The 126864-nt window shown below is 56.0% G+C and overlaps 7 protein-coding genes across 12 annotated transcripts; 4 read left to right on the top strand and 3 right to left on the bottom strand.

Annotated features, from left to right (window-relative positions):
- Positions 1–34233: 34233 nt before the first annotated feature.
- On the bottom strand, positions 34234–36681 carry LOC135326602 (lysM and putative peptidoglycan-binding domain-containing protein 1-like). The gene is made up of 3 exons (XM_064504419.1): positions 36086–36681; positions 34891–35141; positions 34234–34741 (listed from the first exon to the last, which is right to left on the bottom strand). Exons 1-3 carry the CDS (start codon positions 36215–36217, stop codon positions 34585–34587), a joined length of 540 nt encoding a protein of 179 aa, XP_064360489.1. The 5' UTR covers positions 36218–36681; the 3' UTR covers positions 34234–34584.
- Positions 36682–37381: 700 nt separating this feature from the next.
- On the top strand, positions 37382–40136 carry LOC135326594 (sodium channel modifier 1-like). The gene is made up of 8 exons (XM_064504401.1): positions 37382–37578; positions 38577–38647; positions 38787–38875; positions 38950–39047; positions 39122–39216; positions 39431–39603; positions 39745–39877; positions 39949–40136. The coding sequence occupies exons 1-8, from the start codon at positions 37528–37530 to the stop codon at positions 40046–40048; spliced, it is 810 nt and encodes a 269-aa protein (XP_064360471.1). The 5' UTR covers positions 37382–37527; the 3' UTR covers positions 40049–40136.
- Positions 40137–41243: 1107 nt separating this feature from the next.
- Positions 41244–46379, bottom strand: LOC135326593 (tropomodulin-4-like). Its single transcript, XM_064504400.1, has 10 exons — positions 46265–46379; positions 45483–45627; positions 45121–45277; positions 44192–44314; positions 43556–43645; positions 43061–43191; positions 42188–42295; positions 41829–41972; positions 41566–41710; positions 41244–41442 (listed from the first exon to the last, which is right to left on the bottom strand). Exons 2-10 carry the CDS (start codon positions 45603–45605, stop codon positions 41420–41422), a joined length of 1044 nt encoding a protein of 347 aa, XP_064360470.1. The 5' UTR covers positions 45606–45627; positions 46265–46379; the 3' UTR covers positions 41244–41419.
- Positions 46380–46989: 610 nt separating this feature from the next.
- On the bottom strand, positions 46990–50242 carry LOC135326598 (vacuolar protein sorting-associated protein 72 homolog). The gene is made up of 6 exons (XM_064504406.1): positions 50059–50242; positions 48881–49033; positions 48384–48501; positions 48047–48226; positions 47818–47959; positions 46990–47567 (listed from the first exon to the last, which is right to left on the bottom strand). The coding sequence occupies exons 1-6, from the start codon at positions 50173–50175 to the stop codon at positions 47177–47179; spliced, it is 1101 nt and encodes a 366-aa protein (XP_064360476.1). The 5' UTR covers positions 50176–50242; the 3' UTR covers positions 46990–47176.
- Positions 50243–50975: 733 nt separating this feature from the next.
- LOC135326611 (phosphatidylinositol 4-phosphate 5-kinase type-1 alpha-like) lies at positions 50976–81571 on the top strand. Of its 3 annotated transcripts, none has more exons than XM_064504429.1 (15): positions 50976–51141; positions 64268–64302; positions 65087–65176; positions 67791–67921; positions 68333–68450; positions 68684–68836; positions 70069–70368; positions 70985–71190; positions 71847–71930; positions 72916–72964; positions 73223–73307; positions 73633–73770; positions 74654–74783; positions 78181–78288; positions 78855–81571. In XM_064504429.1, exons 1-14 carry the CDS (start codon positions 51084–51086, stop codon positions 78245–78247), a joined length of 1644 nt encoding a protein of 547 aa, XP_064360499.1. In that variant the 5' UTR covers positions 50976–51083; the 3' UTR covers positions 78248–78288; positions 78855–81571. The 3 variants fall into 3 exon arrangements, with proteins under 3 accessions (XP_064360499.1, XP_064360498.1, XP_064360500.1); XM_064504428.1 differs by having other exon boundaries at positions 50977–51141; positions 78204–78288; XM_064504430.1 differs by lacking the exon at positions 50976–51141 and adding an exon at positions 62452–64070 and having other exon boundaries at positions 78204–78288.
- A 671-nt stretch (positions 81572–82242) lies between these two features.
- Positions 82243–91530, top strand: LOC135326592 (26S proteasome non-ATPase regulatory subunit 4). Its single transcript, XM_064504399.1, has 10 exons — positions 82243–82356; positions 85013–85153; positions 85872–85986; positions 87430–87516; positions 88757–88825; positions 89458–89673; positions 89769–89877; positions 90419–90550; positions 90832–90899; positions 91178–91530. The coding sequence occupies exons 1-10, from the start codon at positions 82331–82333 to the stop codon at positions 91343–91345; spliced, it is 1131 nt and encodes a 376-aa protein (XP_064360469.1). The 5' UTR covers positions 82243–82330; the 3' UTR covers positions 91346–91530.
- A 1107-nt stretch (positions 91531–92637) lies between these two features.
- LOC135326599 (zinc finger protein 687-like) lies at positions 92638–125041 on the top strand. 4 transcript variants are annotated; one of them, XM_064504410.1, is made up of 10 exons: positions 92638–92764; positions 100328–100657; positions 113926–116189; positions 119484–119662; positions 120529–120705; positions 121966–122128; positions 122648–122950; positions 123328–123440; positions 123843–123984; positions 124272–125041. In XM_064504410.1, exons 3-10 carry the CDS (start codon positions 113946–113948, stop codon positions 124743–124745), a joined length of 3795 nt encoding a protein of 1264 aa, XP_064360480.1. In that variant the 5' UTR covers positions 92638–92764; positions 100328–100657; positions 113926–113945; the 3' UTR covers positions 124746–125041. The 4 variants fall into 4 exon arrangements, with proteins under 4 accessions (XP_064360480.1, XP_064360478.1, XP_064360479.1 ...); XM_064504408.1 differs by lacking the exon at positions 100328–100657; XM_064504409.1 differs by lacking the exon at positions 100328–100657 and having other exon boundaries at positions 92638–92768.
- Positions 125042–126864: the final 1823 nt, after the last annotated feature.

Below are 126864 nucleotides of genomic sequence, written 5' to 3'. Positions count from 1 at the left end.
CCAAGATCTCTTTGCTTTCACTTCGAAGGGACAGCAATTAACTTGGATGAGGCTGCCACAGGGATTTACTGGGTCTCCGTCTCTTTTTTCGCGTATACTCAAAAATGACCTCTCAGATATCGAACTTCCAGGACATTCTGTATTAATACAATATGTGGATGATTTGTTATTAGCAGGTAAAGATTATGAGACATGTTTAAAACACACTGTTTCTCTATGTAATGCTGTTGCAGAAAAAGGGCATCGAGCATCTCTGGCTAAACTTCAGCTGTGTCAACGAGAGGTAAAATATTTAGGTTTTATTTTAAAGGAAGGACACAGGTTAATTGATGCAGAACGAGTAAAGACAACTCTGAATATGCCTCGTCCTGTAACAAAAACACAACTTAGGGGATTTTTAGGAGCTGTAGGATTTTGCCGACCGTGGATTCCTGGGTTAGGAGAACTTACTAAGCCTTTAGTGCAGGCAACAAAAAAAGAGGAGATAGAGCCTTTGGCCTGGGGTCCAGAAAGGGAAAAAGCTCTTACATCTGTAAAAAAAGCATTGGTTTCAGCCCCAACTCTAGGGTTACCAGATTATAGCAAGCCATTTGAATTATTTGTCCATGAATGACAGGGAGTAGCAAGTGGAGTACTCACCGAAAAACTAGGTCCACACCATAGACCAGTGGCCTATTACTCCACCCAGCTAGATGCAGTAGCTAAAGGCACTCCAGGATGCATCAGAGCAATAGCAGCTACTGCAGCTCTTGTTGAAAAAAACCCACGACCTGTAGTTTTGGGTCACTCATTGACTGTGTAGATGTGCCACGTGAAGTAGAACTGTTAATGAAACAATACGCGACTCAAGCACTATCCCCACAGAGAGCTCACCGCTATGAACTGATGATATTACATGCAGATAATGTGACCTTAAAGAGATGCAATATCTTAAATCCAGCAACGCAATTGCCTCTACCGGAGGATGGAGATCTGCATCATTCCTGAGAACAAGTGGTCGCCAGCTCAAGCAAGCCCCAGGAGGATCTTAAAGATGAACCTTTGGGAAACCCAGACTTAGTTCTGTTTACGGATGGATCATCCTATTCGGATGGAAGGCACCACTCAGGTTATGCTGTCACTAATGTCTTTGAGGTACTTGAGACCAATCCTTTGTCTCCGTCTGCAAGTGCCCAAGGAGCAGAATTAATAGCATTGACCCAAGCAGCAAAAATAGGTAAGAACCTGCAGGTAAATATCTATACCGACTCTAAATATGCATTTGGAGTATGTCATGTAACAGGGATGTTATGGAAAGAACGAGGATTTTTTTACGTCATCAGGAAAAAAAATAGCTAAGGGAGAAGAAATACGTAATTTGCTGCAAGCAGTCCAACTGCCCAAAAGAAATTGCTGTAATACACTGCCCAGCCCATACTAAACACACTACAGAAATTAGTAAAGGAAATGCTTTAGCCGACACCGCTGCAAAGGCTGCAGCTCAACAACCTCTGAGAGAATGTATGGGGGCAGTTCCAAGGAAGAACCAAAGTGAGTGGCCAAATTTAATAGACCCCAAAACCATGTATGAAAAGGACTGCTCAGTGGAAGAGAAAAAACAATGGGAGGAGTGGGAAGCAAAACAAAATGACGATGGAATATGGACAAATTGGAAGAAAACCAATTCTACCAAAGAAAAAATATTTAATTATTATAGCTAGGTGGTTTCACAATAAAGCTCATGGGGGAGCCGAGGCAATAGCTAACCAGGTACAGAAAGTATGGGCCGCTCCAGGAATTTATGCGGCTGAAAAAAGAATAACAAATAGCTGCCTGACCTGCCAGAACTTTTCAAGTAGCAAACCAAGCTCAGAGTTAGGGGGACGACCATGGGCCCACTTCCCTTTCCAAAGGCTACAAATAGATTATGTGGATATGCCATCTGCCAATGGGTACAAACACTTGTTAGTGAGAGTAGATCAGTTATCAGGCTGGCTAGAAGCTTTCCCAACAAGAAAGGCCGACACGGGGCGGGTAGTAAAAGCCTTACTGAAAGAAATCATACCCAGGTATGGGGTCCCAGAAGCCATTGATTCAGACAGGGGTGCCCATTTTGCGGCAAGCATAATCACTCAATTATATAAATCATTAGAAATACAAAGAAACCTATGTACCACTTATCACCCACAATCTTCAGGACAAGTAGGAAGAATGAATAGAACATTAAAAGAAAAAATAGCAAGAATATGCACACATGCTAGCCTAAAATGGCCAGAGGCATTAAACAGCTCTATGGGATGTCTGAAATGCCCCACAGCAACCCGTAGGACTAACACCAGCAGAAATTCTCTTCGGGAGACATTTAGCTGTACTAAGCACTTGTTAATCCAGCTAAGACCAGCCTGTTAGACGGAGATGAACAACTAGCCCAGTATGTTCTAAGTATGCCAAAAAAGGTTTGAAAATCTTTGAAAAAATATATATATATATATGCTCAATGATATCAATCCACACCACCTGAAATACAGGTGCCTGATATACAGCCTGGGGATGAAGTTTAGTTAAAATATTTTTACAAAAATCCAGGTTAAAACCTAAATGGAGCAGGCCATATACTGTCATACTATGTTCTTATTTTGCTGTTAAAGTTGAACCGTACTTGTATATGTTAAAAAAGGATGTGTATGTGTAAGAACACTTTGTAATCTTACATTCATAGATGGCATTGTTGTAGATACAAGTAATCACTCAAATATTTGTATTTGTAACTTTACCAGAATCATGGGATGTGATTTTAATTATTCAGCTCCTATTACGTCTTATCAATTGTTACAATCTAATTACACAATTCAAAATTTACTACCTGCCCCCATTGGAATGAATCTCACACTGGTGAAGAAACTGCTACAACATGATGACCTGCGTCGACTGCTAGAACGCATCCAAAGCAGTGGACAGAAAACGCTAATCACTGTTCATCATGATGCGGAAGAGATACACCACGTCTTGGAAAGGATAAAAAGGGACGGAGAACATCACGGCTGGGAAACTCTCCTCGGATGGTCACCTGGTCACCAACTGCAACAGGGATTTATAATCACGTGTTGCACGGAGTAGTAACTGTGTTAAGTTTAACTGTGTTATGCCTATTACTTACGATCAGATTATACATAAGATTATGGAAAGTGATAGTACGCCTCGAAAGGCTTCGAGAACTCCGTTTAAAGTATTAGCAGGGATGCTTAATAAAAAAAAGGGGGGACTGTTAAAGAATATTGAGCTGAAACTGTCCAGAGGTAGCTGCTTAGCACAACTTATATAAAACTTGCTTAGCATGAGTAGCTAAATTTGCTGAAGCCTTAGGCCGCACTTTTACCTAGTTCAGTAAGAAAAGGGCCTGAGAGCAGATTCAGACTGGGGTGATAAGGGAGTTACCAGCAGTTTGCATTCCTGTGCTTCGCACTCCGAAAGGCAGGATGTCGAGGCTTTGAAATAGGCCTACTTGGGCGCCAGGACCCCGGGAAACAAAGCCTCCTCTCCTTGCTGAAACAGTGTTAATTAGGGGGTCTGGACTATCTCGGGGTCTGGATTATATCCCCTTCGTCAGGACCTTGGGAGATAACACCTACTGTCACTGCTGGGGCAGTGCTAATTGCTGGAACAACACCTCTTTGTCAGGGCCTTGAGAGACAAGGGCAGGACCCGAGGAATGAAGACACATCCACCAGCAGAAACCGCAACAGTCAAGATAAACAGCCTGCCTAGGGACAGCGATGAGACCCAATAAGGAGCAGGAGACCCCACACCTAAATATTACTATTGGTCCAAACTACCGCGTGAGGGGTGGAGAGCTTAGATTGGAAAGTGTAATTGCCCCGGGATTTCTTTGTTTAGGGTCCCTCTTCGGAGGCACCCATCTCGAGCTGTAATTACTGCACGCATGTCATTAAAATGTAATTATTTAATTTGCTTTGATTTGGCTCTGAACTTTTCTGCGGGAACCTAGGGTCGGGCCCTGTTATGGTGGCCGACGAGCCTAATTTCCATAACAGGATTGTTGGGTGTGTACCCACTTCCCTGAACATTCCAACAAGGGCTTCCCGCTGCCTGGAGTGCCTCTTAATTTTTCCTTTATGGAATTTATAAAACAGATAAGAAATGATAGTGCTCAAACGAAATATGATGAAACAACCGAACAGGAATGGGAAGTCCAGAGTGTGACAGGAGATTATTATCAATGTATCCAAAGATGTCATAAGAGTAATAAATGGTGGGAGAAAACTCTACTTTATGGAAAACAGCCGATCAACTGTACTGGAGCCATTAAGGTAGGAAGTTAGGAAGATTGCTCTCAGGTACCTGAAATAGGTTATAAGTGGCCAAGTAAGGAGCTCAATGGGTTGCGTGTTCCAAAAGGTAGTGTGTAGGGAACGGCGATCGGAAGATCTCGCGATGGCACGGAAAGAGGAAGGAAGAGGAAGGATATGACGTAGAGATAGCAGTATGCTTGTAGGTATATAAGCAAATACATGCGTACAATAAACGCCATTTGCAGCATCCTCATATTGGTGTCAGTGCTCATTGGCCCGGAGGCTGGGGGAGCCTCCGTGCCGTCTCAGGCGAACGGGAGATTGTCGCATCAGAAGGCGACAAGTGGTGACCCCGACGTGATAGCTGAGACGGCGGACCGCAGGCGGTCGAGAGGATCCGGATCATGGACGCGGTACTTAAGGTTGTACGCGTGGGTGCCCGGGAATGGGTGCTCTCTATGAGAGCGGATGCAGTTGCGAAGTGCGTCGGGCGGCTCCTGAAAGATGGAGCGATAGTTAGAACAGGGGACATTTTTTCCCCTTCTAACTGGGAGAAGTGCACTCGAGCACTTGCTCAGAGAGCTATGGCCACTAAGAAGGCCGCAGAGCTTAAGACGTGGGGAGATATAACGATCATTTTAGAAAGGACTAGGGAGGAGCTTGAGACCTGGCAGGCTGCCCGCGCGGCGCTACACATGTCCGCGGAAATGGCAACACAGACAGCAGCAAACGCAGAGGAGCGAACGGAGGCGATAGAGGGAGAGGCGATAGTAGGGGATGAAGTGAAAACGGAGAGTGTGGAAACAGACATAAAGGAGGAGGCGGTTAATCAAGATCCAGAGCGGGGAGAGGGGGAGGCAAAAACTCCAGAGGCTTACCCAATAACGCCCTCTTCTCCGCCTCCGCCGCGGTATCCGTGGAAAGAGATGAGGACGATGGAAGGGGGAGAACTAGGAGAACCAGGAGACCTTTGTGGAGACCGAGATATGAAAAAGCCAGAGGCGGGTAGAGGAAAAGAAAGCAAGGTGAAAGTGGAGGAGGCAGAAGAAAAGGAAAGACTGCTTATAGTGGATGATCCCCGAGACTGGCTACCGGGGGCCATGATTCGGGTGCAGTGGGAGGACGAAAGAAGAGAAGAAGCAGGGGAAAGACCAGAAGCAGGGGAAAGACCGAGGGTCCCGCACCCGGGAAAAGATGGCGCTGGCCGAGAGAGGAGTGGGCGTCGACCAGCATTGCGGAAGGAGGAGACTGAAGACTCAGGTGCAGCAACTAGGGCGGAGTTCCCCCGCCGCAGTCAGAGGCGAAGGAGAAAGAAAAAAAAAAAAAAAAAAAAAAAAAAAAAAAAAAGGAGGAGGAAAGTCACAAGAGATATGGAGCAGATGTTTATGCTGCTTACAGCTCTGGAAGAAGAAACAGCTAAACAAAGAGGGCTATCAGAGGCAATAGCTAAACAAAGAGGGCTATTAGAGGCAGCAGCTAAACAAAGAGGGCCATCAGAGACAGCAGGTTTCACCCAAGCGGGAGGGGGAAAAGAAATTCCCCTAACAGACTGGAAACTGATAGCGACGGAATGTGCCCTGAGTGGCCTCAAGTTTCGTGCGCCAATAGGGGCCTTCCCAGTACGAGTTGCCCCGGGGGGGGGGGCAGTGGAATGGATGCCCCTCGACCCAAAGACTGTACAACAGCTATTGAAAGCAGTGCAAGAACAGGGCCTGCGACACCCGGTGACACAGACATTGCTGGATGCGGCGCACGCGGGAGGCCTAATACCGTGGGATTGTCGCGCCCTCGCGCGACTGGTTTTATCGCCCACGATGGTCCTTATGTGGAAAGAAGCGTGGACCTCGCGCCTGCAACAGGCGTTGATGGCCGCACAGGCAGACCCGCAGAACCCACTGGGCCAATCCACCCTAGCGCGGTTAAGAGGAAATGATGCGGCCTTGGCTACACCCCAGCAGCAGGCAGCGGGCCTGAGACCTCGGGAGATACTGGTGGCAACAGAAGCATCTCGAAAGGCCTTTGATGATATTGGGCCACTGGTGCAGCAGGCAGACCCATGGACGACTGTGAAGCAGAGAGTGGGAGAGCCGTTTGACAAGTTTTGTGACAGGCTACAGGCAGCAGTAGAACTTGCATCTTTACCAGACGCTGCAAAAGGAGCGGTGATGTTGGAATGTATCAAACAGCAGGGCAACGAGTTGACAAAAGAAATCTTAAGAACAGCGCCTAAGGGAGCAAGTCTAGGGCAGACGATCAAGTACGTATTAGAACACCGGGACAAGACCACAGCCCTACAGATTGCTGCAGCAGTTATGGCAATGCCGGAGGTTAGAGCTAGAGGAGGTCCAAAGGGAGGCCCATGCTTTGGCTGCGGGCGAATGGGCCATTTGAGAGCACAGTGCACGAATAAGGGAAGTTACGCGCGCCCAACAAGGGGTATGGGGAGCCTTACATGCTGGGCCTGTGGAAAACCAGGACACAGAGCACGAGATTGTCGGCGGTCGGGAAACGAGAAGCGGGGAGGGCAACTAGGGGGCCACCCCTCCCCGGTGAGCCGGCTTCAAGTAGCCCCTGTCAACAACAACACACCGCTGATGGACAGCTCCAGCGACCAAACTCCGAAGGGAAACCCCGCGTGGCCCTGGTCTTAGGGTGTGAGAAGAGACCCCGAGTGAAAGCGCATCTGATAGGCCCACCAGGGGCGGGTCCTCCTAGCATCCCCTTAATAATGATGCTAGATACGGGGGCAGATGTTACATGTGTGCCCTCGTGGTTGTGGCCATCGAGCTGGCCAGCAAAAGTGGCAAGCTCGTTAGATGGAGTGGGAGGCAGGGCGGAGGCTATGATTTCTGAAACCGATATCACAATTGTATTGGAGGACCCGGATAGGCCTGCTCAGATCATCCGTGTGTGGCCGTACATAACTGCCATAGGGGAACCATTGTTAGGGCGAGATGCCTTATTGCAAAGTGGCTTTCACCTGACAAATTTAGGGTAAGGGCCACTGCCTACCTCCTCGGGGCTCATTTCGCTGTCCCGCTGACATGGTGCTCCAATGAGCCTGTGTGGGTAGAGCAGTGGCCATTGACAGCGGACAAATTGGCGGCTGCCCGACAAATAGTAAGTAGAGAATTAGAGCAGGGACACCTGGAGGAAAGCCACAGTCCCTGGAACACTCCTATATTTGTGATACACAAAAAGGATAAGTCTAAATTTCGATTACTGCATGACCTACGAGCGGTAAATCAGCAGATGGAAGCGATGGGTGCCCTCCAGCCAGGGTTGCCACTACCATCAGCAATACCAAAGAATTGGCCAGTGGTGGTGATGGATATCCAAGATTGCTTTTTCTCTATACCATTAGCCCCTCAGGACAAAGCTCGATTTGCCTTCACACTGCCCTCAGAGAATCTGCAGGAGCCAGCAGCGCGATATCAATGGACAGTCCTCCCGCAGGGCATGAAAAATTCACCTACGATTTGTCAGGCGGCAGTAGCTAAGGTATTGCAGCCGGTAAGAGCGCAGTTCCCGCGCGCGCTTATCATCCATTACATGGACGACCTCCTAATAGCTGCAGAGACCCAGCAAGAAACCGATCAGGCAGAACAGGCAGTAATTAACTGCCTAAATGAAGCGGGATTGTACGTCCAGAAAGCGAAGACACAAAGGGGAGAATCTGTCGACTATCTGGGAACCACCATCCTCCCCAGAGCTGTGGTCCCACAGCCGATAAAGCTCAATAAAGAGATACGGACGTTGCATGATGTACAGCAATTGGTTGGAGCTCTCCAATGGCTGCGAGGGCTGATAGGTATTCCCAAGGAGTGGATGGAGCCACTGTTCGAGTTGCTCAAGGGCCACAAACCATGGGAACCGAGGCAGATGACACCGAACGCGTTAGAAGCCCTCCGAAAAATAGAAGATCTCATGGCAAAGGGCGGAGTAACGAGATACGACCCGGCCAGACCTATCAATCTGTACGTGGCAGTTACAAGAACAGGAGCCATAGGCGTTCTAGGACAAGGGACACCGGAGCGTCCGGAAGTCGTATGGTGGATAGTGTCAAACCAAATAAGTACGGCATACGTCACAATCGTAACAGCGTTGGCACAGATGATACAGAAGGGACGAACCGCCACCGTTCGGCACTTCGCGAAGGAGCCTGAGTCCATTTACCTGCCGGTAAAAAGGAGTCAATGGGACAGCGTGGTCCAGAAACAAGATAGTATAGCAATAGCTTTAGAAGGATTCCCAGGAACAATCAGATTATCACCTGTGCTGGAGATGTATACACACCTCACCGTCCTTCGGCCCCATCTGAAAGCCCGAGTGCTACAGCGACCTGCACCAGGGCGCACAGTGTTCACCGACGCGTCATCGGTGACCAGGGCAGCGGTTGTTGTGTGGCAAGATCAAAAGGCCCAATGGCACCGAGTGAAGATCAGCGAGCCGGACAGTAGCGTACAGCATCTAGAGGCCCGAGCTGTGGCGCAGGCATTACAAATGTGGCCAGAAGAGCATTTGAATGTAGTGACAGACTCCATGTTTGTCTTTAAATTGTTACACAACATGTCGTATCCCGGATGGGCCGGATCGCCCATTGCGCTAATGCTAGAAGAAGCCCTACAACAACGGCGGGCCACTGCCTCTGTTATTCATGTTCGGAGTCATGAGGCAATCCAAGGAGTGTACCAAGAAGGCAACAATAAAGCCGATCAAGCGGCCAAAGGTGTGTGGACAGTCGCAGAAGCAAGGCAGGTGCACGACCTTCTCCATGTTGGTGCAAAAGCACTGGCAAAAAGCTGCAACATCCCCCTCACCACGGCTCGTGAAGTGGTTGCGGCTTGCCCGTATTGCCAAAAAACCCCCTTGTGGGGCGCCGGCATCAACCCCAGGGGGCTGAAAGGAAACCAAATATGGCAAACGGACTTCACAATGTGCCAGCGACTTCGACCACGGCCCTGGCTGGCTGTCACAGTGGACACACACAGCGGTATCATCGTGGCGACCCAACATAAACGAGTCACAGCGCGGGCGGCACAGTTACATTGGCACACGGCAATGGCCTGGCTGGGTGCCCCAGAAACTATTAAAACAGACAACGGCACGTGTTTCACAGCGCAAAGCACGAGAGAATGGGCCGTACGGTGGGGAATTAAGCTAGTGCACGGTATTGCCTATAATAGCACAGGTCAAGCCATTGTCGAGCGAGCAAACCACACTTTAAAGCAAAGGATCGAGATTCTTGGGGAGGGGGAAGGATATACACAAAGAATCCCCGCGCACAAACAATCAGAAATAATTATGCGCGCCTTATTCGGTCTGAATCAGTTCATCAGGGGGGAGGAGAACAAGACGCCAGCGGAAAAGCATTGGGTGGTCCGAGCGATGCACGAGGGACCAGACATAAAGGTTCGAATCCCGGAAAAAGGGGAATGGGAAGAGGGGTGGCAGCTGGTAACCCAAGGACGAGGGTATGCAGCGGTCAGGCAGGGAGAAATGGTAAGATGGGTCCCTATGAAGTGGGTACGCCCAGACCTCAGGGCAAGGACAAGACAGGAAGCAGAGAGTCAGGTGAATTAATGAATGTCTGAGTTTTATTGCAGGGGAGGACCACCCTGAAAAGCTGATGATCCCTTCTAGCAGCAAAGACAGCAGACAGGAGAAGAAGAACAGATGAGAAAAGGCGCGTGAAACCACAAGAAGAACGCGTAACCAGAAAACCTGAGAAGATGGCAGGGGGAGCAACCCAAGTAGCTCTCCTCGTAGCGATGCTGGGACTGGGACTCCAAGGGGTGAAAGGCGAACCAATGTTAGCGAAATGGGGTAGTAACAATCTATGACTCACCTGGCAAACCGGACAGGAAATAAGCAATTTTGCCTGACGTTGGTGGGTGCGGGGCAGCCCTTTTAAGACATGCTTAATAGGGGTCCCATTGAATTTGACCGTAGACCTACCAAAGCTGAGAGAGCATTGACACGCTGAATGCGTCATTGCCCTGGGACCCGCAAGAGCTTGACCTTCTGGGTTCAGTAGTGGTAATTGGCTTGGGCTAGGACCATGGGCCAGGCAATTACTAATAGAAGAGTTGCACCTGCTGCTGATGCTTGTGCTAGGCATATTAGCATGTAGACTAGTGTTTAGATGCTTGGTAAGACAACTGCTAGAAAAGGGGTGGTCCCACCCACACCCACACTATGAACGCTTAACCCGCGACACGGCAATTTAAAGCAAATAGCATAGTCAAAGCATGGGGAGGGGGAGATGTAGGGAACGGCGATCGGAAGATCTCGCGATGGCACGGAAAGAGGAAGGAAGAGGAAGGATATGACGTAGAGATAGCAGTATGCTTGTAGGTATATAAGCAAATACATGCGTACAATAAACGCCATTTGCAGCATCCTCATATTGGTGTCAGTGCTCATTGGCCCGGAGGCTGGGGGAGCCTCCGTGCCGTCTCAGGCGAACGGGAGATTGTCGCATCAGAAGGCGACAGTAGTGGATGGTATTGGTTGTGTGGGAACAAGGCACGAGAAGTGCTACCTCCTAATTGGTCAGGGACATGTACATTAGGGGCAAGCATCCCTAATATTACTATAACAAAAGAATTGAGCAATAAAGATCAAAAATCCTGGTTAAGAACATTCATGAGGAGACAAAAGAGGGTCAATGATCCTTCAATAGATCGACCTACTTGGTTTCATTCATTCGCAAGGTGGCTGTTTCCACAAGTGGGAGTGAGTGAACTTGAAAAAGCAAAGGTAAATCTTTCAGCAGTTATTGAGCAAACAGGGAATAAAACCTCTGATGCCATTGCAGCTTTATGAGAGGAGGTTTCAGAAACTGCCAAAATAACCACCCAAGACAGAATGGCCCTTGATATGTTATTGGCATCTCAGGGAGGAGTATGTACAGTAATAAATACTAGCTGCTGTGGTATATGTGGATCAAAGCGGGAGAATTTCTACCGATCTCAATGAAATCTGGAAGCAGACTGAAATCTTACAGGGGTTTCAGAAATATGATACCTCTTTCGGATTTGAAAAAATATGGAAATGGTTGACTTCCTGGTTCCCTGACGTAAGCTCATGGGTTAAAAAGTGTTTAACAATTTGGGGAATGGTGTTATTAATTTTTGTATGTGTTTATGTAGTGATTCAATGCATTTCTAGATGTTGTACAAAGTCAATAAGGGAAAAAATTTAAAAGAGGGAGACTAATAGGAAAATGATCACATAAGTCTCAAAGGGGGGAATTGTTACAAGACAACGCTGAGAAGCTCAGAAAGAATGTTCATCCTGTTTAAAGTAGGCAGATTAGGATCACTTCTCTCTCTAGTTTCTGAAAAGAAGCACTCTTGAATCAAGGGCATCCTAGAATTGCTGAAGCCCTAAAAGAAACATTACATCAAAATGGTTTCTTTCGAGGGATGTATTGCCAATTTGGCAACAGAACTGGAGGTCCAGGTATCCCTAACTGAACTGTCCTCGTTATAATACAAGCAATCACGCCCATAGGTCAAAAAGACCCGTGCCCAGGCAAAGACCCCTCCCCTGAGCATGCGTCGTAGTAAAATGGTGTGTCCGCTTTTCGGACAACAACCCCACACATCCAGCAGCTCCCAGGGTGGGTGCTGCTGGCCCTGGGGTCACCCCTGCCTCCCTCCATGGAGTGGGGGCCTGCCCCGGCCCCCAACGGTCAGTGTGCCCGTCCACAGGCTCAGCCCCCTCTGCAAGGATTAGGCCTTGCCTGCAGCGGCCCTTCTCCCCACCCCCCGTCACAGCCTGCTGCCCTGCTCCTGCCTCCGGCCCGCCGCTCTGCCGCAGCTTCCTCCTGTGCTCCAGGGCCTCGCCGTGCTGCCCCGCGGGGACACACATCCCCGGCCCGGCCCTGGCCCTGGCCCCAGGGACGGCAGCCACCCAGCGCCGCACGCGCAGGCGAGGGCAGCCCCGAAGGCCCGCGCCAGCCCCCGTCCCCTTGCTGTGCCGCTGGGCCCTGCGGCCGTGACAGGGACCCACGCGTACGGCCTCGGGTCCGGGCGGCAGGAAATGGGGAACGGAGGGGCCCTGAGGCACGCAGAAAAGCAAACCGAGGCCTTGCTTGGCCGTGAACCAGAAGGCGATCGGAGGCCTCCTGAGGCAAGCAGAGGGCCAACGGAGAGCTCTGGGGTGTCCCGGCAAGCGGGCCGAGGGAACCAGCTGGCAACGTTGGGCAGAGAGGAGGGAGGAAGAGAAGGTGCGCAGGATGCAGGTGTTGCCTTGAGGACGATGCTCGCCAGGCGTCAAACCCTCATCTGAAAGGGGTAAAATCTCTGCACAAATAATGCATCCTCACGATGAAGGGGCACCCTCAAGCATCTTCCTGCTCTTCCTTTTGGCTTTTGAAGTCACGGCGTGTGAAGAGCTCCATCTGCAGAGGGCCAGTCGCCTCTAGGGCCTGTGCAGAGCTCTGGGCTCTGAGGCACTGGTGCCAGGATGGGCAAAGCCTGCGGTGCCTGGGCACGGGGACTCACAGCCCTCGGCGTGCAGAGGGGAGCTCGCAGCACAGCAGCTGACTTTGCTGCTGAGGCCAGAGTGGGTGAGCCTGATGCCTTCCGAGCCGGAGTTTCCCACCGCTTTGTTTGCACAAAGGAAAGACACTGACACGTGCTGAAGAGACAGGGCTGCTTGTTGGGGAAAAGCTCAGCAGAGGGTGGACTGGCAGCACAAGGCTGGGCCGGGCTGGGCCTGAGGGCTGGAGCCGTCCTGGGGCCAGGCAGGCAGGCCAGGAACAGCCCAGGTGGCCGCTGTGTGCAGAGCAGCCCGGCATCAGGACGCGGGCGAGCTCCAGCAGCAAACACAGCCAGCTCCCCGAGGACGGTGCCACCTCTCCCACGCTCTCCTCAGGCGGTAGCACAGGCCTCGGTGGGTGCCTTCAGATGAAGGCTTCCTCCCTGGAGCTCGCAGCAGCAGGATGGTCTGAGTGGCCAGGGAAGAGATCGACAGGCTGACGTCCTCCTCCAAACCTTGCAGGGCTGAGAGAGAAAGGACCAGAGCAGAGATCAAACCTGGGGACCTGCACAGACCCCAGGCATCCCCTCCTGACAGGGACAGTCCCACCCAGCTCGTCCCATGGCCAAGAGGGAGTGGAAACAGGATGGCGGGAAGTGGGGGGGGGGGGCAAATGCACCATCTGGCAGTTGCTGGCCAGCAACGTCCCCAAAGCCCCTGACATCTTCTCGCCACTCTACCCACACCACGCCTGCTCTGCACGGGCAGCAGAGCCCTCCTCGCCTGGGGCAGGGATCGGAGCTCGCTGCCCAGGGTCGCTCTTCCTCCCCGCCAGCGCCAGCTGGCACCCCGCTGCCCTCACTCACCCTTGCAGATGTCCTCCACTGTCTCCTTGCTCTGGTCCCTCAGGTGCTGCCCAACGAGCCCTAGGCACACACACAGCCCCTCACAAATCTGGCTCCCCAGCCCACCCCCAGCAGGAAAACCCTGCCCCGTGCCTTCCAGCCTGGCTGGGTGCCCTCCTCCCCTCGGGCAGGGCTCATCCCCCGGGGGCTCTCACCCGTGCGACACCCCAGGGACCGGGGAAGCTGGGCGGCACTGAACAAGGCTCCCACCAGCCCCACAGGCCTGGGCAGAGATGGGAGAGGGGGACGCGGAGCCCCCAAGCCCTGCGTCAGGCACTGGGGGCTCCAGCAGCCACAGCAGCGCCGCTTCTTGCTGCCAGCGCGGCAGCCAGGCCTGGGCTCAAGCTGCCCCAGGACGCAGAGGGACCCCAGGGGTTGCCACTCACCAGTGAACCTCACAGCCGCCTCCCGCAAGGGCTCCTGTGGGCTCTGCAAGCACCCCAGGCTCTGGCACAGGTATTCTTCCACCCTTCTGCTGTCCCTCGCCAGCTGGGCAGAGCACAAGGGCACGGGCTCAGCACGCACCCTCCTCACCCAGCCAGCCGCTCCCTCCGCCCGGCACTGGCCCCCCCAGCCTTCCCCCGCCAGGACGCTCACCGCTCCCACACACAAGCTAGGCACTGCCCAGGCTCGGAGGCAGCAGGGGCCCGGCTGCTCCCCAGGGATGCTGCAGTGCTCTCCTGCTGCCAAGGCCTGGCTGGGCCAGCGGCTGCTTTAGCATCCCAGGGGCCAGGGAGGGGAGAGGAGCCTGCGGAAGAGCCCGCCGGGGCAGGGTGCTTGGAGAAGGGCAGCAGCAGTGCAGCTCCAGGCTGGCAGCCCCGCGCTGCAGCTGTGGCGAGGGGCACAGCCGCCTGCCTCACACACTGGGCAGGGAGGGGGACAGCCCTTGTCCGGGCTGCGTCTGGGGGCTTTGGGCATGGCCTTACCAGGCACTCGCCGATCCTCCACGTCTGCGCTGTCTCGGTCAGCTCTCCCAGCCGCTCCCACTTGAGGAACTGGGCAGCACCAAGGAGGGCTTCCTGCGAGGCCTGCACAGCAGCAGAGACTGAGAGATGCCACCGCAGCCCAGGGGACAAGACCCTGCACCCTCCTCCTCCTGGCAAGCCTCGCGGCCTTTCCCTGCCCAGCTGGGCACCCTCCCGGTGTGCACCAGGGGCACTGCGGGCACAGGGGGAACTTAGTGAGCAGGGGGGGCTCTTCCCGCGGTGGGCGTGCCTGAGGGAGCCGGCGCACGCCCCGGCCCAGACACCTCCAGGGCCCCTGGGCACAGCACGGCAGCAACAGGCAGCGGGGGGCAAAGCCCGGCCTCGCACACCTGCAGCCACAGCTGCGAAGCCCCCAGGGGCTACAGTGCTTAGGCCCTTGCAGCCACGGGCTGCTGTGGCACCAGGGAGAGCAAGTCTGGGAAATGCCATGCCCTGCTCCTTGGGCCCTGCTTAGAAACTTCTAAGCCCCTGCTTAGAAATCCATACCTGGGCCACGCTCGGGATCTCGTCATGCAGATGGAAGACCAGGGGCAGCAGGCTCCTGTGCACTTGCTTCTCCATCTGCTTCTCTCCCCTGCCCGCTACAGCCTCCATCACGTCTTTGAAGAGGTGGATGGAGAGCTCTCGCACGCGCCTAGGCTCCTGGTGGGAAGGAAGAAGCAAGGGGCACCTCAACACCGGCTGCTCCAAGACCACCATCAGCACAGGGATCGGCATGGCAGATGTGGGCGCAAATACTTCGGGCCCTCACTCCGCACCGAGGAGCTGTGGGCCAGGTCTGCAGCCACGCGGCATGGCCTCTCCCTCCCACCCAGGCCCGCTCCTTGGCACGGCAGGGGCCAACCACAACACGGAGCAGCCACGGGCGGAGAGGGCGCTGCCTCAACCTAGTCCCGCACACCAGGACACCATGGGCAGCACAGGGCAATGACCCCACATCCACAGGGCAAACAGTTTCCTGACAGCGCCCAGGGCCTGTGGTGGAAATCGCAAATTCACACGCCGGGGCCACGCGCACGGGGGAAAACACCACAGCCGTGACCCCGCACACGGGCTCACAGACGTGCCAACGGGGCCCCCAGCTCTCCCCCCAGCCTTACATCATCAAAGAGCGGCAGGAGCTTCTCCAACAGCTGCACAGCGATGTGAGCCACCCTCTCTCCGGCCATGACATGCACCGCATGGCTGAGCACCACCAAGGCCTTGGTGACAATGTCCCTGTCCACATCCTGCAGCTGCTCCAGGAGCAGTGGCAGCAGGAAATGCATTCTTCGTACCTGCGTGAAACACAACTGCGATTTCTGAAGAAAGACACACGGCCCTGGCAACCACGCTTGCCTTACTGGGCGCCATCTTCCCCTCCGGCTTTCCAGAAGCAGGCACAGCAATTACTGCAGCAACCTGCTGCCACGCAGGGCTCACCGGCACAGCCGCGGGGCTGTGGCGACTGGGGGCATAGGCAGGGAGGAGACACCAGCACGGGCTCCTCCCCACCTGGCCAGTAGCCCTCTTCTGCGCCACACTGGAATGGGCAGGGGTGATAGTGACCAACACTGCCTGCAAAGCTGCCCGGGCCACGAGCAGTCTCAACCCTAGCAGGTTTCTTTCCCCTCGGGGCTCAGTGCCCCATTGCCAAGGGCCTGCAGGCACCCACCACTTGTGCACAGGGGCTGCGGCACTGGCCCAAAAGACTCCGGGGAGATGCACAGGGCAGTGGCAGAGCTGCAAAGTCCAGCAAAGTCCAAGCTCCTGTGTTACCCAGACCCCCCACCCAGCCCCACGCTGCCGGCACGGGTTCACCCCGCTGACCCCCGCTCACCGTCTCCTCCCTCTCGCACAGCAGGACGAGGCCTCTGAGCACCAGCCCGCGCATCAGCCCGCAGGGACTCTGCAGATACCTCCCAAGGAGAGCCAGCACATCCTCATCCTCTCCACAGAGGTCACCGCAGGCCGGCAGCTGAAACACACAGCACAAGGAGACAGGCACTGTCAGCAGCACTCCCTGCCACGTGCACTGCTGCATCCCACCAACAGCTCTGGGCAAGGCCACCGGGCCCACACGAAGCCCACCACAAAGGCACCCCTGAGTGCGCACAGCCCCTGGGGCCCCACTCTCTGCCCGGGGCCTCACGGCACGCCGCACAGATTGCTCGCCTGCTCCTCTGCTCCTCCACCCCATCTGCAGCCTCTTCTCCTCATGCCTTTGAGCAGACGGGCAAGAGAGAGCTGCCACAAGGCAGGCAGGAAATGCAGGTGGGCACAAGAGTTACCCCACCACAGAGGGGCCAAGCCCCGCGTAGTAAGCACGGTGCACCCGCTCCCCAGCTCCACTCACTGCCGTCCACCCCGCAGCGGGGGCACAGCACACCGGAGGGCTCAGAGGCACCCCAGGCGCACCGCCTGCCAGCACGCTCACCTCCACCAGGAAAGCCATGGCAGGGATCTCGTGCACGGGCTCCTCCCTGCCGAGCAGCTCTGCCAGCTGCTGCAGCAGGAAAGCACACAGGTCACTTGAGGTCTTCCCCAGCTCTCTGGCAGAGGGAAAAAGGCACCATTGCTCTTGAGCAGCCAGGAAAACCTCTTCTGGCATCACCCTGCCCCATCCCTCTCCTCCGTCCCCCATGGCCTAGCACAGGCAGGGCACAACCAACTTTCTGCTCAGCTCTGGCAGCCGACCGCATTTGCTTGTGGACACGTGCGCTTTCCCCACCACACCTCACCATGAGGAAGCCACTGCCCAGCAGCATTCGGCTCCTTTTGGTGCCAGAGACTGGAAAAACACCCTTCCAGGCCTGAAGTCAGCCCTGACAACGCCACCCATTTCCTGCCCACTTTGCATTCATGCCCCCCGGGGGCTCTTCCACTCATCCTCTGGGCATCCCCACCCTTCCCTGCTCAGCTGCCCTTGCGGGGGCTGCCTGCACACAGTGCCTGCGGCTCGCTCCCAAGGGCACGAGCCCAGACCCCGCGCCAGGGCACTCCAGGCCTTTGGGAGGTGAGTGCTCCTGGCCCCCACACTCTCTTGCAACTGCTAACACCCGCTCTCCCTCAGCAGCTTGCAAAGCCCGGCAGCGACGGAGCGGCAGCTCCCGTGGCCGCTCTACTCGGCCGTGACTCACTCACAAGTGCTGAAGCTGCAGCCCCCTTCCTCGAGGGCTGGGCACCCCCACGGGCTTGGTGGCCTGCCCCGTCTGCAGGGCACAAAGCCTGGGGCACAGCGGGGACGAGGGGGCTCTCACCCGGCCAGCAAACCCACTCCCCTGTGGTGGGTCTCCGTGCTGAGCAGCAGCTCCCAGCCACGCTTCCTCTCCACGAGCAGCACCTGCGCCTCATAGCCAGCACAGCACAGCAGCGCTTTCATCGTCTGCACCGCGAACCTGTGTGCAGAGCAAAGCCCAGCTCACACCCGCACCCCCGGCCCTGCCCCCAGGGCCACAGTAGACATGGCGGGGCTGCCAGGCAGCACCTCCCGGCGCTGCTGGGAGCAGGCTCTTCTCCTTGGCATTCCCTCCAGATCTCGGCCTCCTCTGGCGACAGCTTTGTGGTGAAGGAAATCTGGAAGAGCAGCGCCAGGAAGGTCTGCTGGAAAAAGGCATCCACCTGCTGCAGGTAGCTGGGCTGCTGGAGGATCTCGTGAAGCGCTCGCGTTGCCTGCCAAAAACACCCAGAGACAGCTCTCGTGGCGGAGACGTCCCTGTCGCACGACCCCGGCACCACCGGGCAGGAGGCTCAGACCCCGCCCGGGGCCACGGGACGTGCAGGAGGAGTGCGCGGTCTGGCTGTCCGGCCGGACAAAAGCCGTGGCAGCTCTGTGGGCTCAGCTCCTGTTCCTGACGTGGACACAACGACCCTTCCTGGGGCGGCGGGAGTGTTGCCCTGGGGGCCCTCGACGCACAGCCCTGCCCGGCATGTGCCTTGCTCCTGCCAGGCCCCTAACCATGCCCCGCACACTAAGCTGGACCCTAACCCAGGTTTCCAGCCCACTAAGCAAGGTGCAGGGGCAGAGGAGGGGGGAAGGCCACCCACACAGGGCTCCGGGGTTGGGCGCAGAGGGCCTCACGCAGCACGCCGCGGCCCGGGGCGCTGCCGCAGCGCAGGCCTCCCCCGTGGAGCTGGGCAGGGCCCTGCCAGCCGGAGCCCTGACGGGCTGTGCCTGTGCGCCCCGGGGAAGGGCACGGCCTGGGGGTGCATGGGCAAGGGGAAGGCTCCCCGCCTCTCGCCCGCAGAGCTGAGCCCAGCCCTGGGGGCGAGCCAGGCCTCGGCCTCGGCCGGAAACTCACGGCCAGGGAAAAGACGTCCGTGTCGTCCCCGTCCGAGGTGAAGATCTCGTGCAGCGGCCAGTCCTCCAGCACGCTGAGCAGCTCCTGCAGCACCCTCTCCGCAGTGCCGCGCTTCAACACCAGCACCCTCCACACGGCCGCGGCAGCCCTGCAGGCCCAAAGCACCCTGGCAGCAGCTGCCGCAGCCCCAGCACCGTGGCCTCGGCAGCCCCAGAGGGCCTGCGCTGGCCACCAGCCCCGCCTCGGACCGCTGCCCTCTGCCCGCTTGCCGGCCGCGCCCAGCCGGCCCTGCCCCACCACCCAGCACACAGCCAAGCTCCAGCACACAGCTCATGGGGCAAGCAGGGAGCTCTCTTGAAAAGCTCCAGCCATCTGGCAGACCACACGGGATGAGCCCAAAAGGCTGCAAGGCCCCGAGCACTAGAGGAACCAGGGCCCCTACCTGTCGCATGATGGGCAACACCGCAACAGGGTCATCACCACGTCTTCGGGGTACGTGCAGGTCAGCTTCAGAAGGGCCCTGTTCAGGCTGAGCCGGGCAGACACCTCTGTGATGGAGAGCACGCTTCTCCAGACGCACCTCACTATCTCGGGCACCTGGAGGGCACACGGCGCCGAGTGGGGCTGCTGCCGGAGCGCAGCCATTTGCCCAGCTCCCACCGAGGACGGCGTCCCTTGCCACCGCTCTGTGCTGGCCTCAGGGGGTGCCGCCTGCCTGGCAGACCTGGAGTCGGGGGGAAAACATCCCCCCAGGGCTCCAGCCCCGGCCACACCACCCAACGCCTACTCACACGCTCCATAAGGCAGGCATCCTCTGTCACAAGGACATCCAGCATGTGAGCAGCTGCCTGCGTGTCATAGGCGCTGCAGGCTCTCATGGCCCTGATGGCCATGACGATGACGTCTGTGCTCTCAGAGGGCTGCAGGTATTTCCCAACTACCTACAGGAGGAAGGGCAGCAAGCAAGGCGCACACGTCACACCCCGTGTCCCGACTGCGCTGCCTGCCTCAGCAGCGAGTGGCCCTGGAGACAGACACGGGGCAGGGCTGGCACAGCCACCCCCGGCGAGCCAGGAGCTGGGGCCCTGCTGGGCTGGGGGACGGCACTGGGCAGCAGGCGGATGGTTGGGCTCCGGGGCCCCGCGCACTGCTCCTGTGCGCGACCAGAGCTCGCCGGCGGCAAGAGGGAAGCGTTTGCCTAGTCCCGGCCCACGGACTGTGCGAGCCCTCTCCCCAGGCACCGCAAGGCCCCGGCAGCCCCGCCGCTGAGCAATCCCTCTGCTCGTCCAAGCCGCGTGCTGACCCCCGGGCTGGCAGTCCCAGCCGGGGAGGTGCTCCTTACCGTCAGGAGTTGCCTGGCATCGCTGGACTGTGAAAGACAGAAGGCGTTGATTGCTTCCCAGTCCTTCTGGAGCTGCAGGTACTCTGGGCTAGCCGGCCACTGCTCCCTGCCTGGACAGGAGGGGAAACGCAGGGCCCTCAGCGGGAAGGCTGCGCGGGTGCCCGCGGCCCACTGCGGGCGTCAGGGAGGACTCTCCCCTGGCAGCCCAAGAGGGCACGCCAGAAATGTCTGGGCAGCAGGGTCCCCTGGGAGGGTCTGGGCCTACGGCAAGGCGGGGGAAGGAGCAATTGCTTTCAGGAATACAGCGAGGCAGAACGACTTGGACCAGACTTTCTGCTCTGAAGCAAGACAGGAGGCCTCAGCGCAGCAGGTGCTGCCAAAGGGTTTCCAGGTCACTGCTAAGCAGCACAGGCACGAGGCTCTGGCGGCTGGGTGGCCGCGTCTGGAAGGACCCAGCCCAGCGCAGCTACTCACTCTCTTCCCGCAGGATGAATCTGCAGAGGTGCCGAAGAGCAACCGCAGCCCTGTTACTAGTCCCCTGCTCCTCGTAGGCACAGCAGAGCGTGAGACACCCCACCAGCTGCCCCAGGATTGGGAAATGCTTCTGTCTCCCATGGCCACAGCTGCCGCTGGTTTCTTCAAAGTGGTGCTGGGCCTGGGGGCACAGGAAGCGCTGGCAGCAGGGCTGAGGGGCACCGGTCAGGACCAAAGGCCCAAACCCACGGTCCATCGAGGGCTGGAGCCCACGTGAGCCAGAGCTTTGGGGGGCCCTGCTGGCCCTGGCTCCCAAAGCAGCCGTGCGGCAGCCGCGAGCGGGGAGGGCTGCCACACCTGCTGGGCCCACGACCTGTGCCCAGGGCAGGCCGGCCCTGCGCGGGGCTGGCGGCACAGGCGGCTCCTGAGGGAGCAGGGACCACAGCGGGAAACCCACAGAGGCAGGGCCAAGATCTTAGCCTCCAGGCAGGGTCTTGCTGAGGGCCCTAACCTCTGCCCAGGCCTCCCTCGGAGGCAGCCCGGACCTGCAGGGCACGCCGGGGCCCTGGCAAGGGGTGGTGGCATGGCTGGAGCATGCCTGCACCACAGGCTCCTCACCTGCAGCAAGGAAGAGCTCACCAGCAGATCACTCAGCCTGGCAATCCGCCCCATGGCCCTCGCACGCACAGCCGCTTGCTTGCACTCCGTGAAGGGCAGCAGGACCTGCGAGGAGAAAAGCTGCTGGTCTGCTCTGCCCTGCGCCCTGACTGCTGCTCCGAGGCAGGCAGCTCTGCTTAACGCCTGGCCAGCTTTACGCTTGGGCTCCTCGGAGCGGGAGCAAAGCCTGCAAGAGGGTTTGGGGCCAGCACCGCCCTGCTGCTGGGCACTCGGGGCGCTGGCCCAGGACGAAGCCCCAGGGCCAAAGCTTCCAGCCTGACATGGGCAGCTCCCAGGGGGCCGCTGCCCTGCTCGGCCCTGGGGAGGACAGCACAAGGCATGGGGGGCCGAGGGGCAGCAGTGGCAGCTGCCCACTGTGTGGGGCCGAGGGAGGAGGCTGCAACTCCTCGCCCTGCTTTGGGGCCGGGGAAGCTTTGGGACAGTATCGGCCTGGAGGCGCAGTGGGCAGCGCTTTCCCCGGACACTGCAGGAACGAGGGGAGGGGAAGGGGTGCTGCCTGCCGCCAGCAGACACCGGGCTCACGGAAGAGCGCCGTGGAGAGCCCCGCTCCCGCGACACCCCGCAGCGTGCTCCCTGCAGCTGGTGCTGGGCGGGGAGGGGGCGGGGGTCCACCTGAGGGCCTAAATTCCCTTTGCGGTGAGGGGACCGGCCCTGTGAACCCCGCTCTTGGCAAGTAGCAGACCTTCAGGATGTTCTGCGTCTCCAGCAGCTGGGAGGCAGGGCAGCTGAGCACCAACACCAGCAGCATGCTGTCCATGATGTCCAGGTTCTGCAAGGAGGACAGAGGGTTGAGGCGCTTCTTCCCCAGTGCCCCTCACCTGCCGCAGAGGGGCTCGAACCCCTCCCGCTTGAGGGGGACACCCATGGCCCTGCGGAGCCTGGGGAGAGGCCCCGGCGCAGGGGTGCTGCTGCACAGGGCCCAGCCTGGCAGCACTGCCTGGGGCAAGGGGAAGAAGGGAGGTGGCTGGGAAAGCCAGGCTGGGATCCTGCCCCGGCTTGGAGCTTACACTTGTCTCTCAGCACAGGCGAGCCAGGGACCACCCCGGAGAGCCTGGCGGGCTCTGTAGCCCAGCCAGCGCATACCTTGGAGTAGAGGGAAGCATTCAGGCTCTGTGTGTCCTCCCTTGGAGGCAGGGAGAAGACGCTGCAGAAGCAGGCATGCAGCAGGCTCGCTCTTTTGCTCTCCGGAACCAGATGCGCTTTGCTGCAAGCAGAGAGAGGTGCCTTTCAGTGCCTGTGGCTGGCAGCAGTCCCTTTATGCCCTGAGAAGGTTTTTGCGGACCTTGGGGCGGGAGCCCGGGGAGGATACACGCAGCTGGTGGGGGAGCCACCTCCTGCCCCCAGCATGCTGGCCAGGCACAGGCGACAGTCCTGGCAGGTGGGGCCCGATGCCCTCTCCATCTCCTGCCTCACCCTTTGGGGAAAGCCCAGGAGCCCCAGGGGAGCCCCAGGGCCCTCTCTGCCCTCCCGTCTCCACCACTCTCGGGCCCAGCCCAGCAGAGAGCAGAGGCCCAGCACACGGCACTGGCACATCGCCCCAGCACGGGGGGTGCCTCCCTGCTAGGACTGGGGCCATCGGGGCCATATGGTGGGGAGGCCCAGGCCAAGCCAGCAGCTGGGGCAGCTACCTCATGGCGCTGATGGCGAGCATGACTTGCTGCTGCACCGCACTGTCCACGCGGTCGCTGGGCTCCTCTTGCAGCAGCACCTGGAGAGCACAGCCGCGATGGGCCACGGGAGCTGCCAGTGCCCAGCGAGCAGCCGGCAGGCCCGGCAGAGCCCGGCTGCCCCCATCCCAGCACTGACCCCCGGGGCGGCCCCCTCGTTGCCCAGCGCCCAGCTCGCAGGGCTCCTCGGGGGCTCCTGCAGCCCCGCAGTGGGAAGAAGGGCTGTGCCCACGAGCCATGACCACACACCTCCCTGTGCTCGCACACCCCCGTCCTGCCCTCGTCGCTGTGCCAGTGCCCCCTCCACCAGCCCGACCGGGCGGCCCCTCACCTCCAGCGTCTCGGCCACTTCCAATCTGCACAGCCAAAGCTGCTCCCATAACCAGGCGTCGGAGCTGGCCACTATGCACAGGGTGCTGACGGAGGCCAGAAACCGCAGCTTCTCGGCCTCTTCCTGGTACCGGGAGCAGAGGGACAAACAGAGAGCGTGAGAGGCGCAGAGCCACGGCCAGCAGCACCACAGCATTGCAGCGCCTGCAGCCGAGCGTGGGGCGCCTGGAAGGGAGCAGCCCTCCCCAGCCAGCAGCCCCCAGAAGGGAGGGGGCTGGGGTGGGGGTGGGGGGCTTCTGAGCATGGCACCCCCGGAGGGAGGCACCCACCAGGAGACGCAGGCACAGCCCAGAGGGAAAGGGCGACAGGTACCTTTCCTCGGTGGCTCAGAAAGGCATGCAGATGCTCCAGGGCTTCCACCTCCTCTCTGGGCAGAGCCAGGCTGGGAGCTGATGGAGAAAGAGAGCAGGCAGAGCTGGAAGGGCTGGCAGAGAGAGGAGAGGGGAACGCCGAGCCCTCCGCGCAACCGCACACAGCGAGCCCTGGGCCAGGCACGTGCAACGGGGCACGGAGACCCCATCTCCCCCGGGCTCGTCAGGGCTGGGAGGTGCCCAGGGGACGGGATGGGACGGGACGGGATGGGACAGCACGGGGCGCAGCGCTGGAGCACAGGTCAGCGCCTCCAGGTCGGGAACTCGCTCGCAGGCGGGCAGGAAAGGTCCCGGCCCCGGCGCATGGCTGCCTGGCGCCGCCCCAGCTGCCCCTCCCTGCCCGGCCCAGGGAGCGGGAGCCGGGTCCCCTCTGCTGCCCTGCCCCCGGGGATGCTGTGCCGCGGTGGGCTGCCAAGCCCCAGCAGGCCCCGGCGTTCGGGGCCCCCGCGGCAGCCTGACGGGAGGCCGTGGCCGAGCGGGGTCCTGCGGCGGTGCCCCCTCACTCACCCCTCGGCAGCGCCTGGGGCGCACAGCCCTCGTGGGGCTGCGGCTGGCTGCTGCTCTCCGCGAGGGCCCCGGCCTCCTCCTCCTGCTCCTGCCAGGCCACCCTGGGGCGGCTGGGGGGTCTCTCCGCCATCCTGGAGGACACGGGAGAGGCTCCGCGGGGCTGCCCGGGGGCGGCAGGGAAAGACGTGGGTGCGCTCGGGGGCTCCTCCGCCAGCCCTGCGCGCTCCCGCCCTGTCCCGGCGCCGTCCTCACGGACACTGCGGAGCCGAGGCCGCTCCCGCACCCACGGGGTGTCACGGGAGCGCTGTCACAAAGGGCCCCACTGTCACCCTCGTGCGTGCGGCCTGTCACCGGCCCGGGGAGGGGCAGGGCGTGTCCCCTCAGGGGCGCAGGGCCGTCTCGCCCCCCACCCTCGGCACCTCTCCTTGCCCTCGGCGTGCCCTGGTCCCCGCAGAGCCGCTCTGATGCTCCTGCGGTGCCGCTTGAGCGGTGCACCCAGCCCCTGCCCGCAGCCCCCCGACGCGCGCCCCACGGGGACAGAGCTGGGACGAGGTGCGAAGGCGATGAGCCCCGAAGGAAACCTCTCCTCCGGCGGGGCACCCTGTGGGGGTCATCGCCACCACCAGCCACCCGCTGGGGAGCACGGCCAAAGCCAGAGGTCCGCACCGTGGGCCTGGCGTCCCCGGCACCCCACAGGGCTCCCGGAGGGATCCGGAGGGCTTGCTGGGAGATCAGCAGCCCTGGGTGTCTCTCTGAAGTGCCCGTACACTCACGCCTGCAGCAAGGGCAAGAAACGGGAGGGATTCGAGATCTGTGTGCGGCTGCAGGGCTGTGGTCTCGCTGGGATCCCGGGGACGTGGCGGGAGAGCCCGCACGCATGGAGTGGGGCAGTGGATGGATGGATGGCTACAGGCTTTTTAGGGAGGCCCGGCGGGGCAGGCGAGGAGGGGCAGCTGCCCTGCGTGAGAGGCAGCAGCAGGAACGCCTGGAGCTCTGCCTGGGGGTGGGCGGTGATCGACTGGGAGCTGATGGGTAAGGACGCAGGGGCACAGCAGCGTGGGGGACATTGTTGTGGGAGTTTGCTGTAGGCCCCGGCCAAGCAGGTGAGGTAGAAGAGGTCATCTACAGACAGCTACAAGTAGCCTCACGTTCGCAGTGCCCCTGGTCCTCTTGGGGCCCACTCCTCTTGAAGCAGCCTGGTATCTGCTGGAGGGACAACGCAGCAGGGCCCAAGCAATCCAGGAGGTTCCTGGAGAGCGTTGAGGACAAGTTCCTGCGAGTGGTGATGGAGGAGAGGGGCTCTGCTGGGCCTTCTGCTTGCAAAGAAGCAAGGGCTGGTCGGGGATGGGCAGGTCACGGGCAGCCTTGGCTGCAGTGAGCAGGAGGAGATGGTGGCGTGCAGGATCCTGAGAGGAAGGAGCAGGGCAAAAAGCAGCATCACAAGCCTGGCCTGCAGGAGAGCAGACTTTGGCCTCTTCAGGGATCTGCTTGGAAGACTCCTAAGGGGGCAGGGACTGGGGGGCAGGGGTGTCCAAGAAAGCTTGTGGACATTCGAGAGTCACCTCCTCCAAGCTCAGCAATGGTGTCTCCCGAGGAGCGAGAAGTCATGCAAATGTGGCAGGACACGTGCGTGGCTGAACAAGGAGCTCTTGGCAAAACTCACACTTTAGAAGGAAGTGTACAGAGGGTGGCAGTTAACCTGTGAGGAATATAGGGACATTGCCTGAGGGTCCCTGCACTCCTCCTGCCAGCCATCACTGCCTGCCCTGAGGCTGCAGAGGGTGGCCTCGCTCCACCACCCTCCTTGGGGCTTTGAAAGACAGGGTTTCTTCTCTGCTCTGGACATACTCCGCTTCCCAAAATGAAGGAGTAGAAAATACCCAAAGGCTGGAAGTGTCTGGAGGGGGACAGCAGCAGCATTGCCAAGGGCAGGGGAAAGCGTCCACTGAGGTAGGGAAGCAATAACTGCTCTGTTTGGCTTCATCCCTCCCAAAACTGACACCAGACCTACTCACACCTTACTACTAGGAGTGCCAGCCTGCTAAAACGCCTCTCCGACAAACCACGTCTAACAGCAAGAGCTCTGGGCAAGCCAAGCTTGCCTCCACATGATGGGCTCCGACCCCAGGGGTCCGCAGGGACCCCGCTCCCCGAGGCAGGCAGCGTGGCCGGCGCACTGCTCCCTGCTAGACTGGGCCGAACCGGGCACCTGGGCCAGACTCGAAGTGAGAAAGCGGTTGTGCCACGTTGGGAGCAACGGCTCCCCGCCCTTCTCATTCGGGTCTGCCCTTCTTTCCCCTCCCTTCTCTGTGCTTGCATGGTCAGCGAGGCGAGCCCGTCTCTCTCTCTCTCTCTGCCATCCCTTGCTCAGCGGCCGGCGTCAGCATGCGGAGGGAGGCGGAGCAGAGGGGGCCCTCAGGGGCTGCAAATGCTGCCCGGTCCCCCCCACACGTGGCGGGGACCGAAACCGAGACAGCTCTTAGCAGTGGATCATTCGGCTCGTGCATCGATGAAGAACTCAGCTAGCTGCGAGAATTCATGTGAATTGCAGGACACATTGATCAGCGATGCTTCAAATGCACTTGCGGCCCCCAGGCCGGAAGCCATGGGCCTGCCACTGGCTATGAGGCATGGAGGCAGAAGAGACCTCATAAGCACAGCCCTTTAGGCTGGCCCTTTAGGCACGGAGGCAGAAGTGACCTCACAAGACACAGCCAGCTTCTCATGGGACTTCTCCCTCAGTGCCTTATATGCCAGTGGCAGTCCCATGCCTTCTGTCTCTGCTTCCAAGGTCACTTCTACCTCAGGGCCTCACAGGCCATTGGCGGGCATATTACACTGGCTATTCCTGCGAGGTCACTTCTGCCTCAGAGTCTGATAGGCCAGTTGCAGGGCCACGGCTGCTGGCTGTGCTTGTGAGGACACTTGTGTGTCCATGCAAAAAAGGGCAGTTCCAGGCTCATGGTCAAGTATAGTGATGTCGCTTCTGCCTCCATGATCAATTGGCCAGTGCCACACCCATGGCTGCTGGTCTTCTTGTGAGGTCACTCATACTTCAGTGCCTCACAGGCAGTGTCAGGCCATGGCTGCTGCCTGGACAGGTGGGGTCACTTCTGCCTCAGTGCCTGATAGGCCAGTTGCAGGGCCATGGCTGCTGCCTGTGCTTGTGAGGACACTTCTGCTTCCATACCTCATAGGCCATTGACAGGGCCGTGGCTTCTGCCTGTGCTTGTGAGGTCACTTCTGCCTCAGTGTTCACAGGCCATCACAGGCCAGTGTTCGGCCAGTGGCTACTGGCTGTGCTAGTGAGGTCACTTCTGCTGCTGGGCCTAAAGGCCCACTGCCAGGCCATGGCTACTGCCTGGGCTCGTGGGATCAATTCTGCCTTATAGGCTGGTTTCAGACCCATGGCTGCTGCCTGTGCTTGTGAGGTCACTTCGACCTCCATGCCTAAAGGGCCAGTGCCACACCCATGGCTGCTGGCTATGCTTGTGACATCATTTCGGCCTCAGTGCCTCACAGACCTGTGGCAGGCCCATGGCTGCTGGCTGTGCTTGTGAGGTCACTTCTGCCTCAGTTCCTCACAGGCAGTGTCAGGCCATGGATGATGCCTGGGCTGGTGGGGTCACTTCTGCCTCAGTGTCTGATAGGCCAGTGGCAGGGCCATGGCTGCTGTCTATGCTTGTGAGGACGCTTGTGTCTCCATGCCAAATAGGTCAGTAGCAGGCCCATGGCTCCTGATTGTGTCTTGTGGTGACACTTCTGCCTCCATGCCTAAAGGGCCACTCACTACCAGGCCATGGATGCTGCCTGGGCTGGAGGAGCCACTTCTGCCTAACAGCCTGGTAGGGCAGTGGCAGGCCCATGGCTGCTGGCTGAGGTAGTGAGGTCACTTTTGCCTCAGTGTCTGATAGACCACTTGAAGGGCCATGGCTGCTGGTTGGGGTAGTGAGGTCACTTCTGCCTCCATGCCTAAAAGGCCTGTGCCAGGCCCATGGCTACCACTGTGCTTCTGATATTCCTCTGACCTCCATGCCTAATTGGCCAGTGCCACAGCCATGGCTGTTGGCTGAGCTTGTGAGGTCACTTCTACCTCGGTGCCTCACAGGCCAGTGTCAGGCCATGGATGCTGCCTGGGCTGGTGGGGTCACTTCTGCCTCAGTGCCTGAGAGGCCACTGCCAGGCCGCAGCTCCTGCTGTGCTTGTGAGATCACTTCTCCCTCTGGGTATTGACAGACCCACAGCTGCTGGCTGAGGTAGTGAGGTCGCGTCTCCCTCAGTGCCTCATAGGCCAGTAGCAGTCCCATGGCTGCGGAATGGGCTTGTGAGGCCACTTCTGCCACTTTGCCTAATAGGCGACTGCCAGGGCAAAGGCTACTGCCTGTGTTTGTGATCTTCCTTCAACCTCCATGCCTAATTGGCCAGCGCCACACCCGTGGCTGCTGGTCTCCTTATGAGATCGCTTCTCCCTCAGTGTCTGATAGGCCATTGACAGGGCCATGGTTGCTGACTGAGGTAGTGAGGTCACTTCTGCCTCTAACCATAACACCCTAACACTAACCCCTAATCCTAACCCCAACCCCTAGCTCTAACGCTAACCCTCTAACCCTGACCCTAATTCTAACTCTCACTGTCACCCTCATCCTAACCCTGACCCCTAACCCTAACCCTAACCCCTATGTCTAACCCTGTTCTGGCTCTACAGGCTTGTTTGGGCCTTTGTCAGGCTCAACAGGCTCTTATGGATTTGTTTGGGGCTCTTTGGGCTCCTACAGGCCTTTGCCTGGCTCTTTGGCTCATATGGGCCTCTGCCACACTCTACGAGCTGGTAAGGGCCTTTTTCAGGGCCTACAGGTTCCTAGAGGCTCATGCCAAGCTCTACGGGCTTGTACAGGCTCATGTCTGACTCTACGAGCTCTTATGGGCCTGTGCTGGTGTCATATGGGCCTGTGCTGGTCTCTGCAGGCTCGTAGAGGCTCCTCTGGGCTCTATGGGCTCATATGGGCCTCTGCCAGGCTCTGCAGCCTAGTACAGGCTCATGACAGGCACTATGGGTTCAGACGGGCTTGTGCTGGGCTCTGCCAGCTCGCACTGGGCTCTATGGGCTCATATGGGCTCTACAGCCTCCTACAGGTCTGTGGTGAGTGCTACCAGCTAATACAGGCTCCTGCAGAGCTCCACAGGTTCATACAGGCCTATGCAGGCTTGTATGGGCTTTTGCTGGGCTCTACAGGCTTGTACAGGCCTGTACCAGCCTCTAAGTGCTCCTAGAGACTCGTGCCAGGCTCTACATAGTCATACAGGCCTGTGCCAGGCTCTACAGGCTCTTGCCAGTCTCCACAGGCTTGTACGGGCTTGTGCTGGGCTGCACTGGCTTGTACAGGCATGTGCTGGGATCCTAAGGGCTTGTGCTGAGCCTGTGCCAGGCTCTACAGGCTTGTATGGGCCTATGCCAGGCTCTAGAGGCTTGTTTTGTACTCTACAGCCTTGTACAAATCTGTGCTGGGGTCTACAGGCTTGTACGGTCTCATGCCGGGCTCTAGGGGCTTGTATGGGCCTGTGCCAGGCTCTTCAGGCTCATGCTGGTCTTGTGCAGGGCTCTACGGACTTGTGCAGGCCCATGCCAAGGTCTATGAGTTCACACGTGCTCATGCCAGCTTGTACCATACCAGGCTCAAAAGTCTTGTACCAGTCTGTGCTGGGCTCTATAGGCTCATTCAGGCCTTTGCCAAGCTCAGTGGGCTCATACGGACCATACAGGACTCTACGGGCTCATACAGGTCTGTGCTGGGCTCCATGCACTCCTACGAGCTCGTGCTGGGGTCTGTGGGCTCCTACAGACTCATGCCAATCTCTACGGGCTTGTATGGGCTCGTGCTGGGCTGTACGGGCTCATGAAGTCCTGTGCCAGTATCACACAGGCTTGTGCTGGGCTCTACAGGCTTCTATGGGCTTGTACCAGGCTCTATGGGCTTCTACAGGCTTGTGCAGGGATCTGCAGGCTCATATGGGCCTGTGCTGGACTCTATAGCTTCCTACAGGCCTGTGCCAGGCTCTACAGGCTCATATGGGCTCGTACAGGCCTGTGCGCACTCATATGGGATCATGCCAGCCTCTACGGGTTCATAGGCCTGTGCTGGCATCTACAGGCTCGTACAGGCCTGTGCTGACCTCTACAGGCTTGTACAGGCTTGTGCCAGGCTCTACAGGCTCATACAGGCCTGTGCTGGCCTCTACAGGCTTGTATGGGCTCGTGCCAGGCTCTACAGGTTCATATGGCCTTCTGCAGGGCTCTACAAGCTCATATGGACCTGTGTGGGCTCTATGGGCTCATTCAGGTCTGTGCCCGTATCATACAGGCCTTTGCTGGGCTCTGCAGGCTCATAGAGGCTCGAGCTGGGCTCTGCGGGCTTATACAGGCCTGTGCTGGAGTCTGCAGGCTCATACGGGCTCGTGCCAGGCTCTATAGGCTCATATGGGCCCATGCTGGGCTCTGCAGGCTCAGGCAGAGCTCTATGGGTTCGTGCCAGTCTTGTGCTGGGTTCTGTGGGCTTGTACAGGCCTATGCGACCCTGTAAGGGCTCCTAGAGGCTCATGCCAGGCTCTATGGGCTCATACAGGCCTGTGCCAGGCTCTACGGACTCTTGCCAGGCTCTACAGGCCTGTACGGCCCCATGCCAGGCTCATGCTGGGCTTATGTCAGGCTGTACAGTCCTGTACATGCATGCGCAGGGCTCCTATGGGCTTGTGCCAGCTCATGCTCAGCTCTCCAGGTTTGTATTGGCCTGTGCCAGGCTCTACAGGCTTGTATGGGCTCCTGCCAGGCTCTACGGGCTCATACGGTCTCCCGTGGGGCCCTACAAGCTTGTATGGGCCTGTGCTGGGCTCTAGGGGCTTATATGGGCTCATGTCGGGCTCTGTAGGCTCGTACAGGCCTGTGTTGGTCTCTCCAGGATCATACAGACTATTGCTGGGCTGTATGGGCTTGTACGGGCCTGTGACAGCCTCTATGGTCTCTTTCGGGAGTGTGCATGGCTCTGCGGGCTCATACGTGCTCCTGCCAGGCTATACGGGCTCGTACAGGTTTGTGCCAGCCTCTACAGCTTTGTACAGGCCTGTGTAGGGCTTGTACAGGCTTGTCCCAGGCTCTGTAGGCTCTTACGGGCTTGTACCAGGCTCTGCAGTCTCATACGGTCTCATGCCAAGCTAATATGGGCCCGTGCTGGGCTCTGTGGGCTCGTATGGGCCCATGCTGGGCTCTACAGGCCCGTACCGGGCTCTAAAGGCTTGTACCAGCTTGTGCTGGGCTCTATAGGCTCATCTGAGCCTTTGCCGGGCTCAGTGGGCTCATATACAGGCTCATGTACAGGACTCTATGGGCTCGTACAGGCCTGTGCTGGGCTCCGTGCGCTCCTACAAGCTCATGCTGGAGTCTATGGGCTCATATGGCAGGCTCTACAGGCTCATATGGGCGCTGTGCCGGTCCCTACAGGCTTGTGCCAGGCTCTAAGGGCTTGTATGGTCTCATGCCTGGATCTACGGGTTTGTATGGTCTTGTGCCGGGCTCTACGGGCTCATACAGGCTTGTGCCGGGTTGTACAGGCTCATATAGGCCTGTGCTGGGCTCTATGGGCTCGTATGGGTCCATGCCAGGCTCATACAATCTCCTGCCAGGATCTACGGGCTCATACAGGACTGTGCCACGCTCTTCAGGCTTGCAGAGGCTGGTGTCGGACTCTACGGGATGTTATGGGCCTGTGCCAGGCTCTTCAGGCTCGTATGGGCTCACGTTGGGCTCATATGGGCTCATATGGGCTCTACGTTCTTGTACAGGCCTGTGCTGGGCTCTACGGGCTTGTATGGGCCCTGTGCTGGGCTCTATGAGCTCGTGCCGGTCTCTGCAGGTCCATGCCAGGCTCTACAGGCTCCTACTGGCTGGTACAGGCTCTACAGGCTCATACGGGCCTGTGCCAGGCTCTACGTGCTCGTGTGGGAACACACGCATGCAAACACAGACATGGGAATATATGTGTGCAAATACACACGTGCAAACACAACAGCACGTGCACACAAGCAAATTCGTATCCAAACGCAGAGATACGTGCGTGTGCAGGTGTGCACACACATGCATGCACACACATGCGAACACGCGTATGGCGTGCACATACGCCTGCACAAACACCTGCAAAAATGCACGGGTGGAAAAACACACGGGCAGATACACATGGACATGTGAACATGTGTGCAAATGCAAACACGCGTGCAAATGGAGACACACAGATCTGCAAGGACCCCACACACACACACGTATGTGCAGCACGGTGAGGCCAGGACTCACCCCAGCACTCTGCTGTTTTGGGTGCTGGGTGGGGACCCGTGGCCTTTCCTGCACTGGTGGCTGTGTGCACGTGCGTGTGCGTATATGTGTGTGTGCACGCGTGCACGTGTCTGTGCACGTGTGTGTAACCAGCTGTGTGCATGCATGTCTGTGTGTGCACGTGCATACGTGTGCATGGGTGTGCACGCATGCTTGTGCCTGCCTAGGTGTGCACATATGTGTGTGCGCGTGTGTGTGCATGTTTGCACGTGTAGCTGTGCCTGTGCACGCACGTTTGTGCCTGCACATGCGTACAGGCAACCACGGTTGTCTGCACAGGCGCGTGTGCATAGATATGGGAGTGTGTGTGCATGGTTGTGTGTGCGCATAGCTACACCCACGTGTGAGTGTGAGTGCACGTGTGTCTGTGTGTTTGTGTCCAGAGGCCATGTCTCACTGGGCACTGGGAGCTACTGGGACAACAGGGACCACTGGGGCTGGGAGACCAGTGGGAAAGGGTGGCCCTGGGGACATCCCAGGGGTCCTTGGGGAGGGACATGGTGACCCAGGGGACAACCTGAGGCCCTAGGGGACGGGGGTGACCCTGGGGGATAAGGAGGTCTAGGAGGGGGCCCTCAGGGGACCCTGGGGACATCCCGGCGGGGCTGGGGGACAGGGTGACACTGGGAGGTCCTGGGGGATAAGGGGGCTCTGGAAGGGCCCTGGGGGGGGGACCCTGGGGACATCCTGGTGGTCCTGGGGATGTTAACTCTGGGGGATCCTGGGGGACACGATGGCCCTAGGGACATGCCAGGGGCCCCGGGAGATCCTGGAGGTCCTTGGAGACAGGGGAACCCTGGGGACATCCTGGGGGCCCTGGGGGACATGGTGACCCTAGTGACATCCTCAAGGTCCTGGGGGTTGGGGTGACCCTGGGGGCTCCTTGGGGACAGGAGCTCCATGGGGGGGGTCCTTGGCAACATCCTGGGAGGCTGGGGGGGTCCAGGGGTCCCTGGGGTGCAGGCACAGGGTGACGCCTGGTGGCACAGCATGGAGTGGTGGGGGCAGGACGCCTGGGTCCCCTGGGGTGTCATTTGGGGACAACTGTGTCCCGGGGGGGGGGGCATGACAACGTCATTGGGGGTAACCAAGTCCCCAGGGGAATACCACGTCCCTGGCAGGGTGACTGTGTCCCTGGGGGGGTGACCATGTCCCCAAGCCTGCAACCATGTCAGTGGGGGTGACCATGTCCCCAGAGGGGTGATCATGTCCCCGGGGGGGTGACAGCAACCCCAAAGGAATAACCATGTCCCCAAGGGAATGACCATGTCTCTAAAGGGTGACCACATCCCCAGGGCTGTGACATCCCCAGGCCTGACATCTCCCTGGGAGAGGGCGACCTTATCCCCAGGGGTGACCACATCTCCAGTGGGGTGCTGGTGTCCCCAGGGCTGCAACCATGGCCCCAGGGGGATAACTGTGTCCCCAAGGGGATGACTGTGTCCCCAGGGGGGCCGGCAGAGCAGGCAGAGCCAGGTGACAGTGCTCCATTTTATTTACAGGCTCCTGGGCAGGGGGGGCAGGCAAAGGGGGTGACCGATCCCGTCCCCATCCCCAGAAGGCCCCAAACTCACTGGGGTCCAGGTGCTGGCACGGAGGAGGGGGGGCTCCCCCCCAAAAAACCCCCAAGAACAAAAATATACCAATAAATAGGATCAGAGGGAAAATGTCGGCTGGTAAATCTGGCCCTGCATGGCCTTGCCCCAGCACCTCCCAGTGCCCTCCAGTACCTCCCAGTGCCCCCAGCCACCCGGCTGCTAACCCAGGCATCTGGAGCTGGGTGCCAGGGGAGTGTCCCTGACCGTCAGGGCGTCCCCAGGGTGCCGTGTCACAGCGTGAAGATCTCGTCCTCGGCATCGTGCAGGGCGGCCGCCCGTGGCGTCCTGGTGAGGGGCCGGGGGCCGAGCAGGGCGCGCCGGGCACCCTGGGGTGCTGGATGGGCCCCGGTGTCAGGTGCCCGAGTGCCTTCAGCCTCGGCGACGCTGCTGCGGGGGGAGACAGCGGGGTGACAACATGGGGTGGCCATGCCCACAGGCACCCACTGCAATCACCCATCCCCGAGTTGAACGTGCCCTCCAAAACCTCCGGGTTTTGCCCCAAAATCCTGGGCAAGGGATGTGGGGACGGCGCTCACCCCGTGCTGCCCTCGCGAAGCCGGCGGGTTGCCGCAGCCTTGGAGAGGCGGATCTCGGCATCGATCTGCCGGAGGAAATCGGTGGCCGAGAGGTCATGACGGGATGTGGCGGGGCAGGCCAGGCCTGCGGCTCCCTCCTCCTCCTCCTCTTCCTCCTCCTCGGGGCCAAGTTGCCCAGGGATAAGGAGCGTCGGTTTGAGGAAGATGGTGTCAGAGGTGTAGAGGCGGTTGGCACGCTTGATCTGCTCCATCTGCGGGGACCAGGGGATGGGATGGCATGGGGATGGGATGGGGACAGGGACGGGGACAGGGATAGGACAGGGACAGAGATAGGGATGGGATGGGGACAGCGACAGGGATGGGGATGGAACAGGGATGGGGATGGGATGGGACAGGGATGGGATGGGATCAGGACAGAGACAGAGATGAGGACAGTATAGGATGGGGACGGGAATAGGATGCGATGGGATGAGGATGGGACAGCGACAGGGAGAGCAATGGGGATGAGGACAGTATTGGATGGGAATAAGGAAGGGATGGAGATGGGACAGGATGGGGACAGATACGGTGATGGGATGGGATATGGACGGGATAGAATGGGACAGGGATGAAGGATGGGACAAGATCGGATGGGACAGGATGGGGAAGGGGACAGAGATGAGATGGGATGGGACAGGTATAGGGACAGGGATAGTGATGGGGGCAGGATGGGGATGGGACAGGGATGGGGACAGGGATGGGACAGAAAGAGAGATGAGGACAGCATGGAGACAGGGTGGATAGGGATGGGGACAGGGATAGGGTGGGGAAGGGGATGGGTCCCCCACACCCCCTGGCCAGCCCCATCCTCCAACCCTAGTATCCCATCCCTGTGCCCCCACCCCCCACCCCCAGGACATCCTGCCCCCCCTGCCCCATGGCATCTCCCCTGTCCCAGGCCTCCCTGCCCCACAGCAGCCCCCAGACCTCATAGTCTGGATGTCCTGCCCCCTGACAGCCCTCTGCCCCATGGCAGCCCCCCAGCAAACCCCCAGCAGCCCCCTTGCCCCATGGCAGCCCCCAGTCCCTCAGCAGCCCCCCTGCCCCATGGCAGCCCCCAGCCCCCCAGCAAACCCCCAGCAGCCCCCTTGCCCCATGGCAGCCCCCAGTCCCTCAGCAGCCCCCCTGCCCCATGGCAGCCCCCAGCCCTGCTCACCGTGACGCCGTAGCGCAGCGCCAGGCCCGCCAGCGTGTCCCCCGGCTCCAGGCGATGCTCGTGGCCCGGCAGCCCCCCCTGCCCCGGCCCCCCGCCGCCCCCCGCCCGCCCCCGCCTGAGGGGCGCCGCCATGGCAGGGTGGCCCCGCTCAGCCCCGGCCCCCGCCGTCGCCCCGGCCCGCGCTGGGGGGTCTCATGCTAAGACCCCCCACACCCACCCCACCCCTGGGGCCATGCCGCACCCTGACACTCCCCTGCTGGGGATCGGGGGGAGGGGGGACGGGACCCCCGCTTCCCGAGGGGCCCAGGCGTCCTGGCCCGCCGCCCGCGGGGGTGACGCTAAGGGCAGGCGGGCCTTTGGCCACGTCTCCCGGCCCCCCCGGCCACCGGCCCCCCCCTCAGCACCGCCGCCCGCCCGCCAAGCTCCCCCCAACAGCACCCTCCCCGCCCCCAGTAATCCCAGTCTGGCTGCGGACTGGGCAGGGAGACGCCAGGCCCGGCCGGCTCTCGCAAAGGCCTCTGGGAGATGTAGTCCCCGGCAGCGGGGGGCACCCGGGGTGTTGGCTCCCGTCGCCTCCCGCCACGGCCCGCAGCCTGGCAGCCCCGGCCTCAGCGTGTGCCCCTGCACGGGACCCCCCCGCCATGGAGCTGCCCCCACCCAGGGGCTTCCTGGCCCCTCCCCATCCCTCCCTGCCTCTTCAAGGTCCTTGCCCCCCCCCCAGGGCTCCTTGACCCCCTCTCATGGGTCATCCCTGACCCCCGCCAAGGTCTTTACCCCCCCACCCCGGGTCCCTTCCTGTCCCCCCCCCCGGGTCCCTGTTGCCCTGCTGAGTCCTGCCCCTCCCCAGGGTGCTCCCTGCCCCCCCCCCCCAGGACTCTCCCCCAAGGGTCCTCCCTGCCCCCCAGGGTACCTGCCCCCCTCTAGGACCCTCATTCCCCCCCATCCCTCTGTGACCCCCCCAAGGTCCCTGAGCCCCCCAAGAGTCCCTGCCCCCCAACCAGGGTCCTCCCTGCCCCGCAGGGTCCTGTCCCCCCCCCCGACGGGTCCCTGCCTCCCCCCCAGGGGCACTTTCTGGGCCCTTCTTGCCCTCCTCCCGGCCCCTGATCCCCCAAAATGCCCCTGCCCCTGAGGATCCTTCCTTGTCCCCCTTTGGAGCTGCCTCTCCATGGACCCCCTGTCCCCCGTGGGGGGGTTCCCTGCCCCGTCCCGGGTCTCCCCCCTCCAACTCCCCCACCCCGGCAGCCCAGCTTGAGGGTAGCGAACTACAGCTCCCAGCATGCCGCGCGCCCCGGCTGCCGCAAGGCACGGTGGGCCTGCTGGCCCCGCCCCCTCCGCTCTCTATTGGTCGTCGCGCCGGCACGCGGCCCGCCGGGAAAGGGGGCCCGGAAGCGGGCAGGGGGCGGCGGTTCCCATGGTAACCGCGGACGGCGCCGGCGGCCGCCATGTCCTTCAAGCGGGAGGGAGACGACCCCGGCCAGCTCGGCGTGCTGCAGGTGGGACCTCCGGCACCCCGGGACCCCCAGCCGCCCGGGTCCCGCACCGCCGCAATCCCGGGCCCAGCATCCCTGAGACCACCGAGAGCCCAGGGCCCCAAATATCCCCAGCCCCACGCCTTCCCCCAAATTCCCCCCCCCCCAGACCTGCCCCCGTCCTCCCTGCCCTCAAATGTCCCCCCAGACCTGCCCGCCATCCTAAATACCTAATACCTGTTCCTAAATGTCCCTCTGTTCCCCCTAAATAACCCCAGACCTCTGTTGCCATCTCCCTACTCCCAAATTCTCCCCACCTGAACTCTCCCCGCCTTCTTCCTGCCCCCCCTTAACGCCCCCTGACCATAGACCTGCCCCCCGTCATCCTCTGTCCTGACTTAACCCCTTCGACATGCCCCTGCTTCCAGACTCCCCCCCCGATGCCCCCCTGACCTGCCCCCAACTGCCTCCCAGCCCTCAAATCCCCCTGCCCACAAATACCCCCCTGCCCCCAGACCAGCCCTCCAAATACCCCCTGCCCCGACCTCCCCTTACTCAGCCTTGCCGAATATGCGCCTGTCTGTACCCTCTGCCCCCAGGCCTGTCTCTGGAAATCCCCTCCTGTCCCCCAAATATTCCTCTCCCCTACTCTGATTCCCAAATACCCCCTTGCCCCAGACCTGACCCCCAAAATACCCCCTTCCCTCACCTCAGCCTGTGCTGTTCTCCGGTCTCCTCCTCAAGTCCCCCCCTAGCAGCCTGCTTTGTCCCCCACCTTGACCCCCCGGTTTCCCCCAGCTGCCCCCCCTTCCCAGCTGCCTCTGTCGTCGCTGCTGCCTTTGGAGGCCCCCGGGGTGCCCAGGTCTCCTGGGCGAGGGGTGGATGGGTCCATGGTGTGGCCGGGCTGAGGACGAGGGTTGGTCCCCTGGTCTGTCCCACCTGGGCTGGTGAGACCGCAGGGTGAGCTGGGGGCAGAAACCCCCTCCGGCAGCAGCTAACGTGGCCTCGTTCGTCCCCCTCAGAAACGACGCGTTGCAGATCTGCTCGCCAACTACATCCCTGAGGACGAGGCGCTGCTGCTGAGGAGCGGGAGGTGAGTGGGACCCCCGCAGGTGGGCAAACCCCAAGCTCCCATGGGTCTGGGCAGCAGGAGCAACTCAGTCAGGGGGCTGCTCTGCCGATCTCCGAGCGCGGCACTGGACAAGCCTGACGGTGCCTCCTCCCTGGCACAGGTACACCTGCACCGTGTGCGCCCACCGCCCCATCTTCGACACGCTGGACGTGCTGGCGGTCCACAGGACCGGCAAGAAACACATCGCCAGTAAGCGCACGGGCTCGGCGGGGGGAGGTTGCCGTCCCGCTGGGCCAGCCGACGACCCTCTCGCTCTCTTCCAGGCCTGCAGAGCTTCTACGGCAGGAAGCGCTCGCTTGAGAATGAGGTGCAGAAGCGACAGCACGAGGAATTCGTGCGGGCGGAGGAGGCGGGCACGCAGGTGGGTGTGGACACCCCTTCCGCTCCCCGCTGGACCCTTGGCCGGCCGGCTTGAGCTCTGCCCCTTCCCCCCAGGGCTCCCCGGCCCCTTTGCTGGTGCGAACGAAGAAGATAGCCCAGAGCGCTCTGCTGAAAGCTGCTCCCTACAGCAGCCGCCACCGGAGGATGGGGTAAGACCTTGGGGGTTCCTGCCCTCTCGGGGGTGAACGAAGGGGGTGGCAGCACCTTTCCACCTTGTGCAGCTTTGTCATGGTCCCTGTCATCAACTCGCGCTCTGTGAGACGCCCCTTCCTCGGTTGCCATCCCCCGGCTGATAACGGGCGCTCGTGGGGTGGCATTTAGGGGTGACGGCTGGAGCTGGGCCTGACGCCTGTCCCACTCTAGGGCGGACAGAAACAGCTCGAGAGTGGGTACGACCCGGATAGAGCCAAGCGCTGCCCCTGCGTGCGTCGCTGCGATGGTGCCTCTGGAGCCCGGGGTCTCCTCGCAGAGGGACAGGGAGGCTGTGGACACCACCTCGGCGGCCCTGCTGCCAGGCCACTGCAGCAGGCAAGCAGGTGACAGTGGGACAGCAGCTCTGGGGCCGCGCTGGTGCCAGTGAGACAGGCCTCCGGGTTCTCAGCGTGTAACATCCCTGGCCCTGCCTTGGTTTCTCTTTTCTGCGTCTTGCCAGCTCACACTCCTCTCCGTTCTCCCAGACACACCAAAGGCAGCTGCTGCCCAGACCCAGCGAGGTGGCAAAGGAAAAGCCTCGCCGTCGCCTGCCAGCCAGCCTGAAGCCCTCAGCCCCAAGAGGTGCCAGGCCCTGCAGCGGTACCTGCAGCTCCGGAGGTGAGTTGGGCCCCGCTGGTGCAGGGAGCCCTGTGACGAGCCACGTCTCACCACCTCTCCATCCGTCGCAGCGCCGGCTGGATCCAGGACCGCTCCGGCAAGTGGGTGAAGGACGAGAACGCCGAGTTCGACTCCGACGAGGATGAGCCGCCGGTGCTGCTGCCGGCCTGAGGCTCCTGTGTGTCCTGCCTGTCCCCACGGGGATGGCACCGCGGGGACACCCCCAAGCTCCACATTAATAGAGGCAGCTGGAGGTGAAGGACGTGTCCGAGCTGTTGGGGTCTCTTGGTGGGGAAGTCCCAGGGTGCACTGGCGTGAGCAGTGTGGGGAGGATCGGGTGGTGTTGGGGACACTCAGTGCTGTATGTTTTTTGGGGTGTCCTCAGCATGGCCAGAGCGCGGAGAGCAGCTGGGGGTGCCGTCGACCTCGGCTCTAGCTTTGGCTCATCTCCGCCTTGTTCCCTCCTGTCCCTGACCCAAGTCACACTTGCTTTTTTGCCTGCTGGCAGGTGCCCCCAGGTCGTGCCCTTTTGGGGTGACAGCACCGAGCTCCCTCCTCCTCCTCCCCGGCAGCTGTCCTAGTCCTTCAGAAAGTACCTGACCCTGTCACCCTCCACTCCCCCCCCTTCACTTCCCCCCCCACCTTCTTTGCCTGCCAGCGCTCAGGTCCTGCGGGTGCCCCCACATCGGGGTGGCACCCGTGGGGCTGTTGTTTAAGAGCCCATCCCCTCCCAGCACCCCGAGCTGGCACCCGCACCCCCGGAGAAGCACCTGCCGAAGGGTCCCGCGTGGGGCCAGACCCTGACCCCGCGGAGGGCTGCAGGCTCCCTGGCAGCACCGCCTGGGGTGACGTTACACCTGGGCGCTGGGAACTACCCTCCTCTATAAGCCGATGATGGGCCGGGTGCCAGGGTGCTGTGGGGAGCCAGGCCCAGCCCAGTGCAGGCCTGGGGGCTGTTCCCGGATCCCTGTGTCCCCCCACCCACCTCGTCGGCCCCTGCGAAGCCGGGTGAGTGGCTCCATGCCAGGGGGCACCTGGCTTCTTGCAGTGGGGGTGCCCTGCTCAGCCCAGCCTGTAACTCAATCCCCTGGGTATAAATACACCGGCCACGGGGCCTGCCAGCTCCCGAACCGCGGCACCCTGCGTCACAGGGACCCATGTGTCCAGCTCGGCCCCTTTCCCCACCCTAATTAGCACTGGATTAACAGCTTGAGGCTAGTGGGGACCCCAAAAACCAGGGTGCCCCAGACCCCGCATCTCTCTAGCACTCTCACCCTCACTCAGCTAATCTGTGGGGTTCCCTGCACCCCCAAATCACACCCCAGTGTCCGACCCCATCCCCGTGGCCGCAAGCAGAGCCCCGAGCCCCTATTTCTCCGTGCTGTTTATTTACAGAGGATCCAACCCCCGAGGGGCAGAAACCTGAGCTTGTTTCCGCGTTGGGGTCGGCAGCTGAGCGCGCGCCCGTGGCTCCGGGCGGCTGCCTCGAGGCATGGTGCCCGGGGCACCGCGGCAGCCACGGGGACGTGGAGCCGCGGCGGATTATATTTTCTTCTGCTTGCGACCTGCGGGGCAGAGGGAGAAACGGGTCAACGATGGGACCCCCCTTCCCTAATTTCTACCCCCGAGCTGTGGGCGATCGACTTTAGGCCGCTCCACGCCGGAGTGGGCGCAGCTGGGGCACTCACGGAGCTCGTTGTTCTTGGTGATGGCGCTGGCGGCGCGGGCCCGCGGGCCCTGCTGTGTGAAGTGGTAGCCAAAGCGCATGACGGAGGGACGCTGCTCCAGCATCGTGGCCATCTCCATCTCCACCGTGTCGCCCAGCCGCTGGCACTGCGGAGCATGGGCCCAACTGGGTAAACTGAGACAAGTACACACCCCTCCGCCCCGCACCAGTGGGGTATCAGATCCTCGTGATCACCCTGGGCCACCCACGGGTGCCCGTCCCTACCTGGTTGTCCACCTTGAGCTCGCTCAGGGTGCTGTTCTGATACATGGCCTTGATGATGCTCATCATGCCGGCGCTGGTGATGAAGTTGGACTCAATGTTGAGGCTCTGCAGTGTCTTGTTCTCCGTCAGCATCTCAGCCACAGCCTGTAAGAGCTGCGTGTCACCTCAGGGTGTCACCAGGAGCCAGCATTTCTCCCACTGGCATGTCCTGGGCAGCCAACACCCCCGTGGTGCTGGGGAGCTGTGGAAAAGCCACTGCTGGGTGGTCTTTGCAGCTCCATGCCTCCAGTATGGAGCTAGGGGAAGGGGACCACATCCCCTCTGTGTCTGGGGACACAGTGGAGGGACCCAGGACTCACGGTGGCCACGGGATCGTTGCTGCGGGTTGCTACCAGGCTGAGCTTCTTGACGTGGGTGTTGGTTTTCATGGCCTCGCAGATGGCCTTCAGCGTGGAGATGGGAATGTCCTGTGACAAGGGGACAGGGGTGTCACCAAGGGGGTGGGGGCATTCCCAAGGGGATGCAGGATGTCCCAAGGGGATGTAAGTGTCACTGAGGGCATGTGGGATGTCACCAAGGGGACAGAGGCATCACTGAGGGAATATGAGTGTCACCAAGGGCTGGGGGGTATCACCAAGGACTGGGGACGTGGGGGGGGGGAGGTGACATGGATGTGTGGATGGAGGGACAGACAAGCAGGTGGCAGAAACCAGTTGCCCCCAGGAAAGCACTGCCCTGCCCCTGGCTGGCTGCTCCTCCCGGACACCTTGTGGCCCCTGGGACAGGGACCAGCACCTTGAGGACCCTCTAGGGACACCCTAAGATGGGAACCAGCATCCTGGGCACATGCCATAGACACCCCTGGATGGGGACCAGCACCCCAGGGACACCCAGAAGGGGGAAATGTGCCTCAGGGATGCTCCAGGACAGGGACCAGCATCTTTTGATGCCATTCAGACAGTGGGACAGGGACCTGCTCCATGGGGATGCACCAGGATGGAGACCAGCTCTGGGAATGCGCTGGGGATGCGCCAAGATGGGGACCAGCACACCAGGGACACTCCAGGGCAGTACTGGCACCCTGGGGACACCCCAGGCACACTGCAAGACAGGGATCAGCCCCCTGGAGATGCCCCCAGACAGGATCAGCACCCCGGGGATGCCCCAGGGACACCCCTGGATCGCAACCAGCACCCTGGGGACACCCCGGGGACACACACCAGGCCCCTCACCTTGATGTTGTTGAGGTTGACGTCCTCCAGGGTCCCATCGTTGGCCTGGATCTGCCGCAGTGTCTCCTCCACGTTGGTGGGATTTGGGGGCTCGTCTGGCACCGGCTTGTATTTGTCTGGCTTCACCACGCCTGGGCGGGATGTGTGTGTGCACGGGCCCGGGCGCACCAGGGTCCCCCGTGTCCAGACACGGACATGTGCCCGTGAGGCCACAGAGCCAAGCACAGACGTGTGTGTGGGACCATGCATGGTCAGAGGTGGACCCAGAGGCATGGCCACATGTGCATTCCCGTGTGGACACATGTACACAAGCGTGTGCGTGCACACGCACGCAGGACACACAGACACGTGTGCGCACACATGCACACGGCTACCCCACCGCATCTCAGGAGGCATCCCTGGTCCTGACCCCCAGTTCCCAGATCTGATTCCCTTCCCCGGCCCGGCCCCGTGTCCGTGCCCATGTGTCCCATGTTCCTGCGTGCGGACACTCACTGTTGATGCCCTCCGTGTTGGAGATGGTCCCGCTGCAGAGCGCGTCGTAGTACTGCTTGTTGCTCATCAGCGTGTACATGCCCAGGATGGCTGCGGGGCCACGGTCAGCCGGGACCCCAGGTTGTCCCAGATTAGCCCCAATTGCCCCCAGGACCACCCAGCGCCACCCCAATTGCCCCTAGGACCACCCAGAGTGGCCTCAATTGCCCCCAGGACCCCCCAGAACTGCCCCAATTGCCCCCAGGGCCCCCCCCCCAGCCACCCAAATTGCTCCCAGGACTCCCCAGAGCTGCTGCAATTGCTCCCAGGGTGGCCCCAATTGCCCCCAGGACCTCCTGCCCATGGGGACGCCGGGGCCTGGAGCAGCACAGGGTGGCAGGGGGCCAGCGCTGAAAGCCAAGCGAGGGGTCAGGTGCTGCTTTTAGCCAGGCCCTGGCTTGGGCCCAGCGTGGAGGCGGGGGGGGGCTGCAGCGCACATCTGGAGGCTTGCACACACGTGTGCAACGCCAGGGATTGCCCCCACAGAGCCGGGGACATATGCGTCACCCTTGTGTGACATGGCAGTGCATGCACACACACCCCCCCCCCGTGTCCCATGTCACCCCACATGCCACCCCAGGGCAGCGCCAAGCCCACCTGCGATGTCGCACATCTCCGCATCGGTGGCGTTGGCCAGTGCCTCCTCCAGCTCCGGCTCCAGCGTGATCTGCTCCTCGCGCGGGATCTCCCTCGTGGGGTTCTTGGGCACGAAGGGCTTCCCTGGGCATGGGGGACACAGGGTCACTGCCTCGCGCGGTGTTGCACCACTTCGTATTGCGCTGCACTGCTCTGGACCAGCTCCTACCGCCTCCTCCTGCATTGCACCCCTTCATACCACGTCGCACTGCCGGGTACCACGTTGCACCACTTCATGCTGGCTCATACAGCGTTGCACCGCCTCGTCCTGCCTCGTGCCACATCGCACAGCCTTGCACCACCGCACATGGCATTGCACCGCCTCGTCCCGCATTGCACCTCCTCGCACCGCTTTGCACCGCCTCGTCCCGCATTGCACCTCCTCGCACCACCTCGTCCCGCATTGCACCTCCTCGCACCGCCTCGTCCTGCATTGCACCATCGCGTGCCACCTTGTGCCACCTCACCCTGCCCTGTGCTCCGTCGCAGCGCCTTGTGTCCCCTCGCGCCACGTTGCCCTGCCTCGTGCCACGTTGCGCCGTCTCACGTGGCCTCGCACCACCTCGTGCTGCCTCGCAAGGGCCCAGCGACGCCGGTGACACCAGCTCTGGGCCCAGGAACCTCGTGCCCCTGTGCTGGGGGGGCCAGGGCAGTGCCTGGATGGGTGACATCGCTATGGGGTGGCAGTGCTGGGGGTGAGATTGCCGGGAAGAGGGAGGGTGTGACACTGCGGGGGGGGGCATGCATGTGTGTGACATTGTCGGGGGAGGTAGCCATGCCCGGGGCTGGCGGGGACCCAGCTCACCCAGGACATCTGAGCCGAGCTAAATAAGCTAAATATACTCGGCGCCGTGGGGCCCCGGCCCCCCGTGTCCCCCGTGTCACCGCACCTCGCTTTTCGCCGGTGAAGGGCACCAGGTCGTCGCGCTCGCCGGCCTCCAGCGCCTGCTTCTCCAGGTGCTGCAGCAGGGCCGCCCGGTCCAGCGGCCCCGTGGGGCTCTTCTGCGTCTGGTCCCGCTGCCGCAGCCCCGCCGGCAGCAGCATGTTCTGCGGAGGGTCCCGTGACACCCATGGGTGCTGACGTCCGGCTGCCCCAGGCTGTCACCCTCTCTAAGGGACACCCCCCTCCCCGCACCTGGGCTGAACCTGGGCCTCCCGGGATGCTCCTGCTCTACGACTCGGGTCTCCCTCCCCACCCAGCCCCGGGGACAGGACTCGGGCATCCGGGTGCCCCCCACCTTGGGGTGCCCACCTCGGGGTCCATCTCCAGCAGCTCCAGGTCGAGCTGCGCCAGCTCCTCGGCCGAGAGCTCCCGCAGGATCTTGTCCTCATCGATATCCCGGTACTTCTCCAGCTCCTGTCGGTAGGACGTCATGGTGGGGGGCCGGGGGGGCGGCCTGCGGGGGGGACAGGGCAGGGCTGAGTGGCCAGTGGGACGGTCCCCATGGCAGGGGGACACCCCCATGCCAGGGTGAAGCCTCCCCAGGCTGAGGGCACCATGGGGCACCCCAAGGTGGGGGCTCCAGGTGGTTGTGTGGGTGCAGGGAGAATCCCCCCCCCCCAAGCAGCCACCTGTGGTCGCTCCTGGGGAAACCCGGGCTCCAGGGTGCCCTGCAGGGCTGGGACTTAGGCATCCTGCCCCCCACCCCAGCAGCGTTCCCCACTGGTCCCAGTTTGGCAGCCCCAGTAGCAGGGGGAAGCACCCAGAGCCGCTTGTGCCCCCTCCCATCTGTGCCCAACACCCCTCTGTCCCCGCACACCTGCCCCCCCCTTCCTTGGGGGGAAACATTGACACTCGGGACGTGACGCCCCGGACACTCAGGCCTGGTCCTCCTCGAGAAAAGGAGCATGAGTAAGGATTTGCCCCCGGACGCCTGGGTCCCAAGAGCTGGGGCACCCCGGGAGGGACAGACACTCACGGGGGAGGGCTGGGGGATCACCCAGGCCCCCTCCCCTGGCAGCGGACACTGAGCCGGTGTCCCCAGGGGAGGCCCTGCCCCCCCGCCCCAGGTCCCCCCCGGCCCAGGGCCCTACCTCGCCGCTGGCTTGGGGCCGCTGAGCCTGCCTGGGTGCAAGCCCCGGTGCTAAGCCAAGGGCTCCAGCCGCGCAGGGCATGAGATCAGCATTTTATTCTGCGAGCCGGCGGCGGGGAGGGGCGAGATCACATATCCCCGAGCGTTATCGAGCCCTGCCAGCGCCCCGCGTCAGCTCCACCCCAGCGCCCGGGGCCTTTGGGGGCCCCTCGCGCCCGCACCGGTGGCTCCGAGCACTCCCCGGGGCGCTGGGGGATCAGCAAGGGGCTCACTGCTATTTGTGTCCGCCCCGGCCAGGGGAGAAAAGGGAAGTTTGGGGCTGGTGGAGGCTTTCCCGGGGCTGGGGTCTCTGGGGATGAGGCTCAGGCCTGTTCCTGGCACTGCAGGGACATGGCGAGGCTGAGCTGCATCTCCTGGGGCCCCACAGATCCCCCCAACATCCCCCTTCTCCCCCGCAGGGACGTCATCCCCCTCTTTGCTCCAAGATTGCCCGAGGTGACTCCGCTTCCCCCTCCCCCAATCCGCCAGGATCAAAGCCAGGAGACGGAGACCAGAACGGTCAGGGAACAGGCACTCCTGGGGCAATGCCACGCTGGGGAGACTGGGAACAGCTACTGCTTGTTTATTGTAGGGTCTCCTGGAAAACAAGAGGCTGTACGCACCGTTTGTTTACTGTAGGCCCTCGTGGAATTGCAGGCGCTACTTGTTTACTGGTGGAAACGACAGTCGGCAGATATCAGCTTTATTACACAGCTGCTACTAGGATTTATTTCTTTTATATAAAAACAGTATAAAGTAGATAAATAGAACAACAAACCATCGTCCAGAGGGGCTGGAACACAGAGAGGACGAGAAACCTCAACTCGAAGCCACCCAAACACGGCCACGAGCCCCCCCAGACCCCCAGCGGCGCTCAGGTTGCTGGGACGCTCTGCTTGATGATGATCTTCTGGCGGGTGGCGCGGATGTTGGGGTCAGGGCCGGGGGGGCCGGCCCCCAGGGTGGCAGAGGCGGCCGCACTGGGCAGCCCGTGCGCGGTGATGTATTTCTTGTAGGCCTCGCGAATGATTTTGAAGGCGCGGATGTTGGAGTAGGGGATGTCGGTGATGGGGTCGCGGTAGACGGCCGGCTTGTGGGTGACAGGGCAGATCTCCCGCACGGGCAGCCGGGGCTGCTTCACCTTGGGGAAGAAGCGCTCAAACGTCTCGTCATCGCTGAAGGTGATGAAGGTACGGGAACACTTCCCGATGGAGGTCGGAGCCACGGCCGGCGCTGCTTCTGCCTGTTGCGGGTCTTGATCCAACCTGGAAAGGCTGCAATTAGCTCTGATGGGACACACAGGGCTTGGGAAAACCCCGAGGCAACTCCCAAATGAGCCAAAGCCACCAAATCCTCTGCTTCATCCCCCCCGCGGGTCTAGAGCGCAGGGTTAGGGGGCTGAACGCACCGCTTGCAACCCGCTTCCCCCTCAGCACGACGGGATGGAGAGCAGGGAGGGATTTTGGGGTAGGCAGGCACCGGAGGGGCCTGGCTGCATGCTGCAAGACCACCTACCCCTCCACGTCCACGTTCTCCTCCTTGCTCAGCTCCGTGATGAGGGGCATGGTGACGGAGCAGTAGCGGATGATAGGCCCCACGCACTTCCGTTTCTTCTGAACCTGCTTCTTCTTGTCGGCCTCCAGGCGCTCGTAATTCTCTGCAGAGGTGGGGACAAACGGGGTCTCAGCACCCCACCGACGCCCTCATTCGCCTGCCCATGCCGCCTCGGGGCGGCCCCGCTTACCCAGGGAGCGGAGGTTGATCTCCTCCGTGATCTTGGCCTCTTCCAGCAGCTCCTCCTGCGTCAGCGGGCGGTCGTAGTTGGGGCCGCCCTTCTTGCGCTTGGACTGCACCTGCCGCTCCTGGATGCGGAGGAAGGTCTGGCGCGTGTGCTCCGTCGTCGACTGCCGCATGTGCTTCCGGCCTGCCGCCAGCGGGCGGGAGTCAACCGGGGGCACCCGCAGGGCCTGGGCCACCCCGCGCAGCCTGAGCCGGACCCCAGCGCCCGGCCCAGCTTTGAAAGCGGCCTCAGAGGGACCCGCTCCCAGCCCGCCCAGGTGGATGCATCCCAGCCCACGTACATTCGCTGTCTCCCACTTCATCCTGGAGCTCCAAGGGGGTGGATTTCACCTCTCGGGCCTTCTGGGAGCTGCTGCTGGGAGTGTCCAGCTTCTTGGGTCGCAGGCTCTTGATGGGCTCCTACAGGAATCGGATGCGAGGCAACATGAGAAAGGAGAAAAATTCCCTCACCACTTTCAGCCTCGTTTAAACGAGAACCTGTTCGGGGACCAGACAGAGGTCCTCGCTGAAGCACCAACAGCCCCAGAGAGGAACATCTCCCCCTCAGTGACAAACGACATTGTTAATCACAGCAGCACTGTTAGCTTGTCTTAATTATACCACTTTTCCGGGGATGCCTGTATCTTTTCCCAGGATTTTGGAGGTAGCAGAGGTCCTCACAACACTTCTGTCCTTCTCCAAGGACAGAGCAGGGAAGTCCTGGGATGTGTTTGTGCCTCCCAGGACTGGGATGGGGGCCCAGGAGTCCTGAGCCCGATCCTGTCCCGCCGCTCCTCACCCTGTAGGCCTTGGTGACCACACGGCGCCGCTGCTTGGGCTCGCTCTCATCCTGGTCGCTGGTTGGCTCCTCGCCCTCATCGATGTCAAAGTCCGAGTCCACCTCGTCATCGCTGTCTGACTGGTCGCCCTTGTACTCATCGTCACCCGACTCCTGTGGGGACAGAAGGGCTGCGTCACCCCCACAGAGTTTTGCTCCCCGGCCCACGTGGCCAGGGGTCTCAAGCCCCAGTGGCCTCCTGCCCCATGGGGCAGGGAACCTCGTCTCTGTGGGGGCAGCTTCTCTCAGTGTCCCCCAGGCAAGAGACCCTACTGCTTCCCCCGCCTCCCTGCTGACCCCCATCCCCTTCCCCAGACACCCCCAGGCTTCCTACTATCCCCAGGGTCCCCCTGCAACCCCCAGCAGCCCCCCATGGTCCCAGTACCCCTCGTAGCACTGCGACCCCCAAACCTCCCCATGTGCCCCCAACCGCCATGTGCCCTCCCCCAAGGACGCTCAATACCCAGTCAGAGCCCCCCCAATGTCCAGCACCCCCCCAGCCCCCTCCCCACAACTCGAGGGCTCCCCAACCCTCCCAGGGTCCCCTAAAAGTCTCTAATACCCACCCAGGACCCCTTCAGACTCTCCCAAATATGCTCCCAGAATCTCCCACACCACCCAGTGCCCCCATAAAGGCCCCCCAACAATTTCAGGGACCTACCAGGCCCCCCCCAAATACCCTCTCTTGGCCCTCCGGCCTTACCAGGTCCCCACAAAGACTCCCAGTACTCTCCTAGGGCCCCCCAGTGCCCTCGGGACCTCCTCAGACGCCCTCCAAACACCCTCCCAAGGTCCTCTGTTCCCTCAGTGCCCCTCTAAAGGTCCCCAACACCCTCTCAAGGCCCCCCCAAACCCTCCAACACCCTCAGGGCCCCCTTAGACACCCCCAAATACCCTCCTAGAGTCCCTACAGCCCCCCAGAACGCTCGGGACCCCCTCGAGCCCCCCATATATCCTGCCAGGACCCCCAAGAACGCCCCAAACACCCTCACAAGGACCCCTCAGAGCCCCCCAAATACCCTCAGAGCCCTCTCGGACCCCCCCAGTCCCCTCCCCGCGGCCCCGCGCCTCCCAAGGCCCCCTCCCCCAGGCCTCAGGGCCCCCTCGCCCCTCCTCAGGCCTCCCCGCCGGCCCCGCACCTCTGTGAAGCCGCCGTACGTGGTCTGGTAGAACTCATCCTCCTCCTCGGCCTCCAGCAGCCCCGAGAGGCGGTTGCCGGCCGTGCGCCGCGGGGCCCTGCCCTCCGCCAGGCTCATCCCGCCGCCGCCGCCGCCGCGCTCGGCGCGCCGCTGCCCGCCCTGCCCCGCCCGCGCGCCGCAGGCAGGCCGGGCCGAGCGAGCGCCGAGCGGTCGATGGCGGCGGCGCGCCCTCTAGGGGCTGGTGGAGGGCACTGCAGGGTGCGGGGCCGGGGGGGCTCCGCTGTGGGCTGTAAGGCCTGCGGTGACTCCTCCGTAGTGCATGGCCCCCGGGGGGATCCCCTATAGGCTATAGGGCCCAGGGAGGCTCCTCTATAGAGTATGGGGCCTGGGGTAGGCTCCCCTATGGGGCCTAGGGTAGCACCGCTATAGGGTACAGCCCTAGGGAGGCTGCCCTGTGGGCTATAGGCTGCTGTATAGGTAGGTATAGGCCCTGGGGGGGGCTCCCCTATGGCGTCTGAGGTGTGACGTCACCGCCGCGCCCTGGCGTGACGTCACCCGCGGCATGTGCCCCTCTCCTCCCCCCTCCCCGCGGCATTGTTTTGGCTCGCCCCGTCACGTGACCCATGGCTGCCTCCACGCTTGCTTCACCCGCTCCCTTTGCGCGCATGCGCCCCACGCAGTCCCCGCCAGCTCCACCGGGCATTAAAACAGGCGGGGCCGCCGCCGCCGCCGCCGCTGTGGGGTTGTTTTTCGCTTCCCGCTCTGTGCTGAGTGGTTGCGTCCGGGGGCGGGGGCGCGTCCAAGCTGGGGGGGAGAGGGAGGGGCGCAGCCGCGCGGGTTCTGCGTGCGGGCGCCGCGCTCCCCCCCCGCCCGCGGCTGGGTGGTGCGGTCCTGAGCGGCAGGGCGGGGCGGCGCGGGCGGTACCAAGTCGGGAGGGGCGGCGCGGGCCGGACCCAGCCTGGGGGGCGGGAGCGGGGGGGAGCGCACGAGCCGGCGGCCGCCACAGGAGGAGGGAGCGCACCAAGATGGCGTCTGCCGGGCCCGAGTCGGGGGGCAGCAGCGGGAGCAGCGGCGGCCTGGCGGGTACGGGGCTTGGGCCGGCGCGGGCGAGAGGGCCGTGGGGGATGTGGGGCCGAGCTGGGCTCCGAGGGGGCTGTGGGTGTGTGGGGCTGGGCTCAGTTCGGCTCGGCCTTCGGGGCGTGTGTGCGGCGTGGGGTGTGTGGGGCTGGAGTGGGCTCGGGGGGGGAGAGGCCAGTGGGGTGTGTGGGGCTGGAGTGGGCTCTGGGGGGGGAGAGGCCAGTGGGGTGTGTGGGGCTGGAGTGGGCTCTGGGGGGGGAGAGGCCAGTGGGGTGTGTGGGGCTGGAGTGGGCTCTGGGGGGGGAGAGGCCAGTGGGGTGTGTGGGGCTGGAGTGGGCTCTGGGGGGGAGAGGCCAGTGGGGTGTGGGGGGCTGGAGTGGGCTCTGGGGGGGGAGAGGCCAGTGGGGTGTGTGGGGCTGGAGTGGGCTCTGGGGGGGAGAGGCCAGTGGGGTGTGGGGGGCTGGAGTGGGCTCTGGGGGGGGAGAGGCCAGTGGGGTGTGGGGGGCTGGAGTGGGCTCGGGGGGCGGGGAGAGGCCAGTGGGGTGTGTGGGGCTGGAGTGGGCTCGGGGGGGGAGAGGCCAGTGGGGTGTGTGGGGCTGGAGTGGGCTCTGGGGGGGGGGGGGGTGATACCTGTGGGGTTTGCGTGGCTGAGGTGAGCTTTGGGGGAGAGGGTTGTGGGGTGTGTGGGGCCGAGGTAGGCTGGGGGGGGGGGTGAGGGCCGTGGGAGGTGTGGGGAGAGGTCCATAGAGTGTGTGGGGCTGGAGTGGGCTCTGAGAGGGAAGGAGGGTCATGGAAGGTGTGGGGCTGAGGTGAGCTTGGGGGGGGAGAGTGAGGGATGTGTGGGGCTGAGAGAACATGAGGGGGATAGGCCTGCGTGGGCCTGTGGGGACTCCTAGGGGAGTGAGGGCCGTGGGGTGTGTGGGCTTGGGAGGAGCTCGGGGAGGGGGGACACCGTGGGGGCTGTGGGGCTGGGTGTGCGCAGGAAGGTGCTTGGGCCCTGGGCTCAGCCTGGTGTGAGGTGGGAGAGCGAAGCCCTTGGGCCGGGGCACGGCTCTGGGGGTGCTGCCTGGGGCTGAGGGTGGGAGGCAGCACTCCGGGGCAGCGGGGTCCCCAGTGCTGTGGGGCGAAGCGGGAGGGCGCTGAGGAGAAGCTCTGCAGGGCGTGGGGCAGTGAGAGCGGGAGGGTTATGGGGCAATTCTGAGTGGGCTGAGCTCTGCAGAGCCCAGCCAGCTCTGTGGGGTGAGCTGGGGTGGGAGGTACCATGGGTGCCAGCAGCAAGATCTCTCTATAAGACTGACCCTTTACCGGCAAGGCGCTCCTGGGTGCGTGGTGAGGGCCCTCTGGGCACGAACGGTGGCGGGTCGGGGGGCTCGAAGTCCTCCCACAAATAGACAGTGGGGTGTTCACAGAGGATCTTGGGGAGGTGGGATTGAGTTACCTTTAAGGGGTGCCCTGATGGCTTGGGGGGGTGGCTGAGCCTGCTACAGCAGGGACCCAAGAGGTCATTGCGAGGGGAAACTTGACCCTTTTCCCTTGTATTGCTAGAGCCCGACCCCCGAGTCAGGTTGCTTTCCCTTGGGGGAGCAGTGGGTGCTGGCTTCACTTATTCCGCTGCTGGAGGGCGGTGGGGGTAGCTGAAATAACTTCCTTCAGGCAGGGCTGTGTTTTGCGGTGCTGGGGAAGGGGGAGGATGGCATCTCCCTGGTGGAGGCACCCTCTTCCCTGCTGCGTCTGATGTTGGGTAATGTGAAGGTAGCTCATCAAAGCTGTTCGGTGCCTGTGGGAGGCAAGAAGATCTGGGAATGTAAACATCTTCTGGTTAGACTGATTTTAATGACTAAAACCAGATCTGATAGAAGTCAAGGGAAAGGTCCTGAAGACTTCCAAAGCCTGAAGGTTTCTCTTGCTCCGCTGATTTAAATTGCATTGAATCGGCAGTCGGAGGGTACCTGCTAATCCTAGCTGAACGAGAAATATGCTGAATTCAAACTGGGCGCAGTTCTCATCCTTGAAGAATCCCGTAATGATAAAGTGGGGGTGTGTGGCCCTGGGATAAAATAAGGTACTTCTTGGTTCTTAAACCAACTCCGCCTCCTCCAGTGTTTTGCAGGTAGTGTTCTTGCAGCTTTCTTGGGGAAGCTGAGAGCCTTATTCCCCCTTTAATACGGTCCCCAAACCAGCTTTCTCATGCTAGTTTGTGGCTCGAAACAGAAATGGCTTTCTAAAAGCCTTTTAATTTGCATTTGGTAAGATGCATCCATCCTTCCTGAGTTGCTCTGGTGGAGAGTGAGGAGGATGTTTGTTTATTATAATGCAATATGCTGGAACTTCCCGGTCAGCAAGAAATCTCTTGTCACTTGAATTGCAGCAAGAAAACAAAACGTAAGGGAAGACTTCCAGCTGAACCTGAGCCTCGTGTGGTGCCCTCAGTGTGTCGGTGCTTTGTACCTTAAGCCGCACTGTCTGCTACCCTGAGTCTCTCGTAGAAGCATTTAGGGACAGATCCCAATGAGGACCATGCCTAGGCCTCCCCTTTGTAGTTAGCGGGCTAGGTGTGTAAATCCCTGGATCCTGAACACCACTGTGAAAGGAATTATTTTCATAACTGCAGCGAAGTCAATGGGGCGGCGTTGTCTGGGTGTCACCTGGGAGGGCTGCGTGTTGGTGTTAGGCTTCCTGGGTTCTTGGATGTGACCACTGGGTGGTTTTGCAAGTGGATCTCTAACGTGTTCGCTTCGTATTTGTTCACCTTGTGACTCGGCATGGGCGAAGTAGTACCTGTTGGTCCGATAGAGCCAGTTTTGTGAGGAAGAGATTGCTTCGGTCTTTTTTGGCTACGGCAGGCATACTGTCTCAGCACAAAGGGCTGAGCGTTTGGGGGCTGGACCCTTGGGATCTTTTCCTTGCCCTGCTTTGGGGCTTCCTTTGAGATCTTGATCTTTTCCCATGCTTCCCTGTTTCCTAATATGGAAAGGAGGAGCCTGCTTCAGAAGGCTCTTAGGGCTTGAAGGGTTTCAAAAGCTTTGCTTAAGAGGAAAACATGCAAGCACACAAGTAAATCTCTTCTGTCTTCCTGTTGAAATAATTGCCATTGTTTGCTTCTCAGGGTAGCTAGGTGTTGGCCAACACACATTTCCCACAGAATTTGAATCCCAATTATTGCAGAACCTCAACCATGTGACATATGTGATATGTGATGTATGATCACCTTGACTGATCGCTGCCGGCACAGGCTTTATATCTCTGCCTTCTGTTGTCGGTCCAATCTCCGGGAGACTCAGGCCCTCTCTCCACATGGCAGCACAGAGGAATATCTTGTGCACGCTGATCATCGCCTCCCTGTCCAGGGCTGGGACTGCTCTAGGCAGGATTTGGGCTTTGGGTAGGATGTGGTCTGCAGCTTCCCGAGAGAACAGGTAGAACTGGAGACGGTGAGAGCTGTGAGCCGCTGTCCTTGCGTGGCTAAGAGAGGGATCCTGAAATGGGCATCTGGCTGCCAGTGTTGGTAACGTGGCTGTAAAAGAGCTGTCTCTACAGGGATCCCGCTGTGCCTGTCCCCCTCCTAAAATGTCTCGTGCAGAGAGACCTGGCCTGCAGTGCCTGTGTTTATCACTACCTTGCAGTCCTGCCAAGCAGAGACATTTGACTGTCTTGCCAAGCGCATTTTCCCGTTCTTGCATTGGAATACCAAGGCCATGAGCAAACAGCAGGTTAGAACAGTAACTAGTGCTTTTGTTTTCACCCTGGGCAGAAGCTGGTAGGGCACCAAAATCGGTCTTGGGCCAGAACATGGCCTTAAAATGCCAGCGGAGCAGCTCCACAGAAGACGCAGGACAGCCAGCAGGTAGGAGGAGGCCAGTAGTTGGTGGTGGAAGCCTGTTATTTTGGACACGAGGTTTTACATTTTCTCCGTGGTAAACCTTAAACCATCTCCAGCCCTGCCATGGCCTGTTGGGGCAGTGCCCACCCTCAGTGCACGCGTTGCGGTTCACCCTGGGGCTGATTACTCAGTTAACTGATGTCTTTCAGCTCAAATAAAGGGGATGTGAATGATGCTGAAACTCCCACCCTTTCCTCCTCCCAAGCCAAGTAGGCAGCCTTTCCCTCTCTCCTCGACTGCGCTAGAGCCCTGCCTCGGCGTGTGTTTAACTTGCCGGGGAAGCACCCGGGAGGTTTTCTCATTTTGTTGCTTTCGCTTTGAAGCAGCATGTGCCAAAAATGCTAATGTGGGATTTCAGTTGTTTGGTTCTTTGTGCCTCTGGCGCAGTGACCGCTTTATAATTAGGGATCTGAGCGAGCTGAGAGTTCATTGTCACCCTGGCTTCGGGCCCCTCCCCGAAGTCCACAGACAAAAGAATTGCTCTCAAAATGGCTCAGTCACTTCTGGGAGCAGGAGAATTACTCTGAGGCATCTGAAGTGAGCTGAGAGCAGGCCCCTGAACTGCTCAGTCCTAAATAGAGGTATAAAACCTCTAGAAAGTCTCATCTACCCCACCATCAAATTCTGCAGGAGGGGCACTGCTTTCTTGATCCAGCCTAGTGCAGGAGGAAAGATCAGGTTATTATGCAAACATCTGAATGGCTCATCATCTTTAAGCTTAAAATCAGACATCAAATGACTTCCCAAGACCTGTCGCTGAGTTATAAAAGTCTCTCTTGCAGGCTTCCCAAATATCAATTGTGAAATCTAAAACTGTCTCTTTGGGTGTTGTGGACTGGTTTCGCAAGCCAGGTCCTGGTGTCTAAACTGTCACCATCTCTTTTGGCAGTATGATGATGCTGTGGGAATTCTGCTTATTTGTGATAATCATCCTGGCACTGGGCAGAGCTCCCTTTTCTTTAAGATGGTGATGAAGACTGTAGTTGAAAGAACAAAGATATGAGCTAGCTTGTCTAAATAAATGACAAATACATCTGTCAGAGGGAAGCTTGTCTAGAAAAGTAGTAGCTAGAAAGCAAGTGAAAATCATGTGGTTTTGGGGGAGCACTGATGACCCATAGTAGTTTCCTGAATTATAACTGAATTTCCCTTTGGAAAGTAAAAGCTGCTCCTCCCTCTCTCCGGCTTCGCCATGTACTGCTACAAGGCTCGCTCACTGCTTTTCCCCTCCCTGCCACCCCAGTTAGTCCCATGGGAAATGCAGGCTTGAAAAGCCTTTTTCGGCAACTGCCTCGACTCCATCCTACAGGGTAGGAGCTGTTGTCTCTGCGTGGTCTGTGTGCTGCTCTCCTCCCAGACCCTTTTTTGGGATGGTTATCTTAGGAAACTGCTGCCTCTGAGGACTGTTTGAGCTGGGGGCTCAGGGCTGAATTCTTTCCCTGCTCTGGGCCGTGGGTCTCCAACTGGAGGCAGAGGCATGTTAACGCTGCTGCGTGTGCTGCTTCTCTTAGCTCGTACAAAGCTTCATTCTCCAGGACTGGCGCTTCGTTTTTCCCCCAACTAGAAAGTATGATGACAGGCGTAAGTTGTTCTTGTTCTTTCTTGATTACTATGTAATAGTGGTGATTAAATATATGATCTTGCCACATCCCTATGGACTCTGCCTTGTTTAAAAAGCAGAGCGCTCCCAGGGCAGAAAGATACCTTACATCTGACCTAAATATTATTCTTCTGGAAAATGATTGTTTATCTTCCCCAAAATTAAGAACGCGGTGCAGCAGACTGAATCCTGATTCTGCAGACTGAATGCTAAATTCTGGTTTCTCTGTCACCAGCTCCCTCTGGGGTTGATTTTAGCAAGTCCCTTAACCTCTCAGCTTCGGCTCTTCTGTGGAATACAGGCTGTTTACATATTCTCTTCCTAGGGCTGCCACGAGGGCTCCTTAATATTTGTAGAGCAAGCTGAAAAAGGAATCCTTTAAGTGTTTATTGTAACGATTTGTATCCCTTAAGTAGCTCTGGTAGCCATAAACCTGCCTTTCAAATTCGTCAGCACCATGGAAAAAGTAGCAATTTTGTATTTCTTGAATAGCTATTGCTGTTGGGGGGCAGGGATCAGTTTAAATTTTGAATAGGTGAGATGTTTTTGTGGAAAGCTATAGTAATGCAGAGCTATAAAATCTATGGTCTTAGGCCAACTGCAGGATTAATTTTCAAATGGCAAAATCTTGTGTAAAGCAATTGTGCCAGAAGAGCCTGCTGTAAGCGAATAAGGGTCTCTCCAGCTTTTCTGCAGGTTACAGAGGAAGAATTTTCTATAAAATGTTCTAGAGAGTGTTCTCATCTGAGGACTCATTGATTCAGAGGTGCTAAATGCTTTCAACAAATATTGCAGTCTGCCACTGTCTTCTACTGGGAAACTTGAGATAACCTCCCCCCCCGGAGATGTTTTTGCTCTGAAGCATAAGGAAAAGCAATAAAATGAATACAGTGCAGGTCGGCATTTCGCTCGATTTTGTTAGCAGTGCTTAGCCATCGTTCTTCCACCCTTTTTTTCCCAGACTTTGCACTGAAGTATAAAGTAATTTTGCTTTATTTGTTCGTTGATGTTTTTATTATTATTATTTTGAATTGTGATTTTTGCAGTTCCAGGGTGTTCTTTGACTCCCAAGCAGTTCGATCATGAGGATCAAAGAGTTTGCACGCCCAGTCTGTCTCGAAGCCGGTATTTTGAACTGGGGGAGGAGAAAGGCATGGCTCAGGCCAAAGCGTTGGTATTATGAGAGGGATGGTGGGGGAAGAAATATGGAAGAGAGTCAGGAACAGATGCTAGATATTTCTAGCTCACTGTCCTTTTCTCAGGCCTCGTGCCCACTTCTGTCGTCTTCAGTTTCCACTGTTCAGCCCTACAGTCTGCCTACTCCACGTCTGTGGGCTGTTTCCATCCTTCTCTGCTGCTGAAACCATCACAGATACAAGTCTCATTTATTTGGCTAGCTGTGCGATAGGGGGATCTTGGAATTATATTGCTCTCCTTTCTTTCAAAGCTGTCTCGAGAACAGATGGAGATGTCGAGTTTGAGTTGCCACCTTCCTTGGGGTACCTACAAGAGGTTAATTGTCAAATCTAATTATTCACAAAGCTTTGATTACTGAGGTCATCTTTCAACTGAGTAACTGGTTTTGGTCAAGGACTTTGCTGTGCTGATCAGAAATGAAGTAAAATGGGTTTCTTCCCAGCCCTAGTCACTTATGTTGGTTTGTTTTGGATAAGAGCTCCCAAATAACTAGTTGCCATGAAGCATGGCTCTTCCTGGAATTGCTGAGATAACTGTTCCAGCCCCAAAACAAGGAGTCCAGGACTCCAGTGAGTTTACAGTGCTCATCTGCTAACATTAGCATTTAATCACGTTCCCAGACCTCTAGGTGATGAAGATGAAAACTCAAACCCATCTTTTTTGTACACTTTCTTCTCTTCTGCTCACCTTTGGTTGTATAGAGGCAGAGGGGCTGCCCATGCTTTCATCAGTCTCTAGATGTTGTCACACCTGGCCTCAGCTCTGTTTTGGGTACTCACAAAGTGCTGGTAACCTGGTGTAGTAGGGCAGTGTGATGAAGGGGGAGTGTGCTAGACTGAATGTTTTGGAAACGAGCTGGCCTGTTGGATAAAAAAGTTGCTTTATTTCTCTGTGGCTAGGTATGCTGACATCCTCAAAAAGCCTTTGGCAATTTGCTGGTGAAGAGAGCTTGAGGGAGGATTTACTATTTCTGCAAAGCAGCAAGAGGTGTCTAAATAAAATTACAAAGATTGTGCCTTACACATCTTTCTCTGGGCCTCTTCCCAATAAGTCACCGGCTTGCTGTTGTGGACACATTAGCAATACCCAGTAACTTTCGGAAATGTCTTGCCACATGCCTTCATCAACAAGCTCATAAAACAAGCGTATGAGAGAGGGAGAAGGATGCGCTAATCCAAAGCAGTAAAATCAGTCGTGCATACATCAACTGTGGCTGCTGACAGTTATCAAATGGTGGCAGGAAAAATAACTCTGGAAAGGAATCCGCAAAACGTAAGAATTCTTTATCTAGAAACTGAATCCACAACTCTCTCAGAGCAACTTTGATGCATTTGGTTTAACGTTCTTAACATAATTTATTGGGACAAATCCATTGATGCAGAGAGCTTCAGAATATTACTCACTACTTGGCCTTCTGGCCAAGATTAAGTGTCTGTAAGTGTTTTATCTTCCTCTGGAGGTCTGTGTTCTGCGTTGGCAGGGGCGGACTGAATGATCTAATGGGTTTTCTTCCATCTCCAGCTGCTATGATTAAGAGTGTTGGCTTAGACTTTTAGTTTAGGCTAGACTTGCACAGTTTTCCATAAGAGCTTCCTTGGAGAAGCAAATGAAACCCTTAGGCTCTTATCTCCTAGAGCTGTGGAAGAGGTTTTCATTGTGCGTGACCTCTGTTGCGCAAAGGTGGTGTGTTCAGAAGCGAAGCATTGTGGAAATAGGATTTCTTTTTATGTTTGTGTAACTTTCTGGACAAAAATATCTCCTGTTTCTTAGAGTAGCTGAAGTACCGATTCACTTGCAACAACTGCATAACCTTTTTGTTTTTTCCTTGTATAGATTTCAGCTTTTTGTGCTGCTCAGTGGTATCATTTCGAAGAGGTAGATGTATTGCATATATATGCTTGAAAAGCATGGTTTCTTCCTCTCCAGTAACCAGCAGTAAAATGCCACATAATATAACTGTCTTGGCTTTTGAGGACTGACAAAACTTGGTGTCCTTTTCTAAATAAGCTTAGTGTAAGGCTGCTGCTGCTCTCAACGAAAGCTGCTGTTTTATTGAAGTGTGTTGTGTAAGCGCTCTCCTGACATCTAAACAGCTTTGTGTATCTCTGTGTGCACCAGCAGGATTGTTCCAGCGGGGCTTTTTGCTTTCATTTCTGCCTGATTTGCACTTTGACAAAAAGAAGCATCTCTGCTATTTCCATTTGCAGCGACGGCCTTGGATTTGGGGGACTGATCCCAACAGGCTGTTTGGGGGATTCGCAGGCAGAAAAACGTGTGGGAGTATTTGTGTGCGGACAGCAAGTTGGACGTTTCTGGGAAGCCTCCAGCTTACTACGGTCTGCCAGTTAGTGTTCAGCAGACCTAATGTTTTGGACTCGCAGCAGACTTCTGTACATGTGCAGAAGCGTTCTTCAATGGCGCTGTGAAATGCAGGGAGAGTCCAAGAGAGAGAATCTTCCAAGTTTTGAGCATTAAGAGAGGACCTGTATGGGGAAAACCCAGCTGCCTCGTATCCGCAGAGGGTGCAGCCTCTCTTGTGCTGGCCATTTGTTTGGGCAAGATGAAATCCCAAAGTCAGGAGGAAGATTGAGGGAGAAGGGGAGGTGCATGGCAGTGTGATACGTTCTGGCGCTCGGCTTGTCGTGCTCGGCCCCTGGAGAGTTGAGCTGATGATGTGTTTGGGTGTGCTAACGTTTTCACTTTTTATTTTTGTCTAAAACATGAGGCGCAGCTAAAATCTGTCAGAGCAGCTCTGTTTAAAAATAGAGTGAAGCGGGTATTTGTCCTGGCTAAATCAAATTAGTGTGTGTGTTTGATAGAAAAAACGAGTTAAGTGAGGATCTGACCTGAATGTCTCGTTACATGCTCTTTTCAACAAAATGTTTGCCCAAACCATTTGACTAGGTGCCATCACCACAGCTTCTGTTTAGCTTTTATTGTAGTATTTATTTCATGGATGGTAAGAATATACTATCTGTGCTGGCTGAAAATAATCCAGGACAGCTAAGGCCAAAGGAAGGCAGACGGCTATTTACTTAGCTGTTTACTGGAAGCTGAATCAAGCTCGGAGGAATGCTCTGAAATTGTCCTTAGGGATTGGTCCCAGAATCATGAAAGAAAGAAAAAGGAAACTTTTGGGGACATAATGAATTCATTTTTGGACGTAATGAGTTTCTAACCCCGGTCTGTTCCCTTTGTCCTAAAGAGACCTGCCAGAATTAACTGTTTGGATCTCTTAACAGTGGCCAGTCTGGGTCAGAATGTTTTAATTTTATCTTAAAGATACATATAAACAGATCTAGAAGTATCAGGTTAAGCTTTTTTGAAATGATTTTGTTTTGTTGCTTTTATGCCATGGAATTTAACACCTTCACTTCTCCAAGCAGTGTGGAAAAAAATGTGTATTATTGGCCTTCAGTATTATTTCAGACTTATTATTTGCCTTCAATAATACAAAGAGGAAAAAGGGTGGAGATGCTAACTGACAGCTTTTCATATGGAAACCTCTGAGTTTTGTTCTGACCTCAGCTAGTGACACTTTCAATAACCAAGAAAGCTTGTGTTTGCAGGCAGTTCCAGCGCTTGCAGAGAGACGGGTAATACACCGGTCTGTAGCCGCAGTCGGGTCTTGGAGCTGCCCATCAGCTGCATATTCGTTCCTGCACTTGGAGTGTGAATAAGCGCTTTTGTCGTGGGCAAACAGGAATTGCCTCTTTCCCAATCAGCAGCAAACTCATCTGGAAAGCGGTGGGAGGGAGGGGTGCTTCCTGCCTCGGAAACGGGGTGTGTTGGGACCGGGACCGAGGCTTGTGACCGCATGCAGCGACTTTCCTTTGTTGACTAACTTTTTCTCATCGTCGGCCTCTGATTTAGAGGCGCTTTGGAGTTGCTTCCCAAATAATTATGTGAAAGAAGAGCTTTCTGCAGAATGAAAGTGATCTTTCTAGCAGGGAGGGAAGGAAAAAGAGGGGTAGGTGAAGTGGAGGCTCTCAGCGCTGCACTGATATGCTGTATGCTTTTGTTCAAATACTGCTCGAATCCTCTGTGCCCCTGGGATGCTAATTCTTTCAGCTGAGGCTTGTTTTATATTCTTTTAATATTTGTTGCGTGTGATTAAGGCAGTATGGCAGACTTGCTGCTGGGTCCGCTGATGAGAGCGCTGTAGTCAAATCCTCATGGAATACAAGTTTGTATGGAAGATGAAATATTAACACAGCTAATCTCCAAGGTGACGAGGCTGGTGGTGCTGCTTCAGGATTGCTTGAATCTTGGGGCTTTTGGAGGTCCTGATTTATGCAATCGCTTACTTGAAAAGGAAATGGGGTTTAATTGCTATTGAGCAGGTGTTGTGCTGTAATGCCTGGGACGTGTCCTCCCTCCCTGTGTCCCGATGGATCATGGCAAGTTCAAAAGCCTTGTGGCAAAGCAGTGTCCTGTGCTGGAAGGCGATGGAATCAGGCTTTATTGGTGTCTTATTAACACACTAAAACAGGGTGCTGACTTCTCCGAGCGGTAATAAACTGTGCAGAAGCTTCCTTCTGCTGGGAGATGCTCGCTGCTCCCAAATCTGTTCTGGTCTGTAACGAGGGGAAGGAAAGTAAGTGATTTATTGGGGCTCTTGTCTGGTGGGTAGCCTTGTTTGGGGCTTCCTGGCATGAGGATGGTAGGTCCGATGCTAGTGATACTCATGGCTTTGAGCTACTGTCTGCAGCGGACTTCGAGCAGGCCTGAGGTCTTGTCAAGATCCCCATCCAGACCAGAGTTCACCACTGAAGTAACAATGAAATCCCCCCAAATTTGAGCCCATAGAAATTCTGGGAGCATCAGATGTCCAACTGAGCAGTGGCAAAAGGTTGCAAGAGCTTGTGAGAGCCTGGCAAGGCCTTGGCAGCGCAGGCAGCTCCAACCAAGCGTGGAATTGCCCATCTGTTGCCCCGCCGGCCTGCGTAGCCACGAGCCGTTGCAAGCACGTGGAGCTGTGGCATCGGCGCCCGCTCTTTCTGCGGAGCACAGACTGTGTTTGCAAGGATGGGGACGGAGAGCCCGACGTGAGAAACTTCAAACCTAGAAATCAGAGCTTGTCAGGACAAACTTGCTTGTCTTTAAAGGGAGATCGGGAGGTGGTGAAAGATGGTTAAAGCCACACTTGCTTTGTTTAGCAAAAAAGCGTTTGTCACAGATTTTTCTTTCTTGTTTGCTTGTTTAATATGTATTGAAATGAGAACTTTGATCATTTGATAAGGGGATCAGAGGACTGCTGGATTTTGCTGTTAAGTACCTCTGTTCCTTTTGCTGAAATGCGATTTTTGTAGAGCTGTGGTGCTTGATGAAATCACAGTGTGAGTCTTTACACTGCCCGTAATACTCAAATCAAAGGGGCTTACTTCTCTGCTAAAGGAGTAGTGGATGGGTTCAGAGCTGCTGTAATGAAGTAATGGAGCAACGCTAAAAATCTGGTAAAACAATTACTGCATCTGTGGGAAAGAAACTCTCTGCTTACCCCTTGGTACGATGCGGGTGTCACCATTGGAGGGGAGGGAGCGGTTTTATAAGACTGTGGTCGTGGCTGCCGCATAAAGAATCTGCTGTTGTGTCTGAGACGGAAAAAATAAAGAGCCTGTCTGCCTTTTTTTGGACTGAGGGCAAAAAGCAAATGACTGTTTTATGCATCCTCCTGGTGAGGGCAGTGTCTCTGTCCTGCAAGTTCTTGGCCTTGCCAGTGCTGGTCTCCATCTGTCTGGTGGTTTTGCGGTATAGACAAACTTCGCAAAGGGTCAGCATCATGTAATTGCTTTTTTTTCCCTCCCATATCCAAAAGAAACCAAGACTGGAATCCAAGCTTAAAAGATACAAGCTAGTACATCATCTCAGTGTCATTTAACACCACTGTTGTCTGAAAGTTTCTGGGCTTGGTTTCAAGTGGAAGGCTTGATCTGGGCCTTTTACTAAAAGGTCCTGGAGATGAGTTCAGTATAAAGTGTGGTCACCTCTCCTGTAACACTGCAGAGCTTGACTGAAGAGTATTTGGCCCTCGCTGGATGCAGCAGTTCTAATTAATAGATGGCAGTAATTCTGCAAAGCTGTGTAACTCCATGGAAGTTGGGAAAGTTACTTCAGCTGATACCACCTCTGAATTTGGTCCTGCGTGTTCGTGCACAGCCCAAGAATTCCTGGAATCCAGCTGACCTGGGGAAAGCAGACGATAGCCAAAGGTTGTACTGTGGTATCGACACAAAACTGAGTTTGGATGGGCGAGTGGTAAGCGGAATAGCATTTCCTTGTGGCTTGACAAAAATTCTTGCTGCTGTAAGAGGAGAAGCTAGGGAGAAATCAAACGTGAGTCAGTGCTTTTTAGATGGTTTAAAACATTCAAACCAAAGCAGAATGTCAAGCTTTTTGGTGATGCGTAATAATGCATAATTTTTTTTCTAAGTGTGGCTTTATTGTTTTGACAGGATCATCTACTTTCAAGAAGTCACTCACCTCAGAGGTAAGTTCCTGATTGACAAGCTGGTGTATGTTCCCTAGCTAAGAGAATGCCCTCTAAGGTATGGCTCAAAATGCCTCCTTTCAGGCTTAAATATGAACGGAGCACAAGTAGCAGACCAGGCATTGGTAAGGTTGCAGTAAGGTGGAGAAGTTCGTTTGGGAAATGAGAGGATCTCTCCTTACAAGGAGAACCACCACTTAAAAATCCAGCTTATCCTGAAACTGAACACTACTTGTACCACCAAAACACTGAATAGGTACTCTGCCAAAAGCAAGAATTTCAGTTCATTTGGACCAAGAAACACCAGTGTGTTAAGCAGAAGGCAATGAGTCAGGCATGAATTGTCACGGGGCGCAAACTGAGGTGAAGGAAAGTATGGCAAGCAGTTGTGGTTGGTCTGAACTCAGAGACAGTCCATTTATGATGCTGGTGATGAGGAAAAAATAAAACAAAACCCCAGACTCCTTCCTTGTATAAGAGCAAACCCAGATGGTCTTACATGAAGATATTTCTCCACTTAGTTTCCAGGCCTGAATCATATAGGAGAAGCCAGTCAGTTCTTTGAAAGCCTTTTAATGCCATTGTATTTCTGAAGATGAGCCTATATGGTATCCTCCTCCTTTCACATGCATGTAGGGACCTGGGGCTTCAGTAGCATGCACTTCACAGTTTCCATCTTTGAGAATAGCAAAGTTATGCCATGTGGTTCTGGGCAGACATAGGCCTCTAAGACACTGTTTTTCTTTAAATTCTTAGTTCTTACTATCTTTCTCTGCCATCCTAGATGCCAGGTTCTTCTGGACAGCCGGGCTCACAGACAATAAAGAAGGGGCATAGAGGAGTGGATTCCACAGGGGAGACTACCTATAAAAAGGTGGGTTGCCTCTTGCACAACTCATCTAAACGTCCTTCTCCTGTTTGCAACACAAATGCTGCCCAGAACACCAGCGTGTCTGGCGAGGTTCAGCATTAGGTGGTGGGTAACGCCTGTGAGTTGCTGAAGATGATCTCAAAGGGAGCACAGCCTTCCAAGCGTGAAAAATCAAAGGACTGAGTGTGTACTTCGCAGACAGCTTCTCTGCTGTAGCCTTCTAAAGAGGGAATTATTTTTAAACTTTGCCCATTAGCAACACTTCTTAGGCCTCTTCTGATTTACTGGGTGCTTTCTGGGCACAATAGCTTCTACAGATCTTGTGGCATTACTGGAATTTGCTTGACAAAGGGGAGTTTGTCTGTGTGGGTTTTTTTTTTTTTTTAACAAGCCTGTAAATGTGGGTATTTTGTGGATGCTCCTTCCAGGTTGTTGGACTTCATCGGGATGTGCCAACTTTCTCTGAAATGAGATTAGTTTTAGGGTACGTTTTAAATGGATAGTGATTTGGCACAGGCATTTCATTGCTTTACGTAAGTGCAGCTTCTGGTCTGAAATCTCTAATCCAGATGTACTTACGTACCTATCTGTTAAGGGATTGGAGTGAATGGGAGGAATTCAACTGGTGTTTCTACAGAAGCTGGCTTTTGTTATAGCGCCTTTTGAAATTGCTCGTGTCTTTAAGTTTGGAATCTGGCTTCCAGTTTCCCAGCAAGTTCAGAGGTAGAAAGTTGACAGCAGCATTAGTAGAGAGAAGATAAAAGCCAATATAAATGCCTGAAATGCTTGCTTGCAAGGATCTCAGAAACCTGGTGGGACACTACATGGGGTTTATCTGGCAACGAAACTAATGGACAGTCTGTCCTTTTTCACCCTCTGCTTTTCCAGAGGTCGTAAGTTGTTTTTATAATTCTTTGCTGTGTAAAAGCAATTGTAAACAGGCAGCCAGCTGCTCTGCTGATCTTGCTGGCTAATAGAAGAGAAAAATACTTGTTCCTTGGCAACCTGACCCTGTGGGCCTGTGTTCACAAAAAAGGGAGCAATGCTGTGCTGTGTTCATAACTTAGGTTTCTCAACAGTAGGACTGTCCTTGGGGCTTAAGTACGACTAGGTGGGCTGAGCATGCTGAACTCAGATCTCAGTTTGCAAGTGACTTCAGCCTGAAGAGAGTTAAGGAAGGAAAGCGTAATCAAACTCTGCTTCCTTCCCCAGCAAATACTGAAGTAAAACAGATAGCTGAAGTAAAAAAGGATGTTGTCTGATGACAAGGTGGGGTTGCAGCAAGTTTTCATTGCTCTCTTCAGGTAACCATAAGCAGATCTTATAGCTATGATAGGAAAGAAACAGTTAAGTGTCCATTTCACAAGGTTTCATGGAGAATGCGTGTCTGGGAAAAAGCGTGAAATATTTATCCCTCAAATCTGGTCTCAGATGCTGAGATATCCCTCTGTTGCCAAATGCTTTGATCTACAGTGATTTCTTGCATGTGGTAGGGGGCTGAGCTTTGTTTAGCTTGAGGAAAGACACAAGCTATTTGGATCATGAGCCCTGGATCTTGTTCTGGACTCAGTTGCTTTATGTATAAGCCAAGTGAAATATCCACAAGCTGCAGCGCACAAATCCAACTTGCACCTGCTCTGCAGCCTCAACATTTCCAGCAGGCTTTGCAGCAGAGTTCATGTCTCCATGCTCAGGGAATTAATATTAGAGGTGTTGAGCAGGTCTTAGCTGGCTGTGCAGGGAAGGACAGCCCATAGCATGAGCTGGATCAAGGCATGTCTCTGGTCTGAGAAGAGATCCTGTGCTTTATAGACAGAAGAGGACTTCTTGATGTAAGTAGCTGTTACAAGAACCCAGCCCTATGTTGTTCTTGGACAGTCCATGCAGAGGATGCAGGAGCGGGATTCGTGTCTTTGCTTCTCCTTATTTTAAAATGACAGTGAGCCGTTTAGTGTTAAAGAACCACAGTCTAGCAAAAGAGTCAAACAGAGGGATGACATAATGCTGGAGCAGAAGTGTGTTGTGTGCTGGCCATGTGGCCCTGTTGAAGACCTGAGTCTGTGCCCAAGCTGAAGAATGTCAAACTTTGAACCATGTCATCCCAAGACCTGGCAGACCAAGGTGACAGGAAGCCTGTTTTATTTTCAGAGGAGGCACAAGATAACCTGTCCCTGGATATCTTCTCCCTCTGACTGTAGGATGTTGAGATGAGCACGGTGGGAGGAGGAAATCCAGTCTTTGGAGGACCAGCTGCATGGTGATTCCAGTCAACTCTGCCACCCAGAGCAGAAGAATCAAGTAGGATGTGGTCAGGGATGTAGACAGGTTCCTGGGTGAATAGGATATTCCCTAGTTTGGCAGCACCTTCAACATCTTGTCGTCACAGCTTACTTATGTCTAGTCATTTGTGCACGCTTTTCAAACTGCTATGGGACAAGGCAGCCAAAGTGATGTTAGTCAATGAGAAAAAATAAAAGAAGCCGGTGCCAGTAGGTGTAAAATACCCTAGCTGACTTAAACTTGTGGCTCTTTTTCCTTCTCTCGAAACTCTGCTCATACCTGTTGGCAATATGCTGCTCCACGTCATGTCTAACTCATTTGTTTCCTGCCCCACCAGACAACCTCATCTGCCTTGAAAGGTGCCATTCAGCTGGGCATTACACACACAGTTGGAAGCTTGAGCACCAAACCTGAAAGAGATGTTCTCATGCAAGATTTCTACGTAGTAGAAAGTATTTTCTTCCCAAGGTCAGTGCTTGTGTTCTCCTCTCTGCTGTACTTGGTGGTGAGCAGCAGCACTAGTTCCTAACCCTACTTGCGTGTTAGGAAGCAGCACCAAACTCGAACAGTTGACCCAGGTGTGAGCACAGCTTTCCTGAGCAGAGCTGCTGAACGTACTGCTTACAGATCAGCTCTGGTTCCTGTCTGCTGTCTTCTGTTTCTGAAGAACCCCAGCTCTTCCCTGTACATGACAGACCATTGGTTGTGTGAACAAATGCCAGTTTGCTTTTGTGTGTGCCTAGATGTGTCCCTTTTGGGTGGGTGCTTTCTAGCCTTTGGGTATGTTAAAGCCAGCCAGTGGGTGATCACTTCTGGGGCAGTCTCTTAAGAAGCCTTTCAGATACCAATACTTGTGTGTGTGCTTCTCCCTTTGATCAGTGAAGGGAGTAACCTGACCCCAGCTCATCACTACAATGACTTCCGGTTCAAAACCTATGCTCCAGTGGCATTTCGCTATTTCCGGGAGCTGTTTGGGATCCGACCGGATGACTATCTGGTATGTTGTTGGTTGGGCTAGGTTCCATTTCGTTGCATGTTCTGTGACTGGTGGCTTGTCCTCTTCTGCCCTGTCAGTGCCATGGAGTGCTGTGTGGCCCCATGGCAAGCATGGCGGTGGATGCTGCCTATGTCCCTAGGGTTTGCCTCTGTTAATGTTTAAAAGGAAGAGCCTGTGCACTCAGGTTTCCTGTTGATCTTTCACCTCTGCTTTTCTCATCCTGTCTTCCTCAGTACTCGCTGTGCAATGATCCACTCATTGAACTTTCAAACTCTGGGGCCAGTGGATCCCTCTTCTACGTATCCAGCGATGATGAGTTTATCATCAAAACCGTTCAGCACAAAGAGGCAGAGTTCTTGCAGAAGCTGCTACCTGGCTACTACATGGTAAGTCACTTGGGTGAGGCTTCCTCCGCAAGCTAGGAGAGGGGTCCCCGAAGGCACGAACAGGACAGATGTTGCTGCGTATTGCCTGGTAGATGCGTGTGGAGGTTTGATCTGTGCCTCAGCTGATCGAGAGTAGCTGTGCAAAGCTGGGTGCCAGTCCTTCTTCCGTCTCAACTGCCCAGTGACAACGGTGACAAAGACGGTTGCTGAGTAACACAGGCTACCTGGGTATCACAAGTCTTGCGCGCTGCGCAGAAGTCTTGCACTACACCTTGCAACTTGGACTCTTTTGGAGGCTTGCGGGCTGCTTTGTGACCAACCGTGAACTGCTTATTGCTGCCTCGAGGTAGTTGCCGCACAGAGTCACGCCCGTGGTACTTTGTCTTGCAAAGCTGCACTTCTGTTTCCCTTCCCCTTCTCGGGCCTATACTTGGGTCTGTCTGCAAAGATGAAGTATCCTGTTGATGAACTCTGATTTTAAGTTTCTATATATAGAGGCAGCAGCTTTGGGAATAAAGGCATGTTAATTTTATAAATGTGGTTACAGCAAAAAAAGGCCTTCTCAGTCCTGGAGCAAAATCAGATCCCACCCTGAAATGTAATATGTGTGTGATTTGACTGTTCTGTTTTCGTGTCCAGCCAGGCCCTTATAAGCCACCTCTGTGAATGGGAATCTAGCCAGGAGATATCCTTAATTTACAGAAGTGCCTTGGAATTTTTAATGCTGTCGGGGTTGCTAGCTGAATTCCCTAAACTGCTTCTGGACCCACAAGTATTTTTGCTTTGATTGTATCCCAGAACCACATTGTTTTTCTTCAAAATTCTGTCTAGTGTCTTCTGCACCCATCAGTTTTAGATCAATCCCTATCCTAATATACTTAGCTTGACCTAAGTGCCAAATTTAAAAAAGCTAAGCACAAAACCATCCTCTACCCTGAAGATTCCCTGGCTTAGCCTCTGGCAGGTGATTGTGTGAGTGAGCAACAAATTCCTTTTGCATTTATGAGCTTTATCTGAACCATTCAGCTTTGCAAAGAAGTTGTTAATAACTGTAGGCATCACCCATCTGTTCCCTGTGTTCACCTTGCCTCTTGGCTTCTTTGGCAATTGCTTGAACTCCTTGCCAGCTGTGTTTCAATGTAGAGGCACAAGAAGGAGCAAATAACTCCTCAAACTGGCACGTGAATCACCAGAATGGCTTTGAAAACGTTTCTGTCTCTTTGGCATTTCAGAACTTGAACCAGAACCCAAGGACGCTGCTGCCAAAGTTCTACGGCTTGTACTGTGTCCAGGCTGGGGGCAAGAACATCCGCATTGTCGTGATGAACAACCTGCTGCCACGCTCTGTGAAAATGCACCTCAAGTATGACCTGAAGGGCTCCACTTACAAACGCCGAGCATCCCAGAAGGAGCGGGAGAAGGTCTTCCCAACCTACAAGGACCTGGATTTTATGCAGGATATCCCTGATGGCCTGTTTTTAGACTCTGACATGTATAATGCTTTGTGCAAAACATTACAGAGAGACTGTTTGGTAAGTGAGGGGCAGTGTGGAGAGTTCTTTCCCTTTCCTGAGCCTTTCCCAAGAAAAGTGGGCAGCAGCCACCATCCTTGCAGCCTCTGCCTGGGGTGTTAACTAGAGAACTCTCTCTTTTATTTTTATTTATTTATTTATTTTGTGTGGGTGGTGGTGGCAGTGGCATGGACAAAAAACAGGACCTGGAGCACAGTTTGCTTCCATGTTTCCAATCTGAATTAAGCTCAGCGCAGCCTCTAGAGGGAGAGGAAGCAGTCTCTTCCCTCCCTCTGCCAAGATTGTGCTCTGGAGTAGGGCAAGATTCTGGGAGAGGGGCAGGATTGCTGGACTGAGTCCAGTTTCAAGTTCTGAACTGCCTTTGGGTAGCTGTGCAGAAGTCAGTGTCTTCTAGCTTGGATCCCCGTCTGCACAAGAAGAGTAACAGTGGCTTTCCTGTAACCCTTTTTGGCACCTATAGATGAGCTGGGTGTGCACAAGCTGCGGATTAAAAGCCATCCCCTCAGTATACTCTGGGCTCTCAGCAAAAATGCTGACTACGCTTGTGAAACCATCTGCTCCGACAGTTTCCCTGGGTTTGCAATACTGAATAAGCCTTTGTTGACTTCCTGCCCAGGTCCTGCAGAGTTTTAAAATCATGGATTACAGTTTGCTTGTGGCAATACATAACATTGATCAGGCACAGAGAGAGCACGCGATGGCAGATGGGACATCCCAGACTGATACACGACGACCAGCTGCCCAGAAGGCCCTCTATTCCACAGCCATGGAGTCTATCCAAGGAGAGGCCCGGCGAGGTGGCACCATAGAAACTGATGACCAGTAAGTCTGTGTTGGTGTTGCTGCTCCATTATTGTGAGGAGTGAGGGGTAAAATCTAAGCTTGGCTAATGAAGACCAAATTTAGATGCAGAGTGGGCTGTATATGATTGCTGTCGCACTGGGCAGAGGTCTTGATGTCATTACTTTTCATACGAAGCATTTGGCTTCAATTCCTCTTCCGTAATATACAGAATGCTTTCTGGATTTCCAGGTGGCTTTTGAGTTGTCTCTGCCCAATGGTTATTTGCAGCTTTGAACAATTATTTCCATCCCTCTCTGAGGCATAGTAATTGCCTTGCTGGACTAACGGCCCATAAAGTCCAGCTGCCATCTTCAGTGTGGACAGTAGTAGATGCACTTACTGCTTCTTCATCTCTTCTCATGGGCGAGTTGGGATTAATCAATCCTCATCTACAATAAAATCGGCATACAGAGGGAAAAGGGGATCAGTTCTTAAGAGGTTTAGCTAACTTACCAAAATAGCATTTTGCTTTGACTTGTCTTCCCCAATTTGTTAGCTCAACAGTAGGTGCCTCCTGCACGTTGACACCTGTTAAATAGCTAAATAACACAGTACTCGGCCCATGCCAGGCCGCATGAGAGAGGCAGCGGGGTGTGAAAATACTGTTTCATGTTTTTTGCCCTGCCCTTTTCTAGGATGGGAGGCATTCCAGCCCGCAACGCAAAGGGGGAGAGACTGCTTCTGTACATTGGCATCATTGATGTGTTGCAGTCCTACAGGTAAGAAACCTTTAATGACAGCTGTGTATTACCAAAGGGTGAAGTTCCACTTTACAGCATCGTTTGCCCTTGCTTTGGGCATCAAGATTGGCTTTCAAGAAATAGTTCAGACACAAATAAACTTTTTTTTTATTGACCACCTTAATTTCTTTTTTTGTTTGATGTTGGCATTTTGGGATCACTTTGTGGGTCTTATTTACTGTGTTTACTTCAGGTTCCCAGAATAGATTTATTCTCATTAAGTTTTTTTCTGTGCTGTGGTTATTGTATACAGGGAGTGTGCAGGAAGTGGCAAGGAAAAAAATAGGTGGTGGCCTAAAACGGCTATAACCACTCCTCTGTGTGAAACAAAAAATAGCTGCAAGACTTTATTTCTATTAAAATGCAAAATGTGCAAGGTTACATACGTAAAGTCCCTGTCAAAGTCACTGCAAGTTAACTGCCCATGTTAACTCTGCCTGTGAAACTCTCCCCTTGGGTATCTTGCCCTGAAACACTGAAGCTGTGGTTTCATGAGATGTGAAGGGCTGATCTTATGGCCATAAGGGGCAGGACTTGTTCTGCTCCAACTCTCCTTCTCTCTCAGCTTGTGCTGACTCCGTTGCTTTTTGGACCTGCCTTCAGTGTCACTTGATTCACTCACCCAGCGAAGATGGGACAGTTTTCTACTGAATTAATGAGCTCTCAGAAGGGTGCGGTGAGGAAAGCTGGTATAAGGGAAGTGTGGGACTGAATGGCAGGGTAAGGAGAGCAAAACCACCCACCTTGTGAGAGTGTGCAGGTATGGCCAGAGATCAGTCCAGGTGTCTGTGGAACAGTCTTGGAGAAATGGGGTAATTAAGAGAATCTAAAGCCAAAATAATTAGTAGTTTGGGATGTGTCTGCGACTGTGGTCAGAAGCCAGGCTTGGCACTGAGTGAGCATGATACAATGCAGATTATGGAGACCTGGGGTTAAAATTGTTCTTAATCCTCTCCTTTGTCAGATTTATCAAGAAGTTGGAGCACTCTTGGAAAGCCCTTGTACATGACGGAGTAAGTAACAAAAATACGCCTTCTAACTTTCAGCAGTAATACCAATGTCTCTTTAAACTGTCTCCTGTTCTTGGTCCTTCTGGGCGTAGGATCCTGCGTTTTAAAGGCATGTCTGTGGTTGCCCCTTTACATAAAAGGAATACTTTCTAGGTACCCTCAAAAACGTGGGTGTTAGTAGTATTGTTCATCTACATCAACAAGTTGAACACCTGTTAATTCAGATTTGCACATTAATGTTTGTCCCTTGGACTTTCTTAGGACACTGTATCTGTGCACAGACCCAGCTTCTATGCGGAAAGGTTCCAAAGGTTCATGTGCAACACAGCGTTCAAGAAAATACCATGTAAGTACCTCTGTGCAGAGGCACCCCCACAATTGCTTCTGGTTCAATTCTGCTTCTCCCTGCTCGGCAGCTGTGGTTTGGGAAGATGAATGACAACATGTAAGAGCTTTTGGAAGTCCTTGTGCTGCGTCACCTCTTGCTTCCTCCTAGTTTGTTCTTGCCACACAGATGTGACCTTACAGGAGCTGTTTCATCATTTAGCATGTTCCTTCAGAGCACAGCACTTATGTCAGACTCTGTCACTGAAAAGTTGCTGTGTTGGGTCTTTTACTCCTTCCTGAGAAGAATGCATTAGTAAAGTGCTGTCTTGGCTTTTGTCTTTAAGTAAAGCCTTCTCCTTCTAAGAAGAGCCGGTCTGGCACAACAGTTCCTCGGAGGAGCTGTCAAGGAGGAGCGCCTTCCCTGTCACACATGTCATACGAGACAAAAGCACAAGTAACAACAGAGGTGGATGTGGAACAAGGTTGGTGCCTGGACTTAAACAAACAAAAACAACAAAAAGCTCTTTTTAAGCTTGTATTTGTCATCAAAGCTTGCTGCCTCCTGCACTGGGCAAGACACCTCCCTGTTGTTTTGTAGACTTGCTAGGCGACCTGTTTTCTGGGATTGTGGGTGTGTGAAACCAGATGGGGGCCATACCTGTAATACACCAAGGTGCATTTTGAGGGCACTAAGGAGGTCCAGAGGGGCAGTGAGCCCTTCATTTGTGCCCCTCACAGTCCATTGATGCATTTTTGGGAGGATCCTTCTAACCTGATTTCCTTGATGTGAGGAGAACAAACTGTAGGGAGATGGTTTTTTCATTTGGCATAATTATCTTGTCGAACTAATTGCCTCAGGAAGCTGCTGAGGCAAAGAAACTGGCAAGATTAAAAAAGGAGGAGGAGCAGCTTGGCTGTTTCCAAGTGTTCTGTTGCATCAAATGCGGGACAGGATGAGGAACCTCATGTTTCAGTAAAAGCCAGTCTTTGCTCACAACCAGGATGAGACCAGGTACTACTTCATCTGTCTTCGTAGGATCTTTCAGCTTCCTCCAAGCATCCAGTGGCCCCCACTCACATGGGAAACTGGTTGAGGCTGTGTGGCAGTCCCTGTGTGTATGGTCTGTTCCCAACAGCTCAGGCCCTTGGGGGTTTGAGTCAGTGGAGAAGCTGAACTAGATAGTGCTGTGGAGACTTAGATTCAGAGCAGAGAACTGAATGCAGGGCTGGTTCTTCTGTCCTCGAGTGTTTTAGATGTCTCTGATGGGATCCAGCGCAGATCTCGACCCGTGGCTAGTGTGGGAACTCATGCCCCATGGTCCTACTTGTTGCACCGATGATGGAACAGTCTGTGCTTTAACCCAGGTTCCCACCTTGGTCGTCCAGATCTCCTGCCCAGGACGCTGCCGGTAGACGAAGCTAACAGCGACTCTGTCGCAACGACCCTGTCCACCTCTTCCTTGGGCAGCGGAGGCCTCAACTCGCCTGCAAATAGGTAAGACTGCTGCTGTTCCAGCACATGGTAGGCCAATGGCTCCTGCAGGTTGGGTTCATGAGCTGTGGGAGGGCTCTGTGTTGCTTTACGGGATGTTTGGGTTTTTGGCATGCTTGCAGAAATATCTGTTTGAGTGGTCCTTTTGTGTTGAGCAAGTTCGGTTCTGTCAGTTCGAGCATGTGCAAGGGGGAGCATTGTGTCACGATTCCTGTGTGCAGTCCTTTACAGATGACGTGATCTTGCATCTTCTGCTTGGGCTGTGTGGGGGTTGCAGTGGCTTTTGGTTCCTTGTTCTGTATTTAATGGCTTTGTTCTGGACTTGAAGGATTTGTGTTAATTAAAACGAGTTAGTGAAAGTGTCCCTGTGAAAATGTATGTGAAGAGCATTGATGTGCTGTTGGATGATCCTGAAAGTGACCTGCTTGCTGCTCCTCCCAGAGCTGGGCTCTCTTGCATCTTATTGATTTGATAAGTGTCGAGCTCCTACAACTCCTTGGGAAAGGAGGCTGCGGGGATGTGTGCAGGTGCAGTTCAAAATATCTCAGAAACAAGAGCATGGAGAGCTGTGAGGGAGCTTATGGCTGCCTTTGAATGTTTGATTTGTTGTCAGAGGGGTAAGACTAGCAGATATGAGGAGGAGCTGTGGTCAGAGGACAATCCCTTTCACAGAAGTTGTTCTGCAGTGTTAACTTTTCTTCCTGGAAGTGACTGGAAACAACTTTCCTCGCTCCTGACCCATTGCCTGCAGAACGGCACTGACTGAAGTGTCTGCTCTGCCTGAGCTAGAGGAAAACAAGATACAATTATAATTAACACCTCTTTTTCCGCCTCTAAAACCTGGAAACGTCTTGGTAGGGATCCTAAACCAGAGCTGCTCCTTTCCAGTATGTTGGCATGCCTGAGGCTTGCTTTCTTTCTATTTACTTAACTGCAGGTCTCTCTCCTTCAATCTCTACGTAGGTCAGTGGGCGTACAAGTACATAAAGCTGACAGCTCAGCAAAGGATTTGCCTAGAACAGCTCCTGGCCTCTTCTTGTCTAGGTGAGGGGAGGAACCAGACTTTGCCTGAAAACTTCTCCTGTCTAGAGGGTGTTATTCAGTGAGACTTGTCCTGCGACTTGGCCTCGTGCTTGTTGCTGGCTGGTGGTTGCAGAGTTCTTGAACAGTCAGTTCGCCCCTAAAAGGCAGCACTTGAACACAGTGGGCCCTGTGCCAAGACTCAGCAATCCTTAGCATGTTTGCTTGTTGTATGGTAAAATGGCTGAATGATAAAACCTTTCAAGATGAGGTGTCCCCCTTATAGGACATGGTGCTGAGCATCCTTTTCTGCTCAGGTATGTAAGACTAAACCTGCCTGCTCCACTGAGTTGACTCTTGAGGGTGGTTGCCCAGATGCAAAGCCTGCTGCGTTTGCCTCCAGAGGGGAGGACAACGCTTACCGTGCCCTGCAGGCACACGAGTGTGCGGTTACTCTTTGCCGACATCCCATAAAAACAAGTGCCGGCAGGCTGTGGCACTGAAATCGAGGACACTGAACAGGCCAGTGCTTTCTCACATGGGGTCTTTAGGGCCTTTGAACTCTGAGCTGCTAAAAGCAAGCCTGTTGTCAGCAGCTTAAATCCACTTTTGCGGCCCTGGAAGATATGTAGAGCTCTGCAAACCCAGCAAAGAATGAAAGCAGTTTGTAGAGTGCTGGTTTCTAACATCATAACTTGTTGAATGGCTTTAAACGGGGATTTTTTTCTTCTCTACAGAATTAGCCTGTCTAGTGGGGTGTTTACCACCCTTTGGGAAGGAAAACCTCTTAAATCTCTGCAGCCCTGTACAAAGAAGAGTGATCTCACTTGAAATCTCTCCAGTTAGAGCAGCTTTCAACTTCTGCTTTTGCAGGGGTGGGTGTGGGGGCTGGACAGGATCTGGCCTGCTGCAGGCCTGCCTTTGAAACATGAGCTCAGCCTTTTCTTTTTTGTGCTACGACAACCTCAGCCTGTGCTTTGCAGCCCGTGTCCTCAGAAACGTTGCTGCATGCCTGTTTGCTGCGTGCTGAGAATGTACTCTTAATGGTGGCGTAAGCAATGCCATGCAGGCGTGGGTGCCCTCGCAAAGTGGACAGCCAAGCCCTGCTGCTTAGCGCTGACAGCTGGTTCCCCCTGTCCTGCCACCTGGGTAGGGAATTACTCAGCCCAATTTAGTGACTGATCCAGCATGGCAAATCTCAGAGGTCTGATTACTTCTTGTTGGCAGTAGAGCCCAAGGCTGTAGAGGTGAGTGTGATGCTGAACAAGTGAGGAAGATTTCCCTCCATATGCAAGGCTCCGATAATAGCCTGTTCGCATCGTGGGAAGGGCAGAACAGCTGGGACTCTGCTGGTTTGCAGCCCAGCTCTGTCATTAACCTCACTGGCAGAAGTGTGCTGGTGTTTGAGACACTTAGACATCACCGTGTGTCACTGAGAAGGTAAGTTTCTAGCCCCATGTGCTGTCCAGCATCCTGTGGCAAGGAGTTCCAGAGGCTGATCTGTTTTAGAGGGGCATTTCTTTTTCTCTTAAGCCCTATACTTGATTGCCTGACCCTGCATTAGGACACTGCTGCTTACACAAGCTTTGAGAGGAATTCTTGCACTGTAACTAGCACTGAGCATCCTTGCCTTTAATTTCTGCATAGGTCAGAATCGGGGAGTTACCAGTCAGAAAGCTCAACAGAAGATGTAGCCAGAGCAGCTGAGAGTAACCATGCAAGTAGGTGAAGCTTAATCTAGGCAGAGAGATGGAGTTTTGTGCTCCTTGAGGACACTCATGTCTCCATTTGGGTTAAAGAGATGCTGTTGATCCGAGGTTGATCTGTGCTGTTGATGTGTGTGGGGTGCTGTGTAACCTGATGACTGAACAGCTTGATGCCTTCTGCACGCTGGCAGCAGGAGATGGAGCACTACCAACTAATCCACTTCCAGCAGGCTGTGACAAGCCCTGGGTGTTAGCTGCGGGCAGGCTGAGCACTCTCAGCGAAGAGGGGCATGCCATTTGTAGGCAGTCATAAAACCACCTCCACTTAGTCATCAGTGTAACAGAGAGATGTTGGATACTTTGTGCCTGCACTGTTTTCACCCGGGACCATTTTCATGTTGATGTGCTTGAAGACTTCTGTAAAGAGGTGTTGCTGCTTAGCTGGACCAAAGGTGCTTATTCCTAATGTTTGAAGTAACGTTTGCTGGGGGAATGGTTTTCTAGGTATTGTTTTAGATGCCTGGGCCAGAAGGGATAACGCTGCCTGTGACCCTGTAATAAATCTGCCTAACAAAAGCCTTTGTGCAGTGTTTGGATGTTCCAGTTTGCTGGGTACAGCAGGGTAGCCAAGAAATGTGACTTATTGATGGCTCATTTTAAAAACTGCTTTACAGGTCTCTCCCTTCTGTTTTCCCAGCGGTTCCCCAGGGCCTTCCATACCAGAGCGCTCCTCAGAACTGAGAGAACAGTTTGAAGACCTGCAAGAGACAGAGATAAGCTTTGTGAGTACTTCCCTTTTAGGGAGGAAAAGAGTGGCTCTGTAGGTGGACAGACAATTACAGGGGTTACTTTGTCTTCTTTGCTTGTTCTTGTGCTGGAAGCACCAGCATTGCCAGTTGTGTGTGAATCAACCAGAGCAGGAAGCAGATGTTACTCATTCCCCTCTGGTACATGTAGGCTCAGGCTGCCTTGTGCTAGACATTGTTCATGCTCTTGGTGAGATCTGCTGCCCCCAAAAGCCTTAAATTAGATAAGTAGAGAGGCAAAGCAGAGGCAGCTCACTTTCCTGAGGTCCCAGAGTGGGTCTGATGGCAGAGATGAAACCAGTTGAATCTGACCAGACTTATCTTCCTGTTCCAGTGGAGAATGATGAAATATTCACAGACCCGCCTGTTTCAATGTAAAGGGATGGTTCAGATAGGAGTACAAAAGCCTGAACACAACTAAATTCAACAGCTCCCATCACTTTGCCTCTCCCAGGGTGGGGAAGGCAAAGGAGACCTTGTGCTGCCCTTCCTCAGAGGAAGGCAGGCTCCTCTCCAGCATCTCCCCTCTTTTCTCTTCACAGTGAAGCAACACCAAGACAGTTGCGATGGAAGAAGATTGTTCTGTGCTCTGCGTGGTCTGTGGAGTCTGACAAACATTCAGCCCCTGTTGCTGATTTATTTTATTTTATTAGAAATCTTACCTGGACAGAAACCTAGAAGCTGGAAGGCTGGGCTACACTTAGCGGGATAGTATTAACAAAGACCGAGTCAGCCCAGCTGAGCCTCAGATGCCTGGAAGTCTCCTTACAGCGGAGCCCTCAAGGTGTGACTGTGTATCTGTGCTGTCCTCCTTTCTCCGAAGCCTGTTGGGAGCAAAGCAGGCTGTTGAGAGGAGGAGGAAATCCTCTGCATGGGCTCAAGTTCCCTGGAAAAGGGATTGATCTGACTTTCAGGGAGTTAGCAGCTTATGATGCCAGCATCACAAATCTGGCCAGAATGGGCAACTCTTCAGAGTCCTGGGGGGAAATGGGCATTAAAGCCTTGTCGGGGCGGTTTGCGACAGAGCAATGTGGTTTTATTTTGTATTTTAAAATGAGTTTTTAATTTAAGTGTTCCTTTGAATTCAGTCATATCAACTTCTTTTTAGTCCTGCAATATAGTCACTTTTTTTTAATAAATAGGCTTCTCAGTGTTCCACCAAAAAGTATCTCATTTGAGAGAGGCAGAAGGGGGGAGTGGAAGCTATATTGACCACAGATGAGCTTTTTCTTCCCTCCGCCAGCCATTCTTGGTTTCAGGATTCTCAACCTTGCATTGTCCTGAGACAGCGACGTGGAGAGCTAGGTGCTTCATCGTGGCGTGTTCCTCAGAGGACTTTGAATGTGCGAAGCTTTTAATATGTCAGGGAGGTTTTGGATTGCTTTGTCCCCTGTTTTTTAGACTAATCTTTTGTCCCTTCCCCACAAAGGAGAGATCTTTGTAAGGGGCACACTTCTTTTAAGCCTTCAGTATTTCTTAAGCAAATGGACCAAACCTAGCCTGCTCGGTTCCCTTCCCCCTGCCCTCCACTCTGCTGTTACATCCTTTTGTGGACACTACTTGCAAAAAACCTCGCAGTTTTTATAGCTCGGCTCCCTTTTGATAACTCCACTTGTATCTTAGCCAGCATTGTGGAGCCGTGTTTGACACCAGTGCTCTCGATGGCTTGAAATTGAGATTCCTACATAACTGGCTGCCTGTTCCATGCGTTGCGGCAGATTTTTGCCTCTGCAAAAGCATGGTGCACCTCGAGCTCGAGGACGCTGAGGGCTCGTGTCTGATTTAAAAAAAACAAAAACCTGAAAGGAGGCATCGTTCTATTGTTGCCATTTCCGTTGTGTGTGCACAAGGCTGGGGTGATGCCTCGCAGACACTGGCTGCAGACACTTATCTAGAGATCTCAGAGCAAATGTTGGCCTGATCTTTATTTTCACTAAATGCTTTTTTAAGAAATGAAGTGACTTCCCCATATTCCCAGTGGGTTAGAATCCTCCATCCTCTTTTTTTGTATATAAAAAAAAAAATAATTAAAAAATGTTTGCCCTTGCAATAGTGCAAGGGATTTCTATACTAATTAGCAATGATTGCTAAGGAAACAAAGAATGTAGTGGTGTAGAAGGGGATTTTTTTAGTTGATGTTTCAGAGCCAAGTCTCTTCCCACCTTCCACTTCAAGCTTTTAAAGTGGATGTGACAAGCTGATATTTTTTAAGAAAAAAATTTTTTTTGAAGACCAAGTGGAACGGCCTTACTCCGGTTGTCCGGATCCAAAGGGGTTTGGTGGAGTGTGAGAACAGTCTCTGTTCAGTGACTGGCTGTCTGGTTCTCAAGGGCTCTCAAACCTTTAAACACCAATTAATGTCACCACAAGACCTGTGATTGGAAGGAAGATCAGCTTGGGGACAACTGGAAACATCTCTGGTGGATCTTCCCTTCTCCCTCCCCTTTACCTCTGACTCTATCCAGCAGGTTACACTTTATAGCTGAAGTAACTGTCTATATTAGACACTTTCTTATCTTCCCTCCTAACTCATATTTTGTTTTTTGTTTTTTTTTACCAGGAGGAAAGAAAACCAAGTCTCAATTTTTTTCATGATTTACTATTTATGAAGTTGTATTTAAGTGTTTTATTCTGGGGATAGTTATTCAGTGAGTAGGGAAACGGGGGTGGGGGGTGGCATTTATATATCAGAGCTATTGACCTCTGCTTTGTAATGGTTTTTCAGAACAACTGCTTTATTTTTTATTTTTTGGCGCGTTTAAAAGTGGCAGGCAACTAGTTTTAATGTCTTTTTAAAAAACTCAAGTGGCTTTTCTCCATCGCGGGGGCTTCAGTTCTCTTGCCGACGGCTTGCTGAGTCGGGTAGGAATAAGGAGCAGCTGAAACGTCGCGCCCGGCTCCTGGGTGCAATGATCTCCCGCTACGGTCCCCAGCACCCCCGGACAGAAACGCTGGGTGAAGGGATGGAGAGCTGAGGGAGGCCAGACCTTTTTGTTGTTTTTGTTTCCTGCTCCGTGTTGACGACACTTTGATTCCACGCAGCAGGATCTGTTGCTTCTTTCTCAGTTCAGCAGGGAGGGATCTGCCCTGTCCAGCGCATCCACGTGGAACAACTCGTGTCGTGAATATTGTCATTTTAACTGTGTAATGTTTTTTGCCACCATCCGCTGTTAAAATGGATATTGAAAAACAAAGCTGTCTCTTCTCAGCCCGTCTTGCACAGAGATGCAATATACAGTATGCTACTAAACCCACAAAAGTGTCCGGGCTTGTTTTTTCTGGGGAGGGCGAAGTGGGGAGAAGGGGGACTTATCCGCTTTGCCTCCCGTGTAGCTCAGTAGTTGACAGAGTATGATGGATGGGGGGTGAAGGCTGAAGTAGAGAAGGATGTGGATGTCTCAGCTCCTCTGTGCCATGGGGGGTTAATTCCCCACTGTAATTAGAGGTGGTAGAAATGTCCCATTTTCCAAACTGCTGGTGGGGTGGAAGGCTGGGTCGGGGCCGGGAGGGTCTCTATGTCCTGGATGGGGCTTCCAGCCCCGGGTAAGTAGCGGGATGGTCCCAGAGGGTCTCCGAGCCCCTGAGGGTCTTGGTGCCTGGGGCAGGGCTCCGAGTCCTGGCTGGGCAGAAGGATGGTCCTGGGGGTCTCCGAGCCCCTGAGGATCTCCATGCCTGGGATGGGGGTCCAGGCCCTGGACAAGCTGCCAAATGGTCTCAGAGGGTCTCCAAGGCCTGTGTTCAGTGTCCCTTGGGGCCGTTCTCATCCCCGGGGACGTTCCCCCTCCCCAGCTGCCCTGGGTTGGGGTTAGGGGGGTAGGTTGGGGGTGCGGGTAGGACCCCCGCAGCTCCTCCCTGCCCCCGTGGCCTTCGCTAAACCGGCCGGGACTACAACTCCCGGCGCGCCCCGCGGCCGCTCCTCGCCTCTGAAGATGGGTGGCGGGGATTGGCCGGAAGCCTGGAGCCAATCAGTAAACGCCTTGTTGGGCGGGCCCGGGCCCGTCTGAGAGAAGGAGGCAAGATGGTTCTGGAGAGCACCATGGTGTGGTGAGCGGGCCGGGCCGGGCCGGGATGGCCTCCCCTTCCTCCCCTGCCCTCGCCTGCCGTCCGCCCCTGCCCCGCGCCGCGGCGGCGCTCCCTGCCCGTGTGTGAGGCCGGGGCCGCGGCCGGGTTTCCCTGAGTCATGCCGGGCGGGGGCAGGGCCGGGCCCGGGGGAAGGTCTGGGGCAGGGGCAGGTGGGGGGCGGGGGGTGAGAGAGCCAAGGTCTGGGGTAGGGGGAGGTGTGTGTGGGGGAGAGGTCTGGGCACCAGGGAGGGGTTTGGGGGAGGTGACATACAGGGGAAGGTCTGTGGGGTTTGGGGTGAGGGGGACATAGAGGGACGTGTGTGGGTGGAGAAGTCAGTGCCTGGAGGGGAGAGTTTTGGGGTGGGGGGAGGTTTGGAGTAGGGGATATGTAGGGGAAAGTGGTGGGGGGGTGAGAAAGGTAAGACCTGTGTAGAGGCAGAAAGGTTTGGGGCAGAGGATATGTAGGGGAAGATGTGTAGGGTGAGCAAGGCAGGGCCTGGGCAGGGGATACACAGGAGGAGGTGTGTGGAGTGAGAAAGGCAAGGCCTGTGAGGAGGAGGAGGAGAGGTGTGAAGTAACAGGGGAAGGTGTGCGAGGTGGAGAAGGCAGTGCCTGGATGGGGAGAGATTTGGGGCAGTGGGAGTTTGGCCTGGGGGATATCCAGGGGGAGGTGTGTGGAGTGGGCAAGGCAGGGCCCAAGCAGAAGTTTGAGGCAGAGGATATACCAGAGGAGGAGTGTGGGGAGGGGAGAGGAGAGAAGGTCAGGGAGCTGGGAGGGGGGATTGGGGTAGTGGGAGGTGTTTGGGTTGGGGAGAGGATGGCTGCTGGGTTGGGGGTAGGGTTGAGGTGGTGGGGCAGATTTTGGGTGGTGGCTGCTTGTAAGAGGCTGGGTGAGATGGGGAGTAGATTAGGTTGGAGGCTGTCTGGGAAAGTAAGGTGGGGAGGGAGGATTATTGCTGGGGAATGAAGGGCTTAGTGCTTGGGTGATGCTGCATCTAACACAGCCGTAATCTGGCTTTTGCTGTTTTACTGTTGCCCAGCATCAGTTTCAAGGTAAAAGGGCCCTGTGTGCTGAACACAACCTGGGAGCAGCGCTGGAAGCAGGAAACTGATTTCAGATTATGTGCTAAACCTGCTGTTCTGATGTGTCGGTGCTGTCACAACAGCTACAGACTCTCAGACATAATACCTCTTGTTTTTCATGGTTAAGGAGGCCACAGTAGAGCAAATCCTTGAAATGTACCCAGGCTCTGTTGTTTCTTTAGCTCTCTGCGTATTCCTGTAATTGTTTGGATAAAAATATTACCATAGTCTGATTTGGTGACTGTATAATAAGTCCTTGATGTTTTCTGTAAGTCACTCTCCGCTTACTCGTGTTTAAGGGTGTTAAAACGTGTCACTGCTCCTTGTGTTGTCCTGGAGAGTGGGAGGTTGTGCTCAGCCTCGTGAACAGTAAACTGAAGTTCAGGCAGCTTTGGGCATACGTCGCTTTGTTTCTTTGTGCATTTGTCCGTGTTATAAGATGAAGTTTGTGCTGCTGCCTTCTTGCTGCTCTCCAGCCACGAAGGCCAGCGCACAGGTTGTGCTGGGATATTCGGGACGGGACAGGAGGAGAAACAGCCCAGCGCCAGCAGCACTTGCCGGTCCTGACAGGGAACCCAGGGGCTGCAGCGTCAGGAAACCAGTCATAACAAGGAAGCGGCTGTTTCAAAAAGAACCGTTCTCACTGGTGTCAAAACTACAAGTGTGGAAATACTGCTTAGGGAAGTCTTAATTTGGGGCAGAGATTTAATTACGGCATTGTTTTGTTGTGGCTACTGTAGTTAGACGCAGGGGGGCAGCGTTGGCTGTGTGCTGCGCGGGAATAAACCTGGGCAGTCGTGCGTGCGTGGGGCCTTCTGGTGTCCAGGCCCTGCCACCCATCGTGCGCTGTAAGTTAGCGCGAGGAAGCTGGACTGTGTGCCTGGGCAGGCGTTGACTCATTGCAGCATTGCCCTTTCACCTTGAGGCGCTCCACCGCTGTCCCGTGGAGCGGAGAAGCCGATTTTCTTGGAAGCAGGGTTTGCAGAGAGCTCCGCAGTGCGTTCCCCGTGCCCCGCGAGCCCTGCGGTCTCCCATGCGTGTATTTGCACGCGAGTGCAAAGCTGATTTTTGTCACGAGGAAAGCTTCTCCGTTCTGTACGTTAAGGTGGAGTGGTGGTTCCTGGAAGGGTTTTCTTGTGGCTCTGTGGAGATGGCACAAGGCACGTGAACATTTTGGGGAGTGTGGCCTTGAGTTTGTGTGACTGCAGCGTACCACGCAACCTCTCCTGCTCTTCAGCAAGAGCGGGAGCTTCCAGCTTGGCTCAGGCTCCTCGGCCGCTGTGGGGCTGCACGTGTTTGTCCTGCAACCCAAAGGCCCCTGTGCCGTGTCCCTCCTCCCCGAAGGACGGGTCTGATCTGAATGCTTGGGGAAACGTAGAGGTGACTCACTGTGTCCTTGGTAGCCTGTACTCAGGTCCCTTTGCCCCTGGGAAGTGTTCGTGTCCTGCTGTGCGTCCCCAGCTGCGTGACCTCAGGCGTGCCATCCCGAAAAGCACATTTTGGGGATGAGCCTCACCTGCTTTGCTTCCGAGCTGATACCTTCTTTGTGTTTCAGTGTGGACAACAGCGAGTACATGAGAAATGGGGATTTCTTACCCACTCGCCTGCAAGCCCAGCAAGATGCTGTCAACATCGTGTGCCACTCGAAAACCCGCAGCAACCCTGAAAACAACGTGGGGCTCATTACCTTAGCCAAGTACGACTGCCGGGGGGGCTCCAGCCTCAGGGGGCCGGTGCAGGATCTTGTAACAAGCGGGTGCCAATGCTGAGGGGGGCTGGGGGATGTGTGGGAGAACGTGGGGGCGAGGACTACAGGGATTATTGCAAAATGGGGCAGGAGTAGTCCAGTCTAAAACCAAACTAGTTCTTCCGAGGGGACTGGTACAAGAAAGCCTGGTTTCTGGCAGGTGTCTGGTTTGTTGGGCTCCTGCATCACGATGCTGAAGTATTTCAGAGGCTTTTCTCTCTAGTCTGGAACTCTCTTCCAGACCTGTCTCTTGAGGCCTCGTGTCCTAAAAGGTGGCTAATAAGGACTGAGCTGTCACTGCAGCTTGTGGATAGCCTTGAGAGAGCATTTATTCTGTTTTCCTGAAGCTTGTAGGAACTGGGTGCCTTTGAGAGCTCTCTCTTAGCCAGAATCGGTTAAAATTGGCCAGTGGGCTCAAGGATGCCGGGGCAGACGCTTGCAAGCCTTCACACAGACAGATTACGTGCTTTGTTTTTTTAGGAAGCCAGACTAAAAGTCTTGCTCCCTGTACGCACTGACCCATCCGGGTGAACGCTGGCAGACTCGGAGTACACACGAGCTACAGGCTTGCTGCAGGGAGGATTCTCTTACTCCCACGGGAAATGAAGGGTTTTGCAAAGAAGATCTCAAATAAAAGGTCACCGATTTAAATGTATTTTTGTTGTAGTAACTGTGAAGTGCTGACCACGCTCACCCCAGACACAGGCCGGATCCTTTCAAAGCTACACACGGTGCAACCCAAAGGGAAAATTACCTTTTGTACAGGGATCAGAGTTGCTCACGTAAGTGGTCGTGTTGGTTTCTCACAAGTGAGTCTCTGCATTTTTCTGTAACTCCTTTTCCCTTACTGAGTCCTGCTAAACTATTTGTCCTTCTGACGGCTGGGATATCGTTCTGTTTCTGCCTCTATGGCTAAGCAGTGCGGAGCAAATCATTTTGTTTTTGCCAAATGCAAAATGCAGGTGAAGCTTTTAGAAAATCCTGCATAACAGCTTGGTAGTTTAATAGTCTGGTCCTAGAGTTTGCTTCAGAGGTGGATCAATCTTGGCAGCTGCTTTGTAGAAATCCAGCCATGCTGCACAGCAGCTTAAGACATTGAATCAGTATCTGGACGTGTAAAGTGAATTTAGGCAGGTGGCTTGAAACTACCCGTGTTGGACTTTGGCCAGGATGCTGCATTTAATGTAATCCCACTCAGCTGCCACCTGGTACTCTGGGAAATAACTGTACTGGAGCTCAGGTTGGGGAAAACCCATGACTATCTCATGAGAGGGAAAAAGAGGGAAAATGCATTAGAGGGCAAACTTTTGATTTGTAGCTAGACTCTGACTATGGCACGTCTTGAGCTGAGTGAGCCGATGTGCCGAGTCCAGCCCTTCCCACCGAGGAGAGCAGGCTCCTTAACTGAGGACTCTCCCCCAGGGCACAGTCACCCTTTTGTCCTATTTTTTTGCTCTGTCCTGGAATATGTTTCTCGTTGTGGCTCCTCTGCCCTTGCAGTGAGGGAGAAGACGTGATATCAGGCCTCTTGAGCTTGTTCCAAGCTTTGATCTGGAGCTCCTCTGATCTCAAGACACTGAAAGCTTTGTTATGAATCAGTCTAGTTAGTGCACTTTAAGGCAGTAGCATTCCTCAGTGGGAAAAGAAGTTTTAAGTGAGCTTACTTGACTGAGTAGCAACAAACTGTGTGCTCCCAGCTGAGCCATAGCTTCCAGCAAAGGGGAGGTCCTTAAAGCATGCTTGCTTGTGGACTTATAGTCACATAAACATACCTTTCACTTCTGCCGCAGGCCTAAGATGAGTGCAAAACTGAGTCTGCCACGGTCCCTACTGGGAACAGCCGACAGTGTCATCCTTAGTGGCTCTTCTACCTGAAACGCTCTGTCTGAGCAGCGGCTGCGCTGAAAAACAGCGTAACGCTGTGACCTGAATGACTAATACAGAACTGACTTGACTGCAGGTTTGGGGAGGAAGAGGAGAAATTGGGAGTTGCCCTCAGCCCAGTTGGTTCTTTGCTGCTCTGTTGGTGTGGATTTAACTTCCTTCAGGGCTTCCGCTGTTCAGCTGTCTCTCAGTTTGATGAAAATTGCTATTGAAAAGTCTCCCTGGGTGTTTAGCCTAAATTTTCCGGTGTGTATGCACCTGAAAGCAAGAGAAGTGACTAATGGCCATCTCTTCTTTCCTGAGAATTGCTCACTAAATACCGTGTGACTCTTGTTTTGTAGCTGGCTTTGAAACATCGTCAAGGCAAGAATCACAAGATGCGAATCATTGCCTTCGTCGGGAGCCCTGTAGAAGATAATGAGAAAGATGTGAGTAATGACAAGTCAAGTGAAAATATGTTGGCTCTGTTTCTCGCCCTGCCTTGAATGCCTTGAACTGTAAATCGGCTTCTTTAGTTCCCTGCTCTGTATTGAAAATAAGGCTTTATCCGCCAGCAAGGAGGCTGCCTGACAGACGCACTTGCCAGCAGAGCGGTGCTGAGTGGGGAGGAAGAGAGAGGGTGAGGAAGGGCTGTTGTAGGCACTGCCGGGGTTCCTGTCTCCTGGGGGAATGGATACAGAGAGAGGCTGGGGCCTGAAGTGTGAGAGCTTGAGCCAGGCAGGTGTGAAGGGTATTTCTGGGGGGGGAACCTAATGCAGACAGGAGCAGCCCAACCCATGCAGTTCTCCAGGCATTTCTGCAAAGGATGGAAGAAGGCTGATGCAATGGAACAGCTGGCTTTTTCCGAAGAACTTGGTGCATTAGTGCTGGCTCCTTTCCCAGCGAAACGTGATACACTTGCACTCAAAAGAGAAGCTTGTTTATCGTTTGACGTAGGGCTCGGGGTCGGCTGAGCGTTTAGCCTCTGAGGCAGGCCCCGAGCTGTCAGGCAAAATGGGCACAGCCAGGCCTGAGCCAAGGACAGAGATCCAGATCTCTCGCTGTTTTGTGTAGGATCGCTTCCTTCCCCCAGTTCAGGCTGCTCTGTCTATTGAGGGAGCCTCGTTGTGTCCTGCGCCTCCTGACTTCTCGTTGTCACCTAGGCCGCTGTGGGCTTTTAGTCTGAGGAGCTAAGGGAAGATATCTGGATCCCTTAGCAGAAATAAAGCTTTGAACTTTAGGAAGGTGCTGTTCTCCTTGTGCTTGAAATAAGGCAAACAAAGTTAATCCAGACATTCTGGGTCTCTCTGAAAAAACAAGTCCAAAACATGTCTGTTTTCAGGGGGGAGATGATGTTCCCTGCTCCAAGCTCTCGCTTGCATCTTTGCAGAAGTGATGGGGACAGTTAATTCCTCTGGCAGCAAGAGCTTCCTCAGTTGTGCCACCCTGAAGTGACTTGGGCACTGTTTGGCGGTGCCTGTCCCACATACGGACTGTCTCAAATGCTTTACTCCTGGGAGATAGCTCTGGAGCTTGTGAGGGCTAGAGTCTGGGAGGCTCAGATTTTGGGCTCTGCATCTCTAGGAGGGAATCCCGAGTGCTCTTGTCTGGTTTCTGATGAGCTGAATATATCTAAGAACTCAAATCAAAGCCATGGAAAGCTAATGCTGCAGTTTCTCCTTGTTGCAGCTGGTGAAACTGGCAAAGCGTCTCAAGAAAGAGAAAGTCAACGTTGACATCATCAATTTTGGAGAAGAGGTGAGACTTCTCCACTGTTCCTTGTAATTCAGATCCAAGCCATGGTTTTGTATCCTTTCCAGCCTGAAGATTTTACTCAGACACGTGAGTGAAGAGAACAAACAGTTCTCTGAGCCTCAGTCTCTTTAGCAGCTGTCTCAATAAAAACGCTGATGTCAGGAGTAAGAGACCTCTCCCGTTTCCCTGAAAGCATCGTTGAATGCTTCTCTTAAAGGAAATGCCAGAGCCGCTCATGTGCCTCTGCGTGGCGTTTCTGACCCCTCGCTCCTTGTCTTGGATCCGCATCACGTGTTGCTCTGCTCTGATCTGGGCGCTGTTGGGGGTTTTTGTTCGCGGGGAGAAAAGTAGCTTGTGAGAGGATAATACAGCCGAGGCATGGCCTTCCCGCCGGGAGGGCTGTACAGCCGCCCGCTGCTGGGCCTCTGCAACAGATGGCAACCCGCAGGAGCGGTGTGGCGTAACCCCGAGCCGCTTGTACAGCTCCCGGTTTCCCTGTACCGTGAGAGCTGTGGAGAGTGAGCCGAGGCCTGGGAGGATGTTGGGGTGCGCAGAGCAACCTGCTGCCTGTCCCTCACAGAGCCGAGGAGGGCGTCAAATCGGTCTCTAATCCCAGCTTTTCTCTTTGACCGTAGGAAGCCAACACAGACAAGCTCACTGCCTTCATTAACACCTTAAACGGCAAGGATGGGACCGGCTCCCACCTGGTGACGGTGCCTCCGGGGCCGAGCCTGGCCGATGCTCTCATCAGCTCCCCGATTCTGGCTGGGGAGGGCGGTGCCATGCTGGGCCTCGGGGCCAGTGACTTCGAGTTCGGTGTGGATCCAAGCGCGGACCCAGAACTGGCTCTGGTAAGCGATGAAGAGACAGAGGGTGACGGCAAGTGCCGAGCTGGGTCTGTCGGAGCTCTGCCCAGCTCATCTCTGTGCTGTCGCTGTCTCCGCAGGCCCTGCGGGTCTCCATGGAGGAGCAGAGGCAGCGGCAAGAGGAGGAGGCCCGGAGAGCTGCGGCTGCCTCTGCGGCTGAGGCTGGCATCGCAGCCACTGGAGGCGACGGTAATGAACTAGGCAGGGAATGAGCCTGCCCTTAGCAGGTAGGATGAGGCAGCAAGTTCCCCAGGCAGCGCATCTGTATCCAGCCCGTGGGAGGGGTGTCTGGGCTCCTGTGGCTGCGCTCAGAGGTGTGAGGCTGCCCCAACACCGTGGCATATGGGCTCAGTTCGTGGCAGGGCTCTTCTGCACAACTTTGCAGTTCCCAGATCCACCGTGATGAAATGCGAGGGGCTTTCTGGCCTGAATCATTGGACTTGTCTCCAATCAGGCCGTTTAGCCCCAGCGTTTGGGGCAGATGCAGGCTCGGGAACTACATCCTACTTCTTTTGAAACTCCCCTCGGTTGCCAGAGGAGACAGATCCTGCAGCATTTACAAGACATGGGGGAGTTGCTCTGCTCTAGCCCCCTTCCCCAGCATGGCTGCATTTACAACAGCAGAAGGGGGTCTTGTGCTGCAGGTCGTGCCACGGCAGTGGTCTTGTCACCTGGCAATGCAGAGCAGCTCTCCTGGCCGCTTCCCGAGTGCAGGGTTTTGTCCGTGCAGATTCAGATGATGCTTTGCTGAAGATGACGATAACTCAGCAGGAGTTTGGCCGAGCTGGGCTGCCCGACCTCAGCAGCATGACGGAGGAGGAACAAATCGCCTACGCCATGCAGATGTCGCTGCAGGGAGCGGGTGAGTGTCTGGGTGCCGGCGCTCAGCTCGTTCTCAGCTGACTTTTCCCAGAACGAGGGTGAAGGGGCAGGTCCTCCATATCCATCTAGAACTGCTGTCCCCTACACACCCGCATGCCCTGAACTGGGGAATTGTCACCTGGGCAGGGCCTGAATCTCCCTGAATGCCTGCGGGGTATGTACCTGGCGCTCTCGGCTATGACCTGTGTCCTCCACCATGTCCGGACTGGGGCTGCGGGTGTGTGAATCCTCCATCCTGAGCTGTTTCTCTCTTCTTGACAGAGTTTGCCCAGGCGGAGGCAGCGGAAGTGGACAGCAGCACAGCCATGGACACGTCCGAACCCACTAAGGTGACGCTTTACCATCCTGCTCTGTCTGGAGAGGCCTGTCCCAGCCTCCCTGACACCTTCCCAGTGTCCGAGAGTCCCTCTGTTTGTGCTCAGCCCCAGGGTCAGACTCCTTGCTCTGGGCTGCCCCCGTCCCTTCATGCTACAGACCTGCCATGAGCTTCAGCTTCCCAGGTCACTAGGACCCACCCTTTCCCTGGCAGAGCCTGTCCCGCAGAGAGGTGAGGCACCTCCAGAACCACTTCCCAGCCCGTTCCCGACTCCTCTCCGTCTCCCTGCAGGAGGAAGATGACTACGACGTGATGCAGGACCCCGAGTTCCTGCAGAGCGTGCTGGAGAACCTGCCCGGCGTGGACCCCAACAACGAGGCCATCCGCAACGCCATGGGCTCCCTGGCCTCGCAGGCCTCCAAGGAGAGCAAGGACAAAAAGGAGGAGGAGAAAAAATGACAGCGCTGGGGCTGGGGCTTGCTGACGGGCGGGTGGTGAGTTGGTCACGCGTGTTCTGGCCAGGTAACCTCGTAGCTTCAGCATAGCCGTCGCCCTTGGGGCGAGCGCGGAGGAGCCCGCTGCAGGGGGATGGGGTAGGGCTGGGTTTTCTGGATGTAACAGGTTAATAAAAGCATTTAAAGTTGTTCTTGCTCCCTTTTGGGCCGCCTGGGCAGGGGTTTCCCCCCTGCAGGCTCCAAGGAGGGAGCTGAGGGCTCCCCCATGTCCCCTAGTGCTGGGGGGGACTGGGGGGGGGGGGCAGTGCCTCCCCTCCCCTGTAAAGCAGGTGCACATGGGCCTGGGGGCGGGGCCTGGGGTCCCAAGGCCCACCCACTGCACCACCTCCCAGCATGCCATGCTCCCGGCCCTGCCGGTGCTGGGGCACTGTTTACACTGAGCCCTAGGGGTGGCCTGAGCCGTTGATGGGCAGGGGAGTCAGCCAATCAGCAGCGTGGGCAGGTGGCCATGGGACTCTGGGTGTGGCCAGTGGAGGGGAGCGGGGGAGGGTGGGATGAGGTGGACTTTTTCATTGAGTGGCAGCCATGCAGCTTCATGGGAGGCATGGCTCTGTCGTGAACGACAGGCGGAACAGCCAATTGGAAAGCTGAGAGGGAGGGGTGTGTGTGCGTGACAGGGCTCTCTGCCAATGGGGCTAGGCCCTGTGGTTCCCGCGCCAGCGGGTGGGTGGGGTGGGCCGGTCAGCCCCCTTCCCTGAGTGACAGCATCCCTGGCAAATAGGAGGTGGGGGTCAGCCCTCCTCAGAGAGCTTTCAACCAATTGGACAGGGAGAAGGGCGGGCCTTCATGTTGATCGATGAGACTCTTGGTCAATAGGGATGCAACAGCAGGGAGGCGCCTAGATGGACACTGCTCGTGACCAATAGCTGCGAGAATCGCTGCTTGAAGGACAGCTTTCTTTAGCCAATGGGGAGCAGCAGCGGGCGGGCTGGTGTGAAGAGCCCTGCAGCCAGCCAATAAACAGCGAGGCTGCCCCGTGGGTGTGGCAGCGCCAGCGACCAATGGGGAACGCGACAGCGGGGCAGGCGGAGACCAGCCTTTGAATGGCACCCCCGCCCCCCAATGAGCACACCCCGCGGGAGGCGGGCCCTGGCCGCGGAGTGGTCGCCAGGTCTCCCAATGGCGAGTGCGAGAAGCCGCGGCCGCCTCAGAGCGACGGTCACAACGGCCAATGGGAAGGCGCGCGGCGGCGAGTGACAGGCGGCCCCGCCAACGGCGCGGCGCCTGGGGGGAGGGCGCGTGGGGCGCGAGCGGCCGCCGGCGGAGGGAGGGGGGCGCGAGCGAAGCAGGAAGTGGCTGAGGCGAAGCAGCCGCCGCGGAGGGGCCTGGGGCGGCAGCGGGCGGCCCCTCCCCGCCTGGAGCAGTAGGTACCGCCGCCGCCGGGCCCGGTCTGGGAGGCCCCCCCGGCCCCGGGGGGGCGGGGGGTGGCGAGGAGGGGCCGAGGGGGGAGGGGCGCGGGACGGGCCGCTCCGGTTCGAGCGGGGCTGGGCGGGGGCCCCCCCTCAGCCCGGGGTGTGGGGGGCCGTTACCTCCTCCGGCATCTTGGGGGGGGGCGGTGGGCATCTACCCCTCCCCCGGGTTGGAGGGTTCACCCCCTCCCGGGGGGGGGTTGGATTTAGCCATCCCCGCCCCCCGGGATTGGCTGTAATGCCCTCCCCCTCCCCCCCTCCCACCCCCCTCATTTGGGGGTAACGGCCCTCCCCTCCCCACTCGGGGTTTGGGGGGGGTAACGGTCGCCCCCCCCCCCAAGATTTGGGGGTAACGGCCACCCCCCCCCCGGGGTTTAGGGGCTAATGATCCTCATTCCTCCCAGGATTTGGGGGTAATGCGCCCCCCCCCCCGGCCAGGATTATGGGAGGGTGGTGCTCATTCCCCACCCCCTCTTTTTTTTGGGGGTGGGGGGCATAAATGATCATAGCCCCGTGCATGTTCTGGAGGGGGGGGCTGGTCATAGCCCTTCCCCCAGCCCTGGGGCTTTCGGGGGGGGGGGGGCTGGTTTTGGCTCCCTTCTCTCTGTCTCTTGAGAGCCTGACCATGCCCCCCCAGCCCTCGCGATGGGGGTGCTCGACCATGCCCCCTTGCAGCTCTCAGGGAGGCCTTGGGAATGGGCAGGGCTGGCCAGGCTCCCACAGCTCCCGGGGGGACACGGTCCTGCCTCCCCCTCCCAGCGCTGGGACCTGGGACCCTGCCAGAGCTCTGGGGACCTGCTGGTCTTGGCCTTCTTGCCTCCTGCCATGGGGGCTGAGTGGGGGCAGCCTTCGCCTGCCAGCATACGGCTCAGTGAGGGGCTGGCTGTGGGCCCTCTGGTTCCTTGAGTGTAATACTGGCCCCACATCTCTTTTGGGAGGAGCACGTGCCCAAAAGAGGGGTGGCATTTTGCTCTCCTGCTCCTGGCTGCTTATGGATGGGATCCTTCCTCTCCAGCCCTTGGAAGAGCTTTCACCTCCCCACCTTGCGTGTGCCGGACAGTTAAAGCAAGCACCCCCTCCATGGGCAGGGAAGCATCTCTTTGTGCCCTCCCAGAAGGACGTGGTGGATAAGGGGATGGGTCCTGGCCTTGGCCAGTCCATGTGGCAGAAAGGACCTTCCAAATAAGGTGGCGTCTTGGTTTGGAGCCCCAATTCCTGGAGGGGGTTTCTTGCTCTTCCAGTTTTTGAGGAGCAGCCATGTGAATAAGAGGCTGGTTTGGCTTTGAACCATGCAGAGCCGCTCTGGTTTCTCTAGCTACCCATGTCCAAAGGTGGCAGTTGAGAATTAGGTGCGTGGGTCCCTTATCACACTCCCAGTGTCCTGGAAGGATGGTGCTGTGGCTCCCTTTTATTGCTTAGGTTTTGGGGAGGAAGGATCTCCCTCTTGTCCTGGTTTTAGTTTTGGAGAGAATAAAGATTTGGGGAGGATCTTGATTCAGCCTTCAGGATGGCAACACTTGTGTCTTAGGAAGAAGGAGGGTGGCCTGTGCTAGCTGTTTCCCTGCCTTGGGATGGTCGGGAGGATTTGGGCTCATGGGCTTGGTGTGGATACAGACGCAAGAAAATGAAGGGAGGGCAGCGGGCTGGGAGAAGACTTGCGTAGAGGTGGGCGATGTCCTGATTCAGTGTCTCGGTCCACCCTGACTTCCAGCAAAGGACAACTGGGAGCAGTGAAAACCCACAGGAGGTTCTCTCTGCCGCTTCCCACGGACTTTTGAGGTGCTCCGTGAAGTTTTGGGGAGGCTAGGCAGGTTTGGGGGCTGCTTTGAGGCTGCTGGCAGCGAGGTGACCCTGCGCCGGGAGCTTCTTTCTGAAGGCCTGGAAGGAGGAGGAGAAGGCAGAGGAGCCCTGGGCCAGGTGGATGGACCTCGGGCAGGGAAGTCAAGCATTTCGGCGTGGCGGTTTCTTGTGGGTCTTGGCCACTTCCTTAAGGGCCTCTTGTTTTTTGTTTGTGAGCGCGAGGCTGGTTAGGTAAAGTGTGTTGTTTTCTTTCAAGCCCAGTTTCTCTCTTTTCCTCCCTCCTCCCCTCTCTTGATCTCTGCCCCAAAAAGTCCCTTAATTCCTTGCTGCGGGTCTGTCCGCATGTAATCGTGTAACAGGCAGTCCTTGGGTGCTGTGGTTATCTTCCCACAGTGAGTTTTATTCAAAGTAAGAGACTTTCTCTAAAAGGTGAGCAGAGAAAAAGTCCAGTAGCCTAGACATTGAGGTTTGTTTGATTTTAAGTGGTGCATTTAGGAATTGAGACTTCTCGGGGCCCTGATTTCCCTGCAGAGACCAATTTAAATCCATGGGACCTTACAGAAACATGAGGGTCAGGTTGTTGGAGAGGTGGTGTGAGCGTGGAGGTATCTCAGAAACTCCTCTGATGACCGGGAAGATCTTTCTAGTGTTGAGAGCGGTAGCACTAACAGCGCCTGAGGTGCTCAGCGTCTTGCAGGAATCGAGTCTGTCTATAATTTTCTGGGTTTATTCTCCTCTGATTAAGTTCTTCTAGGTCATCTATTCTAATCCATGCTTCTGTTAATGTGGGATTGTCCCCTACAACACGTTTTGTAGAGCTTTAATTTATTTGTGCCATAAAGCACCTAAGCACACATCTGGGTGCTATAAAAATAATAATGTACTAATAGCGAGCAAACACAGCGATGGCGTGGGGCCGTTGTAGTGTGTGGCGAGAGCGAGGGAACTGTGCTCCCTTCCCTTTGGCATCCTGCGTGGCCGATTTCCTATTTATACTGCTAGAATAAATGCGGTGTCCTGGCTGAGTTTGGAAACTTCATCTTGTAAAGCTCGGCGTGATGAAATAGCGTGAATCACCTCAGGATGGAGATAACTCTGTTTTGGTTTTCTGAAAATCTCGGAGCACTCATGACATGCGGATGGCTTAGCTGGAAATTAATAACAGTGTGCACTGCCTGTGAGATTTCTGAGTACTTCCACCAAGCAGGTGGCTCTTTTCCACGGCTTAGCATCGGAGGAAGGATGAGCCCAGCAGGCCATGTCAGAAGCAAGACGAGGATGCTCCTGCTGCTGGCCGATGCTGCCGGAGATCATCATAGCGGTCCTTACCTCCTCTAGGTCCTGTATCCTTACGGCCTTGGGAAAAGCATCAGGTTAGGCTGGTTTGGGGACAACACGGATATCTTGGATGAATTGCTGTTCCCTTTCGTGTCTCCGTTCCCACCTGTGACCCTTTGGGGGCTGTCTCTTCCCTTCCCTATGTTTTAGAAAATGGCAGTGTTCATTTGAGGAAGCTTGTGGTGCTCGCGTTGTTCGTCGCTGCTCTCGGTGTTGTCAGGGCAGGGTATTTGTGCCACAAGCGCGAGGAGGCTGAGCTGCGCTTCCTTTTCCCATCAGGAGTTTGCCCCTTCTCCACCCTGAGTGTTTACACCGTCGCTCTCAGCCTTCTCCGACTGTGCTGGGCTAAATTGCAACAGGTTTTTGTGTGATTTGCCACTGGGGTAAACTGTCCGAGTGCGTTATAACCGAGCAGCCTGTCTGGAGGGGGAGTCTGGCGCTTTGCAGCCGCATAGATGTCTGCTCTAGGAACATCTGCGCTCACCTTCGGACGGGACCTTGCCCTGCCTCAGCTTGGGGAAAGTTGTTCCTACCCTCCAGCCTGGAGCTTCGAACTGTGACGTGGAAATGAGCCTAGGCGAGGTGGACGTCGTTCGGCCGGACGCTTGGGGAGAGCTTGGCGATTCTCCCGTGAAACGCCCGTGCTGAACCAAAGGAGCCCTTGTCTACTGCGGATCCCGTTTGTAGTGCTTAATTTGGGAACAAAAAATGCGTTACGCAGTAATGTACAGTAACGTACAGCCCTGGAGGGGTTTCTGGCACCTCACGCTAGATGTTAGCGCAGAGCCTGGGGCTCGTCCCCCCTGTGCCACCTCCCCATGTTGCCATCGAGGCTACTTTCTGCTGATCGCTGCTCCAGAAATGCCTGCCAGTGTTTAAAAACTTAATTTTTCAGGCTGGCCAAATTGTTGGGCTTGCTGGATCTCATCCACTGCTTGTTTGTTTTGATATCTCCAGAAGTTAGCAGATGGTAGAGACTTAATTCTGTTAAACGTATGGGAATTTAATCCCCAAGCAGCCTCCCGTCAGGATGTGTGTCATCGCTGTACATGGCAGCTGGGATCTGTTTGGGGACCGCGCCGTGTCCCTGGCGCTGGCCTGCTGGGCTCCTGTTCGTGGTGGTTTGGGTGGATTTGCACCGAATTGCAGGGGGAAGAATCGGATTTCCTGCTCGCTTCCCCAAATAAGCATGTTTTGAACTCGGTGAAAGTTGTGAGCTAGCTATTAATATCCACGCGGGGGGGGATCGGCGTTTGCTGTGTGTTGGTGAGAGACTGCGTCCTTCCCCCCCACACTTCACCATGCAGTTTCGTTTTGCCTCTTGCTTTTAAAACTTACACAGTCACTTTAAAGAGTCACTTGCTGTCACCAAACCCACTAAAAGTTTAAAAATGAGCTCAGCTTGCTCCAGCGTCGATACGTGCCCCGGTGTCTCCCTGCCGGCGCTGGGTCTGACACCAGCGCTTCCTTTTTATTTCTACCTAAACGCTGCTCTCTCCTTTTTTATTCCCTCCCCACCCCCCTGGTACCTAAGGGGAGATCTGAGGTGGGTTTGCTCTTGCCCTGTGTGATTCAAACAAGGGGCAAATAACCCTCAGAAGCAAGGTTAAATGTGTAGAAAAAGGGGAACAAACTATGCTTCAGTTAGAGCAATCATAAAATCTGTCCTATAGCAGAAGGTTCAGATTTTTCGGTCTTTTAGGTATAAACATCCCCTGCCCTCTCCTGGGTCGGAGTCGCTAAGCCGGCTTACGTATTACTATCATTTGAGGAGGACCGGGGCTGCTCTCGGCTTTCGGAAACCCTGCGGTCACGCTGCGGAGCTTTTCGGCGAGCAGCTTTTTGGTCGTGAAAGGAGCGGCGGGGGCCGGCGGCGGTTCCCCGGCGAGGCCGTGGGGCTCGCTGAGGTCGGGGAGGTGTAACCACAGCCCCGCAAGCCTGGGCCGGGGGGCAAACGGGACCTGTCTTTCCTGCCTCCAGCAAGGCTCCTCCCTCCAGGTCATCCTTGGAGGGCAGCTTATTTTTGGGGGGGTATCAGGCGCGGCTGACTTAACCTCCTTGCAGGTCAAAGCGAGTGGTTGGCAGGGTTGCTTTAGGGAGGTCCTGTCCATTTGAGAGGGTTCACAGCAGGAGGATTATCCTATTTTCTTCCCCGTGTGTCAACCAGGGCTGTCTCGCTTCCCTCTGCAGGGCATGGCGAGACCTAACTTCTACCCGAAGCGTTTTGAGACGCCTGAAATGATGGGATAGTCTGAACTTGACAGATACCCCTTCCCTGTCTGGGAGGGTTGATGCACTGCTGTGAATAATGTGCAGGAACCAGGAGCCCGTGCCTGAAAATGGTAACAGAGCAGGACTAAAAATAAGAGCAGCTTCAGCCCGTCCTCCCTCAAATCGCTCGGTTTCCGTAGCCAGAGCCTCCTTGAAATCTGAGGCAGCGGGGAGACCTTGCAGCCGAGGATGCTACACAGTTGCAAATCTTTTCTTTTAGCTGTTTTTTGGCATTTCCAAGGAGTTTTCCTGGCTAATAGGCTTTAGCCTATATGATTATATGATTTAGCCAAATATGATGTGGACTGGCCACTCCGAGTGCCCTGTTGCCTCTTGTAGTGAATCTCCCAGTAGGGACGGGGCTCACCGGGCTTTGAAATGGCTGATTGTTTGATGGGAAGAAAAGATAGTTTCTTCCTTATTAAATTTTAAAGCCCTTAAAGCAGGGAGAACAGGGGGATGCGTGAGACGGGAGGCAAGTGTTTGAAAAGGAGGGGAAAATACCTCTGCTCTGCGCAGGTGGTTTGTCCTCTGAAGTGTTGGTGCTCTGTGAGCGCAGGCACCTTGTTCATGGGGACAGAGCTCTAGGTGGCAAGCCCTTTTGCACAGATGCAGCTTATATATCTATATAAATAAATGATATATATTTGGCCTGACTGGAGTAAGACATGCTAATGCAAAAACCCATTTTTTCCCAGCTGCCGGAGGTTTTTGCTGGCCTCGTCGGTCGATCCGAGTACAATTTTCCTGCTCCTTGCTCCCTTTCCCATGGTTTTCGTCCCCACACAGAGCCAGTTCTGCCAGCAGGACTCCTCGGTGTGTCCAGGCTGGGTCTGGTCACCAGGACGGCCTCCGCGCCAGGTCCAGAGGCTGGGATTTGCCACGGCGTTTGCATCATCGGAGCTGTTTCTGTTAGGGGGATGATTTCTCCTTGTTGATACAGGTGGAGGCAGGCAGCAGAGCAGGGCATACACATACTGCCGTGATGGCGTTTAGGCTGTAGCGCTTTATCGCACCTGCTTACAGACTCGGTGCGGCTGCTGGGCTAAGGCCAGGCCTTGCGCCAGGCCTAGCTCTCCAACGGCTTGCTCTCCTGACGGAAATGGAGCCAGGAAGGGGTTTGCAAACAACGCTCCTCCTCCTCGAGCTGAACGTAAACAGTGCTAGCTGGCTTGTGCAGACATGCTGTTCGCCACCTGGATCCGCAGCGGCATTCGCAGTCCTCGGTTTGGGGCTTTTCCACCGGGGGAAATCGGGAATGGCTGCAGAGGGATAAGCCGCAGAGGCAGCGAGCCCCGCGCGGACGTGCTTATTCCAAATTAGCACCCGTGTATGAAGGATGCCTGCTTGCCTTCTCCCTGCGGGAAGCGATCCTGCTGTCCCCACGCTCCCGGCCAGCGACGATGCCTTTGTCACGCCGGCCTGGCCACCGCACACAACAGCTTTAGCAGCTCCTACCAGCCGATCGGATTGGCATGGCCATTAAAAAAAAAAAAATCATCCCTGCCAGCTCCCATCTTTCTGCTCCGCTCCTGGCTGGCAGATGGAAACGTCCTGCTCGCTCTGCTCGGCTGCTTCGCTGTAAAATTTGGTTTATGCCGCCGAGGGAAGCGGGTCGGGGGAGGAAGGGGCACAGGCAGCTCTGGTGGGAACTGCACGGTGGGGAGAGGTGCCGGGGCTTTTCTCCGCGCCCCCAGACCTCATGCGCCCGGTTGAATAGCGGGGACCTGTTTAGATGTTAATGCGGAGGGATGGCTGAGCGGAGCACAATGGGAGCACAAAACATGCACATAATGGCCGAAGTTTTAATCCCCTACTGCTGCCTGGAGCAGGGAAAACAATGTCGAGGGTTTCAAATGGCCCATCGAGTGCCGGGGCAGAGTATTATTTTCTACCTGGTCCCCCCAGAGAGCCTTTTCATGTGCTACGAGCGGAAAAAGGGGGAAGGAAGGAGCCTTTTCCAAGGCGGGCGAGCAGCGGGGGCCAGGTTGCACTTTGGGCAAGGCAGCGTGCCTCCCCGAGAGGCAGTGGATTTCATTGGGATAAATTAATAATTAAACTCTCGGAGCGCCTTAAAGTGACCGTTCTTTTCCTGTCTGTGATAATAGTGAGCTAATAGCCCGGCTTGGCAAGAGCTGCCAAGCATCCTACCATGCCGCAGTGAAACACCTTCTCCTTCCGCGTTAGCCGGGCTTTGCTGGAAAATGTGGAATGAACCAGATCTGTTTGGGCTTCTGGCTGCGCCTTTCGCGGCGAGCGTGCTGGTTATCCGCCAGCTGTTGCGGAAGAGCCGGTTTGGCAGCTGAAATCTTGATGAAAGAGAGAGGGGACCTGCTACAGCCGAGGAGGGAGTGACCCCATGGAAACCAGCTAAGCCGAACAGCCCGGACCTCGAAAGGCCACGATCGCGGAGGGACAAAGCAGCTAAGCCTTGAGAGGTACCGCACAGGTTTTTTCATTCATTTTTGTTTTTTTAAAAAAGCCCCAAGCGCGGTGAAAATGGAGAAGCAGGCTATGAGGGAGAAGAGCATTTTATTCCAGCAGGAGCTGAATTGTGTGGCTGGATGTGTTGGAGAGAGCAGAAAGGGCAGGAAGGTGGAAATGAAATCGGTAAGTGTCACACCAGACCTGATTTCTAGCTAGCTCTGGTAGCCAGGAGGTCAGCGGTGGGCTTTGGTTGCCCAAGATGAACGTGCACCCAGTGTCTTGGCAAGCTCCCGCTGCCCGTACTCGTGTTTGGAGGCCTCGATACCTGCGTGGCTTCTTCCATCAAAACTAACATTGCAACGTTTTCTACCTTGATTTGATAAAACCTATCGGGGATGTATCCGGCCGAGGTGAGCCGCAGCGGGTGCCGGGATCGATTGAAATCAAACCTGTCTCGCAAAGGCTGCGAGCGTGGTGGTGTTTCTGCCCCGTTGACGGGGCGGCACACCGCACGGCAAGGTGCAGCCGCAGGTTGTTCTGCACAGACCGGCCATTGTGCGACGGGTTATCAGCTCGCCGCCCCGTCAGGAGCTGTTTCGGCGGCAGCGCTTGTCGTTATTGAAGGTACCCACGTGCATTCGCCTTCAACAGATGACAAAAAAGCCACAAGCGTTGGAGCAACCTCTGCCAGGATTGTCTCGGTGCCGTGGCTCTTTTTTCCCCTTTAAATCCTGCAGCCGTGGTTGCTTTTGAGTCCAGCCCTTTGCAGTGCTGCTTGGGAAATGCTGAGACGAGGTGAGCCACCAAAGCCCACACGTCTCAGGGACACGTACGCTTCTCGAGCACTTGGAAGCAAATTAACTTTGACCATCTGACATGGCCAAGTGTTATTTGCTGCTTAACGTCAGGCTAAACCCTGGGAAGGGGACGGCTGTCGTGCACCGAGCGCGAGAGCGTTTCTTGGGGGAGACTTTGTCCGTGGAGGTGCTGAGCTCCTGGTTTCTGCAGGCCGGATTTTGCGCTTTGCCCTGCTGAGGCCTTGCTTGCTTGCCAGCTCCTCCGGCCCTGTTTCCCCTTCGCCCCCGCGCTGAGCCAGTTCTGAAAGCATTGCTTTTGGGGGTGATCCTTTTTCCTTGGGCTGACCGAGGGAGGTGCAAGCTCTTTTTTGGAAAGCCCAAAGCAAATGTCACTCCCCCGCGCCTTCGGTAAATCAAGCAGAGCCGGGCATTTGCTCTGGGGAGAAAAATGATACCATTGGCGAGTGATAACCCTGCAAAACAGCTGAACAAAGAAGTGGACATGGCAGGTGGAGGCCCTGCCGGGCAGGAGAGTGGCCCAGATTGCTGGGTGAAAAGCGAGATGGAAGTTTGCTCCTGAGCAGCCGATGGGCGTCCCACCTCTGGAGCTGCCGGTGCCTCTGTGCCGCGGGTGGTTGCGTGAAGAAAATGATGGAAATGACGCCTGGGTTTCACTCCTGCTTTGCTGCTTGCGGTGTTGGGTGCTTTTGGTTAAGTCTAGGCTCTGCCTTGTGAGCTGGAGACAACTTTAGACCTTATGTTGTTGCTCTCTTCGAGTGCTGTGAGTTTTCATCCAGAAGGGGACTAAGGGTTGGAGGGTTTCTCCGTAGTTCTGGATGGACTTGGGCTGCCAACAGCAGCTTCCTGCCAAAAAAAGGGAAACTGTAGGTTAACTCCCAAAGTCAGGACCTCCAATCTTTTGTGTGGTTTTTCCCCCTGAGCGGGAAGAGCTTGGGGGATTTGGCGTAGAGATAATGGCTTATGAAAGTGCTCAGACGCTCGCTGAATTGCTTTGTCATAAGCTTACCTTCACAATGCCGGCTTTTAACGGAGCCGTTGAAGCTTCAACACTCCCATTAAGGTGAAGGAAGGGGGGGGGACTGATGAAGTCGGGCCTTTGGGTGCATCTGGGGTTTGGTTTGGAGTTTTTCCTCCTTTCTGGGATCTCTAAAAATCCTAAAACTAGACATCTCCTTTTCCCCTACATGGTGAATCTGAGCCTGGCTCAGATTAGGAGACTGCAGATGCTGCTGCTTCAGCAGATGCAAACCCATCTCATCCCAAAAGCTCCCCAGAAATGGCCGCGACACTCGCCCAGCTGGCTTGGCATGTGAAATAGAGACGATTCTCCTCAGAAATCCTTGAGGATTTGGGTTTTAAGTGGAGGAGAGGAGGCAAATGCTGTCAAGGGAGGTGGAAAAACCCGGTCTGATGTAAGCAGAGCCCTGACATCCCGGTAGTTACCGTGCGTTATCGCTGCCCCCGTTTTTTCCCTGCCTGCAGTGCCCCATGCGTGTGGATCCCGGCCACGGGCTGCCGGCTTGGGCACAGCGCGTTGCTGGATCCCGGCACTGGCAGATGGAGGAGTTGGGTGCTGGGTTATTTTATTTATTTCTCTCTCTCTCTCTTTTTTTTTTTTTTTTCTTTCCCGAGCCTCCCCTCCCACTGCAGCCGTCCCTGCTGAGCCCTGACCTCATGATGTCATGCTGGGAGTAGGACGTGTTGCTGGTTCTTGTTTAACCAGCCTGCCTTTCTATCATTCCCCCCCGCTTCCCTGTGCACCCTCTCCTACATGTGAAACCTGAGACCACTCTCCGTCCCTTCCTCCCCCCACCGCCCTTTTTCGCTTTTCCTCCCTCTCCGCTCCATCGCAAAGCTCCTTTCCGTAAGGTTAGTAACGGGCTGGGTCCCTGGCACGGAGCGGTTGCCTCTCCGGAAACGCGATGGGACCTGCGTTTGCAAACTGGGCTGCTAAAAGCTTGCTAGATAAGCAGATTTGCAGGGCATCAGGGAGGCAGGAGAGAGAAACCTCTCGCGTGGGAAAAGAGGCTGGGCGATGCGATTCGGCAATAGGCTGTGTGGGTTTGGACCGCGTTTACGGAGCAAGTGGATGCTGGTGGGAGCAGGGGTGTGTCGCCCGGGGAATGGCCAAGGGACTCGGCGGCTCGCCGGAGGTGTAAATGCCGCATGGGGAGCGGTGGGAAAGCATTTGGGGTTTGCTGAGGAACATGGGACAAGCAGGAGGGGACATCTGGGGCAGGGTGTGGGGCAGGGGCTACCAGTTTCAGAGATCCTCTGAGCTCCTCGTGGGCCGGGGACGCGGGGATGCCGTGCTCTCTGCAGTCTGTGCCCCAAATCGCTTTGCTACCCTTGATACTTTTCCTCTTTGCTTGCTTCCTCCATCATTAAGAGGGGGAAGTTACATTTCCTTCCCTCTGGGGAAGAGAAAAGGTGGTGTGGGAGGTTTAATTCCACGGCCACGGATCTGCAAATCAAAGGCTCTTTTCATGCGTGAGAGGCATTTTTTAACGTTAACCTCTGTTTCTTTTCTGACCTGTGTTATCTCTTCCAAAGCTTGCCTGAATCCCTCCTGGCTTTTCTATTAGCAAAACTAATTATAGTTCTGGAAAGTAGTGAGGGCAGCTAACGAACGTTGAAGTTGGAGGATCTGCCCGGCGCTGCGCTAGATGCTCGAGCGTGGTCGCCGGGGCCTGCACAGAAGCCGAGAAAGCTACTGTTGGCCGAGAGGGGAAGCATGTAACTCCCGCAGGTACGAGGTTTTGGTGGGGTGGCTCCCTCGGTGCTCAAAGGAGCCCGAAATGATCAGAGATGCTGCCGCTGGTCCAGCTCTGTCGTTGTGGTGGTCAGATGGGCTAATTGCTCCGCGAGAGGCTGGACGGGTGCAGCGGGAACTTGTCACTAGTCGGATAACCTGGGTTTGAAAGCGTAACCCCGGGAAAAGTGCGTTGGTGGCTCCTAAAAATCCAGCACGGAGCTTTGCACGTGGGTCAGCTGTCCCTGTACTTCTGGGACTTGCTCCCTGTTGCCGGTGCTTTACTGCTCGATCGCTCTGTGCCTCAGTTTCCCCATGTGCGATAGGGTGAAGGGGCTAAAATCCCAACTTCATGGAGAGCGTGAGCTCCTAAGGATGTCTTCTGTATGCCAGGTCTTCTCTGAGAGGGAGATGCTGTTTGGAGATAGATAAACAAAGTCCTGGGAGTAGCTCCAGGAGGTTAAGCGTACAGTTTTCTGCTTGGTTGACAGCAGCGCAACCTATGTTTTTCCGAGCAAGCGATCCTTCTGAGTGATTTTTATTTATTTATTTATTTTTTAAAATAGCTTGCTGTCAGACTAATAATATCGCTTAAAATCCTCCCCTCTCATAAATCTCGTTTACTTTTTGGCCTTTGCTCAACTTGGGCAGTAAAATTGTGCTCTTCTGCATCACTTGAGAAAAAAAACATTAAGTTGGTTTCAGCTTCTGGGGTTTTGTGTGCTAATTAAAGGCAAAGTGTTGGGGGAAAGATCTCTATCTGGGTATCTTCTGGGAATTTTTCTGTTTGGGAGATTCCCCTGCTGAGGAGCATCTCAGTCTCGCTTGGGAGAGGGAGAGGTTGAATGGTTAGAGCAGGGAGCTGTGCACGTTGCAGGTTGCAGCTTAAATTAAAACACCTGAATAAAACCTTGAAAATAAACATTGTAAAGTGGCTTTACGCTGCAAAGCCACAGGACTTGGGCGCTGCTTGCGAAAACTAAGGTTTTCGCTCCGAAATAAATCTGCAGCTTTCCTTTATCTTGCACGATTTCTCTCGCCCGCGAAACCCCGGGGTTAGCGGCTCTGCAGAGCCCTCGACGCCGTCCTTGGCCCTGCCGGGTGCGGGGAAGCGATGCCGCTGCGCCGTGGCGTTATTCCCCGCGCCTTGGCAGGGCCGAGCCGGGCCTGTGCCGCGGATGCCGCCTTCCCCTCCGCGGTGCTTCCCGGCACCGGCTGGGAATCGCGTCGCCCATCACTGCGGCCGTTTCGCAGGAGCGCGGCGGCGGGAGGAGCTGCTCCAGGAGAGAAGGGAACGAGAGCAGACGAGCGCTGGCTGCCGCGGGGTTTGCTTTCCTCCGCTCCACCAGTTGCCGGGAACGCGGGGCTCGAGCAGGATTTAGGGAGGGAATGAAATGTGGAAAAGCTGCGCCAGGTGCTTCAAGTCGATTGCTGGGGGAATTTGCCCCCCCTGGTCCTGCCGAAGCCTGGCGAAAGCACCGAGCTCTCCGCTGGGGAGGGAGGTTATATAACCCCCAGCGCTCGTTTGGCTCATTAAAACCAGTTGTTCTCGCTGGCGGCGGCTCCTCTGCACAAAGGCTGGCGATTCGTAGCAGGGGAGCGGTTTCAGACTCGCTCCTTGGGAAACACGGAGGGAGCAATTTGCTCCTGTCCCCCAGCCTGCTGGCCAGGTGAAACCATCTTTTTTCCCCCATTTTTTCCCCAAACCGCAAATAACCACCGCAGCGAATTGTTGTCGGTTTTTTTTTTCCTCCTTCTTCTCCAGGCCTCTCTCCACCCGGAGGGCGGCTGCCGGCTCCAGGCCCCCGGGAGCAGCGGCGCGGGGACGGGCTTTGTCAGAGGTTTCCTCCGCGCCTCGGAAGCTAATCCGCCGTCACGTGACGCCGGGAACGCCGCCGCTCCAGCTGGCCTCGGCGGCCGGCAGGGCCACCCCGCGAGCGGGTACGCGAGCCAGGCACCGCGACCGGCTGCGGCCGAAAACCGCTCCTCGGAGGGCGAGCGGCGGGGTTGCTCTTGCCGTTCGTGCGCAAACTTGGCTCTCGGGGAAACAAGTCCCCCTGCCAGGGTCAGGAAGGGAAACAGGAAAAGCGGCTTTTAAAAATAGCAAGCCCTTGAAATAGTCCCCGCGTCGGGTCTCTTTTGGCTGAAGCGTGCGCGCCGTTGTGGCCGCCCCGGGGTGGCATCTCCCTGCCGGCCCCGCCGGCCGGAGGGGACGGCAGCACCCGGCGTTTCCCCTGGTACAAAATGCCCCAAAGAGGTTTCTGCCCGTCCTGGAGGGACAGCCTGGATCTAAAACCCCTTTGGGTGATGGGAGCGGGAGGGCTGACGTGGTAAGGGCAGGTCCCTTTGCATGCGTTTGAACAGGACCCGGTCCGGGACCGACGCGGGAGTGCAGCGGAGGATGTGGGGTGGCCGTAGGTGAGTGGCGAAATGAGCTGCTGTCACCGCGTGAGCCGGGGCTTGCGCTGCTTTTTGGAGGTCGAAGCAGCGGGAGTCTGGGGGAGAGCGGTGTCATCTCCGTGCCGTGGCCATCTTTGGGGTCAGCGTCCTTCTGAAAAGCAGCGAGCAGCACAGCTGGCCTCCTGATGAGTAAATCCACTCACTCTTTTAAGGCAGGCTTGATTCAGGCCTGAAGAGGAGAATGTTTTTTATATTATTTTATCTTTTTGTGCTAGCCTAAATAAGCAGATGAGAGCCATAAACATGACAGTTGACTTTCAGCAATTACAGGGCTGATGTAAGTTATGGGCCAGCTTTTCCGAATCAGTAAATATGAGCTCGGGGTTGGTTTGTTGGGGCCTCATCAATGACGGCCTTTCTGTGCTGGGAGTAATGTGGTGATGGCAGACTGATCCATATTTACCTGCTTTCGTTCTTTGACTCTGAGTTGCAGTGGGAGCTGCAGGTAGGTTGGCAACGTGGCTCTTACCCACGAGTCTCAAAGGGCAGATTTGCTCTCCGAAACTCGCTCCAGGCGCTGCCCCGTGAGGACAGGCGTTTGCAGCTGCGTCTGGTGGGGATTTGAGGCCCTGAATGCGTGCACGCGAGGCCCCAAGGCCCTGCAGAGCCCAGAAGCAGGCCTGAAGCATCTCCTTCCCCACCACCGCGCATCTCTGTGCTCTCTAGCTGATGTTTTTAAGCTTCATTCAGGCTGCGAGAGGCTGGCAGGACCAAATGAGGGAAGGCAGATCCTTCTACCCGCCTGGACATGCTGTTTCTGGCCCCTTTGGAGAGGGTGCAAATGGCTTTTGGGCTGTCCAAGACTAGCTGATCTGTCCTTGACTCCTGTGTTATTTGGATATGGCGGATAAATGCTGGGGTTGCTCCACACTTGGAGCTGAAGATCAGTGGACTTGGATCTGGAGAGAGGAATCATCCTTCTTTACGGGTGCTCTTTCGAAGCTCATGGATTTCTACCGTCTTTTCTCTGTGCTTGTGGGGGGCAGCGCCCAAAACCCTGCTTCTCGCCCAGCCGTTTCTGCCATGGGTATGCAGGGGGCTGTTCCAGACATGTTTCCTAAAAGGCAGAAACTTGACTCTTGCAGCAGAACATTATCAAAATTGCTTGCTTTTCCTGAAAGAGACCAGCTCAGATGTGTCCCCGCTGCACGCCAGCTGCACGCTGTTATATTCCAGGTATCTGTGCTGCCGTGAGCCTGCGCTGCCTTTAATGAGCATGTTGGGCTGTTTATTGCAGTTAGAGCAACCTCGGTGTCCAGTCGATGTCCCCCGGAGGACTGAACAGCGGTTACACAACCGATCCAAAGCAAGAACAACCTCGTGTGAGCCGTGTCTCTGCTGGGCATCCAGACCCCAGGCTGGCGGGGGGTGGTTTTGTGAATAGCAGGTTAACCAGAAACCATATCCTTCTGCCCGAAACTGAAAGCCTGATGATTATTGGTGTGACTTGCTTCTGCTCGGGTTTTTGTGTGCACACATTCATGCAAATAGCTGGCTGCAGCTGCCCTGCTTTTCAGCTTGAGGCCGGTCTTTCCAGCCTCACGCCTTTGCTGGCAAAAGGGCTCGTTTCGGCACGGCATTGATGATTTCGGCTTGAAACCCTGCATAACCTTGGGGGGGCTTGGGGAGAAGCGATGTGGGGCCTTCCTGACCTTGGGAGGCACGAGATGGCTGGGGAGGCAGAGAGTATTTGGGGGGAAAGGGGATACAGGGGGCTCAGTGGTGGCAGGCTCAGAAGCCCGTTGGGACTTTGTTCCTCAGCTGGGATTTGGGTTATCCAGCGGCTCCAATGCCAACCCTCGCTGGCCGTGTGACGTGGGGTGACCCATAGAGGCCACTCATAAATGACGTGTAGCTCAGCAGTGTGTGATTTCTACCTGTGGGGTAGCTGGCAGCCCCTGGGAAGAGGTGCAGAAGTGGATGGCGCTCGGTTGTGTTTTGCATCGGGGAAACCATCTCCGTGGGATGATTTTTTTAGGGAATGCCAGGATCGGTAGTCTCTGGTGATCCTGTGACCTACATCCTTTGATGTGTTTTTGGTAGCAGACAGGGTAATAGAGCGGGGGGACTTTAGATGTGGAGTCTGCTGTCTAATTTAAAACTGGGGCTGTGATGTTCGGGGCGGGCTGGCAAACAAGTTTGGCAGCCTTCAGTCTGCAGCTTGTCCTCTTTGAATCCGGAGAGGGTTTCTGGATTTTTTCCAAGAAAGGGTTTGGATCTTTGACTCTTTCTCTCCGCTGTGCCTCAGTTTCCCACGCTATACGGCAAGGGGGGACCGGTGACCACCGTGGGGCCACCAGAGCGGCTCTGTGAGCCACAGGACCACGAGCAGGTCCTGCCCATCCCGGCTGCGTTTGGAGGGGCCGTACGGGGTGGGATGCCCTGGGTGTCTCTGTGTAAAGCAGATTCACATTGTAAACTCTCCTTTTTCTGTAATGCACCGCAGTTAACGCCACTTAAGCTGGTAAGGTTAAAAATATGCTTCCCTTCCCCCCCCCCCCCCGTCCTGCTCCCATTGGCTTTGTTTCACCTAAGAAAAATAATTCTTTTGCCTAAGAAAATCATTGTGTTTTGAGCTACCAAAATAACATCAGCCTGGTGGAGACTGAGGCGACGCTGGGCTCTTCCCGTCTTCGTTTTTTCCTCTTTCCTGGGAGTTACTGAGTCAAGAGCACGACTCTCCTCTGTCCTCGGAGAGGGCTGAACAGGGGATCTTAGGCTCAGGTTTTCTAGGAACAGCAACAAAACAAGCCCTCTGAGCTGGAGACCTTCCCTTTAACACCAGATGGGGAGGAAATACCCTTGTAATTTGTCCTGTGCAGAGACTCCTGCAAAGGGGAGCCTCCCTTTTCGATGGGAAGCGATGAGTTAAAGAGCATCTCTGAAGGCCTGGAAGCTATGAATGGCTCGTAAATGAGTTTATTCCTGTCTTGAAGCTGTGAGCTTTTAAAAAGAAAAGGAAAAAGAAAGAGAGAGGTGTTGCTTGTAAAAGCAGAGATGTTTAAAGGTTGACCAAGATAGAGGCAGGGTGCAAGAAACTTCTTAGTGAGGGACGGGGAAGGAAACACAAAACAAATGTGACCAGCGCAATGTATTTAAAGCCAGTGTGTGAGCATGGATTTGTCTCCTCCACTGGAGACCCTGATAAAACTGCTTGAGGGTCTGCAGCAGAGCAGGCGCTGAGCGACTTGTCTGCACAAAATAAGTGGCAAACCCGGCCAAGCGCTGGGCAGGCCCTTTGTGGCATTAGCACGCGAGAGCGCTCTGTTTCCCTTAATCAGAGGCGAAAGGAGCCAGAGCTGACGCAAACCAGCGCTGCGGAGACCGGAGCGACCTCTTCATGCCCAGACCGGGCGGCCCTGCCGGCACGGCTGGGCTCTGCTCAACCCACGCGTCCCAGCTGCCGTTAACTCCACGCGTGCGGGTACATGAGGTTCATCCAGTTGTGTATCCTCCTGTGCAAGGTGAGCAGCTCTTCACAGCTGGGTGCTTTTGGTCTCTTTTTGCTGGAGAAGGCATGGAGGAGAGTATCGCCTGGCGAGAGGTGCAGGGATGGCCTTCCTCCTCCAGAGCTCTAGCCAGCCATCCCCTGATCCTGGAAGAAGCAACATTGAGGCTGAAGATGGATTTGTTGTCATCGCAGACCCGAGGTCACTTTGAGGATGGAGCTCCACACAGTGTTCTCCCGTTGACGATCCAGGTGGCTTCTCAGACATGGATTTTCCTTGCTTTGCCGGCCTCTCTCTCTTCTTCTGGGGAACCTTCTCCGGCACAACAACCTGCTCCTCTCCGCTTTACTGTAAATATTTGTGTCCTGCTAAACAGTGATTAGAAAAGTCATTTGAAAAACAAATGTCCTCATGGTTGTTGTGCCATTCTCAGCAGAGATCCTGTGCTGAGGAACCAGATGGCAGCACTGGAACAGGATTGCAGTGTTTGGTATCTGCCTCCCCCGCCTAGTATTTTAAAGCCTGGTGCTTTTCCTTCTGGCCCTTTACACTGGTGGCATCTCTCTTCTGAGATTGCTGCTGAAGTCCTGCATCAGCTGGAGGAGAAAGCTGGTTTCCTCACTCTGGAGCTGCATGGAATTTTTTTATAAGGTGGTGCAAATTTCTCGAAGTCTTGCAGAAATGAGTCGGCTTCACCGAATCCGTTGCTGGAGCAAGATGTTAAGAGGAGCTGGCTGGAGGAGTGATGCCAGTAGAAATGCCACTTAGCATTTTAAATATGAGTGTCTCTGTGGAGTGGCAGATTGCTTGGTGGCCCACAGACCCCATGCTGCAGCCAGCGGAGATCCCCTTGGAGTGACCTACAGTGAGAGTTAAAAATAAAGCTAGACTAAGCCTCCTTACTAAGCTGTCTGTCGGGGAAACCACCATAGTCCTTACAGCCTTGCTTAAGCCCAAGAATAGCTGACTTGGAGGTATGAGGGAGCTTGGCAGATGCAAAAAAAGACCAACCAAACTGTGTGTGTGAATAGTCCCAAGACTGTTTCTTAATCCAGTTTGGCCTCCAAACTGCTTTGTTGCCAGCTACTGTTGTTAGAGTGTGGATGAAAGCTGATTTGGAGACTTACAATTAATTGCACGGGTTTTAATACGGAAAGAGATGTTATGTGAAGGTGATCTGAACCAGTGGACACCCTCAACGTCTAAAATCTTTTAACATCCAGCGTTTGAAGATATGCTGATACAGCTATGGCTGAAGTTGCCTGTGTGGCCTGGTAGGACGCTGTGTTTTGGTGTGTTTTGAGAGGCTGGTGTCCCCCTGGTTTTGTTGTGCTACAAGGTAGTTCCTGCTTCAGATGCGAGTGAAGGTGAGGTGCGAACCCACCTGAAACCCAGGCTCAGCGGGAGCTGTTGTTCCTCGGAGGCCAGATGCTGCCGGGAAGAGGATTTGCACTGTCTGGCTCCCCTGCAAGCTGGGGTGGCATCTCCCAGCTCCGCTCGCTTCCTCTGCTGCCTGCTGAGATCCACCTCCAGTTTGGGGAGGGAAAATGCTGGCGGATGAAGCTCTTGGAAATGAGAGAGCATCCAGCCCACAACATACGTTACGGGGGTCTCCACGATGGAGATGGCCTTGGAGGCTAAGAGGAGCTCTCGCAAGAACGGGACCCTCTTCCTTCTCCCGAGCTGCACAGGCATGGGAATGTGAGGAATACTTTCCTGGACCTCACTACCATGCTTTCTCCTGGGGATGTTGTGCACATGGACTGCAGCCGTCAGCACAAGCCGTTCTGTAGCCAGCAGGACGTTGGAGCATCACCTTCTGTTCAGCCTTGCAGTCGAGCCAAGATAAAGGGGCGAGATGGTGAATGAACTGCACTGGTTTGCGTAGGGGCAAAGGCGAACGTGTTGCGGCCTCAAAGATACAAGGCTCTTGCGGGTAACGTGGACGTGGGTGTTTGGAGAGAGATGCTGTTGCTGCAAGGGGAAAGCTGCAGTCAACATTCATCCCTCATTAGACACGAGAGATCATCAGGAAACAAGCTTCGTTAGTGCTGCTGCCCATTTGGCAGACATCACGATGCTGTGCGTGCATCCATCCGTCCATCCCACCTCTCACAAATGGTGGGAGGGATTAGCCGATTATTAAATCTGTATCGAATGAATATATAACATAGCAGCAGCTTCCTGGGTGGCAGCAGTGTGTTTCTGGTGCAGTAGCCAGCCGCAGGGTCTGGCAGCGGGGACTCACAACTCCTCCTTCCACAGCCACCACTAGTACGAGGTGACAGATGATACGATCCAAAGATCTGACAGCTGAAGGTGCCTCTCATGTGCCATCAGCCCATTAGGACACTTTGGTTGATCTACCAAGACAAAAGCTGCAGGTTTTTTGCCTGTCGGTGGTTTGGCAGGTTTCAGTGACTTGTTTTTGGCATCAATCGTGGCAAAGTCGAGGGTTTCCAGAACTGTGCAGGGCTGTAAGTCCCAGGTGCTGGACACACAGGCTGAACTTCTCCATCAAAGTTGGTGGATTTGGATTTGACTGAATTGGACTCCCCAGGAAAGAATCCCTCCCTTTTGCAAAAAAGCTGATTTATCCGTATAAGGCACTATGCGTCTTCCTCATCCATCCCACGTGGTCTGTTCTGCTGTATCCCCTAGGGCCGTGACTGCCATGTGAACGGCTGAAAACTTTCCTGCCTGCCCTGAGGGCAACATACCCCCAACACCATCCCCAAGAGGCTGTTGGGGTCTGCTCCCCCCTTGACCGATAAGCATCCAACTGGTCTCCAGCATGCAGGACATCCCCTGTCCTCCTGGCCAGCTGGATCCATTGCCTGGTTATCCTTAGAAATTAAGAGTCTTTCCTGCTGTCTAACCCACATTCCCTGGCTGCAGTATAATCAGGGGATTTCTTATCCAGCCTGCAGTGACAGGAGGAACATTACTCCCTTCCTCTCTGCCACATCCATTGACTTATTTTGAAGCTTGTTGCCACGTCTCCCCTCAACCTTGCCTGGCATATCAGACCCTGTTTCTTCATCCTTTCCTCTCAGGCCACGTTATTTGAGTCTCCATGTTACCGTCTGGACTCTTCCCTTGTGAGTGGTGTCCTCCTTCCAGGGCCAGCCCAGCACTGGACAGACCGGTTGGCCTTGGGAAGGCCTCGCTGGTGCGGAGGGGAAGGGCAATGCCTGCGTGGTGGATGTCCCCGACCACGCGTTCCCCTGATGAGACGTCTGCTCTTTCTGCAGCTGTCTGAGAGTCAGTGATTCACTGCAACCCACTGATCCTTTGCTGCGGAGCTGTTTCCCGGTCGGCCCTTTCCCACCTTGTATTTACGTAGCCAGTTGCTCTGGCCTCAGGGTAGTGCCGTCCTTGCCGAGCTGCATCCCTTGGTTCCAGACTGCTCTCCCAGGGTGCTGGGATCCTTTTGAACTTTCTGCTGCCCTGGCTGGGGATCAAATGATGATATGCAAACAAATAAAGTGAAAAAGGCAGAGGAGGACTGCGATTTGCCCCAGGGGATCAGGGCTGGAGTTCAAAGGAAGGAGGCATGGGGATTTTGAGGCTAGCATGGAGCTTGGAAGGACCAGGTTCCCATCCTTGCCTCTGCCACGAGTTTGTGAGTTCAGCTGTGTCCTAGCTGAGTCAGTTCCCCCTGGACAGGGGCAGAGGGCTGTAGTAAGGTTGTGGCACTTGAGAGAGTGGGTAAGTGGGTTTACGACACGTGGGTGCTGTGACAGCTTCATCTGATCCCCAAGGTCTCGGTGCTAATGTTTCTCTCTGCTGTGTTGCAGACTCTTCCGTGTTCCCCACCATGGGTGACATGAAAACTCCAGATTTTGATGACCTCCTGGCAGCTTTCGATATTCCTGACATCGACACGAACGAGGCCATTCATTCCAGCCACGAGGAAGCTGACGCTCACATCAAGCAGGTCCCCGGGGAGCCAGGAGCTCCTGACCACGTCCTCCCCCACACGGACATCACTGCTGTCAGCGTGATCGTGAAGAACACCGTCTGCCCCGAGCAGCTCGATGCCTTGGATGGACGCAGTAAAGATGGGCACGTTATTGGGCCCCGCTTGCTGCAGAATGGCTTTGGGGCCACCGAGATGCCCAGGTCCCCCACCTCCAGGTCCGTAGAAGCTGTGGCATCCTCCAATGGGGAGTGTTGGGTGAAAGAAAAAGGCCCCAAGCCCCTGGATATCTTCTCCCATTTTAGCCCCGATCCCAATGAAGACAACACTGCCAACCTGATTGACAGACCCCGGGAGTGTAAGCCAAAAGACAAATCCCTCTCGGTGCCCTCCCTCTCCCCATCTCCCACCCCGTCGCTGGACTGCAAAGAGCCCATGGGAGACAGCGCAGAGAGCCTGCCCCCGGCTTTCCCGCAGCCCTTTGAAACCAGCCAGCCAGGGGGTGCAAACAACTCCCCTACTACCATTCCCTGCATCAAAAAAGAGGAGTCCGACTCGGAAGAGGTGGGCCGTGAAGCCAGCCCAAAGGGTCTGGCTGCAGCCTTGGGCGGCAGTCCCTTGGACCACCTGAAATCGGTCACCGTACGTTACTCTGCGGACGATTCTCCCATCGCGTCCTGGCCTGACCCAAGCCTTGACAGCAGCACCAGCAACCTTCCTGAAGTGAAACACTCGCCCACCAGCCCCCGGGAGCCGTTCTTCAAGCCGTCCTCGCCAGGCGTGCAAAGCCCCAGGCTCCCTACTTCTCCAAAGCAGCTGGACAACATCGCCCTCAAAGAAGAGCAAGAAGCTCTGGAGAAGTCGATGGGAAGTCCACAGAGTATGTCCAGTGCTGAGGAAGAGGAGGAGGAGGAGGAGGATGACAATAATGATTCCCCTTCTTCCAATTCCTCGCGGCCCCTGAAAGTGCGGATTAAAACCATCAAGACGTCTTGCGGCAGCATCACCAGGACGGTGACCAGGGTCTCCTCAGATTCAGAGCCGGGCTCCACCAAGGGGCTGACTGAGCAGAGCTCTCAAGAGACCTCCCTTGAGGGTGCTGGCTATCCGGCTGCAGCAGAGAAAGAAGATGGAATTGGGCTGGATATGCCCAAGGAGAAATTGGAGCTCTCCAGCCCCTTGAAAACCATTGAGGGGCCAAAAATCGTCAGTGTTCAGCTTGGCAATGGCACGAAGATCAAAGGCACCGTCCTGCCGGTCTCCACCATCCAGAACGCTAGCAGTGCCATGCTGATCGCTGCCAGCGTGGCTCAGCAAAAATCTGTGGTGCTGCCGGCCAAGACGGGCAAAGCTGTGGCCAAGAACATCATCAACCTGGTGCCGCAGACCCTGCCCAAAGCCGACACCAGGACCAACATCAGCACGGTGACGCAGACCACCACCATCACCACCACGGCGAACCAAAAAGTCAACGGCACCACAGTGGTGATGGTGCAGCCGCAGAAGCCTTCCCCAACCATTGCGGGCACGGTCATTTCCAGGAGCCAGTCCAGCCTCGTGGAAGCGTTCAACAAGATTCTCAACAGTAAAAACCTCTTGCCGACGTACAAACCCAACCTGAATCCTCCGGCCGACGCGAGCCTCACCCTGCCTCCGTTCGGTTACCGCTGCCTGGAGTGTGGAGATTCCTTTGCCCTGGAGAAGAGCTTGGCTCGCCACTACGACCGGCGAAGCATGCGCATCGAGGTGACCTGCAACCACTGCACCAAACGCCTCGTCTTCTTCAACAAATGCAGTTTGCTGCTGCACGCCCGGGAGCACAAGGACAAAGGCCTGGTGATGCAGTGCTCCCATCTGGTCATGAGGCCTATTGCTCTGGATCAAATGATTGGACAGCCAGACATCACCCCCCTGGTCTCGGTGACCTCCTTCCCCGCTAGCAAGGTGGCCGGCGTGGCTCAGGATGCCTTGGCTGCGGCCAACGGGGCTCAGGACCTCCCCATCCTGCCTCTGAGCAGCAGCTCGGAGCAAACCAACTACAGCTGCTTCCGGTGCCTGGAGTGCAAAGAGCAATGCAAAGACAAAGCCGGCCTGGCCGCGCACTTCCAGCAGGCAGTGACCACGGGAACAACCAGCAGCACGGTACGTAGGTGGCCTGGGCCGGGCTCCTCTCTCAGCGTGTTGACGTGTAGCTCTGCGGTAGGTAGCGTGACCCGGTGGTGAGGGAGATGGGGTTGGTACCGGGAGAATATGCTCCTGGCTGTCATGGGGCTTCGCTGGGCAACCCTCGGGGTGAATCCCTTCCCCTTTTGGGTGTTTTTTGGCCTGTGTTGTAGGAAACCTGCTTGGCAAAGCTGGCTTTGGCCTGGAAACGGCAGTGAAGAGTGGCAGCCCATGGCCTGTTTGCAGCAGAGGCTACCTGCGCTTTGTGGGAGGGCAGTGGGAAGTTACAGCATTAAATCCGGGACACACAGTCCCTGGGGACTGTGGGACAGCAGTGGAGGACTCTCCAAACGTGAGCTAGGCAAGGCCTCACTCCCCTCAACGTAAAATCATGCAAGAAGGAAAACACGAGAGTCTGTTTGGTTCAGGCCTAGGAGGCATCGGGATGGAGGCACTTGTCAGTGATGCAAAAGACGCCTTGCAGGCAGAGCGGGGGCAAGGAGGGAGGCAGGAGGCCTGGCAGAGACCTGGCAGAGCCGTGGGCGCTGCTTCCTCTTCTGTGGGCTTGCAGCACGAATGGAGCCCGGAGAAACCCGGCTGTGTTTTTCTCCCTCTTCGAGAGCCAACCTTGAAACCCCGCGTGCTCCCTGCTACTGCCAACACATCCTGGTTTGTTTGGGCAGGCGGCATCCAGCAAATTTACAGGATTAATGCTGGAGAGCGACGACCTTTAAAAGGCAAGGAGAGAAAATCGGGATCCGCAGAGGAGCCCTGTTGTCCCATGTAGGCATGACAGCACCCCATTTGTCTTTCCCAGCAGACAAAAGGAAAGGTAACATTCAGCCCCTGGCTTCCTTTGCATAGCAGGAATTTGCTGTTTCCTGGTAACTCTGTTTACTTTGAAGCGCTGCTATAGCCAGGACGCTGTTCAGATGCAGATATTACGGGCCTGCTGCTACAGAGCAGGGCTGCTTTCTGTTTGAAGGTCACCGAGAGCGCCGAGATTCACATGCTCATATGGATCGTACCCAGCTTTCTGTGCCCCAGGAGATGTGGGACAGCGTTAGCAGATGAAATAGGCAAAAGACATTTCTGTGACACAGCTGAACCCCCACCCCCAAATCCAAATCCCCTGAAAGGAATGCTGTTAAACTAGGATAGTCTCTATGAGACCCAAACCATGGCCAAATCTACTGTCTGGCATGACCTGCAGCCCCCTCAGAGGAACCAGCCTGGAAAAAGTTACGCTGCCAGAACCTTATGTCCTGTCTGCAGGTGGCTGAGATGGTTTAAGGTGTTACCAGCTCACGGGAAGCATCCTTTTAATGCAAGAGTCTCTCTTATGCGCATCCCCTGCCCCAACGCTGGTGTTGGCGGAGGGTTTGAGCTGCAAAGCTGAGGGCTGGCGGGTTCACGGGACGTAGCGAGGTGATCTGCGATGGGGCAGTCGCTCTGATCAGCCTGCCTGGAGCACTGGGCCCGTCCAGGCCTGTGGCAGCAGCACTGAGAGGGACGAAGAGGAGATTGGTGCTGGGGGAAAGACACCCATATTTCCCCTTGTGCACCTGCTGCCTGTGAATACAGGCAGAATAACGCTTCTAGCACCCAGGCAGCCTGGGTGCGGGGAGCGCTTGAGCTTGGAAATTCGACAGCAAAGTTGCTGGCAGGGCAAAATCTATTAACAGCTTTCGCCAGTCACAGTAACATTGTCCCTGTACCCGCGAGACAGACTCCTCCCTAGACCAACACCGCCTACAAACAGCTTTTCTTCCTCCTGTTCTTTAAAAAAAGACCCAGAGACTTTCTTCGGTACAGCGAGGGATGGGGATAGCTGAAGCCGTGAGCTGTAAATACCACTTCCCCTGCGTAAAAAGCCTCGCGCCGAATACCCTGGAGCGGCCGATTGCGGCCACCTTCCTCTGGCATCGGGCTCCGCTCCCTGGCAGTGCCGGGGCTGGGGGGTGTCTAGGCCCATGGCAGAGGTTGCCTGATGCTGTAACACTGCCTTTATCCTCCCTCTCCTTCTCTTCTGCTCCCTCTTCGCCTCTACTGAGATCCGAAAAGCCTCTGTATCCCTGCAGCCGGACCCTTTCTTGACTTGAGCTGCCTTTTGGATGGTCTTCCTTCCCTAAATGTCTCCCTGTCCCTGCTCTGCCTCCTGGGCTGTCTATAACTGGCTTTAGCTGCTGCGTCTTGTCCGATCCCTCACTCCCCGCTGTTCTCCGCTGCCAGAATTGCCCTCGGGCCTCTCTTAGCAGCACTTTGAACCCAAGTTTTGCTAAGACTTGGGGAGGGGGGAGAGATGGCAGGGGCTTGCGTTGGACAGCTTGCCACGTGCAGCAGCTGGCTCTGGGCTGTGTTTATGCCGCCCCTGCTTTGGTTTTGGGTGGTTTCCAAGCACAGGGCAGGGTTTCAGGCAGCTGCGGGCACCGTGAACGATGAACGCAAGTCTCCGAAAGTGGCTCAGCACCTCACAGGCGACTTTTCCCTTCCGGCTCTGGCTCCTCAATAGCTCCCGGGCCATTTTCGCACCTCCCTGTGCTGCAGGATCTGTGCTCAGCCTCCGAAGGCGGCTGCGGGATCTAAGCCCAGCCTTTTCCACGTCCCTCCTCTGGGCCGAGCGCTTGCAGCGCCTGCGTGGGCACCGGCTGGCTGCTCCAGCTGCCTCAGCCTTTGTCCCCCGCTGGAAAAGTCTCACCGTATTTATAGACCTGCTCCCTTCCTTGCTCGCCCCACCTTTGCTCTGGTTATTGCTCAAGTCTGTCAGTGCCGCTCCTGTTCGAGTCCTTATCTTCAACTTCTCCCCTCAACATCTTCATGCCTGTATCCTATCTAATGTGGAGGTGGAAGTAGTTTTGAAAGGTTTTGGGGAGGTTGGTTTGAATAAGCCCCTACTCCCTCCGATAAAACTCCCTTGCAAAGCAGCCAGTCCCTGGATAACCTTAGCAATGCAGCATCTGGGATCCAGCTGTGCTGAAAAGCCTGGAAAAGGCACCTTATCTGTGTGCAAAATGCCCCAACAATCACCCAGCAAGCTGATGCAAGTAGGTATCTCTTAAAACGTGCCCTGCAGTTGAACGGCCCGTGCCCAGTGCTCCCCTGAGCATGGCCTGAGCCTTCCCCATCGCCTCGGAGGCAGTGGATTTGGGCTCTTTGGAGCGTTGTGAGTTAGCCTGCCTGTTCGGTGGCCCAGTCTGCCTTGGAAGAGGCTTAAAAGCCCTCTGTGAGCGTGGGGGCATGCCAGACTAACTCTCGATGCCCTTCTCCCCCCAGGTTTGTACAACGTGTCCCATGATCATGTCCAACCGCTGCAGCTTCAACGCCCATCAGCGGATGCACAAGAACCGGCCTCCCCACGTCTGCCCCGAGTGCGGCGGGAACTTTCTGCTGGCCAACTTCGAGACCCACCTGAAGGAGGCTTGTCTGCACTTCTCCCGGCGAGTGGGCTACAGGTAGGACACCGCAGCCTGGATTTGGGTCCTGCCTGGGGCAGGAGGAACCAGCAGAGATACCCAAGAGAAAAGGGTGGGGGGTCCAAGTCCGATGCGGGTTCCCCGTTGGAGATTGTTGGAAATTGTTGGAGATTTGGCAGACGGGGCAGAAATCCACGCTCCTTCTCCCCGGTGGTGTTGAGTGCAGAGCTGAGGATGAATTTTCCACTTTGCCCTTCTTCTCTGGCTCTCTCCTCTTTAATCCCTGAGGAATTTTCCTACTGCTGGGGCCTCTTGGCCACTGGTTTGAACTCGGCTATAGGTGGCAGCATCAGACCCCCTACAATCTCCTCCTGATGTGCTGCTTCAGCCCCGGCTCCACCAGTGATGGGCAGGACTGGTTGCTCTGGAGTCCCCCAAAGCCCAAAAGTGGTTTGGATCATGTGTCTGTGGGGGCAGAGACTCTTCACAAGTCCTGTGCCCCCTGTCCTGCCCCCCAAGTGTCCCCCAAGAGCTGCCTCCTGCAGACATGGCCCTCATGCTCTGCTGCTCTTTGCTGTTCACACTTGGGCAGTGGCTTGCGCTGCTTGCAGTGACATGAACACTAAAGGCCAGAGCTACGGCTGGGAGAGGGGCAGCAAAAAGCAGCAGACTGGAAGAAGCAGCGCCCGACTTTGTACTTTTGTTTCGTTAGCAAATGTGGGGAATTCCAGCCGGGCATTTACCGGTGACTCAGTAGCTGCTCTGAACTCTGCCAGGGCTGCGCCAGCACATAGCCCAGCAGGGAGGTAATCGCTCACTGAGCCGCTGCTGGAGGGTGAGTTTCCCAGCACTGTTCTGCCCTCCTGGTCTTGCCCCTCTTGCCTCATGCTCTCCTTCCTCTCCAGGTGTCCCAGCTGCGCCGTGGTGTTCGGCGGGGTGAACTCCATCAAGTCCCACATCCAGACCTCCCACTGCGAGGTGTTTCACAAGTGCCCCATCTGCCCCATGGCGTTCAAGTCGGCCCCCAGCGCCCACGCGCACGTCTACACGCAGCACCCCGGCTTCAGCAACCAGCAATCCAAGTAAGTGGTCCGTGTCCCCCGTGAGCTGAGGGTCCCAACGGGGCTCGCAGGTCTAGTTGGAGGCCTGCAGCTAGCGGTGTCCCCCACGGGTCAGTACTGGGTCCAGTCTTGTTCAACTTATTCCTCCGTGACCTGGATGAAGGGACAGAGAGCCCCCTCAGCAAGGTTGCTGATGAGGCAAAACCAGGAGGAGTGGCTGATACCCCAGAGGGCTGTGCTGCCCTTCAGAGGGACCTCGACAGGCCGGAGAGGTGGGCAGAGAGGAACCTCATCAGGTTCAACGAAGGCGAGTGCAGAGTCCTGCACCTAGGGAGGAATAACCCCCTGCACCAGGACAGGCTGGCAGCTGACCTGCTGGAAAGCAGCTCTGCGGAGAAGGACCTGGGGGTCCTGGTGGACAACAAGTTGACCATGAGCCAGCAGTGTGCCCTTGTGGCCAAGAAGGCCAATGGTATCCTGGGGTGCATTAGGCAGAGCATTGCCAGCTGGTAGAGGGAGGTGATCCTCCCCCTCTACTCAGCCCTGGCGAGGCCGCATCTGGAGTAGTGTGTCCAGCTCTGGGCTCCCAAAATACGAGAGAGAGATGGAGCTACTGGAGCGAGTGCAGCAGAGGGCTACTAAGATGATTAAGGGACTGGAGCATCTCTCATGTGAAGAAAGGCTGGGAGAGCTTGGCCTGTTTAGCCTGGAGAAGAGAAGACTGAGGGGGGATCTTATCAATGTGTGCGAGTATCTGAAAGGAGGGTGTAGAGAGGATGGGGCCAGACTCTCTTCAGCGGTGCCCAGCGATAGGACGAGAGGCAACGGGCACAAACTGAAACACGGGAAGTTCCGTCTGAACACGAGGAAAAACTTCTTTACTGTGAGGGTAACAGAGCGCTGGAGCAGGTTGCGCAGAGAGATTGTGGAGTCTCCTTCCTTGGAGATATTCAAAAGCCGCCTGGACACAATCCTGGGCAATGTGCTGTAGGTGACCCTGCTTGAGCAGGGGGGTTGGACTAGATGATCTCCAGAGGTGCCTTCCAACCTCAACCATCTGTGAACGGGGAGCAAACTGGGTGAGTGGGAAGTTGAGGGGAGTGCTCAGCACCAGTGCAAGAGCTGCATCCGTCCCCTTTGTACCTTCCCATTGCTTGGCAGGGGTCAGACTGTGCCTAGGGCTGCTCTTAACCCCCTTGCCAAAGGGGTCCCTCCAAGGGTTTCTTGTTCCAAACCTGAGTTGTGCTGACCGTTGTGGGGTTTTTTAATTCCCTTCTGCAGGATGATTTACAAGTGTGCCATGTGCGACACGGTGTTCACCCACAAGCCCCTTCTCTCCTCCCACTTTGACCAGCATCTGCTCAACCAGCGGGTCAGTGTCTTCAAGTGTCCAGACTGCCCGCTGCTCTTCGCCCAGAAACGCACCATGTTGGAGCACCTCAAGGTAATGCTGCGGCCAGGCTCAGTGCTTTTTTTACACAACCCCCGGATCCTCTGAGTGCCCTGTTTCACCCCTGATGAACATAGTGCTTCGGGCTTTTGGGGAGTCCCTCAACCCCTGGCTGTCAGGGCTGAACGGGCGGGATTGCGCTGTGTTGGCTCTGCCCTGACTGCTGCTGGAGACGGGATCCTGTGGTGCTGGGGGATCCACACTCCCACCTCTGTGACTGAGTGGGGCTTGAGGGACCAAGCTGGAGTCTGTAACATGTCCTGTGGGAGCATCCCTTTACCAGGGATATTTCTGAGTCTGGATTGTGGCTCATCACTGGCACAACAGGGCCCTGAGCTCTACTCAAGGCACTTGGATGCTAAGATCTGATCCCCTTGTCACCTCCACACGTCTATCTCAAAAGCCGAGGGAATGGGAGTCTCTCCGCGTGACTGAGGCCTGGGGATGGGCAGGCCCCGAGCTGGAAAGTCCCAACCCCAATCAACCACCAACGCTCTTGTCTTCGCTTTCCAGAACACTCATCAGCCCCAGAAGCCCAAGGAAGACCTGGCAAAGAAAGCGGCCGTCCTGCTCACTCCGAAGCAGGAGCCTGTCGAAACCCCCGTGTCCAAGATTTCGGAGGAGTCATCGTCCTCCACGGAGGAGGATGAGCCCCCCAGCTCCCCGGAGCTGCGCAAGACGAAGCGAAGCCGCTTCCAGCGCAAGACGGACACCGTCAGCAAGTCGAAGGGCAGCGGGTGGACGTGCGGCGTTTGCCACTCCTGGTTCCCGGAGCGTGATGAATACGTCTCTCACATGAAGAAGGATCATGGCAAGGTGAAGAGAAGGTCGGGGTGATGACTCCAGCTCTGCCAAACTCTCAGGAATGTGGGAAGGGAATATTTATGGCACAGAGCAGCAGGGCAGGACGCCTGTGTGCTGGGGTGGGAGCCTCGGTCTGGACATGACTTCTCCCCAGCTATGAACTTAGGGGCCTGCCAGCGTATTGAGGTTTTGAGCTACAGGGGAACAGGGATGTTACCTGTTTTGGTGAACAGCAAAGGCAGATGCTTGTCAAGGAAAGGAAACCTGAGGCTGTGCTGAATTTCCATATCCTTTTCGGAGCAGCCAGCTTCTCCACTCTAGTGGAAAGCCCTGTTCCCTGGCCTCGTGGCTGCTTGCACAGTACCCACCTGACTCTTTGTTTCTTGCAGTCGGTGAAGAAGTTCCCGTGCCGCCTGTGCGAGCGTTCGTTCTGCTCCGCTCCCAGCCTCCGAAGACACGTGCGAGTGAATCATGAAGGGATCAAGCGTGTCTATCCCTGCCGGTACCCACAGCACCTTCTGGGTTTGGCTGGGAAAAGGGGGTCTTGTTTATGAGGGGTGACTTTGCTTTCCCTCAAGGAGGCTGTTGGGGGGAGGATAAAGCTGTAGATGGTGGAAGCATGCTGGGGAGGGCAGAACACCTGGGTCCTCTCTGGGAAGGGGGATTTAACCAGTGTCTTGGAAGAAGGAGGGCAGGGAGGTATCAGGAGGAAGGGGTTTATATCCTGTGGGGGAGGATGGATGAGCAAACTTTTGGTCAGAACAGGGAATTAGGGGTTAGTTGGCCAGAGCCAACTTTCCTAGGGGAGCCAGGGCTCGATGGCCGTGCCGGCTGGAGCAGGCCTGGGCTTCGTTTTCCGCCTCGCAGACCATCACTTCACCGCCTTGCTGCTCTGGCACTGCAGGTACTGCACAGAAGGCAAACGGACCTTCAGCAGCCGGCTTATCCTGGAGAAACACATCCAGGTGCGACACGGGATCAAGGTGACCGACCAGACAAAGAGCCAGGAAGTCGTTATCGCCCGGATAGGGACCGGCACCACACAGGTACGAGCCTCTCTGGTCCCTCGGGGTGCTCGCAAAGGAGATCTGTGCGGGCTGGAGCCTTGTGGAGGTTTCGGGCAGAGTTGAAGACATCCCTGCGAGCCCTGATCCGGGTTTGCTGCTGCCTCCATGCATCATGCAGTGTCTGGGACTGGCAGCTCCCTCCCGCCGTGAGGCCCGGCACCCAGCATGTTGGGAAACTCCGGAGCAGCTTGGGGTTGTGCCACCGGGGATGCCAGGAGCTGCTCGAATCAAGCACTGCTTAAAGCTTTTCCAAACCTTTTCTGTAGGTGTCCAGCCGGAAGCGGAAGTTGTCCTCCGACGACGGTGACTCGTGCAGCGAAGAGCCCGACAGCACCACCCCTCCCTCCAAAAACCCCAAGGGCGACCGCAAGGCCCCGTTTCGATGCCGCAAGTGCGGCTACCTCGCCAGCAGCTCGGCCGACTTCCAGGAACACATCCCCCAGCACCGGACTGACGAGAGCTCCCACCAGTGCCGGGAGTGCGGGCTCTGCTTCACCTCCCAGGTCTCCCTCAACCGCCACCGCTTCATCACCCACAAGAAGAAGAAGGGAGCAGGCGAGACGGAGGAGCCGGGGCCCCAGAGCCCCCTCGAGGGAGGCGCCCAGCACACGGCTGACGGCAAGCTTTCCTGCAAGGTGTGCGGCCGCTGCTTTGACAGCCAGCTCAACCTCAAAACGCACTTCCGCACCCATGGCATGGCCTTCATCCGCGCCAGGCAGAACGCGAGCCCCGAGAACTAGGGCCCCAGCGGAGGGGGAACAAGACGTGTATATAATCAGCACAGAGCTCTTTGCGACGGAGGCTGCCAGCGCCCACCTGGGCTCCCCCTTCCTCCCTCCCTCATCCTGGGCCATGTTTTGAGATGGGGTCAGATAAAGTAGCCGTGAAGAGAGAGCCTGGCTTATGCCATCTGGTCTGACTCCATGTGCCTGGCTCACTGGATCCGCTTGGCTGGCATCCCTGCTAAACCGGGTGCTCAGCCCACCCTGTTTTGTGAGCGAGAACAGGGCAAACGTGAGATTTTGGCAGACAAAGGGCAGAGTCCAGACTTGCTGCTCTGCCCTCAGGGAGATCGAACGTGGAGGCAAACGGTTTGTCCACTGCTCTTCTGTCACGCGGGGACTCGGCCTGCCCTGCAGTTGCCCACGTCTGCCAGGAGGGAAGGTGACCTCTCACCCAGGGATGAGGACGGGAGAAGGAAACCTCCCAGCCCTGGGCCGGTGTTTGTAACCGCAAGTCACAGGCTCTTCCAATCTCGACTTTTACATCGCCTGGACCTCGGCCTGCTGCTTGGCAGGTCGCTTCCCAAGTCTGCTCTTTCTCTGGGAGCGTCTCCTGTGTCCTGAATCGGCCCCGGCTGCGTTTCGCTATACTGGGAATCCTGCTGAGGCGGCGGCAGCCGCTGGGGTTTGCAGCTCCTTTCCGGGAGCTCTCGAGCTGGGCAGGGCCTGGGGGCCCAGGGAAGAGACCTCTCCATCCCAGGACAGAGACTTCTGTGCTGACAATAGCATCACAGCAAGATCCACCACTTTTTTTTTTCCCCCTTTCTTCTTTCTTTATCTTTTTACTGTCGCTTATTTTGTATTTTGCTGGAGCTGCGGGGAGAAAACTCAACAGTTAGTCCCTGGCTTCGCAGGGAGACGCGCTGCCCTCTCGGCCCCTCCTCGGTTTGGTCCCGGCTCCCGTCGACAGCTGGATGCGCGAGGCTGCTCTCATTGCCACTTGCACTAACCCGAAACAGCACTGGCGTTGGTGGGGGCACCGCTTCGCCCCGGGGGGGCCACGCGCCAGGCCCCGGCCTCCCTGCGGGGAGGAGTAAGAGGCCGATTTTGGTCGGCAGTGGGAAACAGAAGCAATAAGCGGACGGCGGGATCGTTGCGAGCCCTGGCGGCGTGGTCACCCCCAGCGACGCTGCAGCGAGTCCTCGCCGGTGGGTCGGAGCTGCGGAGAGGCGGCCGGTCCCGGGGCCGGTGTCCCTGCGTGGAGGCGAGGAGGGAAGGGCTCTGCCAAATCCTGTTACAGACTGAAACGCTGATACTGACGGCGAGATTTCGGGTGGTTTTTCCAAAGGGGAAACGTCGTCACCTAACGCTGCTTCCCCCCTTCCCTCCCTGATCCTGAGGGTTTAAGGGCTTTGCTCCCCCCGGCCTGCAGAAGGACTCGGCCTTATTTGCTGCTCCTCTTCCTCCGAAATCCCCTCGGTCCGGCAGCGAGCGGCTCCGGGGCAGGAGCCGGGATGGCCAGGACGCCACGGCCTCTCCGTGCGGACGCTCAGCACCTCGTTCCCGCTCGGCCCCCGTCGAAACACGTCCTCCGCGGGCGCGAGAGCACGCGCAGCCCGCGCCGGGCCCCAGCGAGAGCTGGCAGCGGGGCTGTCGCTGTGTCCCCCGCCATCGTGGTGGGGAAGGAGGAAAAAAAAACAGCCAGAAAAGAAACTTTCTACTCATTTTGTTTGTTTAGCGCCTGTGCTTGGGGTAGGGTGTTTGTGTGAGTAATTATTATTTCAGTAACTTAACTTTGGCCTCCTCCTCATTTCCTTGTGAATAACCTCTAACACGCTGTGTAAAGTTGTAACATACACTAAAGGTGACCAAAAAAAAGAAAAAAAAAAAACGAAAAAAAAAACCCTACTGTTGTGATTTGGGTTTTGTTTTGTTTCCCCCCCCCCCCCCCCTTACGGGTGGGGAGATGGTTTGCTGGGTCTTGGGTTTTTTTAAGTGCAAGGGGGGGTAATTTCCCCCTCCCTCGCTGCAAATGGGTTCAGCTGCAAGGCACAAAAGGAGGTGGGGGGGGGCTGTTTTTAAAATAAACGGAGGAAAAAAAAATCAAAGAAATAGCAGGTCCCACAGCTCCTCGCTC

This window comes from Dromaius novaehollandiae, unplaced genomic scaffold, assembly GCF_036370855.1.
Source record: "Dromaius novaehollandiae isolate bDroNov1 unplaced genomic scaffold, bDroNov1.hap1 HAP1_SCAFFOLD_32, whole genome shotgun sequence".
Taxonomy (NCBI): Eukaryota; Metazoa; Chordata; class Aves; order Casuariiformes; family Dromaiidae; genus Dromaius; species Dromaius novaehollandiae.
The sequence above is the reverse complement of the archived record's forward strand: the minus strand, read 5'-3'. Positions and strand labels throughout refer to the sequence as shown.

Bases quoted from the DNA above. Each gene is read 5' to 3' on its own strand.
- LOC135326602 (XM_064504419.1), bottom strand. From the start codon at position 36,217: ATGGCGGCGCCCCTCAGGCGGGGGCGGGCGGGGGGCGGCGGGGGGCCG. The intron at 35,142-36,085 runs GTGAGCAGGGCT...TGGTCCCCGCAG, and splicing joins CGCTGCGCTACGGCGTCACG to ATGGAGCAGATCAAGCGTGC. The intron at 34,742-34,890 runs GTGAGCGCCGTC...CTCCCCCCGCAG, and splicing joins CTTCGCGAGGGCAGCACGGG to CAGCGTCGCCGAGGCTGAAG.
- LOC135326594 (XM_064504401.1), top strand. From the start codon at position 37,528: ATGTCCTTCAAGCGGGAGGGAGACGACCCCGGCCAGCTCGGCGTGCTG. The intron at 39,217-39,430 runs GTAAGACCTTGG...GTCCCACTCTAG, and splicing joins AGCCGCCACCGGAGGATGGG to GGCGGACAGAAACAGCTCGA. The intron at 39,878-39,948 runs GTGAGTTGGGCC...CATCCGTCGCAG, and splicing joins CGGTACCTGCAGCTCCGGAG to CGCCGGCTGGATCCAGGACC.
- LOC135326593 (XM_064504400.1), bottom strand. From the start codon at position 45,605: ATGACGTCCTACCGACAGGAGCTGGAGAAGTACCGGGATATCGATGAG. The intron at 43,646-44,191 runs GTGGGCTTGGCG...GTGGCCCCGCAG, and splicing joins GGAGATGTGCGACATCGCAG to CCATCCTGGGCATGTACACG. The intron at 41,973-42,187 runs GTGAGTCCTGGG...CAGCTCTTACAG, and splicing joins GCAACGATCCCGTGGCCACC to GCTGTGGCTGAGATGCTGAC.
- LOC135326598 (XM_064504406.1), bottom strand. From the start codon at position 50,175: ATGAGCCTGGCGGAGGGCAGGGCCCCGCGGCGCACGGCCGGCAACCGC. The intron at 48,502-48,880 runs GTGAGGAGCGGC...CGATTCCTGTAG, and splicing joins TGGTCACCAAGGCCTACAGG to GAGCCCATCAAGAGCCTGCG. The intron at 48,227-48,383 runs GTACGTGGGCTG...CGCTGGCGGCAG, and splicing joins TGAAGTGGGAGACAGCGAAT to GCCGGAAGCACATGCGGCAG.
- LOC135326611 (XM_064504428.1), top strand. From the start codon at position 51,084: ATGGCGTCTGCCGGGCCCGAGTCGGGGGGCAGCAGCGGGAGCAGCGGC. The intron at 68,837-70,068 runs GTAAGTCACTTG...TTGGCATTTCAG, and splicing joins TGCTACCTGGCTACTACATG to AACTTGAACCAGAACCCAAG. The intron at 72,965-73,222 runs GTAAGTAACAAA...GGACTTTCTTAG, and splicing joins AAGCCCTTGTACATGACGGA to GACACTGTATCTGTGCACAG.
- LOC135326592 (XM_064504399.1), top strand. From the start codon at position 82,331: ATGGTTCTGGAGAGCACCATGGTGTG. The intron at 87,517-88,756 runs GTGAGTAATGAC...TCCTTGTTGCAG, and splicing joins TAGAAGATAATGAGAAAGAT to CTGGTGAAACTGGCAAAGCG. The intron at 90,900-91,177 runs GTGACGCTTTAC...GTCTCCCTGCAG, and splicing joins ACACGTCCGAACCCACTAAG to GAGGAAGATGACTACGACGT.
- LOC135326599 (XM_064504408.1), top strand. From the start codon at position 113,946: ATGGGTGACATGAAAACTCCAGATTTTGATGACCTCCTGGCAGCTTTC. The intron at 116,190-119,483 runs GTACGTAGGTGG...TTCTCCCCCCAG, and splicing joins CGGGAACAACCAGCAGCACG to GTTTGTACAACGTGTCCCAT. The intron at 122,951-123,327 runs GTGAAGAGAAGG...TGTTTCTTGCAG, and splicing joins TGAAGAAGGATCATGGCAAG to TCGGTGAAGAAGTTCCCGTG.